This window comes from Aedes albopictus, chromosome 1 (assembly GCF_035046485.1).
Source record: "Aedes albopictus strain Foshan chromosome 1, AalbF5, whole genome shotgun sequence".
Lineage (NCBI taxonomy): Eukaryota > Metazoa > Arthropoda > Insecta > Diptera > Culicidae > Aedes > Aedes albopictus.
Window position 1 is genome coordinate 337,392,201 of NC_085136.1, and position 144,179 is coordinate 337,536,379.

Below are 144,179 nucleotides of genomic sequence, written 5' to 3' on the forward strand. Positions count from 1 at the left end.
TTAAGATTTTTCCTAGCCGGCAAATCATTAAAATTCCTTATTAAAACCTCATCGGTACTTACCACATTTTTTCCGCATCTTTTCGGCATGATTAGATGTTGTTTATTCAGATCCAATCCACACACACACATGAAGAACGATAATGTTGCCTGATGCAACGTACTAGAATGCAACTCCGACAAGTCGGTGAAATATTTCACTAGAGCTTCACATAACTTGATGATTATACAAAAACGCTCCAAATTCAAAATTATTTCATTATTTTATATATTTTTATTGCATGTTTTATTGAAGATGATGAAAAGTAGTATTGTAATTTTTAATGTGTTTTCCAATCAATTGGTGAATAATTGGCATATTTGTTCAGAGGTTACCGGGGTAAAATCTCACGGTATTTGATCGCAGGAGACCGGAGTCTATGACGCTGATGGTCATTAGTGACAAAATGTCATGAAACTGAGTGGAGTTGACAAAAAGTCAATGATGATAACTTATGACCCCGATACTCATCATAATTTAATGCCAAATTCACATTTTTACTGTTAATTGGTCTATGTTTAATCTAGTACGTCATGAGTGAAATGTTGCGTGGTCTACTGTCAAGGAAGTTAATACGGTCTAGTGATGATTTTTCGTGTTGTGCAGGTTCAGAGTTAGGTGTAGTCGGTGAAGACTAATATGATTTGTGGGATTAAAAAATATTTACTACGTAAATATTTTTTACCCGAGCTGGGGGAGAGTGTAAGTGTTGTATAATTCGTGTCGTATGTACTACCGAGAATTTTGTGTGATTTTGTGAAAACCGTGAATGTTTAAAAAAGCAGGTAGTATTCGTCATGAATGTAGGTTTTTCCCAGCTTAACTCCCGACAGCGATAGGGTTAGCTAGGATCAGGCTCCACCACCCTACGAGATGATCGCCATCATCCACCCACCGAAGTACCAAAACCCACCGCCAGATGGACGGTTACCATCCTTGGGCGGCCATGAGGGGTGGCGTAACGGGGCCATTAAGAAATATAAAATGGGATTAGGGGCGATGACCGAGGTACGAGGTCATGAACCTCGAAGCGGTCGATGACTCCATGTTTCAGGCTGACTTATCTGAAGTCCGTTGATCAGGATAGTTTAAAAGTTGAGAACGTTTGGAATTGGAAAAGTTGGTGATATTAGAAGCGATAGCTTGAAAAGTGAAAAGTTACAGAAGGAGTGTGAAGAGGTGGAAAGGAGGCGAAGAGGACATCAGAACCCCGCCGCTTTTTTGGTTTAAAACCCCGTGAAGTGCCCTACGAATTCCGAGTGTCCAAAGTCATTCCGGCAAAAACCGAAGACCGATCCGCTACGACATCGGTAAGGACCCGGACGAGTAGCAGGCCGGAATACGGAGCAGCGCGAGTCCCAAGCCACCCCCGGAAACCGTGGAGAGCGAGGCGAGGATCCACGCCCGCACGCGAGTCGCCGTTGGAGACGAGGAAGGAGAGGTGGTGGAGCAGAAGGAGAAGGGGCCCCGCAACAGAAAAGGTCAGATAGAATTAAGAAAGTGGGAGTAGAAAGTGCCAGGAATAGCCTAGGAATAAAGCGTAGTTGAGCAATAAACTGGTGTAGAAAGTGTAAAAGTGCTGTGGTTTTCCTCCATTTTATGTGAGAACTACCTGCCCGCGAGTAACGTGTAGTGAACGTGCCGACCCTGAGGCCATTGAGTCGGGGAGTCTCTGTAGTACTCCCGACTGACTATACAATACTTACAAAATCTTCTGGGAATTCCTCTAAGAAATCCTCCAGAAGTTCCTCCGGTAAATCTTCTAGGATATACTTCAGGAATTCCTCTGTGGATTCCTCCGGAAATATCCCCAGAATTTCCTCTAGGACTTCCATCAGGATCTCCTTCAGGAAGTCCTTCTGCAATTCCTGCAGGAATTCTGCAAATTTTTCCAGGAATTCCTCCGGATTTTTGTTCCAAGATTTTCTCCGGAAATTTCACTGAGAATTTCCCCAGGAATTCGTCCACGTGTGCCTCCGGGAATTCCTGCATGAACTCATCCGGGATTTCCTTCAGGAATTCCCCCAGGATGTTCAATAGGAATTCCTCCAAGAATTTCTCTAGGAATTTATCCGGGAATTTTTCCTGGAGTTTCTCCAGGAATATATCCGATAATTTTCCAAGGAAAAATTTCGTTTTTTTTTCAAGAAACCCTCTGGAAATTTCTTCAGGAATCTCTTCAGGAAGTTTTTCGTGATTTTTTTTCTCACAAAACCCTCAGGGATTTTTTCCCGGAATTCCTCTAGGACTTCCTTTACGAATACCTTCGGGAATTCATCCTGTAATTCCTCCGAGAATTTCTCCAGGAATTCCCCCAGGAATTCCTGCAGGAAATCCTCCTTGAATTGTTTTGGGAATTTCTTCTGGAAATCTTCCAGAAAATCCTTTAGGAATTCTTTCAGAGGTTCTATAAGAAATCCCTCCAGGAGAAATATCCGAAAGAATTCCTGGAAATAATCCCAGAAAAAGTCCTGGAGAAATTACTGAAGGAATCACCGGAGGAATTGCTGATGGGAGTCCTAAAAGAATTCCCGGAGAAATTCCTGAAGGAAGTCGTAAAGAAATTCCTAGTTGAATACCAGAAGAAATTTTGGATGGATTTCCAGAAGAAATTCCTAATGGAATTTCTGGAGACATTCCAGGGAGAATTTCCAGAGACATTCCTGGAGGAATTCCCGTAGAATTCCCGGAGGAATTCCTGGAGAAATACCCAAAGGAGTTCCAAGTGAAATTCTCAGAGGGTTTTATGAAAAAAAAAGTCACGAAAGAAAAAAAACCGGAAGTTTTCCTGAAGAAATTCCTAGAGGAATTTCTGGGGGAATTCCAGGAGGAATTCCCGGAAGATTTTCTGGAGGATTTCCCGGACAATTTCTTGAAGAAATTTCCGAAGCATTTCCTGGCGGATTTCCTGAAGAAATTCTCGAAGGAATTCCCGGAGACATTCCCGGAGATATTCGTAGAGGAACTCCTAGAAAAATTCTCGGAGAAATCCAGCCTGGAGAAATTCTTGAAGGAATTCCTGGGGAAAATCCCGGAGCAATTCATGGAGTGATTCCCAGAGGAACTAATGGAGGAATTCCTGGAGAAATCCTCGAAGGAAATCCAGTTGAACTCCTGAAAAACTCCTGGAGGAATTCCTGGGGAAATTCCCAGAAGAATTACTGGGGAAATTACCGAAGGAATTCCTCAAGGAATCTCCGCAGGAGTTCCTGATGGGGGTCCTAGAGGAAATCCTGGAAAAAAATTCGGAAGAATTCCCGGAGACATTTCCAGAGAAATTCTTTGAGAAATTCCTGGAGGAATTCCAGGATAAATTCCCGGTAGAATTCCTGGGGGAATCCCTGAAGGAGTTCCTGGAAGAATCCCCAGAGAAATTCCTGGATAATTTCCCGGAGAACCTTCTGGAGGATGTCCTAGAGGAATTCTCGGAAGATTTCTTGAAGAAATTCCTGGAGGAAGTTCTTTAGGAATTCCCAGTGGAATTCTTGAAGAAATTCTCGGTGGAATTCCCGGAGAAATTCCTGGAAAAATTCCCGGAAGAGTTCCGAATGAATCACGAATCAAAGACTCAACTACCAGACAGTTTTTAGCTTGCTGAAGAAATTTGTTCAAGACGGCAGCATTCTATCTTATGAGGATTCTGAGATAAAGAAGTTTGAACATTTTTTACTCTGGCGCCACCTAGCGGACGATTCTTGAAACAAAGTCGCCATTAGCAGATAGTTCTTAGCCTGCCGAACAACTTTGCTGAAACCGGCATGCTTGTACCTCATTAGGGTATCGAGATATATACGTGTTTGAATTTTTCAGACACAAGGTGCCACCACAGAGAACAGACGTCCAACCTCATGTAGAGCTATTGTGTAAAGCATTGCAACGGTTGTTTTGAAATAACTGGGAATGTGGCCATTACGCGGCGCTGTCACATTTCGAATCGGGGTACAAATTTGCCGTTGTTTTACCTTTTGGCGCTAGTGTCACCAAGTGTGCACCCTAGTATAGTTCCACCAAGAGAATGTGGTGGTTTTACTTGGAAAACAAAAATTGAATTATTGTTCAACTTGTTTCTAATTGAAAATAATGAAACTAATTATCAATGGGTTGCTCAAATTTTGTAGCTGGATTAGTGAAATAATCATAAACATCTTGTTATTTGAGCAAATACAGCTCAGAATCTGGGTAGGAAAATTCAAAGGTGCGCTAGTGAAATATTTCTTCAGAAAACGCCATCATGGTGTCGAAACAAGTTTTTGAGTGGGAAAGTCACCGTCGATGTCGCTACTGAGCTTGTTTTTTCTTTACACAAGATTTTCAAGCAATTTTGTTCGAGCATGTTCGTCTGTTCTCTGTGGTGCCACCTAGCGGATAAATCACGTATCAAAGACTCAACTATCAGACAGTTCTGAGCTTGCTGAAGAACTTTGCCGAAGACAGCATTATTCTATCTTATCAGGTTTCTGGGATATGAGGGTTTGAACATTTTTGACACTGGTGCCGCCTAGCGGCCGAATCGCGAACCAAAGTCGCCGTTGCCAGTTAGTTCTTAACCTGCTGAACAAATTCGCCGAAGACACTATAATTCCACCACAGAGAACAGACGTCTATCTTTGCTTTCTGCCTTGTGTAAAACTTTGTAACGGTCATTTCAAAGTATGTGGTTATGCTCCCGTTGCGCGGCGCTAGCGTCCCATCACTTGCATTGTTGTGTTGTCAAATTTGTTTCCAGTGCTCGCCGTTTTTGGCCGTTTGGCGCTCCTGTCGCTTTGTGGGCTAGTGTATTTTAACGATGAACACTGCCATCGTGGGGTCAAATCGACTTTTTATGTGGGGCAGTCTCCGTTGGTGGCGTTGAGGTACATTCAAATCCTTTACACACGATTTTGACGTATTCTTGTTCGAGCTTAAATGTCTGTTCTCTGTGATTCCACCTCATCGGGATCTTGAGATGTACGTATGTGGCCAATTTTGGTACCCCAAGACAATCCGGAATAACTCCGGAACCATGTGGACCAGGCACCCATGTCCCCGGCATCATAAATTGGAAGAGTTTTTCGGGAAGTTGTGTAAATTTCATCAAAATCCATCGAAAAACGAAAAAGTTATGACAATTGTTTTGCTTTTTCGAAGGTGGAAAATGTACGTTGGCTGGATGAAGGTTAAATTTGAATCGCCGCTTGCTGCGATCGCTGCACCCCGTTGGCATGGCAACCACAGAGAACAGACATTTAAGCTCGAACAAAAATACGTCGAAATCGTGTGTAAAAGATTTAAGTGTACCTCAACGCCACCAACGGAGACTGCCCCACATATAAAGTCGATTTGACCCCACGATGGCAGTGTTCATCGTTAAAATACACTAGCCCACAAAACGGTACGAGCGCCAAACGGCCAAAAACGGCGAGCACTGGAAACAAATTTGACAACACAACAATGTAAGTGATGGAACGCTAGCGCCGCGCAACGGAAGCATAACCACATACTCTGATATGACCGTTACTAAGTTTTACCACAGAGAACAGACGAACATGCTCGAACAAAATTGCTTGAAAATCTTGTGTAAAGAAAAAACAAGCTCAGTAGCGACATCGACGGTGACTTTCCCACTCAAAAACTTGTTTCGACACCATGATGGCGTTTTCTGAAGAAATATTTCACTAGCGCACCTTTGAATTTTCCTACCCAAATTCTGAGCTGTATTTGCTCAAATAACAAGATGTTTATGATTATTTCACTAATCCAGCTACAAAATTTGAGCAACCCATTGATAATTAGTTTCATTATTTTCAATTAGAAACAAGTTGAACAATAATTCAATTTTTGTTTTCCAAGTAAAACCACCACATTCTCTTGGTGGAACTATACTAGGGTGCACACTTGGTGACACTAGCGCCAAAAGGTAAAACAACGGCAAATTTGTACCCCGATTCGAAATGTGACAGCGCCGCGTAATGGCCACATTCCCAGTTATTTCAAAACAACCGTTGCAATGCTTTACACAATAGCTCTACATGAGGTTGGACGTCTGTTCTCTGTGGTTTTACACAAGGCAGAAAGCGAAGATAGACGTCTGTTCTCTGTGTGGCAAGTCGCAACCACGTGCGACGCCCGAGCAGAAATGCTTAACTGGTGGTACTGTTGGCGACATTTTGCTTCTGCCGGTACTCCAGGGTTTCCCTACTTCAGACTTGCTTGCAAAGGTGAATCATAGATGGCATGAGAACCCGAAGTGATCCTGATGGGCTTAGCCCAGCACAACAAGGAACATCTGCGTATTCTTCCTGTCTGCTCAACAACTCTAAACTTCCAGATAGCACTTATATCCGTGTGCGAGGTAACTCCAGCATTTATTACCCGGAACAATGAAAAATTTCGGAACCGTGTCCTTGGTTCCATAACTAAGAACGATTTCTGTGATCAACTGTCAAAATTGCTCGTTGCCTTGTGACAGCAGCATCAAGTGATATGATTTTTAGTACGAATAATTCTGTCATTTATTGACAGTGTTGCCATCAAGCGGCCTTGAATACCCCTTTCAGTTCAGTTCAGTTCAGCGCTGAACTTCAAGGTTGAGTAACGATTGGCTTACACTGTCAAGATATGTTATATTTAGATCCGCGTAAGGTCACTCGCACCAGGCGATTAACCAATTGCCAAACTCCAGCTAGCGCATCAATATCACCTGCGTTGACCAGCAATATCAGGTGTTTTGATAACGGACACGACTTATCTAAATTCCACAGCTGACGATAAGCTCACCTCCCCGAGGTTTCTTTCAAAAAAACAACAGCGCATGTGAATCACGATTCCTTTTTCCTACAAAACGACACTTTATTTCTCTAGACAACCACCTTACTGGATTCTGGCATCGAAACGGACGCAAGCCAGGGCAGCGCCACCATCACCGGTCAGACCGACCTCGATTTCGACGGGGATGTCACGGGCCGGCACATCCAGGGAGTCATCAATCAGGACGTAGTCGAAGGCGGATCCGGCAACGATCGGGCATCCACCGACCAGTCCAGCCGTGCAGGCATCAGTCAGCTCTGGAGGCATTTCGAAACCGACATCCAAACCGGCAATACGGACCACGATGTGGGCGGTGGCGCTGGCGCTTCCGACTGGGCTGACAATTCCCGAGGCGCGGGCGTTCACGGCCTGTCCGGCAACCAGGACACACTCATCTCCGGCGCAGTTGTTCACGGTCAGAGTGGCTGGGGTGGGGGCTCCGTTCGGGCCTGCAAGGAAACAAAGGATACAAAATCAGCATCGCTGGCAACCTTTCCACAGAGCGGACCAGGGTTGAACTTACAGGCACGGAAGTTGACGGCGGCCATGGCCATCGCTGGCACCAGAGCGGCGACGAAGAAGAACTTGAACATCTTGGCTGGCTTGGAACAGATCGTACGACTCGTCGACTGAGAAATGAATACGACTATTTGGGGCTTGCGCTCGAATTTATATCATCGGAGCACAGATCATCGGCGCAACTAATCAGCTGCACCAAATTGGTGAAGAGATTAGATAATTTGGTAACAGGTTGGTATGACTTCTACCACAAGAAAGTAGAAGCCACTTTTTATTGCTGAAGTCTCTTATCAATTACAGCTGGTGAAAATTGTACATCAAACTGATAACTGCATTTGATAAAATGAGACGATGTATTGTTGGAAACTTTGCCACTTTTATGCACGAGATCAATTTACGTGATTGACATGTGCATCGGCAATATTTATCTTTTCCGTTGCATTAACTTTCGTTCTTGTTGCTAACAGATGGAAAATAAATCGCGTTTCTATCGATAATTGTATAACTAGATAGTAGACCTCTTCATAAAAAATGAAATTTCTCGAATTCAGCCAGTCACCCCCACATCTTAATTCTAATGCTGAAACAAACTTCTGGTCAAATTTTCAGCTAAATCGGTGAAGATTTCGAGGTGCCTCAAGTCGAAATTGTGTTTTTTGGTCATTTTTCGCCTTTAAAAAATGCCCGTGGAGGCTAGAAGCCATATAAAATATCGTGGTAACCCTTATATGAAAGATATGTATGTTCCTTACAACTTTTGTGAACATTATGTACTGATAGGAGGATGTTTTGATCATATTTATTCGTTTTTCAGACATGCAAGTATGCTAAAAAGTTACATTTTACAAAAGTTTTTGTTCTACGAAATTCAAACACTCAATTTTTATCAAAAGTTTCAAAGCATTATATGATTACCCACAATATTCTGAACAATATTGCCATACATCATTTTCTTACCCGTTCTACGGAAAAAATCACAAAAATCGAAAAGTAGAAGCTATCCTGAGTTTTTTGATACCTGGGGTTGACGCAACTGCTGGCAGGCAGAAAAGTCAAACATAGTAGCTTTGCTTTTTCTTGATGATTGCAATGATTGATCATTGATTCAAGGGACAGGTTAGCACAAGTACACATTGCCTTAACAAAAGTAGCATATAATGTACCTCAGTAGAATATGAGAAATGGTTCAGATGGTAAGGCTTTGGACTGGCAAACCAAAGGTTCAGAGTTTGAATTTATGTCAAATGTGCTTTCCATTTTTTTTTTGCAATGGTTTTCCTACAAATCTAAGCGTTAAACCTAACGTCGAAGCTCGCGTCAGAAGATGTCATCCGACGATGTGATTTGATCTTTATGAGCGGATGCGATCCGCTACTCAGCCAACCAGTCCGACGTAAGAACCGAAGTACGGATTAAGCAATAAATTAGTTATTTAGCGTGTCCGATTTTCAACTACGCACCCAATGAAGGTTTTATCATTCTGTCAGAATGATGCGTATATGCATGCGCTAGTTCATGCGGTTTCCCCTACGCTAGGCATCATGTATGCAAAGTTTAGAACGATAGTTGATATTACCAGCTTGATAACAAAAAAAAAAACTAAGCAAATGGTCTTATATTCAAACTTTGAACCTTTGGTTTGCTAGTTCAAAGCCTTACCATCTGAACCATTTCTCATATTCTTCTGAGGTACATTATATACCACTTTTGTTAAGGCAATGTGTACTTGTGCCAACATGTCACTTGAATCAATGATCAATCATTGCAATCATCAAGAAAAAGCAAAGCTACTATGTTTGACTTTTCTGCCTGCCAGCAGTTGCGTCAACCCCAGGTCTCAAAAAACTCAGGATAGCTTCTACTTTTCGATTTTTGTGATTTTTTCCGTAGAACGGGTAAGAAAATGATGTATGGCAATATTGTTCAGAATATTGTGGGTAATCATATAATGGTTTGAAACTTTTGATAAAAATTGAGTGTTTGAATTTCGTAGAACAAAAACTGTTAAAAAATGTAACTTTTTAGCATACTTGCATGTCTGAAAAACGAATAAATATGATCAAAACATCCTCCTATCAGTACATAATGTTCACAAAAGTTGTAAGGAACATACATATCTTTCATTTAAGGGTTACCACGATATTTTATATGGCTTCTAGCCTCCACGAGCATTTTTTAAAGGCGAAAAATGACCAAAAAACACAATTTCGACTTGAGGCACCTCGAAATCTTCACCAAATTAGCTGAAAATTTGACCAGAAGTTTGTTTCAGCATTAGAATTAAGATGTGGGGGTGACTGGCTGAATTCGAGAAATTTCATTTTTTATGAAGAGGTCTACTAGATAGTCTTGAAAGTTTACGTTATTCAGTTTAAACGATTCTTTTACAACTCAAAACGTGCAAAATTTGGAAATAATATAAACATTGAAAGCAAACTGGTTCGATACAGGATGAAACTAACAAGTACTGGCACAGGTGCGTTGAGCTGCAGAAACAAAATTACACAATATTCGCAAACATATGGGTGCTAATGTACTTACCATTTGGTTTATTCGCGAGTAAACATAGTAAATGAAAATCCAAAATGAGGAAGCTTAGAGCAACCGGTATTCAGAAAATGCATTTTTTTTATTGGATAACTCGATTTTGTACGTTATGTTTAGAATAAAAATTCATTCGAAAAATTTAGATAAAACATCAATTTTGTATCAGTTTTACTCATTTTTTTGTACTACAGACAAATGGACGTATCACTTAGAGCAAACTGTCATAAAACTAATCGTCACGAAAACACCATCGCCCAATGATAATCACAATGCGTGCTTTGCTAACAGCTTTCTAAGTGGCGACAGAGACAAACCATCAAAAATTATACCAAAAATTATGCGAGCGCCATGAACGAGTGATTCATGAATCCCTTAATTTTTATCTGTAGTCATACTGGTCAGACTCGATAGCTACGTGGGTAGCACATGAGCTTACCGATCCCGACGTTCGTAGATCGATTCCAGTCTGCATTATTTTACGATTCTTCTGCTCTGTTCATAAGGCTACCTCATGACAATCGTCATAATTGTGAGGTTTAGTTCGGACTATTTGTAGAAATACAGCTGGACCAGAATACCGTTAAAACACCTGAACTTTTATTAAATTACACAGACCGATTCCCGTTTGCTACCGGTCACCAGATCACGTCCTCCTATCTCCCCGCTCCGATCTCTCTCTCCCTCTCTTGTCCCGTTCTTCGTGAATCCTGTCTACTATCAAAAGGGATAGGATATTACAACTTATATTCAGTGGGGGGTATGAAGCTTACTTACTTAAGGTGCGACTCTTTAGACCCTACAACCCTCCCCAGGTTTTATTGAAACTCTAAATAATGTGGAATATAATCTGAAAATCTGGAAGGCTCCTTCCGTACCCGCTTCGAACACGTTGGAATGCTCTCCAACGGCACCGGGTCAACCTGACTTTGTTGGTGCTCCTGTTGATGGTGTACTTTCTCCGGACTTCCTACCATTGTATCCTTGGGTTCGCTGTGTGGTGCAAGCGGTTCGTCTTCCGATTCGATCCGCTTAAGATCAGCTACGTTTCTTCGGTATTCTTTCCCGTCTTCAGATGAACGCACCGTTGCGTCACCACCGCTCCTACGCATCACAACATATTCTTCTGGGCCAAATGTGGAGCTCAGCTTATTCTCCTTGCGCATACGCTTAAGTAGAACTCGATCCCCAACATCTATGGCACTCTTCCGTGCACGACGCCTCACATCAGCTGCCATTCTCCCCTTTTCTTTTTGAATTTTATCATGATCTCGTACGTCTTCATCTATTTGAGAATTGCGCGGAAGTTGTGGAAGTTTTGAGCGGATTCTACGGCCAAACATCAATTCCGATGGAGACATCCCTGTAGTTGGATGAGGTGTAGCATGATATGAAAGGATGTATTGAACCAATGCATGTTTCCAGTCCTGATCCAATTCCTGTGCGATTCTGAGGCGTTTTAAGATGGAACGATTCTGTCTTTCAACCTCACCATTTTGTTGAGGCCAGTACGGAATAGTGTTGACTAATCTGATGCCAAACTCTTCACAGAAGCTCCTAAACTCCTCGCAACTTGCATTAAACTGTGGGCCATTATCTGCTCGTATAGTTACTGGTACCCCATAGCGACAGAAAATTTTACCCAATTCGTCAATAGTATGCTTCGCAGTAATTCTTTGCATTTCGCAGACTTCGAGATACCGACTGTAGTAATCTACAACAACAAGCAGGGTTTCGCCATTTGGGAGCGGGCCAAGAAAGTCTATCGCTATGTCTTCCCATGCACCATTTGGCATCTCTTTTCGTACCATAGGCTGCGGAGGATCAGGTGAAGAAACTAGAAGACACCCTCTACACTTCCTAACAAATGCTTCAATCGCCATGTCCATCTTTGGCCACCACACGGCCGTCCGTAGATGGGACTTCATTGTACGCATTCCTATATGCCCTTCGTGTGCGATTCTGATTACCCTATCACGCAGCGAAACAGGTACCACAATTCGGTCGGACCTTAACAAAACATCTCCAAATCTGCATAACTCGCTTGCAATTACCCGAAAAGAGACTGGCAATTCCTCGATGCTTCCCTTGTCAACAGTTTCGAGTACTTCTTGGATCTCTAAGTCTTTCTGTGATGCTTCAATGATTTCGTCCCAACGAAGAGCAACAGATGTAGCTGATGATAAGGCCACATGTTTAACAAACAGTTCTTCCCTCGGGTCGAATGGAACTGGTTTTAGAGCACTCAACCGTGAAAGGACATCTGCCAGGTTTCTCTGACCCGAAATGTGGGTCACCAAATAATCGAATCCTTGGAGCCGAAGAACCCAACGTTCTATCCTTGCGCATGGCCGTGATCGTTCAGTGAACAGATATACTAAAGCTTTGCAGTCCGTTAGGATATCAAATTGGCGGCCATATAGATATATCTGAAAACGCTCTACGCTCCAAACTATCGCCAAGGCCTCCTTTTCCGTCTGGCAATAGCGTTTTTCGGTATCAGTGAGGGACTTTGAAGCGCAGGTAACAACACGACTATTCCCTAACAAGTCAGTTTGGAGCAATATGGCTCCTAATCCTGTAGGACTTGCATCGGCCATAATAGTTGTTCGATGATCTTTATTGAAGAACCCCAACCGCAGGATTTCAACCATAGCAGCTTTAATGCTATCGAACGACTGTTGGTGTTGCTCAGACCAATTGAACTTGGCGTCTTTCTTTGTAAGCATTCGCAGTGGTTCGTCCAAAGTAGCTAAATTGGGTATGAACTTGTTGAGATAATTTGCCAACCCCAAGAAACTTCGCACTTCTGCTTCGTTTTCAGGACGCCGGAAGGATTGTATAGCGACTACTTTATCCTTTGCCGGAACGACCCCGTCTGGAGAAATGTTATGGCCCAAAAAATCAACTTCGGTTACCCCAAACACACATTTATCCCAATTCAGCTCGACTCCACGGTTTTCGAAACGTTTCAGCACCTGATAAAGTAAAATAGTAGACAACATTTTTGTGTTTTATTAATTCAAATTCAACAAATTTCGATCAAATACCAAACGCCGCAATTCTTTCACTTGCATTTTTTCAATCACTGTCAACGTACCTCTTTCAGCCGCTCATCATGCTCCTCTCGCGAACTTCCTTCGATCATGACATCGTCCAAATACCAACACGTTCCTTCGCAGCCCGCCAGTATTTGATCCATCACCTTTTGGAACAACTCGGGTGCAGTGACGAGACCAAAAGGAAGTCTTTTGAACCGAAACAGCCCTTTGTTTGTGATGAACACTGTCACATCCCGCGACTCCGGTGCTAGCTCTACCTGCAGAAAGGCATCCTTGATGTCCAGCTTGCTCCAAAATCTCCCTTTGCCCAGTCTGGCTATGTATTCATCGACGACCGGCATCGGATGTCTCTCACGAAGGACCGCTTCGTTGACTCGGCGCAAATCTAAGCAGATTCGGGGTTCACCGTTGTGTTTCCCAACGACAACAAGTGGCGATACCCAGGAGGCTGGACCTTGCTTCACCTCGATGATGTCCTTGATCAGCAGCTGCTCTAGTTTCCTATTTACGGCATCTTCGAGAGGAATTGGAACCCGACGTATTGGCTGGAATACAGGCTTCGAATTTGGGTCCATATGGATGTGAACCTGGATATCTTTTATCTTTGAAAACGCTTTGACATCATTCGTTACGTGGTAGGCATCCAGTCCAACTTTCAAGATTCCCAGCTCTTTGGATGTTCTGTCACCGAGTAGGGATCGTTGTCCACCTTTCACAACGTAAAACTCTGCAGCTGTCGATTTATTTCCAACCTTGACATCTGCCACAAATGTGCCTAATATGGGCAACGGCGAATCACTTGCGTAACCCTTGAGGATCCGGGCACTTCCTTTCGTACACTGGCGTACTGTGATCTTAGCCTGTTTCAAATTTTCCCAAACTGTATCCGGAATCAGATTTGCATCGGAGCCTGAATCAACCAAAAGATCCACTTTTACTCCACCCACTTCACAGGAAAGTACGTTGGTATCATTTCCTGAATAGAAGGCGTAATACGTCTTTTCAGAGTTGTGCTGAACTGGTGGATCTGCCGCTTTGTCCTCTTCTACGGCGCGAACACGATCTTTATCGAACGAAGATTTCTTCTTAGAACCTCGCAGCCGACAACAAGACTCGAAATGGCCAGTCACTTTACATCCATGGCACACGATGTTACGTGCCGGACATCTTCTGTCTGTAGAGATGTGATCGCGACGACCACAGTTGTAACAACGGTAAACCTTTGAAAAAGACTGAGGGTCACGCGGATGGTTAAACTTCCTCGGATTGCGACGTGTATTTTGTGGAATTTTATCATGGCCTCCCTTGCTTGCAGCTGTTATCTTGAAAGCTTGTTGACCATTTGTGACATCTTTAGCACTTCCATTCAAATTCTTAACTTGAATTTCGATGCTTTCTAAGGCGACTCCCAAAGACTCTATCTCCGCAAGTGAACGGTCTTGCTGTAGAATACGACGTCGCAGTTCCACGGACGCACAGCCTTCTACTACTGCGTCCGTCAGAAATATGTCGGTCAACACTTCTCGGATCTCGTTCGAATATTTGTCGAACCCACAATCTGAAGCCTGCTGGCGTAAACGCAGCATAAAATCAGCAAACCTCTCTCCGTCTTTTTGCCTCATCTGCTTAAGTTTATGCCGTTCTAGGCAATCTTGCCGACAAGGCTGGAAAAATCCGTCAAGTGCATTTATAGCAACATCATACCACTGCTTTTCAATAGAGACAAGTGGAAAGTTTTCGCGGTCAGGCAGGTTTTGGAAGACTCGCTGTAGTTGTGGACCACCCAAATGAAGAAGTAGGGCTCGCTTCTTTCTTTGGTCCACGATATCATAAGCTTCGAAGTAGCATTCCAGAGCCCCTTTCCAGACCCTCCACTCGTTAAACAGACGATGCTTTTCAATATCATCGCAGCGGAAGTGCTGCACAGGCCGACTAGCATCCATCTGTAATAAATCCATTGAATGGAAATTCAGTCAATAACCCAAACATTATGCGTGAACATTTGATCTAGGTGCTACACATTTGGTTTCCCCCCTCTCTGGTAAAAATAAACACATGTAAGGTTTTTCAATTCATTTTCGTTTATTTATTATGTACCACTCATTTTATACATCTGCATCTGCAGCACATGCGTGGTAAATATACTATTCCCAATCTGTGAGCATTACACATATTCACGTCAATACGCTGTTATCACGGCTTCTACCCGTGGCCAGGAACTGACCACCTCCTGCAGCGACTGCTGTAGGTACGAACAGCTTTGAAAGCGCATTTGCCCTTGGTTTATGCGTAACTGATCACCTCCTGCAGCGACTACTACAGGTACTTTTCACACCCGTGGTCAATGTGACCACCACCTGTAGCAACTACTCCAGGTACCTTATTCAGTTTGACCAACGACCCGTGATCAGTCACCATTAACCACCTTCTAATAGCAATCACCTTACTATAGACACATAATCTCCATACCCATGATCTTGTTGTGACCACCTCCAATAGCTACAGCTAAAGGCACTAGTGCAACAGTTGTCTCGTATGTACTCATGTCACTTGAACACCTTATATAGACAATCGTATGGATACATCACCACATCACCTGGTTGAATTTTTAAAACTCAATTTTTTCTGCATTCGCCAGAGCTACGATTAAACCATGAACACATTTTCATCTCGCTTTTAAATAAAAACAAATGAAGCATAATCTTTGTTTCATAACAACCAACATGAAGATCGCCTCCTCTTCCAGTAGCTGCACTTTCGTATCAAAATAAACAATGCTTTCTTATAGGAATTCCAAACTAACGTTCTCCGTCAGGCATTAACTCAATCACTACCACTACTACGTATAATGTTGTGCCAGTGACCAACTCCGGCAAAAAGAATTTCACCAAGCAATCCGCCATTTTGACAGAGAAACTTGTCCAGATCATTTAAGATGAAATAACATCATTAATACTCACGTTTTCCGAAATCCTCGTCGCCAAATTGTGAGGTTTAGTTCGGACTATTTGTAGAAATACAGCTGGACCAGAATACCGTTAAAACACCTGAACTTTTATTAAATTACACAGACCGATTCCCGTTTGCTACCGGTCACCAGATCACGTCCTCCTATCTCCCCGCTCCGATCTCTCTCTCCCTCTCTTGTCCCGTTCTTCGTGAATCCTGTCTACTATCAAAAGGGATAGGATATTACAACTTATATTCAGTGGGGGGTATGAAGCTTACTTACTTAAGGTGCGACTCTTTAGACCCTACAATAATAAGCACGACCAATTTTTTACAGGGTATTCTAATGGCATCCATGTTTTACAGTTATGGCTAAAATTGATAAGGTATTTTGATAAATTTAGTTAGTTTACTTCGCTAAGTGTAGCGACCATGAGGGATAATAAATATATTATTTATTCAATATGCTCTTGTTAAAGAAACTATTGACGATCCTGCACCTAATGCGACGCACAGGCAAATAAAATTGTCCCACCGAAAAATGTTCACACTGCTCCCACTGTCACTTACAGTGAAGGGTCGGGTTTTCAGAAATGCTTAACAAATTATAGTACAATCAAATTGTTACGTTTCTATACAGATTATGAGCGTTTCAAGTGTATTTGACGATTTTATATTGACGTACTTCAAATCTAAAATGTTTCCCACACAAAACAAGCTAATATAACGAAATTTGTATGAATTCTATTTCAACGTTGAAATGCACTGTGCCCAAAATTTCGATCCTCACTGTACCCATCGTTGTTTTGTTTACATCATCAGAAAAAAGCTCATTCTGCAGATTCGATGGTCGACACATCAACAAACATTCACGGTAATCTTCAGTATTGCATATTAATTACGTGTTTTACTAGTGATAATTTGATTTTTTCAGTTTTTAAAATATGTCTGAAGGAGCCGACGAAGGAGCAGAAGGGTGCAGTTCCCCAAAAATTGCTGACGATGTCGATATGGAGGACATGGAGGAGGAGTATCTCTCGGAGGTATGCACAGAGGACCCGCTTGCGAATTTCCGTTCCGGTACGAGTCCCCACTCTGATGATGCCGATTCAATCACATGTATGGTGGAACAAGTTCCTGTGAAAAACTTCGAGTTCGACGAAGGAAATTTTCCCGGCGACAACTGGAAAGGATTGCATGAAGATGATCCGGAAGAAGGTTCTGCAAAACAAACTGGAGGAAATAACAGCAGTGCGAATGTGTCGAACTGTTCGGAGCATGATTTGTACGTGTGCACCCTGTCGTAACGAAAGATGGTATTAGAAATCACATCTTGTCGCTACTGCAATGGTAACCAGAATGACCTGTTCGGTTTCATCCGAGCTCCGCTGCTCCTTTTCTTCCATCGACTCGGCTAAAATCGGAGCTTTCTTGTTCAAGCCACCGAACTACCGTTTCCGTTCTCGCATTGGGTTCGGCTCAATGTGCCGTCCCGCTCATGGTCTCGCTTCAGACAGTTGCAGCAAACCTTCGTTAAGTTTTGCTATTTTATGTCGTTTCCACGCTGATTCGCTCAGGGATGTCACAAATATTGCGTATGTATCTTTTTCGATACACACAGAACTAAATTCAACAAAATGAATTAATATTCTAATCCTACCCACTACAATATTCCACTCCTCTACTCTTGAACTACCATTTAATCAAATTCAATCCAAATCTCATGCAAGTCCAATCCTATGCACATCTCATTCCAATGCAAATCTAAATCCTAATAAAACTTAATATAAGTTCGATTCAAATTCAAATCCAATTCAGATCCAATCCATATCCAATCCAAATCTGAACCCAATCCAAATCCAATTCAAATCCAATCTAAATCCAACCCAAATCCAATCCATATCGAATCCAAATACAATCCAAATCCAATCCAAATTCAATCGAAATTCAATCCGAATCCAATCCAAATCCAACCCAAATACAATTCAAATCCAATTTAAATTCAATCCATATCCAATCCGAATCCAATCCAAATTCCAACTCTAATCCAAACCCAAATCAAATCCAATCCAAATCCAATCCACATCTAGTTCAATGCCAATTCTAATCCAAATCCAATCCAAATTAAATCCAAACCAAATTCAAATCCAATCAAATCCAATCCAAATCCAATCCAAATCCAGTCCAAATCCAATCTAAATCCAATTCAAATCCGATCCAAATCCAATCCAAATCGAATCCAATCCACATCTAGTTCAAATCCAATTCTAATCCAAATCCAATCCCAATTCAATCCAGACCAAATTCAAATCCAATGAAATTCAAATTCAATCCAAATCTAATCCAAACCCAATTCTAATCCAATCCAATCCAAATCCAATCCAAGTTCAATCGAAATCCAATCGAAATCCAATTCAAATCCAATCCAAATCCAATCCAATCCAAATCCAATCCAAATCCAATCCAAATCCAATTCAAATCCAATTAAAATCCAATCCAATTCAAATCCAATCCAAACCCAATTCAAATCTAATCCATATCCAATACAAATATAATTCAAATCCAACCCAAATTCAATAGAAATCCAATCCAAATCCAATCTAAATCCAATCCAAATCTAATTCAAATATTTTCCAAATCCAATTCAAATCCAGTCCAAATCCAATTCAAATCCAATTCATATCCAATTCAAATACAATCCAAATCCAATCCGAATCCAATACAAATTCAATCCAAAGCCAATTCAAATCCAATCCAAATCCAATCTAAATCCATCTCAAATACAATCCAAATCCAATCCAGCTCTAGTTCAAATTCAATCCCAATCCAAATTCAATCCAAACAAAATTCAAATCCAATCCAAATTCAATCAAAATCCAATCTATATACAATCCATATCCAACCCAAATCTAATTCAATTTAAATTCTATTCCAATAGAAATTCAACATGAATCCCACTGAATTCCAAATCTAATCCAGATCCAATCCAGATCAAAATCCAATTTAAATCCAATCCAAACCCAATCCAAATCCAACCCAAATCCAATTCAAACCCAATCCAAATACAATTCTATCTGAATCCAATCCAAATTCAATCCAAATCTAATCCAAATCCAATTAAAATCCAATCCAAATTCAATCGAAATCATATCCCAATCCATTCCAATCCAATCTAAATCCAATCCTAATCCAAATCCAACCCAAATTTAATCCAAATCCAATCTAAATCCAATTCATATCCAACCCAAATCGAATCCAATTTCAATTCTATTCCTATAAAATTTCAACCTGTATTCTATTGAAATTCAAATTCAATCCAGATCCAATAATTCAATCCGAATCCAATCAACAACTAGTTCAAATCCAATTTCAATCCAATCGAAATCCGATTCATATTCGAATCCAATCTAATTTCAATGGAATGCCAATGCAAATTAAATCCGATTCCAATTGAAATCCATATCCAATACAATCCAATAAGCTAAACTGAGACTAATCCAATTCAAATCCAATCCAGTTTTAATCCAAATCTAATCCAAATCAAGTTTATGTCCAATCCTAAACCAACGCAAATCCGATGAAAAAACCCAATTAAAATCCAATACAATTTCAATATTATTCTAATCCAAACTCAATCCAAATTTAGTCCAGTTGCTACCCGAATCTTGTTTTAACTCTTTAGTTTCAATTTGTTCTTACACCCCCAATTTATATTAATATGATTTTTTCTATTGTTCAATTTTTGTTTCTATTTGACATTTTATAGGACAACTTCCTCGTGTGTTTCGCCATTCCATTGTTCGCTCTTTTCTCAACCTTTTTCTCAAGATATGTCAATCTCTCTAATTTTCATTTCCTTGTTCAACTAATTTTTTTTAAAGCTGTCGCATTTTTTTCCAAGTCAAAGCATTTTTTTTCCTTTCTCTTTTCCCACCTCATTTTTTTTTTTTGCTTTTTTCACGCTTCATTTTTTTTTCTCCAAGCCATCTTTTTTTTTTTTTTGCTTTTTCTCTCCCTTCATTTTTTTTTCTCCAAGCCATCTTTTTTTTTTCTTTTTCTCTCGCTTCATTGTTTTTTCCAAGCCATCTTTTTTTTTTTTGCTTTTTCTATCGCTTCATTTTTTTTCCAAGCCATCTTTTTTTATTTTTGCTTTTCCTCTCTCTCGCTTTATTTTTTTTTCTCCAAGCCATCTTTTTTTTTTGCTTTTCCTCTCGCTTCATTTTTTTTCTCCAAGCCATCTTTTTTTGCTTTTTATCTCCCTTCATTTTTTTTCTCCAAGCCATCTTTTTTTTTTTGCTTTTTCTCTCCTTTCATTTTTTTTCTCCAAGCCATCTTTTTTTTTTGCTTTTTCTCTCGCTTCATTTTTTTCCAAGCCATCCTTTTTTTTTGCTTTTTCTCTCTCGCTTTATTTTTTTCCAAAGACATCTCCTTTTTTCCGTTTTTCTCTCGATTCATTTTTTTATCAATCCGTTGCTTTTTCTCTCGCTTCATCCTTTTTTCATTTGCCATTTTCGCTGCGTCACAAATAATTTTCCAAAATCTCCCATCTTTCACGCTCTTTCTCTCACTTCATCTATTTATTACCTCGTGACCCATTTTCTCCCATTTCACGACGTCGCACTTCTTGTTTCTAAGCCACCTCATTTATTTCCGCTACATTTCCACCCATCTTTCATGCTCTCCTTCGCGACACAATTGCGCCCTCTTCTAAAGCGCCTTTCCCTTGCGGTCACTAATCCACGCCTTCGTCAATGCATTCCCATCACACACCCACAACGAATTCCCTTTCAAAATACCCAACCCCTTCACAACTCCATGCACCAACAACAAAATTACATTTCTAAACGCGATAACATTTACGAGTATAGAATTATGCACTCAAAAGTTTCACCAAAAATACTACCGGCTGCGCCATTGTCGTAACGAAAGATGGTATTAGAAATCACATCTTGTCGCTACTGCAATGGTAACCAGAATGACCTGTTCGGTTTCATCCGAGCTCCGCTGCTCCTTTTCTTCCATCGACTCGGCTAAAATCGGAGCTTTCTTGTTCAAGCCACCGAACTACCGTTTCCGTTCTCGCATTGGGTTCGGCTCAATGTGCCGTCCCGCTCATGGTCTCGCTTCAGACAGTTGCAGCAAACCTTCGTTAAGTTTTGCTATTTTATGTCGTTTCCACGCTGATTCGCTCAGGGATGTCACAAATATTGCGTATGTATCTTTTTCGATACACACAGAACTAAATTCAACAAAATGAATTAATATTCTAATCCTACCCACTACACACCCTTTTAGTATATAAACGGGAATTCAAGGGACAGACGTCTGGAGCTTACATCGCTCGTTGGGAGTTATCCGCTAACAACAGAGAGGAATTTTTGACCAAGGTATGGAATTTAGCTAGTGAGCATCTCCACCGTGAAATAATTTTTGCAGCAAACGAAGACGGTGGTTTTACTCCACAGTGGTGTCCCAAAGAAAAACCAACCCTGGAAGATTTAAACAACTTTGCCCTGTTTCAATCTGGGCGACGGTATTATAAAGTAGAAAACATACAGGACAACAAGCATAACTTGTTGCAGAATTGGAGAAATAAGGACATATCCCTTTACCTCCACATTTACTCACTTAGCGTGAGTAATCGGGCGATGTGGAACACGGTAAGGGAAGCACTCATCGAACCGACTGAAAGAGACCGTTCTGGCGCGGCTAGCACACAGGCTTTGCTAGATTTGACAGAGGAGCTGCGAAATACTCATGGTGGGTTACTTGATGCTCACGGTATGGCATGGACTTTCTGGGCTAATGCAATCCAGAGTGCCCCAGCTTATAAACGTTCTTCGATGATGCAATACCCTCCACAGACGTTGGCAGGGCTATTCAAGGCAAAAGAAGGAATGCGTGTGAATGCCATCAAGCGCGAATTGGAAACAGCCAACAATGTCAATGACAGCTACCATGAGGACATCGTTGCTCTGCGTACTGCATTCAGTACATTGCGTGCGACTGTGAACTCCCACTTGAATGCACTGGATCATCGGATTGAAATGTTGGAAATGCGCGAACGAACAAGTAACAATTTACTCAACGCCATGAGGACATCGGTTGCGGTTCAAGAAGATGAGATAGGGAAAGATTTGAGAAACGAAATAACAGATTGTCCGGATCTTGATCATGCAGAATAAAAAATCAATTTTGTTGCGAGTTTTTGTTTTATTAAAGCGAAATAAAGAGGAAATAAATGTTACATTTTGAATATGTTTAGCCTTATTTTATCCTGCAATATCATTGGGAACTGCTACGGTTGGATCAAATTTTCCCTTCAAATACCCACATTTTTTGAACAAACCATCCATTTTGAATGAAGCAAACTGGGCCATAATGTTTGCAACGAATAAGTTGATATTAGTACCTCTGTTTTCATTATATACTTTCTGCATACGCTTCTTTATAATACCGAAAATAATTTCAATCGGATTATAGTATGGTGTGTAAGCGGGTAAGAAAATAGGAAATATTCCCAACGACCTGAGATAATAAATTATATTGGGATCGCAATGTATCCTGGCCCCATCCATAATCCAGATAGAATGGGTACCAGGATAGATTTCTACCTTTTTGCTGTAAAGAGCAAACTGGCGACAATGTTCGAAAAACTTCAAACGAGTGAATGTACCCTCTGTGTAACAGCATTCTACCATTCCTTGTTGGCCAATCATGCATAGGCAAGAAACCCGTGGTTTTCTCACAAACTCACCATGCGCCACAAGTTTTTGCCCTTTGATGGAGTAGCCTTTAGTGCGTACCATCCCGCGATTGTCGAATGATACCTTATCGATGAATAGCAGGTTACAGTACATCCAGTTCAGTGAATTCATCTCCACAAAGAATCGGTAAACATCACTTTCTTTAACCTGAATTGCTCTTCTTTCCAAGCACTTCCATGTGAGACCCTCACTATGTAATATCCGACAGACCGACGAAGCCGAAATCTCTATTTGGAAATGCTCTCGGAAGAGTTGCTTAGCTTCTTCCAAATAAAGAAGAGGCCGACGTTTGTAGAGGTCAATGAGCCATGAACGCTTTTCTTTCCCAAACTTCTTGAAAATGAGAGTGTACTGCTGTCGTTCAAAGATTCCGTTTTGCTCATATGAGTTGATCCAGTTATGTATGGTGGATTTGTGCTTCCCGAACTGCCTGGCCAAATCAGCTATCGTATTTCCCAGGAAGTAATAGCCGTATAGAGCGTGGTAAACGGTATTATTCGACGCTCTGCGTTGCTTTACTTCCGCAACTATCTCTGCCATTTCGTCTGATTTATTGTGTTCTGTATTAAGGAAGCAAAAACACTAATTAAAGGCATGTTTAATTATAAAACTAGTAATAATATAACAATTGCTAACCAGATTGAGCACTGAACGAGGCACTTAATGTAAATGTAGCGAATCGTAAACAAACAAAAAATGAAAACGAATGTTGACAACGGAAATGACAACAAATGTCATCAAACTGCTGTGCCAATGTTTTTGACGTTTTATCAAATATGGCTGAAAGTCTAAAAATCTTTGCAAAGCTCAATACATAAGCAAATAAATTATGGAGTTGAGACGTGAATTTTGAAAATTGTGTTGTAGAGAAAGTATAATCATAGTAGGCATCCAGTTATGATTCGAATGTAAACGTCAGTTTGTTGATTAGCGTTTATTTATAACGATAAAACGTGTTCCAAAAAACATCTTATGGGTAGTATGCAGATCGCAAGAAATTTCTTTGCCCTTCTCGATGCGTGGAAAATTCAGGCACGGAATTGCTCAAGAAATAATAAAACGTCGCTTTATTCCGGATCCTAGTACGGAGCTGAAATGAAACGTCAAATCAAATGGAGCTTGCTGTGTTAAATTTCTCACATAATGCACTGAACGAAAATTACTGGAGCGATTCCGTTTGAAGTCCATACCTAGCATTAGTGTGGAAGAAAAAATAAATTGTGACAACTGCACAGTGTATTGTATCATTTGGGCAGGTGTACCTATTTTGGGCATTTGTCGCTATAACTAAGTCAATTTCAAACCGATTGATTTGAATTTTTGTTCAGAGTTCGATATTGTATGTGCCTAACTCTGGACAAAATTTCAAATCAATCGGTTTGAAATTGACTTAGTTATAGCGGCAAGTGCCCAAAATAGATACACCTGCCCAAATGGTACAATACACTGTAACCTGCTATGATCAGACTTTCTTAAACATGGCTTTGAACATCAGGGTGCAGTTTGATGAAAAAGTTTTGTTGAAAATTATCCTTAGGTGATAATTTATGAAATTGCAAAAAAAACTTTGTACGTGCGCAACTCGGTGCAGAACTTAATTTTTACAGCACTCGTCGTAATTAATCAACTCGGCAAGCCTCTTTGGATAGATGTACGACTCGTGCTGTAAAAATTTTCATTCTGCACCTTGTTGCATAAACTACTATTTCGTATTTTTCTCGAAAGTTGCTTAAAGTTGTCCTACACCATATAACCGCTAATGGAAGAGATATTAAAGTATAGCCCAGGATGTGTCGAGAAAATTCTTCGAAGACAGCAAAGCGATTCGATGCATGTGGAAAAAGATATACTCTTTGCAGTACTGGCCAAATATTGAGATATTATTATTGATGCTATTCCATTATATGTTAAATGTCACAAGTCTCGGATCACTTTGCGGTCTCCGAAGAAGTTTTTCAGGACACCCTAGGCTATACTCTAACATAATTGGGGACATACTTTCAGAATAGTTTTAATCTTTTCTGCGGAAAATGCAAAAAAAAGAAGTTTTCTCATATAAAATCCCAAACAAATTTCAAACCGATCACGCTCAAATTTTGCACAGTCAATCAGGACTCGAAATGGAAAACAAACAAAAAGCCTTGATCTGAACAAAGATCATATTGGCCCACGCTATTGTTCATATGAATGTAATTTTTCTGAAATCAACTAATCTGTGATTCGAAATTATCACACTTATGGCACTTCTGTGTAAAATAACTTATTTTGCCAATATCTCAGTCCAATGACTCATCAACTGCAAATGTAAATCTGTAAATAATCAAGATCCTGCGATATATAAGATGTGAAATTATTCAGTGTTACGTCTACTTGTCAGAGTGGGAAGCGTTCTGGTTGTTTGCGAACGGCTTCAACATGCGCCTATAGATGGGTGACTAGCACCAGTAGGCATCAATTAGAAGATACGTGTTTCAAAGCTTGTGCAAACCAAGCTGATGTACGTGTGCTGTTTTTTTGCATGTTTTATGTCGGTCCGACTAAAATGAGAGATATAAATTTGTTCTCGTTTGTGTCGGAGTATTTGTTTTTACGAATCAATTTCAAGCACATTAAAAATCTTTTCGTTGCAGAAAACAACGAATGGTATTTGTCAACCGAACGAGCGATTTCGTACAATGAAACGAAATATATTTTCAGTGAAAGCAATCCAGTTTAAATTCTTGAATAAAAAATTCTTGTAGGTAGCAGAGAAACACGTGTTACGAAAACTTGATTTATTACGGAGTAATTACAATTAACTTGACGGTTGGTTTTGAACTGAACCGGCCTGGGTGAAAAGCCACATATTTATACCCCACCAGTTGTTTATTTGGTTGCCGTGGTCACCATTTCGTTGATGATGATGATGACCACGACACTCATTGATATTCCGGAAGTCATAAACTCCCAGACTACTTAGTTTTTCACACCCCCTCTCAATCCGACATTCCTAGGTTGGTCGTCAACTGTTGGAACCGGCTGGCTTCCAGGGATTTCGTGTAGAGATCAGCCAGTTGATCACCAGTGCCGATTGATTCGACGATCAGCATACCACCAAGCATACCACTCGCGACCAGATCCTGGATGAAGTGGTGCTTCACATCGATGTGCTTGGTCCTCTTGATTTTCAGGTTCATGGCCATGCAGACACAGCCACGATTGTCCTCGAAAATCGTGACCGGATTGGCAACGATGTGCAGGTCCTCCAAAATTCCGCTGATCCATATGGCTTCAGTTGCCACTGCACTAAGCGCAACGTACTCAGCTTCGCTTGACGACAACGATACGGTGGATTGCTTCTTGCTGCTCCACGACCTTGAAGACGTATCCGCTTACCGACTTTCGGTCCTGAAGGTCAGCTGCCCAATCGGCGTCGGCATAACCGACGAGTGCTTCTTAGATAGCGTACCACACACTTCGGAGCATTCCAGTGCACGGTCGAAGAATCTTGCTAAAACCGCCCGAGATATCCAACGGAATAACACACGTCCGGCCTGACGCAGAGCATGGCTGTTATACCACAGAGAACAGACATTTAAGCTCGAACAAAAATACGTCGAAATCGTATGTAAAGGATTTAAGTGTACCTCAACGCCATCAACGGAGACAGCCCCACTTATAAAGTCGGTTTGACCCCACGATGGCAGTGTTCAGCGTTAAAATACACTAGCCCACAAAGTGACACGAGCGCCAAACGGCCAAAAACGGCGAGCACTGGAAACAAAAATGACAACACAACAATGTAAGTGATGGCACGCTAGCGCCACGCAACGGGAGCATAACCACATACTCTGAAATGACCGTTACAAAGTTTTACACAAGGCAGAAAGCAAAGATAGACGTCTGTTCTCTGTGGTTATACTTTTGCTATTATTAATACCTTACTACAACCTTGTTCATACCTATAAACAGATACACCTTGCTCCGCGCTGTTTTGACGTTTCATTCTTGCTTCCCCGCGCGAGAGCATGTGCTCAGTAATTCCCCCAAAACTAAATTGCTTACGTAGAGGAAATAAATAGTTAAGTGTTAAAACAATTAGCTGTTGTGTTAGTTATTCCACAGAGAACAGACGTTTAAGCTCGAACGAAAATACATCAAAATCGTGTGTAAAGGATTTAAGTGTACCTCAACGCCACCAACGGAGACTGCCCCACATATAAAGTCGATTTGACCCCACGATGGCAGTGTTCATCGTTAAAATACACTAGCCCACAAAGTGACACGAGCGCCAAATTGCCAAAAACGGCGAGCACTGGAAACAAAAATGACAACACAACAATGTAAGCGGGAGTATAACCACAGAGAACAGACGTCTATCTTTGCTTTCTGCCTTGTGTAAAACTTTGTAACGGTCATTTCAGAGTATGTGGTTATGCTCCCGTTGCGTGGCGCTAGCGTGCCATCACTTACATTGTTGTGTTGTTATTTTTGTTTCCAGTGCTCGCCGTTTTTGGCCGTTTGGCGCTCGTGTCACTTTGTGGGCTAGTGTATTTTAACGCTGAACACTGCCATCGTGGGGTCAAACCGACTTTATAAGTGGGGCTGTCTCCGTTGATGGCGTTGAGGTACACTTAAATCCTTTACATACGATTTCGACGTATTTTTGTTCGAGCTTAAATGTCTGTTCTCTGTGGTATAACCACATCCTCTGATATGACCGTTACAAAGTTTTACACAAGGCAGAAATCAAAGATAGACGTCTGTTCTCTGTGGTTATTCGGCCAGTCACAACAATGACGTACATCAAGCTACCGAGCAGCTCCCGGTATGGCTCACCGGCAGTAGATCCACCACGAGGCAATTGGAGTCCTTTCTCCATCGGAGTCCGCGTCGGATTGCACTCGGTAATTTCAAAACGTTGTAGAATCTTTTCGATATTCGACCCCTGCGATAATTTCAGGGTGCCTCCACTACGGTTGTAGTCGATCCGCATTCCGAGGAAATGCCGCAACTCACCGCAATCGGTCATGGCAAACACCAAGACCCACTTCTTCTTCAACATCTTGATGGTGCTCAGGTTTCTTCCCGCAATGAGAAGATCATCTACGTACAGTCCCCGTCCTGGTACCTCACGTATAGACAGTAGTCCCTCTTCGATCGAACAAAGCCCAGCTTCTCGATCTGGCTGGTGAACTTTTGGTTCCAACACCGCGGCGATTGCTTGAGACCGAGCTTCATCGGTGCGGTTACGATGGTCACACCGTCCTTCTTGAGCACGGCTTTGCTCTTGAGGAACAGCACCTCGACACCAGCGGCTGCTAGCTTTTTCACGGAGGGCAGTTTGTCTCGAAGGTCCGCCACGTACAGCACTTTCTGCACGTTGAGAGACACTCCATGGTTACTGTAGCTGTTAATCACCCCTTCTTCCTTCGCAATCAGGTCCACACCGTCTTTTGCCACGCTGATCACCACCGGGTACGGCAGCCGTTCCAGCGAGTCGAAAAATGTCGTCACGTTGACCAAGTGATCGCTTGTCCCGGAATCCAGCTTGAAATGAATCACGCGGCCGCCGTTTGATTCGGATGGTTTATCACGGTTCACCATGAAACTCACCACTTTGTGGCCCGTGGCAGCATGCACTTCCTTCTTCTTGCAGTCCTTCTTCATGTGGCCGGTTTGACCACATTTGTGACATTTCCCTTTGAATTTGTCACCACGCTTGCTTCGATGTTGGCCAACGAACACCGCCGCTCTGTCATCGACGGTTTCGCCTATGCGGTCAGCACGGTTTTGTTCTTCCGCAAGTAGCCGTTGTAAGACCAAATCCAGGTTAAGGACAGACTTGTTAGAATCCCAAGATGGCCGCCACAATGGCCGACTTTGGAACCTACTCACGATTTTGAGAGCACAAATCTCTTCGAAAACAAAACCAGCGCACCTGATCTTCTTATTTTAAGCTTATTACAAGTGAGCAAGAACAGAATAATAAAATTCAGTGTTGTTCGAAGTTTGCTTCTTGAGATTTGTGCGTCTGAAGTTCTGATGCACTTTTGAAGCGGGATTTCAAGACGTTTGTCCTTAAGGTCCTCCTCCCTGAGATTTTCCAGTGCCGTCACGAGGGAATCATACGAGTCCGGCCAGCTTGGGAACAGCCGGGACACGAGATCTCCGTCCTCCAGATTCGCACCGGCCGTTTTGAGTTGCGACCAAGCTGTTTCCGCAGGAGCGTTTGACTGGCCACAGACTTCTTCTCGAAAACGTCGCTCAGGCTTGACCACATCTCCTGCGCACTGCGTTTGTCCCGGACAACCTCCAACACTTCATCCGCCAGGAATCCAACGATGAAACTTTTCGCTTTCCGATCATCCTCGTCGAATTTTGGCTTCGCCGCCGCCGCTTCTGGCGGGTCCTCCGTCAGGGTCCGCAACACGCCAGCTGATACCAGGAACATCTTGACGCGAAAACTCCAATTCTCGAATCCTGGTCCACCGAAATACTGGGGAATTCCGTGCGCAATTTCCTTCGGGGTGCCCTTAACCTCTTGTAGGTAGCAGAGAAACACGTGTTACGAAAACTTGATTTATTACGGAGTAATTAAAATTAACTTGACAGTTGGTTTTGAACTGAACCGGCCTGGGTGAAAAGCCACATATTTATTCCCCACCAGTTATTTATTTAGTTGCCGTGATTACCATTTCGATGATGATGATGATGACCACGACGCATGCGCATTGATATTCCGGAAGTCATAAACTCCCATACTACTTAGTTTTTCACAAAAAAACCTAGTTTCGAGTTCTAAAGAAATCGCTCAAGAAACTTCTTGACCGATTCCTGGCAGAAATTGTCTACTGTTGTTGCCATTTGAATTGTCATTTCTTCGCAACTGCGTACTGCGATCGAAGAAAAACGGTATCTTGGGCGATTTAGGCAAGGAATTTCCTATGCATCAAGATAGGCAGAGATATTCCTTCTGAACTGCAAACAGCGCTAAAGGGTAAAAAAAAACCTCTTAATTCCCAGGAAAAAATCACTAGAAAAATCCTTGGTGAAATTCCAGGTGCAAATTCTGGAGAAATTCTTCAAAGAATTTCTGCAGGAATCACCTGCAATACATGATGAAACCTCACATGATTTCTTGAAGGAATTCCGTAAGCAACCACTGTAGAAACATCTAGAGGAATTCCAGTATGAATAGCTTCAATATTTCTGAAAAAATATTAATGCAATTTCCGAAGAAACCCATAGAGGGATTCCCAGATAAATCTCTGGGATAATTTCAACTGAAATCTCTTTAGACATCCCTGTTTGGATTTCAGATGGAACTCCTGGAAAAAATGACGGAGAAATTTTTAAAAGATATTCAGAGGAAATATCAATTCCTAGGTTCTGGGGGATTCCCAGCAGAAATGGCTTGAAAAGTTCTGGAAACTCTAGGAGAATTTCTGCAAAAAAATATGGAAGAATCTCTGTAGAAATTCCGGATGAAATTACTAAACAAATTTTTGAAGTTCTATATTTCTATATAAATACCAAATGCAGACCTTGAGAGAATCCCAAGTGGTGAAGTATATAGAGAAGGCCCAATAGGAAAAGCTTTTGAGGAATTCTGGAAACAATGACACATATTGCCCATTTTACTGGCACTTTACCAGAATTTACCAAACAGGAGTATGTTGTGGATTGGCATCTAAGCCAAAAAGAGAGCTGAGTTTGTGAAATAGTTCACGGTGTTCACGATGCGGCTTCGGAGTCAGTTTGGCTTTCTATTCCGCAAAACCATTACCTGTTCTGTGGCTTAGTTGGTTAAAGCGCCGGTCTGGCGAATACGATGTCGTGGGTTTGAATCCCACCAGAACGCAATTTTTTCACAAATTTCATTTCTCAATTTGTCAGTTAGGGCCTGTCTATAAACTACGTAGACTCTTAGGGGGGGACGGGGGGGGGGGTCTGTCCATGGTCTACGCTCCATACAAATTTCGAAAATTTTGTATAAACAAAAGTCTACGAGGGGGGAGGGGGGTGTCTGAGATGGCCGAAAAAAAAAGTCTACGTAGTTTTAGGACAGCGCCTTAGCAACATTTCATGCCTTCTAATTACAAGTAATTCTGGAAACATCTTCAGCAGAATTCCTGGACATTCTAAATAACTTAAGACATTCTTAGAGTATTTTTTGAAAAATTCTCTAGCGATATTTTCGGAAACTACCCTGAAGGAATTCCTGATGGAATCTTCAGAATAATTCTTGAAGTAAGCCCCAGGAATATGATTGACAAGCATGGTTAATATCGGTAGCCTAGGACGCATAGGAAGGTCCCAGAAAGCTGCAGCCCAGAACCTCTAGAGCCGTGCGGAAACGAAAGTGGCCAAACGTGGCAGAAGCCGTGAAGAATAGGCGGAGGACATCGACGGCCATTACCAGGCCGCGAGCAATACGAAGTCAGGTGGCTGGTGGAGAAGCAGAAGGGCTCCGGAAAGGAAAAGAAAAGGTCATATTAGTGAGCAAGAAAGTGGGAGGAAGTGAAAAATAAGGAGAAGCCAGGAATTTTGTAATAGTAGTAAATAAACTGGGAGTAGTAAAAGTGAAATGACTGTGGTTTTTCTGGGTCTAGTGCGAAGATTCCCCTGTCCCGCAATAGATTAACGATACGCGTGCCGACCCTGAGGCACAGTTGAATTAGAAGAAAATGAAAAACTAAAGTTCCTGGATATGACTCTGCAGAGGACAAACGGGAGGATCACAAAGATATGGACACCCAAACAAACGAATGGAAGATATTTAGATTTCAATTCGGAAAGCCCCTTCCAACATAAGAAGAACACGGCGATCGCGCTTATAGACCGAGCGATCAAACTAACAGATGCCGCGGAGAGACCAAAAGCGATAGCAACAGTAAAACAAATTCTGCTAAAAAACCATTACCCAAAATGGTTTATCACCAAGTTGCTGAAAAACAGGACCCATCAACATTACAACACCATACAAGGGGAGGAAACCGGAAGAAGGGAAACAAAGTTCGTATCCACACCCTACATACCATGCCTCAGTGAAAAACTCTCAAAAATTCTCAACAAACACAACATCACACTAGCACACAAACCACGCGACAAAATCAAAAACACTGTTTTCAGTCGGTTGAAGGACTCAATTCCAACCATGAAAACCAAAAATGTTGTGTATGCCGTACCATGCGGCGCTGAGGACGGAAAGGTGTACGTAGGACAAACGGGTAGAATGCTTAAAACAAGGATCAACGAACACCAAAACAACATTAAAAAGAAGGAAGCAAAAACAGGACTAACCCAACACCACCTGGAAGAAGGACACAACTTTGATTTCGCCAATACGGAAATACTGGAAAGGATCGACAACCAGGCAAGCAGAACCATTGCAGAGGCCTTCCACATTAAGCTACTTGGCGACGACAGAACTGTTAATATGCAGCGAGAATGTGGAGGAATCGACTCGGCGTACAACGGTCTAGTGGGTAAAATCCGATCGCTATCAACACAAACGAACAGACCAACCCGAGTGACGAACGCAACCGAACCGAATGACACAACCGAACCAACACGAGAATGGATAGATGTGTAAGAAAAGGGGGGTTTAGTAATAAAGCCACACTGGTGGCAGGAACATCGATTTGCATAAGTGGGTGAAGAAAATTGTAAGACTAAATTTTAAAATGTAACGAATTTTCAAAATATATTTTAGATCTGATGATGGCTGAATGACAGTAGGCCGAAACGTCATAAATCGTGTTTCAGTGTGTTTATAATCACCGAAAAATATCAACAATTTCCAAATATAAAACTCGACGGTGACCAAAACCCTTAAGAACTGAGGCAGTTGAGTCGGGGAGTCTCTAAAACGCTCTCAAATGGCTGACCTGATACTTACAAACACGTCAGCGGTTCGGAATTAATTATGTATCGTAAGACGGGGTTAAATTGATCTCCTAGTCAAAATTGCCATTTTATCGTTTAGTATCTGATTTGAACAGCACGATACTTGAAAGAAAACTAATCTAACGAAAAAAAATTTCCTGATGCTTTCATTATGTTAACATGCCACTAGATATATTAAAGAAAGGTACAAAGATCCCAACGGAAAAAAATGTTCAAGCATACCCCTATATTGACTTATGGGTAGTACGCTGATCGCAAGAAATTTCTTGGCCTATCTCGATGCGTGGAAAATTCAGGCAAGGAATCGCTCAAAAAATAATAAAGCGTCGCTTTATTCCGGATCCTAGTACGGAGCTGAAACGAAACGTCAAATCAAATGGGGCTTGCTGTGTTAAATTTCTTGACCATTCCGGTAACGGAAAAATAATGCACTGAACGAAAATTACTTGAGCGATTCCGCTTGAAGTGCATACCTCGCATTAAGCTTGCTTACCAATATTTTGGACAAAAAAGGAAACAATGCTGACTGATAAGGGGCACGCCTTCGTTGAGATAATCCTCTGTAGATGATCTAAATGGTGGCTACGGTGGACACTGTTGCCGTTTTTTTTTTTTTTTATTATAAATGACTAACATGATCCATTAGGGTGCAACGACTTTCAATCCTGCCAATAGTATTGTACCAAGAAGGAAATAATAAAATAGGGTATTGGTTCCCTTCTTAAGCATGTGGCTCCCATTTTCATCTTACGAAAAACAATGGATCGAAGCGCTGTTTGTGTTTTGTTTCTTATTTTTGTATTTTTCGGTTAGAAGTGAGCACCCACGAAAACAAAAAGAACGATATCAATCGGTGCCGTAATCGCTTGTTTTCGAATAGAATGAATATGGGAGCGTGATATTAATGATGGAACACATACCCTACTATGCATCGGATTTACTTTATGGAGATTTAAACATTATTTCAATAATACTTAACTTCTTCTAAATTGTTCTCATCTTCCAAATTTCTATTTTCTAATTAAAAATCTGGCAAAAGTTATGTAAGGGGCAGGGGTGATAGAGCTGTGCAGTAGTTATAGCTAGAAATCAATATTTGCTCTAGAGTTATAGGAAATAATGGTCCTGTATACACTACATTTAATGGTTAATAATTCAAACGATCGGACACACCTGATTGCACTAATGGACTTGATGAAGAACATAAAAATATAAGATTAGGTGGAATCTCTTAATGCATCAAGAAAAATTGGCTGTATTAAAGTTAATCATCCATATTCAACAACACGTTTGTCGTCAGTTTCCAGTTAAATCCAAAATTTGCTGCGACCACTCATTATCTGTGACGTATGCGAAAGCTTTTATGGTGAGAATTCCCGCTTCCAAAGATGAAAGTGCAACTGTTCGATTGATGTAATTCCGAAAATTTTATAACGACCACCTACCGTGAGTATCGGCGAATCTTGATGCCTATTGTTGCGCACTTGCTGCTTGTCAACCCCACACGTCTTACGACGCAGCTCCGTTATCTTATCGAACCCGTCACTTGGCACGTCAATTTTCTATCGGATATTTTGCCAGCGGATCAATTCGCAACCCGCGTCCCGTATAAAAGAAGAATCGGCCGCTTATCGGAACCTAGTCTTGCTTCTGTCTCGATAACCGTAGCACCACACACAGTCAACATGTACAAGTTCCTCCTGATCGCCGCTCTGGTCCCAGCCATCCTGGCCCAGACCCCCGTCCGGCAATGTACGTAACCATAGAGTTCTATCACTTGAACTTTACACTAATCCAATTCTTCCTTTTGCCCCCACCAGGCCCCAACGGAGCTGGATTGCCCGAGTCGGTGGACATCAACGGCTGCACGACCTCCCCTTGCCCGATCCAGAATGGAGCCCCCATCCAGGCTGTGGCCCGTGGAATCACTAGCCCGGTTGCCACCAACGGAATGACCTCCTACATCGTGATCCGCCTGGCCGGTCTGCAGATTCCGTTCCCGATGCCCGATGGTCTGGAGGATGCTTGTGCCGTCGGAACCGCTCCCGGAACTTGCCCGGTTTCGGCCGGACAGACCTTCGACTACACCCTGGATCACGAGGGCCAGGCTCTGGCGCTGACCGGAGTCACCGTCCAGGTTGAGGTCGGTCTGCGTGCCGATGACAACTCCGTGATCGGTTGTCTGCTGTTCGATGCTCAGATTGTCGGTTAAAATAAAGGCTTAGTTTTAATGTACTTGAATGGTTTTTTTGCTGATAGTTTGTATGACCTCAGTGCTTGTCCTTTGACTTGCAGTCTTCTTCAGTGTCAGCTATCCCCTATGCAGGAAGACTGCAAGTGGTAGTCGGAATACGCATATCTTTCAAAGGATAAACATCCGAGGGTGGAATTAAAAGCGTTGCGTTAAGTGGAGCAAAGTGGGGAGTGACGTAGCTAAGAGATTTTATGTCACGCCATGGGCCTTTTTGTTTCAGGCATGCGGCACAGGCATTGACACTCTGTGCCCTGGCTAACAAGCCTAGGCTTAAGTGCCATTGAACGCTCTATGAAACGATTGCCTCAATTAATCAGGATAGTATCCGGATAGCGTAACATCGGCCAAACCGTCAGCGGAACCGCGGGAATAATGGAAAACGTGGAAGTAAAAAAAGAGAACATCACGAGCAGTTCAAAACACATTTGCACGCGACAACGCCTACTGCGCTTCCCATCAGAGGTACAAAAACTCACTACACTCAATTGAAGAGGGTTTTCAGCATAGAGCACCATGGTCTGGTAAAATAAGAGCTGGTTACTAAAGGTTTCCAAATTTCAGCGTACCCTATACTTACTGGTACGCTCCAAAGGAAATTACTTGCAATATTGCCTAATAAGCAATTCTTCCGGGAAAACCCCTCCATGCATAATTATTTTACAAAATGTTTGTGGAACTATCCTGGAAGGAACATTCTTGTTTGATTTTTTTATGTGTTTTGTAAGCTTCCATCTTAAAATTAAAAATTTCTTTAGGATTCAAAATGCATTCCTGATGTCCACCATGGATTGCTTCGAAAATTTCTCCAGGGATTGCTTTGAAGATTCTTTCAGAAATTTCCCCAGGAATTTTCCTCGGAACTTCTTCAGCAGTTTTAAAGCATTTTTTAAAAGATTAATCTTGAAACTCCACGGATTTCCTAAGAAATTTCTTCAGAAAAAAAATCTTCTGAGATTCCTTAGGGGTTCTATAGGAAGTTCATTCAAGGGTTGCTGCATTAGTTCAAGCTTGTATTGCTTCATGTATTTTTTTCCAGAAGATTCACTTTGGAATTTTTCCAAATACTTGTCTAGAAATTACTCAAGAAATTCTTCTAGGATTTTTTTCCAGAGATTTGTCCAGGAGTTCCTTCAAGCATATTATCAAATTATGCAATTACAGAAGGAGTTTCTTTTATAAAGATTTGGAAATTTTAATCTCCAAATAAATTTGTTATCAAAGGTCAAGTTCCATTAACATAGGCATGATTTGATGAAAAAAATGGAAGTCTATGGTGTAGAGTCAGTAGTGTGCGGTAGTTCGGCAGCAGCAAAGTTTCGCGCGCTCACTTTGCTAGATTTTTGCGAGAGTGAGTTTTTGGAGGCAAAGTGTACAGGCCGCGTTTTCATTCGGTCGTCGTCGTCGTCTATTTGACTGCTCATCTTCGTACGGGGCGATTTATGATACGATAAATGCAACAAACAACATTTTTTGCGATTTTAGTCAACAGACATTGAAATGTTCGTCACGTCAAGTGTCGGCCCAAGTTCCAAAACCACGTTGGTTCAAATCACTTTATTTTCTCTTTCGTTAATTTTTGCACTTCGAAAACTATCTGAATGGTTCGTCATCTTCGATGTCGGCATGTGTTTTGTTTTAGTCCAAATGAAAATAAGTGGTTTGATATTAATAGGGTTGCATGAATCACTCCACTTACCAAAGTGAACTCATATCATGCGCCCTTTCCCCTCCCCACTAACAAAAAGTCCTTCCCATGACAGACGTGGAGACGCAGAGGTGATCTCGGTCTTTAGTAAGCAACGCACGTCATAATAACATTCCTTTCCTTCCTCGATGACCGTAAGGACGTGGCCGGCGCCGTTATTGACCTAATAAAGTTAGGAATTCTCGAAGATGCACATTGAGGACGGTAAGCTACTCCCAAGCTCCGTCTGTTGGTTCCTTGTGCAACTTCGATTGTTCTGGTCAATCACGGAGTAGCAACTACGAATAGTACGGTCATCTATGCTCATGCTCATGCTCAAAAATGGAAGTCTATGGTGTAGTTCCAAAAAAAATCTTCATTGTAGGTCCTCAATGTCGCATAATTTTCTCGAGTTCTATTTTAGCCCAACTTCTACGCTATTGTTATATTCTGATCCATATACATACAATAAAGCTCTAAGCAAGCGAGATAGATAATAACCACTCAAAAAGAATAGAAAAATGACTTATAAATTGGTACAGAAATATCACCTGATAAACGCCTAAAAGTATGCAATGCATTATTCTTGTAATTTCATGTAATTTCGACTGCAGTGTTTAACATTTCTTATTTTTTTTTAACAAATCAAACAGTGCTCACAATGTGTGGTAGAAGCAAACGTTAAAATGCTGTAGAAGTTAGATTTTACACAGATAATGATTCCTAATAAAGTAATTGAGTTGTTCCTTCAGCACCCCACAAACTCTCTTTACGTACTCACCATACGTAAACTTTTCAGAAGTTTTTCGTAGAAAATCGTACTGTTCCATTTAATTTGTATCCTTTTACAGATACGTATTTCGACCTCAACTGTGAGGTCGTTTTCGGTGTCTCATATTTACAGGTTTTCCACTAACACGCCCAGGTTCATCATCATTCCATGTTTTGATATCAAATTTCAACCTGGTATACTCGACACGGCTTCTCCACTTATGTTTGTACTACTCCATGATTGCTTATTCGTGAACAATTTGTGGGTTTATGGTGTTATTCTGGGCGCTATCAAAGTTTTATCGAAAAGATAATATGAAATCTCCGGAGGAATCCCGGGAGGATTTACAGAAGGAATTCTGAGAGGCATATCTGGTAGAGTTCTGAGGGAATCTCAACTGAAAGCTTGGTGGGAATCCCTGAAATAGTGACAGAAGAAATCCCGGGAGGAATTGCTGTATAAATCCCGAGCGAGGATCCCGGCTCATAGAAAGAATTCCATTAGGATTATCTGATTATGTTTCGACAGATCACTTTGAAAGTACACTAAAAATATGAAAGAATGCTGGGTAAAACTTCTGAAAGAATTCTCTCATGATTTTCCAAAGCAATTCTGGCAGAAATCTCTGAAGTTATTCCTGAAGGAATCCAGTAAAGAACACCTGACTGAATCCTTAGAGAGATCATGACAGGCATGCCGGCCAGAAGCTGAGTAGGCATTCCTGCAAGATCCATAGAAGATCTCTCTATGATCTAGGATTGCCTGAAAACAATCTCGGAAGAAACATATAGGGTGCGGGCACCGGTTTTGGCCAGTCTAAGGAAAATCATTTTTATAAAAATAGCCAATAATCCAATAAAAACTACCAATGTGTCAAATGAAAGGTTTCGATTTATACTTTATTAGAAAAATGCAGAAATCAAGCTAATACTTGATTTTTGTATTAAAAGTGACACTGGCCAAAATAGAAGCATTGCCGCAGTTTTGGCCAAATTCTCAGCTTTGGTTTCTATTTTGGCCAATCACGTGTATTTCTTATGGGAGTGGCCAAATTAGAAGCATCCTGGCCAAAATAGATATATGGGAGCTGATTTTTTAAGGAAAATTATTTTTTTCTTCCAGTTTTTAATCAAAATGTATGGTTTTCACAACTGTAATCATCATATTATATTAGAATCTACTAGTAAAAAATAAATTTATGCCGATTTAGATCGTAACAGGCTGAATACCGCACTATGGCCAAAATTCCGGGCTGGCCAAAACTGAAGCTTCTACCCTATGTTTTCATTTTTTTTTTCGGGAGGAATCTCTTAAGGAATAACAGCAGGAATCCTGGAAGGAATCTTTGAAGGAATTCCAGCACAAATCCCTGGAAGAATGCAGAAAAGAATAACTGACAGAATCCTTTCAGGATTTTCCAAAGCAACTCCTGCAAAAATCCCTGAAGAGAACTCCGGAGCAATCCATACAGCAATCTCGGAAGCAATATCTGAAGGAATCCCGGGAATAAACCTGGGAAGATTCTCGAAAGGAATGCCTGAAGAAATCCTGAAAAGAATCCCTGAAGGTATCTCAAAAAAGTACCTCAGCTCATCTAATCTCATTTCAATTCTTCACACTACTCTCTAGCCTCTACCTTACTGTCTTCTTTGCCCTCTATTCCAACCCTCTATCCTACGCTCTATCATAACCTTTAACCCTACCGTCTGCCCTACCCTCTTAACTATCCTCTACCACAAACACTGCCCTATCCTTTACTGTACCCTCTAGTCTATATTGTGCTTAATGTGTCATGATGCATCACCAAGTTTTCAAACGAATCATTGACTTATTGCTTTTCAATGATTATTTGCCTCGCATTTTTGAAGTGATACGAAACTGCCAATTCTGCAGCAACGCAGCTGAAAAAGTATCATCGCAATCACTGCAAATGAGTATATAGGATGATACTTTTCCATACGAATATTCGCTTTGGCGCCAGAGAATTATCACTTTGAAACTTCGAGCCACATATCCAACATGGCTGCCGATGCTGATGATGCCGTAAAAAGCCTTAATCGTACCGTCTACCCTACTCTCTACCCTAACATTTTTCCTACCCTGAAACCTACTCTCTATTCTACCCTTCTTCCTACCGTCCACCCTATCCTCTACCCTAACTTTCTATTCCACTCCCTCTACTCTATCCTTCACCCAAACTCTCTACCCGACCGTCTGCTCCACCCTTTATCCTACCCGCTACCCTACCATCTACCATGACCCTCTACCCTGTGTCTCATAAAGCCCGATTGGCAGATGCCCATATTGCATGATATTATAGCTCAAACTACCATTCCGTGGCCACCATCTTAGGTATGGTCCGCCATCATGGGTTTCAAAATGGCGTCGGATATTCATTTTTGAGTTCTATCCATGAAGCCCGATCGATAGATACCCATATTGCATAGTATCCGAAGCAGCATTGCCGTTAAAAACATATATTCTGGAGTTTTGACCGCCATCTTGGAACCTAAGCCGCCATCTTGAATTCCAATATCCCTGCTACCACCTCCGCATCCTAAGGAATATGTATACCAAATTTGATTGAAATTTCTTGACGCATTTCAGAGTTATGCCTATGTTGCGGCATACATATATACATACAGACATATAAACATACAAATAGACAAACATATGTACGAGCATATTAACATACAATAATACATACATCGACTTTTGTATGTATTGATTAACAACTCTGCCGAAGAAATGAACTGTAAATTATTAACCATAGTCAAGATTCCAGGGAAATATTTTTTTTTTCGCATTGGAAATGAAGCTCATTGATCGTGACATACGCATTCTTTGCAGCCACCTAGTGAACCAGTCACAAACTATATTTTCCACTATGAGCAAGGTATGGGTGTGGAGAACATCTTCTCTGAAGAAAGTATTCTAAAATTTTGCATAATTCTGGAGATATTCACATCAAAAGGACTGTCCTATTTATAGGACGCTGGGCGGATATGGGTTAAAAAAATAGGAAATTCTACCAGAAACTTTTTCAGATTTCTTTTTTCTTGTAATTCTCTAGAGTATAACTCAATTTAATCAGAGATTTTCTCGGGCATTTGTTTGGAAAACTCCCTTGAAAATACCCAAGAGAATCTTCTGGAAGTTCCTCCAGGTAGTCCTCTAGGCATTGCTTTGGATTAATTTGGACCTTCCTTCTGGGATTCTTTCAGAATTATTTTTCCAAAGATTCTCTCAGCAATTCGTGTAGAACAGTTCCTGTACACTCCAGAATATCTTATTTAGCATTTTTCAAGGAATTGTTTAATGAATTTTTCTATGAACACTTGCAGAGGGCTCCCGGTCTCCAGTTCATCCTGATATTTTTTTCTACGATTATCTTGAAAAAACATTTTTTTCAGTGGTTCTCTAATTCTCTAAAAAAAACCTCCAAGAATTTATTTCAGAAAATTTTCCAGGTACTAGGGTAAGTGTACCAATTATGGCTATAGTACCAATTATTCGCCATAGTTGATCTTCACCATTTAACGACTTTTAGGTATCGTGCACTTCGAATGTGAATCTTAATGCTATTGTAAGGTAACTATTCGAAAAATGCTTTATCTACTTCAAAAACGACTGATCAATTTCAACCCGGAGATCAATTTGACCCCGGTTTACGGTACATGGTTCCTATCATTGGCACACGCTGTAATCAATACTAAAAGTAGTTTTGTCTCCGTTTCTATATTTTTCCTGTTAAGTATGGAAACTAAGCTGTCTTTTAACTTATTGATGACATTCGTTGGTCTTCTCGTATTTTTTTAATAAATAGCTTTCCTTAGGTAGTGCCATAATTGGTACACGCACCCTACTTTAGCAATTTTTGTGTACCTTCAGATATTGTACAAGATTTTTTCTGAGAATTCCTTCAGAGGTATTTACAGCAAGCAGTTCTTGCACCAGAAAATCCTCCAGGGTTCCCTTAGAAATTTATTAAGAGAGGAAGCAAAACATATCCCCCAGTACCTTTGTCTGTGAGTTCTACAGATTTTTTTAAGATTCTTTAATGAATTCCTGTACAGAGTCCAGTAAGAGTCCCTCCAGAAGCTACTCAAGAAATTTTTCTAAAAGCTCTCATGTTTTTTTTTGAGAATGAAAGAGATATCTTAAGATGTTTCTCAAAATAATCTCCTGGATATTATCCAAGGCATTAATCCAGGACTTGCGCAAGAGAAAACTTCAAAAACTGCTTCAGCAATGTTTGGCCAGGAATTTCATTCCAATATCCAATATTTATTCTGAAATTTCCGGGTATCTGCAGAAGTTTTTAAGGGATTTCTTGAAACGATCTTTCAAGGATGTTATAAAAATTCATCAAAGGATTCTTTAATATTTCTTAGGAAATTTCTGCAAGAATTTCTGAAAATTACCTGGAGAAATATCCACGGAAATATCTGAAAAATTTGATCGCTAAAGACATTCGAGGAGATATTTTTTATTAAACCGCAAGAGCAATAGAAAACTATAATGTTTTTTTTTTAAGAAATCACTGGAAGAACTTCAAAAATAATTTTTGAAGAAACGTTGGAAATAATTACCGAAGCAATCTCTGTATGATTTGTATAGAAGTTTTAATAAGAGTATCCGAAAACTCCACGTAAAAAAAAGAAATGCCTTGCTAAATTTCCTGAAGAAATCACTTGGTAAATATCTTCTCCACGCAGAAAAAATTATGTTAAAATCAAAAATATTTGAGGTAAATTCAAATAAGATGTCAATTTGTTCTAGCCACAAAAATAAAACTGTTTGGAGCAAATCGAACGTCACATTTGAAGCAAATGCAATCCATGTTTGAAACAAAAATGCATCTTCTGACAGATTATGTTAGAAATAAATGTGAATATTTTTGTTTTTTTTGTGGCAGATCGGCCCTACGGAAATATTTGTTTTTCCATTAAACTTTCTAGGAAAAACTCACCTGCCGTATTGTACTTTCAATGCCAACATCATGTATATATCTATTAAATAACATACGCTCCCGAAAACAGCAGGATTTCTTGAAGACTTTCGGTGAACCTTGCCTTTTTTGCAGGAGGAAAATTTGTTTGATGTTGCAGCTGGAACTTGTGAGTTTTGTTTATGTTTTCGACGGCGGAACGATGGGCTCCTCAATGGGTATTGTCGCAATAAATGTGTCATTGAGTTAGTTTTAAAAAATTTAATTTTAGTTTCAAATATTTTATCAGTTTACCGAATAATCATGAATATTTTTGTTTCAAACGAACGAAATTTGTCTCCGTGTCAAAGGAATTTCACTTGCTCCCTCTTTTATCTCGCTCTTTCTTGTGTTTAACAAAAATAATTAGCGAGATAAAAGAAAAAGCTGCGCACTTTTAGTACTTAGAAAGCTTAGGTAGCACTTTTGAATGAATCTTTGGACGAATATTCGAAGAAATCCCAGGGAAACTTCTGAAAAAAAAAAATCTCAGGATGAATAAATCAAGAGCTTTCGGCAGAAACTTCTTGGAAAACTCTTGATGGATTTTCTGGATGAAATTTTTGAACAAATCTCTGTTGGACTTTCTGAAAAAATACCCGACAGAATATCTGGAAAATATTCTGAAGAAACCACGGGAAAAATGTATTGAAGAATCTTTGAAATTATTTTTTGGAGGAATTTCCGATGATTTTTTTAAAGAATCTTTAGAAGAACGTCAGAAGTAATTCCTGGTTGGGTTTCAAAAGAAACCTATGGAACACTACCTGAAAGAGTTCTTGGAGATTGTATTTTTTGGAGAAATTTATGGCCGAATGTCTTAAATTCTTAAGGAATTCATGGATTAATTTTGGAAGCCATAGAAAGCCACAGAATTTTTCTTTGGACTTGAAATCTTTATTATGGACAAATCATATGAGGAATTGATGAAGGAAATTTCAAAAAGTATCACTGGAAGAATTTCCGAAGAAGTATGCGGAAAATTTTCTAACGAATACCTTGGAAGAACTTGTGCTTTTCTCAAAGAACCGCTAGAAGTATTTCTAAAGGAATGATTTCTTGAAAGAATTCTCGTACGGATTCCTGAATAAATCTATTGCGGATTTTTTTCTAGGGTAACTAAAAAAATTCAGGAGGATCCTCCAACGAAACGTAATCGTCCCCTGTTATCGGTTCCTTCGGGGTACTTCGGAGGTTCCTGAAGTGGTAAATTCCAGTCATGGTCATCTTGCATCAAACCACAACAACTACCAAAAATCATGAAGAAAGAGCCGTCGCACGACATGTTTTGGTATCAAAGGGCAATGGTCCCCTGTTAACGTCCCCGGAGCACCTCGGAGGTTCCCAGAGTGATCAACGTTGAAGAAAGAACCGTCGCATGGCATGCTCTGTTGAAAAAAAAACATAATTTTCTCATGTTATCGGTTCACCTCGGGGCAGCTTGGAGGTCCCAAGAGCGGCCAACGATGGCCATAGTCCTCAGCAAACAACTAGCACTGAAACGGACAGTGGTATGAGGTAGTGCTATATGCAAAATATGGTTCCCTTCGTAGTCGATTACCGGTGGCCACCGTTCCCGGAACCAGTATTTTATTCCATTATCACATTTTTAAGATAATTGGCTTCTTTAGCGGTGTTGAGACAATCCAATATTCTGAATCTGCATGTCAAACTGAACCGAAATCCAAATTTTCATCAATTTTGATGCTCGGGAACCTATTTAAAAATCAATTTGAAGTTTGTATGGGAGCAATTTGTCGAATCACCCCTCGCCGCATTTTGTACTGGGCGCAGCTGTCAAGCAGTTGCCTAGCTATCAAAAGGTGATTTCAAAAAATCTCTTTGAAATTGATTTTAGGTATTAAAATAAAGTTCTTAAAGTCTTCAAGAACTTCCTCCAGAAATCGTTTTAGAAATTCCTCATGCAATTACTGCAAAAAAATACTCAGGGAAATTTCTCTGGAAATTCCCCCAGAAACTCTTCAGTGGAATTCTCCAGAAAATCCTGCAGGAATTTCTCCAGAGATTTCTCCAGGAACTCTCAGATATTTTTTTGTGAATTTCTCCGGAAATTGCTTTGGGAATTCCTCCTGAAATTCCTCCAGAAATTCCTAAGGGAATCCTTTCTGAAATTCTTCTGGAAATAATTAAAGAAATCCCTCCAGAAATTCATTCGGACATTCCTCCAAGAAGTTCCTCCGGAAATTATTCAAGAAACTCCCCCCTGACGTCCTGCAAAATCCCATCGAAAATTCTTTCAAACAATCCTACAGAAATTTCTTCAGCAAATCCTCCAGAAATTTCTGATTTCTCCAGAAATTCCTTTGGGAAATTCACCATTAATTACACTGGTAATTCTTCTAGAAATTCCCCCTCAAGGAATGCTTCCAGAAATATCTCCGGGAATTCTTCCAGAAATTTCTTTGAGAATTTCTCAAAAAATCCTTCAGAAACTCTTCCAGAAATTCCTCTGAAAATTTATCAAGAAACCCCATTAGAAATTCCTCCGGGAATACCTCCATTAAGTCCTTTGGGAATTCCTCTAAGATTTTTTTTTCTCCAGGCATTGCTCAAGAACTTTATCTGGGAATCATTCCAGAAATGACTCCGGGAATAGCTCAAGAAATTACTCCGGAGATTTCTTCACAAATTCCTCTGGAAATACCTTCAGAAAAAAATCTTGGCAATTCTTCCGGGAATTCCTCAAGAAACTCAGGTGTTCAAAAACTTCACCGAGAACTCCAGCAATAATTTCTCCGGGAATTCCACTAGGAATTCTTCAGAGAATTCTTCTAGAAATTCGTCCGCAAACTCTTCAGCGAATTCCTCCACAAATTCCTCTGGGAATACATCCTTCGGTAATACCTCCAGAAAGTGCTCTGGGAATTCCTCTAGATATTCCTCCAGGAATTCATTAACAAATTTCTCAGGAAATTTCTTTCAAAAGTCCTACGGGAAGTCTTCTAGTAGCAATTCCTCCAGAAATTTCTTCAGAAATTCTTCCTGGAAATCCAGAAACTTATCCAGAAATTCCTCCAGAAATTTCTCCAGAAATTTCTCCGGGAGTGCATCCAAAAAATCCTCTGGGAATTCGTTTGGAAAGTCCTTAGAGAAATCGTCCAGAAATTCTTCTGAAAATTCATTTAGTTAATTCCCTAAGAAATTCTCAGATAATCCTCAAAGAATTCTCTCAGCGAACTCCTTAAGGAAATTCCACAGAAAATCCACAAGCAATTCCCTAAGGGATTTCTCAAAAAAAATCCTCAAGGATTATTCAAGGAATTATATCATGGATTCCTTAAATAATATACCCAGAAAATTTATTAGTAATTTCCTAAGGGACTCTTCAGGAGGAATTTCCTAAGAAATAACATCAAGGATTCTACAAGAAAAATACCCACGGAATCCTCGAGGAATATCCACAGGAATAATCCAAGAAATTACCTCAGGGATTATTCAAGGAATTTCATCGAGGAATTTTGAAATGTCCTCAGAGAATCCTCAAGGGATTTCTTCAAGGATTCCACGAGCATTTTCCTCTGAAAATGATTGAAGAATTCCCTCCGAAAATTCTCAAGGAGATCACACCGAGAATAATCAAAGAATTCCCTCAGAGATTACTCAAGAAATTACCTCTGGGATTCCTCAGGACATATCCCTCGCGGTTAAATAACTCAAGAAATTTCCTCAAGAATTAATCAAAGAATTTTTCTCACGGATTTCTCAAGAAAAATCTTCAAGATATACATATTCAAGACTTTAACTCAGAGAATCCTTTACCAATTTTCTCAAACAATCCTTAAGATTTTTTTCGGAGGTTACTCTAGAAATTACCACTGATAACTCAAGAAATCTCTTTGAGTTGTTTCTCAAGGAAATCTGAAAAAAAAATTCGTGAGTTATTTTTCCGTAGGAGAATTTCTTGAGGATTCTTTGGGGATATTTCCTGAGGAATCCCTGAGGTAATTTATTGAGCAGTCCCTGGGGAATTCCACAATTAATGTCGAAGACAAGTTCTTGAGAAATCCCTGAAGGAATTCCTTAAGCATTGTTTGAGGAAATTATTTTATGATTTTTTTTTTGAAGAAATTCCTCGTGGAATTCCTGAAGAAATTCCTAGAAGGTTATCTGAGAATCCATTTTCAAAATTCCTTGAGTAATCCCTGAGGAAAATTCTCGAGGAATCCCTTAGGGAATCTCATGTGGATTCTCTGTGAAAATTGCTCAAGGGCTCTCTGGAATTTGTTGGAGAATTTCCGGAGGAATTTCTGGAAGAATTTTCGGAAGCATTTCTGGACGATATCTCTGAGGACTTTCTGGACGAATCCCCAGAGGATTTTCTGGAGGAATTTCTAGATGAATTCCCGGAGGATTTCTAAGGGGAATTTCTTCATGAATTTCCAGAGAAATTTCTTGATTAATGCCTAGAGCAATTTCTGGAGGTTTCTGGAGAAATTCCTGAAGTAATTTCTTGAGGATGTTTTGGGATACCTGAGGGAATTTCCGAAGGAATCGCTGACAAAATTCCCTAGAACTAAGAAATCCCTGATTTCCTGAAATTATTCTTGGAGGACTCTCTGAAGGATTTTTTGAAAAAAACAATCATGAAAGATTTCCTGAAGAAACATACGGAAAAAAATCTCCGAGGATAGGTTCAAGGCAGGAGAAGAATTGATTTAGTAGAGAGTGAAGGGTTGGTATTATAAAATTACTCGTCTGTCAAATTTCAAATGGGCCGCCGTCGTAGTTATTTTTTTAACTTTTTGATGGCAAATAACTATCGAAGTGTCTAATTTTAACTAAAAGTTAAACGAACAAGTGAAATGGTTCACGGGTTTGTTTATCGTTCTTTTGACGTTGCTTGATTATCAGTCACGCACGCAGCCACTTGTCTTAAAGCTCGGATTATCTCTCTGTAGTACTCCAAATTCAGCGTACTAAATGAAAATCTAGGATAATACCGCTTGATGCGTAACGAAATCGAGGATAATACCAGATTCTCGTGAAATACGCTGTGGTGCTTATCACCATTAGAGCATCTCCAGGAGCGTTATAAAATGCATCTGGAACTGCATCTTGACCATCTTCAGCAGGCGTTTCAAATGTATAAATTCGAACAGTTTTGTTTCAAAATTTGTAACTGGCATACGACCTCGTTCTATTTTTGCACGAACTTGAAACAAGATTTTGACGCGTTCTGTTTATGTTGTTGCCATGGCAAATCATATGTATGCCCTCTGGGAACATTAATCTACCAACGCAGTTTATGATTTATTAGTTAGTTAACAAATAAATTTACCGATTTCCGTAAGAAGTATGGAGGATTTAGAACTGCTGCTGAAGACGACCATGTTTGAGTTCTATTTTTGACAGTTACAAAATTTGTAATCGTTTTATAAATATAACTAGAACTGAAACGCTCCTGGAGATGCCCTTAATGTTATTCCTAAATGTTGCACGTATGTTAAAATCAAAATTTGCTTCAAATCTTTCCTTATCAAACTGAAATAGATGGACAAGTTTTAGAATATAAGGTTGACAAAAATACTCAAAGTCACTCTTAGGGCATCTCCAGGAGCGTTATAAAATGTATGGGAGTTTTAGATGAATCTAGAACTGTATATCGGTCATCCTTAGCAGCTGTTTCAAATTTATAAATTCGAACAGTTTTGTTTCAACATTTGTAACTGGGATACGACCCCGTTCTATTTTTGCACAAACTTGAAACAAGATTTTGGCGCGTTCTATAGAGGCTTGCAGCAAAAACTTAACCTCATCGAATTCTCATACGATTTGTAAACTTGCCCTCAATTTTTTTAAGGGTAAGCCCAGCTTTATGGACCAACGCCGAAGGAATGAAAGAGAAGGATAATACTGACGTCACTGTGCAGGCTCTCATTTACAGGGGATAGACAAAATAATCAGGGACAGGTAAAATTTCCACTTTTCAAAAAATGTTCAACTATCTGTAACTTTTCGAAAAGTGCATCGAATATTCTCAAAATTTTACTGTAAGTTCATCAACTAGTTGTGTATCAATGGTCAAAATTTGGAAAAGATCGGGCAATTTTCCACGAAGTTATAAAGATTCTTGAAAAAAGTTAAAGTTATCCGATAGCCAACTTTGAGCTGTTATATCTCCGGATTCAATGAACCGATTGCAATGAAATTTTGACCATTCATGACTTATATAATGAGCTCTGGAAAACTCAACTTGAAATTTTCAACAAGAGAAGAAGTTATAGCGATTTTATTTTTTTCACGGTTTTTTAGCAAATTGGTCTATTTTTAATATTACTTTTCCAATTTATTGGCGGCTATGTTGTTACTTTCCATCAAAACACATTTATATATGAGTCAATTAGAGAGAAATTTAGTGAACTATAGATTGCGTCTTGGATTTTGAAATGATGTTGAAGTTTTGGATAATTTGTTCTTTTATTAGAAAAATAATCTAATCGTTATAATTTTCTTCCGTTTTAAGAATTTTAAGTTAAGTCAACGGTATTTCATAGCTCATTATAAAAGTAATAACTGGTCAAAATTGCAATGCATTCGGTTCATTGAACCCGGAGATATAACAGATCAAATTTGGCTATCGGATAATTTTACCTTTTCCAGTAACCTTTATAACTTCGTGGAGAATGGCCCGATCTTTTCCAAATTTAGACCACCAATATACAACTAGTTGATGAACTTACAGTAAAAATTTGAGAATATTTGATGCACTTTTCGAAAAGTTACAGCTAGTTGAACATTTTTTGAAAAGTGAAAATTTTGCCTGTCACGATCATTTTGTCTATCCCCTGTATGTGCATTACTCTTACTATCGCGACCAAATAAATCCTAATCGGGAAGAAGACCGTGTCGTGTATTTCCATATAACTAGTGGATCATATCACCTACCAAAGGTAGCTCCAAGATCTACACCTTACACTATCCTACTAACAAATACTCCTCGCCGAGACAGCTGTGGATTCCACGGTTTCTAATAACAACGGTTGTCGAACAAACATTCCTTCCGCTTTTCCGATGACCGTAAGGACGTGGCCGGCGCCGTTAGTTACTTTAAAAAATTGAGCTCTAGAAATGTGCACATTGAGAGTATGTAGCTAGTCCCAAGTACCATTCATTGGGTCTCTGTGCAACTTCGATTGTTCTGGTCAATTACGGAGTAGCACAGGGGTTCTCAAACTTTTTCAGCTTGCGACCCACTTTTGGTTGTTGTGGAATTTGGCGACCCACCAGCACGTATTTCTTTTGAATAAACACATTTTATCGCTTTCAATGGTTCTGATAAATTTATGTAGCGCCTAATCTTGCAAATCATTGAGTTGGTTTGGGGTTTGTCAAGCATAGTTTGCACCCCCCCCCCCCCCCCCAACTGAACAGATGTGCTAGAACAGGGATTCTCAAACTTTTTACCCAACCCAATATTTTCCCATACTTAAAATCAGAAAAACCAGGCTTTGCCCCCTCAATAATTTGACCAAGTTGGCGAGTCTGTTTAGAATTATAGTACTGTTGAATGGTTAGATGAGTTTTCTATTTCAAATCAATTTGGCTGATTTGTTTTCTGTACAAGCCAAAATTATCGAATTCAGCATACTTTTACTGAAGTAAAGCGTTACCTAATTTTGGCAAAAATAAACAGATTATTCAGAGGAGATTTCCAAACTTACAGTTGTTTCTTGTTGAAATTAGGTATTTTGTTTCTGATTTTTGGCGATTCATTTTTTTTTTCTGAAATTCCAACTGCTGAACTTGGCGTGTAAATCTAACAAAAAATGCAAACTGCAGGTAACTACTTCAACTCATTTTTTTCAAAACACAAGGAAAATCTGAAATCTTACCAGAATCCTAAAACTTCTGGTTGAAAACTCATAGTTTCAGAATTTATTTCAGAACGCAGACAGTAGTTTCAATTTTAAATAAAGAATGAAGGTAAACCTCATTTATAGATATGGCTCTTCCGATTGTCCAAGAGAGCAAACGGAAATATTGTAATCATTTTATATCAGTTAATTACAACATTCATTACACTATCGCCCAAATCTTCGCGCCCCATTAAAAATCAGCCCGCGACTCACCAGTGGGTCGCGACCCATAGTTTGAGAAACGCTGGAGTAGCAAATATGATGTGTACGGTTATCTTTGCTTTGATTTGCTTTTCAATTTAAATTCATAAATATACAAGAAGCTACCCGTTAAAAATCGGGCAAAACTCAATGTAATGAAGAACGGTTGACAGCGTAAGAAAATTATCTGTTAAATGCAGTGCGAGTGTTCTATTTTCATAGTATCCCTTTGAAAAAGGTCCAATAAAAGAGCCAAAACGTCGGGCAAAGAAAAAAAATGGGAGAAGCAAAACACTCCGTTATCTCTACACATCTGGCCAAGTCCTTGCAAGCATTCTATAATTCTTATCATCATCTTAGAAATCGTCCAAAACTTAACGGCTTCCAATAGATGATAGGATGGAAATAGCGAATAATGAAATTTGGTAATACAACAATATTGTGAACAAATAATTAATTGGAAAGAGCTCACCTAGTTTCATATCGAATCACACCCAAAGGCGAACGCGAGTGAAGTACATATGCCCAAAAAGGAACAACACTATAATATTCTGCATAACGACAAGACTTGGACTGCTGAAAACCGCAAGATAGAGTTCATCAAAGCACTTTAAAATAATCAAAGACATCAATTTGCTAAAAAGTGTCATTCACAGCCCAACAACAACCGGACCGGAAAACCTCGGCCGGATCAATATTTGCGTTTCCTTTCAAATGTAATCACCGATGAATATTTGATTGATTTCCCCGACGACATTTAATGTCCAGAAAGAATTGACCGTCGTCGCGTCACCGTCGTGTTTCATGTCCAACGTCAACCGCAATCCAACGAAAAGCCGAACTATCAAACAAACAGACAAAACGGAGAGACACCTTCACAGCACGTCATTTCATCTTCAAGGAAATCAATCATATCGACGGCAAATTATATCCACCCCGACCTTTGTTGCGTCCTCCCTAGGACGCAGTCGGAAAATTCTGTTTGTTTTTCAATTTCCCCTTGGGGTGGAATCACTGCCGACGAGCTGTGGCTATACTCTGCCCGTCCGGAAATTGGCCTCAGGCAGCCTTCCTACCTACCTGTTGACAGTCCATTGCCAACTACTTACCCTAATCGCAGTCGCCCGGTCCGATCCGTCCATCAGCCAGTAGTCGTGTCGCACGCAGTAGGCCATAAGAAACGCCAACAGTGAATTGTGAAAGAACAGTAAAACAATCAACCCCTCATCCAAGTAAACTGATTATATTGCTATTGACTACACGAAATGAAGCGCCCGATACATAAAAATCGGTTTGATGTTATTACGATTCCGACGGATTCTTCTACGATTTCGTTTCACTTTCACTAAGCGCCTAATATATCTACACAACACGGTCTTTTCGGGAGGGGTTGCCTTTTGTTTCCGTGAGTAAAACAAACCTGAAACTGAAACGAAACGCTGCACAACCGAAGCCGAAGAGGGCATTTAGTCCTATGGGAAATTCCTAAACAATCGCACTTTGGTTCAAAAGAGCGCCCTAATATTCGTTTATATTGGTTCTGGGAAAACGAGTGTGGGAGGGATAATCTCTAACGACGACGTAACTAATTCCAGCTCTAACACATGTCACTGTTTTTTCTCCGGTCACTCTCAATCTAAGCGTTGCTCGTAGGCTCCTCTGTGGTGCACGTGGTCCACGATTCGTGCAGCGGCTGTTGGTGTGGCTACGCCAGTAGGCGACGAATTCGAATGGTGTCCACCGAATGAAGATGGCTCGGCTACAACAGTTGCGGTCACAGTAGGCTGCTCAGCTGTTGCAACCGCAGTCGACTGCTGCGATTGACCGTTGTGCTGCGACCAGACTGGTGCCGCTAGACGCGGTACTGGCCGCAGGACGTTCTGTCAGGTCTTGTCCCGCCCGAAGTGAAACGGTTGAAAGCTAGGAAAGACGATCAAAAGTAAGCGGATGTTCCCAGTATTGATTCTAGAACTCACCTTTTAAGATAGTCTTCGTACTGATGGTGTCGGACGTACTGGAAAGCGGACAGGCGTTCACGTTGTTGAAGGTAGAGTTCGCTGAGCGACTGCCAGCGGCGTTTCTCCAGCTCGGAGTAATTTCCGGATGCGGAATGGGTTCCGTAAGCGGCGGCGGCAGCAGCGAACGGGAAAAGGCCATTTCTAGGGAATGCACCGGACAGTGCATGGGTTGCTGGGACCGTAGCGCCGGGTCCCACCGCGTGGTGACCGGTTTGACCGCAGAAGATTGCCGCTGCTGCGGCTGCATTCTGATGAGCTATCGTTGCCGCGGCATTGATCAGACCGGAACTGGAACCGTTATGGCGACCGGTTGGATCGTGGGTTGTCTGGTGTGATTGGAGGTGCTTTTTCAGGTAACTTTGACTGTAAATATTAGAGAATTAAAAAAAAATATGCAGAGTTAACTCATCGCATCATGGAATTGAGGAAGTTATTTGTAAATATGCTGGGAAATTTATGAGATTCAAAAACTCGAAATCTGGAAAACAAAAATAAACTCTAAATCAGGCCTACGATAGAGCCGAACCTGATTCTTCTCATAAGGACCTTCTGAAGCAGTTTTTCAGACGTGCACGGAAGGTGAGGCGTCCAAGAAAACACTGTTTCAAACTGATCCGTAAGGTTACGGTAGAAGTGAGAAAATTGGTTTTGGTAGTTATTTGTGGTTATCAAGCTGTCAGTTGGTTGTCGTGGAATTCCAAACTTTGAGTAAAGTTTGTTTATTAAGTTGATATGTTTTGTCAAATCTGTTTCATATCACCTTGCAAGAGTCTGAATCTTTCGCCCACAACTCATCCCAGAAGTAAAATCCCAAGATGTGACACACGACGAAAAACCTGCAGAATCGGTATGTCATAAATACAACTTCTTAGATGTTTACAGTGATATGATTGGGGTTACAGAGGGCTTTCAAGACGTTGGTAACGCTGCAGGAAGCACTTGAAAACACCTGAAACTCCTTGAAATCTCTTGGAACGCCCATGTAACGCCCCGGAAAACTTCTAAAAAGACCACCTGAAACCTCTCTGATACTCCCTGGAACACCCATGGACGTCTCTGAAACCCATATGAATCCTCCCTCAAAACCCTCTGGAACCTCCATGACATCTTACGAAATCCTCTGAGACTGTTACAACCCTGGAACGTTCCGAAACATTGCGAACCTCCTTGAAACACCCTGAAACGCTGCTTATACCCCCTGGTACGCTCTAGGAACCCCTATGAACCTCCTACCCAAAAAACTTTGAACACTCCCTGTTACCCCTTGTCACCTCTTTAAACCCCTGGAATGCCCCTGATACACTTTGGAATGAATAAAAAAATCCCCTGATACGAATTACAATATTCTTGAAACTCCCTGGAGTGCGAGAGATTGACATCTAAGAGCCGAAAGAGAGGTAAAGTAGTGATAGACGGACCCGGTTAGGTTAGGGTCGTGTTTCCCAGTGCCCAAGAAATACTCTAAGACCACCTGGATCGCCTCTGAAATCTTTAACTCCCGCCGCTTCTATGCCGTAAACCTACCTGAACCTTACCTTTGATAAGTTCAGCAATTGCTTTGAAAACCTATCTAATACCAAGGTCCTTGTCGCAGTCCCCGGCGAAGTTCGAATGAACTGGACTGATGAGCATGAGCATGAGAATAGATGAACACACAATTCGTAGTTGTTTGGGAGTAGCTCACCGCTCTCAATGTGCACCTTCGAGAATTCCAAACTTTATTAAGTCAATAACTGCACCGGCCACGTCCTTACGGTCATCGGCAAAGGGAAGGAATGTGTGACGTACGTTGCTACTAGAGACCGAGATCACCTCTGCGTCTCCACGATTGTCACGGGAAGGAGTTTTTGTTAGTGGAGAGGGGGAAAAGTTACATTATCTGGATTCACTTTGGAAAGTGTTGTGATTCATGCAACCTGTTTATTTCTATATTTCTTTTAAAGCATTACACATGTCGACACCGAATATAACGAACCATTCATATTATTTTGTCAATGCATGAAATAAAAATACATTAGAGAAGAGTGGAGCAAAAGTTCGAGTGGAGCTAGAATTTCTTTTGAAGTTTTTGAGCTCACATCAAATTATTTCTTTCGGGTGTCAAGGTTGCTCGAAACCTTTTAGAATGAGAGTCTCTCACTCCAAAAAATATGAAAATTGATTGATATTTCGATAAGTTATGACTAAATGTTGGTTTTTGATCAAAAAATTGTATTTTGCGATGGTTCTTTCAACGCATGGAATGAAATTGTAGTGAATTCGAATTCGGTCTGTTATTTTGAGGCATAACTAGGAATATTTTGAAGATGCTTTGGCATGTATAACTTTTTGCAAAAAAGATTTTTAAATCATATTTCACGCATAGTGGGGCAAAAGCTCGGATTGTGGGGCAAGAGTTTGAGCCATGTGGCAACTTCTGGTATAAACCTAAAATTCTTCTAAATGTACATATTATCTCTTAAAATGGAGAAACTATTGAGAAATTTCGATCGAAGTTGTACGAATTTGCCGTTTTATCTGGATTTGTCGAAAGACTAGTAATTCTTGGTGTGGTTGATTTAACCCTAATTTGGCTAAAAATACAGATCGATCTTTAAAGTGTATCCCATGTCAAACATCAAATGTTAATAGGTTTCACGTATTCCAAGTGTCAGAATATTGTGTCACGGTTAGCTGAACTCGACAAACACTAGATTCGAACTTTTGCCCCAGCGCGCTGCAGCGGTGGGGCAAAAGTTCGAATAAGACGCACACATACAAATCGTGTTGTAACTTAAAATTGAAAAGACATTTTGCGTTACTTTTTTCAGCAAAGTTTTAGCTCATGGAAGGTAGATTCACTAAACAGTATTCGTTTATTTTTAGCTGGCTTGGTTTTTTGAAAATCATTGAATTTTCAACTATGGTCGATTTTTCTCCACCTTACTCTATTAACACATGTAACTCAGGAACTTGTGCCGACACTTGACGTGACAAACCTTTCAGTATTTGTTGAGTAAATACACGAAACAGTTATTTATGTAACGAGTATGTTGGATTTACGTATGTTGGATAAATACGACGAGTGCTGTAAAAATCGAGCTTTGCAACGAGTTGCATACAATTTTTTTTAGCAATGAAAGACAAACTTTCATTGATAGTTTCCATCAATATTATCGTGTTTCGTGGTGGTTGAATGGGACCGGCCACGTGCTCTATCGTGCAAGACACAAAAATTTGGATCAAGCATGCCGTGTTATAATTGTCACAGTGTTTCAAGCTCTAGCCAGTGGAAACTGAGGTCAGACTGAGGTTGTCAATCAAACAATTGCATTATGATTCATAATGCAACCGAAGTGAGTTGCTTTATGAACCATAATGCAATTGTTTGGTATCGTGCGGAAAAGTAGGCCATTACCTTACCGAAACGGCAAGTATAAAATAAAATATTATAGTGTGGAGTTGCAAAAAAAAATCACTGCACTTTTGTTACCACCTGGATAACAGTGAAATTATTTTCAATTACGGTTTTGTGACTTACGGGGGATGGCCAAAATGTTTGGGATAGGCAACTTTTTTTCTCCCACAAAAAAAAAATGAACATGCTGTAACTTTTCATAGAGTGCATAAAAAAAATCTCAAATTTTGACTGTTTGTCAACCTATTATGTGTCCATCATTGGTACAAATTTGGGCTCGATTGATTAATTTTTCGCGAAGTTAGAACCGTTCGGGTAAAACACTATTTTTAGACAACTAATTTTTGAACTGTCATATCTCGGAAACCAGTGAACCGAATTGAATGAATTTTTTAACGTTTATCAACACGACATTGGCAGCGAGGTAAAACGTTACTGGAAGATTTGTCGAGTTCGCGCTCGGAGAAAAGAAGGAACGATAGCGGTTGTGAAGTTTAGTGAAGTCAAGTAGAAGTGTGCCGAATCCAAGTGCGGAGTAAAAGAAGTCGGAAGAAACCGGAACCGGAAAAGCCAGCTGTACAAGTGCAGTCCGTCCTGGTCAAGGTCAAGTCAAGATCCAAGTCCGGGTCTGGTTCGATCGTCGTTGAATTCGTTACGGAATCCAAGTTTCTGGAGGTTGCTACCGTCTGGTTTCATCATGTCCATGGTAACTAACAAATTTGTTTATTTCTCTTGGAGATGAGTTGTTTTTTCTTTAGTTCAATTAATTTCGCGAAAAAGGAATTTATTCAATCGCTTTTACCATTGTGTTTGTGAAACGTACCTAAATGAAGGGATTTGTAAAATCCAGGCCATTTAGGGAGATGAATGTAGGGAACTCAGATTCCAGGCCATTCATCTGGAAGCCCACTAACGTGAGGCAATTAGGAAGTCTCTAAATGAAGGAAACAATTGTTTCAGGCCATTTAGAGAGTCAAATGAAGGGAACAATGATTCCAGGCCATTTGACTGATCCGAAGTCGGATAAAGTAAAGCGAAGGGAATTAAGATTCTAGACCGCTAATTTTGAGCATAGTTGTTTGGAAAAGTTGCCCTAAAAAGGAAAATACAAAATAAATAATATGTAATAATAAAGAAATAAAAAAAATATCAGTGATTGCACATTAAATCAAAGAAACATTTAACTTTTGAATTTCAGCTTAATTGCAACATACTGCCGTTCCATGAGACCGGCGATGGCCCAACATCTTCGCGTTGGGAAGAATGGAAAGGACAATTTTTGGCGTACCTGGCGTTGAAAGGTGTTACTGATCACGAAGAATTATACAACGCTCTTATGTGCTTCGGTGGACCGGACGTCAGGAAAATTGCGAAAAATGTGGAGATCACCGGTAATATCCTGGACAACCGTTACAGAGCAGCGATGGAGGCCTTGGATAATTACTTTTCTCCACGAATGTCACTACGATACGAGCGGTACAAATTCAGGCAACTCAAGTTTAATCCCAAGGAGAAATTGGACCAGTTCGTTCTACGTCTCAAAACCCAAGCAGCGGCATGCAATTTCGAAGATCAACTCGATCAAATGGTCATGGATCAAATCGTTTATGCAACTCAAAACGACGATAAATTGAGGGCCAAATATCTGGAAGCTGATGTAACTCTGGACGAAATGCTGAAGATTGGGCGTACTCATGAGACCGTGGCCACCCAGGTACAAGAATTTCGATCCAAACCAACGTATGATGGTATTGACGTCCAAGAACTGCAAGCGGTGTCTCATTCAGGCAATACTCTAAAGGATAAAGGTACGTGCACTAAATGTTCAGGAAAACACCCTACTGGCGATCAGAAATGTCCTGCTCGGGAATCGAGGTGCAACAACTGTGGGAAAATGGGACATTTTGCACGTTGCTGTTGGAAACCGCGCCAAACCTTTCACCCTTACGGACAGCAAGACAAACGGGCTGTTTCGGAAAGCTCTAATTATCCAGCCAGCCGTTTCCGAGGAAGCTCATCGAACAAGAAACAGAAGTTTGTAAGAGAACTGGATGATGTTACCGATAAGGTGGAGATCCGTGAATTGTTCCACCTCGACAACAAACGCAGAGTAGATGCAGCTGTTGGGGGAGTGAAGCTTCGTTTCGTAGTGGATACTGGTGCGGATGAAGACGTCCTCAGCGCAGCCGACTGGAAGACCCTGAAGAAGGTGGGTTTCAAGGCATTTGATGTACGGAAAGGCAGCAAGAAAATTTTCCGAGGATATGGTTCAAATCATCCCTTGACAGTCCTTGGCGAAGTGGATGCAGAAATTTCGATAGGAGATCAAGCCTGCAGCACCACGTTCTTCGTAATCGAAGGAGGAAACTGTTCGTTGCTTTCCGGGAGGTCGGCCGAAAATCTAGGAGTGGTAAAGTTTCTCAACGTAGCAAACAGCATTGCTTTGCCCTGCATCAAAGGTGAGATTTGATTATCAATTGTTTGTTCTTGATTATAATATATAACGAATTATGTAGATATGACAGCTTGTATTAAGATTGATAAATCGGTACCACCGGTTCGCCAAGCCTTTCGACGTATACCTATTCCACTTGAGAAATTAACATTATTGAAATTAAAAGAATTAGAAGAGCAGGATATAATTGAAAGAGTAAATGAGGCGTCAGAATGGGTTTCTCCAATGCTCATTAAGAGGAAAACTGCTAACGAAGTTCGAATAATTATTGATTTGAGGGAAGCAAACAAAGCCATTGTAAGAGAAGTGCATCCTTTGCCAACAATGGAGCAAATGATTTGTCGTCTAAAGGGAAGCAAATACTTCATACACGATGTATTTCGTGTATGAAAAATTCAGCATATGTATTTACAATTTCGTGTCAAAATATTAGCTCAATTCATCAAAGAAATAAACGTTTAGGATTTATAAGATCGTGTATTTCCTCAAAAGCCAGGGCTGAAAGTCTCTATAATATAGATAAATCAATCAATTAATCAAAAGCCTATTATTCTCTATTATTTTCTAAGTTTTTGCAAATCAGTCTTGACTTAGTTAGGCATGGTACACAAATTACGTAACGCTAAAATCAGCTATTTCAGACTCCCCCCCTCCCCCATGTAACGCTTTTTGTATGAAAACCAAAAATATTTTGTATGGCTCGTAACGCTAAGCTAGACTCCCCCCTCCCCCTATAGCGTTACGTAATTTGTGTACGATGCCGTTTAATTAATTTCATCACTATTATGTTATCTCTGCATGGAATGGTTTTTGCTACTTCAGAAAAGGGGTGTAATAGTCGAGAATTCCACGACATAATATCAAAATTAATGCGTTGCTACCCGTCATTGTTGTAGTTATTCAATTATTATTATTATAGCTTTATTATAGAGACTTTGAGCCCGAGGCTGGTTCGTCTCTCCAGTAGTTATTCAAATAAAAGCTCTTCATGAATCTACTGCCAATCGCCCCAGAATAAAAATAAAAACAGATTTAGATTACTTTGACCATTCAACAAGTAAAGCTGTTATTTTAAACCTCTAATTCATTTTAATATACGTACATTATAGTGTCACAAAGACCTTATAATATTCCAAATATATAAAGTTTTGCAAATATTTAAAATATGGTCCATTCACTAAAAACATAATATCTCAGCTGCTAGACAAGATATTTTGAATCTTTTTTTAGAAAAATGACACATACAAATAGTATGTACTATCAAATAAAACATTCATGGTTGAAAATAAAAAAAAAACGCGCAGGTATTTTTTTCTCAAATTTAGATGAAACATTCTCAAAAAATAGTCCTTTTTTTAGCACAAAAACGGTTCTGCCATCAATATAAATACAATATTTCAAAAACTTATCCCCTTCAAGAGTGCCTAGAAGTCCATAGAAAAATACAAAAATATTGGAAAAATTCAGAAGTTGAAAATATATTACGAAAAAATGATTTTTTGGGACTTTTCATGAAAAAAGGCCATTTTTAAAAAAAATCGCTCTAGCGGAACCTCTAAATGAATTTTTTTAGAAAATCGAAATGGTCTACAAAAATGCTTCAAATATGCATATCTTTCATTTAAGGATTGAGCACCTTGACTTTTTGAACATCAATTTTTTTGGGACAGCCTAATAAGCATTAACATTAAGCAAAGTGCACAAATTCGTAGGTGCTAGAGTCTTAGACCGTTGTTATGAGGGTTGCCTCCATCCCGACCAACCCAAAGCACAAAGATTTGGGACTAATCTCTGACTCTTAGACAAGACTAACGCAATCCTCCAATGGTCGAGAACTATCCTGGCCACGTCCTTGCGATAGCTGAGGGATGGGAAAGGAAGATTGGACACCTTAGAAAGGCATATAGAGACCTCTACTTCCTCTCTGGCCTATGTACCACGGGAATTAGGGTGTTGTTAGTAGAAGAGCAAACTCCATTGTTGTCCATTTCCCGGGAAGTTTTTCCAGGTATTTCTCTACTAATTTTTTTTCATTAATTCTTTCAGGAAAAAAGGAAAGATTTCCTTGAAGAAATATTTTTATCTTCAGAAGCTTCTTTTGAATTTTAAGCATTTCTTCGGGAACTTTAGCAAGGGATTTCTTCAACAGTTCTTCCATGGAGTTTTGCTTAGGTGTTCCTCTAGCGTTGTTTTCGAAAGTTCTTCAAGAAATTACATAAAAATAACTGTTTAAAAAAATCCTGCTGAATGAATTTTCGGGGATACCTTTGACAACTCCTAAACAAATTTTGTAATTTTTTTAGAGGGATTCCTAAAAAATCTTGTAGTAATTTATGATGTTATTTCTGAAGCAACTCCAAGAGAACTCTAGTGATAATACCCAGGAGAAAGCATGGGCACCTTAAGATAGGCACTTAATTCATAGAAAAAAAGTCATGAGAAACGTCTAATGAAACTCTACAAGTAATCACTAGGAAAAAATGTTTGTGAAATTTCTGGAGGAATTCCTGGTGAAATTCATAAAGGAATTTCTGAAGGAATCTTTTAAACCATGCCTGCTGAAATCACAATCAAAGGTAACGTACACCGGGGCAAGTTGAACCAGGTAGGGCAAGATGAAACGCGAAGTTTTGAAATGGATTTCAATACAATTTGGAAATTTTTGTTTCGTCAAAAGTTTGTTTGAATCAAAAACTATGTGTTATGGCATTCAAGCCGTTCACCATCATTGGATACATCATGTTAACCCGCTGTTTCATCTTGCTCCACCCGTTTCAACTTGCCCCGGTCTACCTTACTGGTGGAATCGTCGAAGAAATCCCTTAATAAGTTTGTGAGGGATCACTGGATGATTTTCTTAAGAAATCCTTGGAAGAACTCCTGAAGGAATTCTCAGAAAAAATTCTTATGCAATTTCTGAAGGGATTTGTGGAAGTAAAGCTGAGAAATAGATTTTAGAGCAATTTTAGCAGGAGTTGTTGAGAATCTTTGAAAAAACCTGAAATAATTCCAAAAGAAAGATCTGAATAAATCCAAATTAATGCCTGGGAAATACCTGAAAGCACTATTGGAGAAACCTGTGGAGAAAGTCTTTTAAAATTCATCAATAGAAAGAGATTTAAAAAAAATGTAAAAATTTTCAGTAGAATCTTTTGAGAATTTTCTTGGGGAGTTTCCAAATAAATGCCCAAGAAAGTCGATTAAATGGAGCAATACCTCTGGAGAAATTCAAGTAATAATAACTGAAATTTTTCTTGATAAATTTCTGAATTCATATAGAAAACCCCTAGAGCAGCTTCTGATAGAATTTCCGAATCTGTGAAAAAAATGCCCTGCAATTGCATATTTTTAAGAAATATTTGGCGAAATTCCTAGAATTTCTTGATAATTTTTTTTATTTCCTATAAAAATTATGGTGATATTTCTTAATGAATTTCTTCAGAAATGTTAAACATTAAAGAATAAAAACATAGATTTATGTAGCACTTCTTGACAGAATATACAATGTATTTTTTTAAGAAACCTAGGTGGAATTTCAGAAGGAATTCCTGAGGAAAAGTTTCAAGATGAAGCTTAAACCATTTATGAGAAACACCTAAACAAGTCCCAAGGAAAGTTCCTTGAGGAATCCCCGAAAGAATCCCTGGAGGAATTTCTGGAGAAATTCTAAGGAATATAATGAAGAAATACTAAAAGGATTTTTTAGAGGAATTTGAAAACCTTGAGTAACCAGCTCTGATTTTAGCATGACAGCACTGCTTCCATACTTCGGCCTGATGTTTTGATACCGGTCGGAATTGTCAAAACATACTCAAGCGAAACTTCATTCGGTTAAACGTCTCTTCGGCAAAACATCCGTATGTCCATCGTTCATTTCATCATATCAAACAGGGTATCATCATGATCCACTACCAGTATTGGACGAGAATTTTCGTGTGCGGGTAATTTTTCGCGGTTAACCCTCCCTAAAAAGCTAAATGTGATATCACAAGAATGTTTTCGCTGTGTACTAACAATCTCACTTTACCGAGACAACTGTGACGATACTGTGCTGTCCATGGTCTCACACAGCAACGGTTGTCGAACTAACATTCCATACCTTTCCCGATGATTGTAAGGACGTGACCAGCGCCGTTATTGACTTAATTCGGAGCTTGCAGGAATCGCATCGCTTACCAGAGCGAGCCAGGTCATGTGAATTTTTGCCTTTCACACTAACAAAACTAACTGCCCGTGATAATGGTGGAGATGCAAAATATTTAGTGGATGCTTTCGATGGTGATTGATGATTTTTTGGAAAGTTTTCGACTCTTTCAGTCTTTTAAGCAGCTAAAACGACTAATATTTTGAAATTTCAACGTTTCGACGTATGTTTCGTGTTCTTCAAGGATTTAGTCTAAAAGGCTATATTTGTTTATTTTTGTGTACGCGTCTTACTTGACTTTTGACGCTATAGAAAGATCATAGACAGCCAAAAGTCAAGCAATACACGTATACAAACACATATGAAGCCTCTACATCCTTGAAGAAGATGAAATGTATAACAAATTGTCGGAATGTCGTTTTAACTGCTTAAAAGATAGAAAAAGATGAAAACATAAAAAAAGATGTGCAGAACGCACATTTGTTTACATTCTATCTTTTTTGCGAAGACCGCAAGGACGTGGCTGACGCTGTTATTGACCTGTTAAAATTTCGAAATTCTCGAAGGTACACATTGAGCACGGCAGGCTTGGGTTTGAAGTATTAGAATAAATTTTAGTACAAAAAATTATCGAGTGACCAATCGCTTAACTTTTTAGTGAAATCCGATGTTTGGTTCTTAGATATGGCTCTTTAAATTCTAGACGTAGATTCATTATATTCCCTTTAGATTGATTGATGAAACCATCGAGGTGAAAAAATGTCAGGTAACATTTCTTACCGCCTAAAACTTTTCCCGCACTGATTGCATCCATAGCTTTCCTCCGTAGATCCTTCCGTCGGCCTTCCTCGTTCTCCGCTAGCACCGTCATTATCCATAATTTCTATGCACTCATCATCCTTCGTCTTATCACTTCCCTCCCCACCACTCACTCCACTTCCCTTCTTCTTCCCTTCCCCTGCACTCCCACCACCACCACCACTTCCGCCACGTGGCTTGTGCCATCGCTTATGCGACGCCAAGTTCGCCGGGCAGTTGAACACTTTATCACACTCCGAACACCGGTACTCGATGTGCACGATCCGCGAGCACCGATGCTGCGCCAACCCAAACGCATCGTCATACAACGCCCGGCACAACTGACACAGATACGACCCGATCTTGTTCTCGATCTTCGATAGAATTTCTTTTGCTTCATCCGTTATCTCCACCACGTTGAAGGCCGGATCGATGTCCCCTTTGCGCACCACGAGCTCTTCACCGTCCTGCAGCTTGCGTATGATGGTTCCCGATACGGGACTGGTGTTGTCTTCGTCGACTATCTGCTTCCGCGTTTTGATTCGCCGTCGCTCTGTCTTCGGGCGATGATGGGAGTAGGACTTTCCTGTTGAGTGGGATTTCTGCGGTGAAGGACGGTCGTAGTCGACGAAACTTTGTTCAAAGAGCCGAGCGAAGCCTTCGATCGCTTGGAGGTGCAGTTTCTCGTTCTCGAAGTAGCGTTGCCCATCGACGAGAACTGCTTCGCTGTTCTCCTTCTCGCTGTCTACGATGTTGATCGATTCCTGGCTATCGTCGTCGTCGTCATCTATGTCACCTTCGTCCAGGGCACCGTTGTTTTCCAGGGACTCGACGTCGATGTTTGAGGATGGGGAATGACGGGATGCGGAGGCGGAGTCCTCCTGACCGGTGATGTCGATGAACTCCTCTGGTGGTTTGGCATCGGAAGTGGAAGTGGAGGGTATCTGCTGGAGGGATTTGAACGGTGGCAAACGAGCCGAATCATCAAAGTAGCGGAAATGGGAAGTGGAGGTCGAGGTTAGGGTAGTGTTGGCGTAGTATTTCTTGTCGTCGATACAGACTGTATCGGAGAACTGGTTCATCGACCGCTGAAGGCTGCTGTTGACCAGTTTGAGTTTCCAATCATCCTCGTCGAAGGTGCGGTTCCGTTTTCGGGGTGGAGACGGAGTTGATGGTGGAGTCATTGGCACATTCCCTTGTCGCAGGGACAAATCCAGCGGAATCTGGAACTCACTGCCGGTCGCAGCTCCAGAAATTGGCGTGATTTGGCTTTGCGGATACAAGAACGGTTGAAAATAGCTCACTTCCGATTGAGATTGACTACTGGACTGCTGAACCTGTTGCTGTGGACTGTATGGTAGCATCCTCTGACTATCCTGAATCAAACTCATCCTTAGCACTTAGCACATCACTGAGTTGTCTTCTGGTTCACAAGAAGAGGACCGAATTCCCGACACGTTCAGCGTTGTTCGCGGCACAGCAACAACTGAACAGGTCCTGTCTGACACCTGCAGTTGAATCCTGTTCACAGTCCGCCAGCATGCATTCCTCCGACAGCCAATGAATTCCTTGGTGCGTACTGCGCAGGATCGTCACCGCCTACGACTAGAAGGAGAGTTTTCTCGTCCGGAAGCGAGAGATTTCTACGCTCTTTCCCTGTGAGTACGCGGGAAACGTCAGCCCAAATGGAAGCAACAGGTGACATTGCATCACTGCCCTGGCTCTGTTTGGGAATCCACAGGAACGTTATCAAATAGCTTCAGGCTGGCAATCATTTCTCTCGATTTATCTCCCTGTTGTGCGAGCAGTCGAGTCGAGTCTCTCCAATGGCAACGGCAGCTTCCCAGGGTAAAGTCCCGCCCCGTTTTCGGCATTGTTGTTTATTTGCCCGGTACCTGCTGGTCCGGCATTCCGTATTCATCGCGACGGATCACAGCAGGCGCCCATTGCCCCGTGAAGCAATGCATCCATCCCCAGATGGCCATGGGTTTGAGTTGGGGGTGCCTGGCGCTGTTGGCTTACTATGAGCTGGCGAGAAGTTTTATGTATTATGAGGTACGTGAAAATGTGCTTTATCGTGTGTTTTTTTTTTCTTCGCCTCACAGGAATGCTGATGGAGATATTTTGACTCTGGTGTCGGTCGGTGGCTCTGGCACATGTGGGTCTGTAGGGTGGTTGGTTGGATTCTGATAGGTGGCGCTTGTGGAATGCTATTTCACTTGACATGGGTGTGAATCGGGCGTGTGTGTGGGGACAGCTTTTCGGAAAATTGAGTTGTCCACAGATGAGTGTTGTAGCACAGAGGTATAGAATTGGAGGATTTTGCGTTTGGTGAAAACCGGCCATTTTGGAATGAATAGCATTGCACTCTGTGATGGTATTATGAACGAATGTGATTTTTTTGTGGTTAGGTCTAGTATTGCACCTCCAGGAAATTGCTTGAACCGTTGATGAACCAGTTCAAATAATGTTTTAGAATAGAATAAAATAATACACAATAGAACAAAGTTGGTTTCATTTTTTTGCTGTCCCGGCAAACTTAGCCAGACTTAGACAGACAGACAGACAGACAGACAGACAGACAGACAGACAGACAGACAGACAGACAGACAGACAGACAGACAGACAGACAGACAGACAGACAGACAGACAGACAGACAGACAGACAGACAGACAGACAGACAGACAGACAGACAGACAGACAGACAGACAGACAGACAGACAGACAGACAGACAGACAGACAGACAGACAGACAGACAGACAGACAGACAGACAGACAGAAAATGCTTGGTTGATTCCCGGCAGAAACTTTCTACGGTGACTGCATTTCTCGCAACTGCGTTCTGCGATCGAAAAAAAAACGGTTCCTTGAGCAATTCAGGCAAGGAATTTCTCATGCATCAAGATAGGCTGAGAAATTCCTTCTGATCTGAAAATAGCCCTCTAGATAGATATGGAGCTTAGACTTTGATTGGACAACTACCCTCTTCACCACAAGTAGCTTCTTATTTTTATTGGCCTTACGTCCCCTCTGGGACATAGCCTGTTTCTCAGATTCTCACAGCTGTTAATTTTGGGATTCTCAAGGAGGTATTCAAGAGATTCTTCTGAGGGTTTATTTTGAATTCTTTCAGAAGTTTCATCTGGGTTTCTACAAGAGATTCCGTTTTTTTTTCTGAGATTCCCAAAACGATTTCATCTGGGATTCCTCCAGGAGCTCTTACCGGTAAATTCCTACGAAGATTTGTCCGGTTTTCTTAAGGAAAACCCTATGAGATAACACGAGGATTCATCTAGAAATTCCTTCTTAAATTTTTAATCCATTTCGAGATTCCTCCAGGAATTCCTTGTGAAATTCCAAACCAATTTGCCCTTGGGTTTCTCGATGAACTCTTTCCACGGTTTCTCCAGAAATTCATTCCAGGATTATTCTTGGAGTTTCTTCTATGATATCTCAGGGAGCTCCATCTAAGGTTCTCCAGTTAGCCTAGTGGTTAAGGCAAAGGAACGCCAATCCGGAGACGGCGGGTTCGATTCCCGTTACGGTCGGGAAAATTTTCTCGACTCCCTGGGCATAGTGTGTCATTGTACTTGCCTCACAATATACAAATTCATACTATGGCAGGCAAAGGAAGCCCTTCAATTAATAACTGTGGAAGTGCTCAAAGAACACTAAGTTGAAGCGAGGCAGGCCAAGTCCCAGTTGGGACGTAGAGCCATAAAGAAGAAGAAGAAGGAGGAATTCCGGAGAGAACTCCTTACAAAGATGCTGGAGGAATTCCTTAGGAAATTGTTGGAGGAATTCCTCAAGGAATTCCTGTAGGAACTTCATAAGAAACCCCCACAGTAATTCCATGAGGAGTTCAAAAACAAATACTTCCAGAGGAATTCTCTAACTTCTCTAACTCCTCGATTTAAATTGAGAACATCTAGGAGATTTCCACAATTAACTTCCAGTCGAATTCCTGAAAGATTCGCAGGACTTTAGAAAGCAGCTTCTAGAAAAAGCATAGGAAAATTTCCTAGAGAAATCTAGAAAGTAGTTCCTGAAGAAATCCCGGAAGCTGTTTCTGAAAGAATCCCGGATGGGGATCCCGCAGGTATCACGAATGAAGTTATCAGAGGAATTCAGTAAGCATTCCTGAATCAATTTTGAGAAGAACTTCTGCAGGAATTCCGGAAGAAGTTCTAGGAGGCAACTCAGAGTAATCACGGAGGAAGCTCCCAATGGAATCCTGGAAGAAATTTCTAAGAAAGAAGTTCCTGGAACAATTCCAGAGGAATCCCAGAAACATCCCTGAAATGCGCTGTCCATAAACTACGTAGACTCAATTTTGGCCATCTCAGACACCCCCATTCCCCCCTCGTCGACTTTTGTCCATGCACCATTTTCAAATTTTATATGGAGCGTAGACTTGTCCAGTGAACCCCCCACCTGAGAGTCTACGTTATTTCTGGACAGGCCCAAATAGTTTTTGGGGGAATTTCACAAGTTATTCTTGAAAGAAACCTGGATTGAGTTCCTGGAGGAATAAATCTCAGAAAGACTGGAATGCCTGACAAAGCCAGAAGAAACTTCTGGAAGAACTTCGCATGGAATTCCAGCAGAGGTCGTGCAGAAATCCCGGAAGAATTCACTGAAAGAAATTTGGAAAAGAATTGATGTAGGAAGTAATAGGCTTGTAGTGGTTTCTTTTCTAAGGTTTATAACAGAACTAGTTTATTTGTGGACGCAGTAGCGCCCGTGGCAAGTTTTTTATTTCAAAATAAACGGTTCATGTGTTATTCACGCTTGTAGATTTTAAATAAGAAAAGCATTACATTTTTCTACGTTTTGAATAGTTTTTTATTCGGTGAATTCAATGCAGCTTATATTTACATCTGAAAATACTTCGGGGAAGTCACCGGACAGACAAAACAGAGCTATCCGTGTTATTTCCAGCAACTGCTGCATTCGGTTGTCTAAGAGTGACAGATTCTTTTCTGCATTAAAAAAAATCAAAAATTTCAGCGTCTGTTGTATGTGATTTTTTTCATCAAATGCTGTGTCTGGTTGTCTAAGGTTGTCACTGGTTTTGTTTTCTGCATCTGATAGTAAAAAAAAAGCATTAAAGAGTCAAATATTTAAAAAAAATCAATATTTCCAACGTCTGTTGTCTGTGATTTTTTTCATCAAATGCTGTGTCTGGTTGTCTATGGTTGTCATTGGTTTTGTTTTCTGCATCTGACAGTAAAAAAGCATTCAAGTGTCAAATATAAAAAAAACATCAAAATTTTCAACGTCTGTTGTCTGTGATTTTTTCATCAAATGCTATATCTGGTTGTCTATGGTTGTCACTGGTTTTGTTCTCTGCATCTGATACTAAAAAAGGAACTGAAGAGTCAAATATTTTGCTGCGTCTGGTTGGCTAGTCACCGGACAGACAAACAGGGCTATTATATATCCCTTTCGTGACGGAGCGCAAAAAAGTGAAATCTCCATACAAATTGCTCAACTTTGGATCTCCAGAACTCTTAGATTTTCCAACAAACCAACAATTATTTTTCCCCATTTGAAAGAACTACTCTTTATCTTTCGATTTCTAGCTTTGATTGCTTTTATAAATCGGATATAAAAAATATGCGATAGATAAAACTTTTTCATGTTTTACGGTTTTTGTCCACTTTTTGTTTACCTTGCTGTGGTAAATCCTACAGGCAACGTAAACAAAAGTTTATTTACACACATACAAGTACAAGTGATGGCTGAATTATGGAAACAGTTTACATCACTTAAAACAAAGTCTAAGCACATGAAAAAAATATGCAAACATGTTACTGCTGAACAGCACAATTCTGCTTGTTCGTCACGAAAGGGATATATGTATGATGGTAACTGTCACTAGTATTAATCAATGCCTACCTAGATTTAACTTATACACTAGGGACTGTCTACTATAGTTGATGAAGAAATCAAGGAATTCCTGAAGCAATCCCGGGAAGAACTTGTGGAGAAATCCCAGAAGATATCTCGGGTGAAATAGTTCGAAAGATCTTAGAAGGAACTTCACGTGTTATGAAGAAAATCATTGATTGTCATTAATGAACTATGGAAAGATAGCATAAAAGAACTCCTGTTGAAATCCCAGAATGTTTTATTTTAAGAAATCCTGGAAGGAATTCCGGGAGATCTTCTTGGAGGAATCTTGGAGGAATCCCAGATGGAACCTGTTTACAATAGCTCCTGGAAAAAATCCAGAAAAAACTTCTGGAGGAATCTTAAATAAACCCCTGGAAAAATTTTATGAAGAACTTCCGGGTAATCCCTGGAGGAGTCCATGATTGAATTTGTGGACAAAATAGCGAGAGAATTCCTGGAGAAATTCCAAATGGCATTCCTGATGAATCCCAGAAGAAGAAATTCCTACATACGTTACTTCAAAATATGCAACTTCAGGAGAGATTTCGATTCGAAGAACCTTTCAGAAATTCATTTAGGACTTCTCCTCTAGAAATTCAGAAACTATTTCAGAAATCATTATGATGATACCCGTGGCGTGTTAGTAAGAAGAGAAAGAAAATCAGGTTGAGTATTGTTCCTTTTAATTCCACTAAAAATTTACATCCTTTGGCAGGTACGTATTTCGACCTCACTCCTCTCCTCTTCTTGGCGTAACGTCCTCACTGGGACAAAGCCTGCTTCTCAGCTTAGTATTCTATGAGCACTTCCACAGTTATTAACTGAGAGCTTCCTCTGCCAATGACCATTTTGCATGTGTATATCGTGTGGCAGGCACGAAGATACTCTATGCCCAAGGAAGTCAAGGAAATTTCCTTTACGAAAAGATCCTGGACCGACCGGGAATCGAACCCGTCACCCTCAGCATGGTCATGCTAAATACCCGTGCGTTTACCGCCTCGGCTATATGGGCCCTCAAGTCGAGTCAAGTACGAAACACTGAAGACGACCTTACAGTGGAATCGAAAGGAACAGTATTTAACCAAAAATCATTGCTTATTTTTTTCTATAGGTCCCTTCAGGAATTACTCCACTAATTTAGAGATTTTCATGGGAATTATTATAGAATTACCTCCAGAAAATTCTCAAAAGATTCTTTTAAAAGTTCCTCCAGGGGTTTCTTCAATATCTCCTTTAGGTATTCGTCCAAACATTGCTTTGGATTAATCCAGACATTCCATTTCAGACATTTTATCAAAAAATTATCACAACAATTCCTGCAGAAGTTACTCCAAAACAAATTCTTTAGCTTTTTTCGAGAAATTTTTCAAGAATATTTTCTGTGAATATCTCAGAGGGTTCTCCAGCTCTTCCAATTGTATAATGATTATTTTTCCCTACGGTTTTGTACATGAATCCCTTTTGAAATTTTTCAAGCATTTTTGTTCCTTGGAATTCTTAAAAATTGCTTCATGGATTCCTTAACGAATTCTTCAGTATGTTTTCTGCAGTTTCTGGAAGAACTTCTGAAAAATTCCAGTAGGGAAATAACAAAATCTCTAAAGACATTCCAAAAGAAAGAGAAATTTCTAAAAAATAATCTGTTGATTTTTCTGTAGAAATCACTAAGGGATTCGGAGAAACACGGGTAAGCATTTCCGAAGTAATTTCTGTAGAATTTGTGAAGAAACTTTGGGAAGAATATCTGAAAAACTTCATGAAAAAACTTTAAAAGAAATCCCTTGCTGAAATTCCGGAAAATAGACCTTATAATAGCTATGAAGTCACAAGAAATTTTGTTTCTTTTGGAAAAAATCTTCAGTAAAACCCATTTCGAAACCGTAAGAAGTACTTTTGAATGAGTCTCTGGAGGAATATTCGAAGAAATCCCAGGAAAATTCTTTAAAAAAACCAAGCGAAATTCTCAAAGAGCTTCCTGGACAAATAATTGGAGAAACTTCTCGGAAATCCCATTGTAGAATTCCTAAAAACAGGGAGGGATTTATTTTAAAACTTCTGGAATATTCTTAATAAAATTCTTGGAAGATTTTCTGGAAGTTTTGCTGAAGACATCTGTGGACAAATTTCTAAAAAAAAATCTGTGGGAATATCCGGAGACACGCATAGATAAGCGTTTGCAAAGATCTTTAGAAAAAACTGACGTTACCTAAACGGAATCTGATTGTGTGCGGAGTAGTTGGAGCGTTCTATATTAGCGATAATGTTGGTTTAAGGGAATTAAGTTGCAAGTGGAGTTGAGGGAAGTGAAGGGCGTGCTCGGAGTAATGAGGGGGATGGGGTTGGTTTGGGACTTTCTTGAGCATAAGTCATCGAATCTACATGCAAAGCTTATGTGCTTAAATGATTGATTAAAAGTCAAAAATCCTCTGAAGCTTTCTTAAACGCCCTAAAACTCCCTCGGATCCCATGTAACGCACCTGAACCCCTCAGGAACCCCCGAAAACGCCTTCGTAACGCCTCGGCAAAAACTCTCTGAAGATTTCTGAAATGCCTTCGAATTCCCCCTAAAATCCTCTCGGACCTCATGTAACGCACATGTGACCCTCAGAAACCCCAGAAAACGCCTTCGTAACGCCTCTGAAACTCGCCTACAATCCTCTGAAACTTTCTGAAATGCATTCGAAATTCCTTTGAAACCCCATCGGATCCCATGTAACGCAACTGAGACCCTTCGAAACTCCCTGAAAATACTCCTGAACTACACCTTTCCCCCTCCCTGTACAACGCCTCTGACTACCCCCCCTCATGAAACTCCCATGAAATCCCTCTGAAACTCCGCATAGCCCCCTTTAAATTTCCAGGTCACTCGTCCTTCTTAAACTTCTTAGCTATCTTCAAATCCATTGAGGTAATGAATCAATTTAGGTAAGAATTCTATTTAGGCAGTCCCGACTCGTTACCTAAATGGAGGTTTTGGTGTAACATTTCTGAAGGATTCCATAGATTATGTTGAGTTGGGGATGTTTCTTTGCCTCGGACGATCACCTATTGAGAGCGGCTTTTGTGGAGCAGTTTCAATGCTGTTGAATATGTTTATTGATAGTTACAAAATAATTCAATTTGCATACAATAATGACTTACACTATACTGAACACATCCGTGCGTTCGCAAAGGATCCAATTATTCAACTAATTGGTTTTTCTTCAAACTACTCTCATCTACCTATACTTTCTCTATACAGTGTTGCCAGTTTCACTGTATTTATCAAAGCTTTCGCAACAGATTATTTTTTTAAAGAATTCTCGTACGGATTCCTGAAAAAATGTATGAAGAATTTTTAAAGAAACCAATTGAAGCTTTCGTAGAGGATTTTCGGAAAAAAAAATCTAATGAAAATTCAGAAGGAAATTCTGAAGTGATCCATGGAAGATATTCAAAAGAACTTCAAAAATTAATCCATGGAAGACTTTCCGAAAGAAATATCGGAGAAATATTGGATGAAATGCAGGGAAGGTTTTTTTATCAAGTTTCTTGGTTATTCTCTAGAAAACTTTGGAGAAAATTGTAAGGGAAACTATAAATTTCCTAAAGGAATCAATGGACGTGTTTCTAAAGGGTTTTTTTCAGAGAAAAATCCAAAGGCATTTGTAGTGTATACAGCGTATTATAAAATTGTTGATAAACCCGTGTTTGGAAATAAATCGATAAAATTATTCGGCTTGAAGTTGCAAATTTATTTCAGTGCATTTGCCAACACTGAGTCGACATAACGAATCGGTTCAATGACAGATGCGCCGAACAAGAAGAGACCGTCGAAGCAAGCCGAACATCAAGCCTACTCGGTTTCGGTTTTCTCTTCCTTCTTTAGACGGATTTGGAGACGAACGGACGTGTTCGTGCAGCGCTCCGGGCCAGCGACGGATTTTCAGCATTTTCATGTTGAATTTACGACAATATATTTCATTCTTGCAGGAAATTTTATAAACCTTTATAAGAATATAAGCATCAACATTAGGAGGTACAGGTAGCAGTCACTTCAAAACTTAGAATCCAAAAGGTTAATGCTCACTTCTAAAGATACCGTTTCCACTTCACAAATTTTGAGAAAATAAATGACAAAGGGATTAAATTTTGATTGGATTTGGATTGGATTTGGATTGTATTTGGATTGGATTTGGATTAGATTTGGATTTGAATTGGATTTCGGCTAGATCTGGATTAAATTTGGATTTGATTTGATTTCATTTGCATTGGATTTGGATTGGATCTGGATTGGATTTGGATTTTGATTAGATTCGGATTTTATTTGGATTGAAATTGGATTAAATTTGGATTGGATTTGGATTGGATTTGGATTTTATTTGGATTGGATTTCGACTAGATCTGGACTAGATTTGGATTGGGTTTGATTAGATTTGCATTAAATTTGGATTGGATCTGGATTGGATTTGGATTTGATTTGGATTGGATCTGAAATAGATTTTGACTGGTTTTGATATGATTTGGATTTGGATTGAATTTGGATTGGATATGGATTGGATATGGTTTGGGATAAGAGGTGGATTGATCTGGATTGTATCTTTTTGCAATTGGAATAATATTGATTGTAATGTATTTTAGATAAAACTTGTATTTTATGTGGATACTTAAGTGTCATACAAACTCTGGAAATGCTAGGCATGCATTATTTAACTACGCAAGTGACAATAAATATTTGTTTCAAACAAATTTGTTTCAAGAAGAGTAGAGGAGGGGAATAATGTAGTGTATACAGCGTATTATAAAATTGTTGATAAACCCGTGTTTGGAAATAAATCGATAAAATTATTCGGCTTGAAGTTGCAAATTTATTTCAGTGCATTTGCCAACACTGAGTCGACATAACGAATCGGTTCAATGACAGATGCGCCGAACAAGAAGAGACCGTCGAAGCAAGCCGAACATCAAGCCTACTCGGTTTCGGTTTTCTCTTCCTTCTTTAGACGGATTTGGAGACGAACGGACGTGTTCGTGCAGCGCTCCGGGCCAGCGACGGATTTTCAGCATTTTCATGTTGAATTTACGACAAATAGCGATTTCTCAAAAATTTTCTGCAAGATTTTCTGAAGCAATCGCTGGAGGATTTTACGATGTTTCTAAGGACTGTTTGCAGATCAGAAGGAATTTCCCAGCCTATCTTGATGTATGCGAAATTCCTTGCCTGAATCGCTCAAGAAACCGCTTTTTCTTCGATCACAGCATGCAGTTTCGAAGAAATAACAGTTCAAATGGCAGTCACCGTAGACAATTTCTGCCAGGAATCGGTCAGGAATTTTCTTGAGCGATCTCTTTCGAACACGAAACTGGGCTTTTGGCGGAAACAATTCCTAATGTCGCTGAATAACCATTTTTTTATTGAATGGCAGGAACAATAATAATAAATATAGGTCGTTCTTCTGTTTTAGCGGCCGCTCAGTATTTTTTTGACTGCGGCTGGGAATTTTTTTTTTTTTTTGACATCAAGAGCTGGTTACTCGGAGTAACCGCGATGACACTACAGAAGTGCACACTCGATGAGCGGTATGGGATTTGTTCAATTTTGCATAAGTCTTACACAACTCTAAGCTTAGAAAACTAAGCGTGTTTTCTAATTTCCAGAACCCACTGTATTCAACCCACCGCGTGATTAGTCATGGGAGCGATTTTGAAAATCAGCTCCCGACTAAGTAGGCGGAAAATTAGCTTTCACTTCCGCGCTGGTCTTTGTAAATACCGTGTCCCATAGCCGAAATCAAATTTGTGGCTTCCGTGTGTGGCCACAGGCGATTACTGCGAGGGCTAGCTGGTCGGTTCGGTCCGGGTTCAAACAGGTGACCCCTCTCGTTCGAGGAGAGCTACCGTCCATAGTGTAATCGTTGTGTAATCTCTTTTCGATCAGCACCATCGAGAGGGCCCTTGTACTGCTACTTCCTCCTGGAAGACTAGCCAAAGCCAAAATACTGCCGGCTAAACGCCGCGTCGTCGTCGTCGTGTAACATAAGCTGCTGAAGGTGAATAAATTATGCTTGATTCCGTTCCCCTCGTTTTCCATCAAAGCCTACTAAGCCGCAACCAAATATTAGCGTATTGCTGCCAGCATCCACGCTGTGGATCCTTTAGCGTATGATAATAACAATAATAAGATAATCTCCTTATACGCAAAAATCTTTTCTCCCTGGTGGATCCCCTTCCTGCCACCCATCCCATGCCATTTTTGTCGGTTTTGAGTTCCACCCTGTCCTGTTGGAAGAATTTTGCACACGCACATCCATCATCGAAGAAGGCGAAGGCAACGTTCTTCAACCGCTGGCTGTGTCGAGATTGGAAACTCGCATCGGCCTACTGCGCTGCGAGTAAGGTAGGCAGCCCGCCTAATAGCAGTTGCATACCTACTTTGTGCGAAAATTCAATTTCCACACTTTTCCTCTGCTAACCGTCACAGGATTTTCTTCGTTCGTGAAGCGGACAAAAGGAACACACGAACATTAAAGGTAGCATAGCAGCTACCTATGCCATCCTGGGTCGTCGTTTCGGGATGACACCAACGGAAGGAATTTTGCAAAGATAATAATCCGCTCGGTGCCTTTCAGCAATACTGCCATGAGAAAGGGAAGCGGAGGGAAGGAAGTGCATTTTTCGATTTCTTTTCTTTTCCTATATCGGAAAATGGTTACGGTGATTTGGTTTAGGTTGCGAAAATTCTTCACCATCGACCTGCAGGCAGGAAAACTTCATACGAGGGTGAATCTGAACGAACACACATTTTGTCTATTTTTGGCACTTGAAATATTCGATGGGACTTTGATTACGTTTCATGGGAAAACGCATTTTAGGAAGTGTAACTTATTTTTCGATTTACGATAACAGTCGTCTGCTGAACATGCTGCCGGTAGCATATTTTTCTAGAACCATAAAGGTATATTGTACTCTAAAACATTATTTAAAATACAGTCAGATTTTTTTTACGCGGTTTTTTGAATTAACGCGGTTTTCATTTACGTGGATTTTTAATTTTAAGCCGGAATTTTTCCAAGCATTATTATAGAGTTTTTTCTACATATTTCTGTAGTTTTGGTGCTTAACAGCATTAAAAAGGTAGAATATGATGCAGTATAATTTCCTGGATATCCAAGGACATCCAAACTGTTCTGAGTTTAGATCCTAAAGTCTACGTCTGTAACGGTAACTTCTTGCATCATACAAATCAACGATTTGTAATCTATCATGCTCAGTAAGTCTTTTGAAAGTTCAATAGACAGTTTCAGATCAGTCGGGATATCCTAGGTCATCCAAACTATTCTGAAGTTTAGATCCTAAAGTCTACGGGTGCAGCAGTAGCTTCTTGCAGCATACAAATCAACGATTTGTAATCTATTATGCTCAGTAAGTCTTTTGAAAGTTCAATAGACAGCTTCAGATCAGTTGGGATATCCTAGGTCATCCAAACTGTTCTGGACTTTAGATCCCATATTCTACGGGTGCAGCGGTAACTTCTTGCATTATACAAAGCAACGATTTGTAATCTATTATGCCCAGTAAGTCTTTTAAAAGTTCAATAGACAGTTTCAGATCATACGGGATATCCTAGGTCATCCAAACTATTCTGGAGTTTAGAGCCTAAAGTCTACGGGTGCAGCAGTGGAGAGGGTAAGTAGGCCTTGACTGAAGTTGAACGGTTTTGTTTTTCTTTCCTGTCAATTTTTCTCCAGTTATTTTATTAAAAACGAAAATATCGTCGAAATTATCCTCGGACCTTCTTTTTACTTGGACAACCAACTGCTGTTTGGTAAAGGGCACGGACGACGGGCCGGATGAAGACGCCACGGACGGTCGCACGGCACGGACTACTGTGCAATATTTACACCACGGAAGGGCATCGGATGTTGTAAGACTTCTGCCAGAATTGGAGCTCCCCTCGACCGATGAGCTGAATCAAACGGTGATCCGCCATGGACAAAGGGTTTAATAAGGATCTCAAAGACGGTGGCACGGCACGGATGGAGATTTCTGAGCAGAATACCCCAGGCGGACGTCGGATGATGAGCGATTTGTCCTGGAACCGGTTGTTGACTTTATTGAGAAGGCAGTATCTGGCTTCGGCTAGACACATACCAGCCCGTTACCTGACACAGCTGGCGTTTCTGCTCTTATTGACTGCACCAGAAAGCAGACGTTTTGTTTTGTGCAACTTTGCCAAGAAAAGTCTTCCAGTGGTTCAAGAATTGGAAAATCGGAGTACATCGAGCGTTACATTCTAGGAGAATTATAGACGGCATCAGCGGTGCTCCACCTGAAGCTAATGGCGTCTGAAGAATCGTCGTGCTACTCTTCGTCTCAACCCAGGTTCAAAAGGTTTATTGGAAGTACCCAGGCGAAATACCCGGTGAGTTTGCTCCATAATAGTTTCAGTACTTCCTACGTTTTACTGCATACTATGTACAGTACACGTCGTGAAGAGATGTATAATTTTGTAATATTCTAATCCTATATTTTAATCATACTGAAATTCAGACCATTACCTATTATAAAACATTTGGTATAAAACGACTATTTTTGGGAGTGGAGGGAAATAAGAGCTGTCAGTCGAAACATAATGGTTGGGAAGAGTGGAGATGCCAACTTCTTATTATAACTTTTATGTGGAGAATGACAGATTCTTCTTTTTCACATTCATTGGGGCATCCTCCAATGCGACGGCTTGCACTATATATAATTGTATGATCTTGGTTGTATAATTATAATGTTTTGCTTGATCAAATCACATTGGATGGACAGCCCATTGCTATCGGGCTTAGTACCGTGCTACAATGAATGGAAACCATCATCATCATCATAAAGTCTACGGGTGCAGCAGTAGCTTCTTGCATCATACAAATCAACGATTTGTAATCTACCATGCTCAGTAAGTCTTTTGAAAGTTCAATAGACAATTTCAGATCAGTCGGGATATCCTAGGTCATCCAAACTGTTCTGGAGTTTAGATCCCATATTCTACGGGTGCAGCGGTAACTTCTTGCATTATACAAAGCAACGATTTGTAATCTATTATGCCCAGTAAGTCTTCTGAAAGTTCAATAGACAGTTTCAGATCATACGGGATATCTTAGGTCATCCAAACTATTCTGGAGTTTAGATCCTAAAGTCTACGGGTGTACCGGTAACTTCATTCATAATACAAAGCTACGACTTGTAATCTTTCATGACTTACTGAACATCTTTAAGTTTAATACACACCATAAGGTCTGTTGAGATGTCTAAGAACATCCAAACCGTTCTTGAGATTACATGAACTTTTTTCATTGTACAAATCTACGATTTGTAATCTTTTATGTCCAGAGATTGTTATTACACTACCCGTCATAAGTACGGACTCACAAAAAGTATTGCAACAATATTGCATCACCCTGACTCACCTCGATATCTCTAAAACCAGATCACCTACAAAAATGCCGTCTTCAGAAAAGTTGTTGCTTTTAGGCTCCTGAATAACTTTGCTGAAGAGAGCATCTTTGTAAGTCCTCAGGTTTTGGAGATACCGAGGTGAGTCAGGGTGATGCAATATTGTTGCAATACTTTTTGTGAGTCCGTACTTATGACGGGTAGTGTATATCTATTATTGTATCTATCAGATACTTATGTCTATTATGTCCATTTCTGGCTGTTCAATTGGCTGATTTGGAATATTTTAAAACTATTTTGGAATAATTATTGATTTAAACCCTGTCCAATTATGTATAGTTACTATTTTTAGCTTGAGAAACTACTGTCATAGCCATAGACTTTAAAAACTGAGTTCCAGAACACTTAGGATTACCTGGAATAACCCAAATTTTTTAAAGAATGCTTTGTGACCTTTAACTATCAACCCTCGAGCAATCGCGCTGTTGTATTTTGTACAACACGTTGAAATAATCTCGCTTTTCGTGTTCAGTAATAAGCGTGGGGTCGACGGTGGTGGGCAACCGCGCGAGTTACGGAAGCTTAAGTGAACTTGATTTACTGCCTGTACTTCGACACTTATGCGACAACTGTGAGATGGAGTCTTAACAACCAGTGTTGCAAAACTTCATCTCATTTATTTGAACATTAACCAACAAATCTTTTCAAACATTTTTCCTTCTTTTCATGTTCAAAACGATTTCATTCAATCAGGACACCTATCAAATGAAAAGCGAATCCTTGTCAATTGAATACATTGTCACTCGAATGAGTAGCTGGGCACGAAACACGAGAAAACCCTGCAAAATTCCGCCAGACTGAAAAAAATATCGAATGTCGGGGTCTCTCTTGGGATTCGCCCGGATATTCCTGACGGAATCCCTATTTTAGACTCTGCCGGTAATTCCATCTAGGATTTTTCTCTTGAGATTCCTCCTGGAGCTACCTGTGGAGATTCCGGAGGAGTTCTCTGGAGGGTGCGGTCAAGTATTCTTAATGGGGATTCCACCGAGAACTCGCTCTTGGTATACCACCGTAAATTCCTTCTTAGGATTCCACCGAAAAATCCGTCTGGGAATTTCTTTCTGGTGCTTTCCGGTGATTCCGCCCAGATATTCCCTTTACGCCAGACATTGTCTCTCGAAGTGAGTTCCGTATGGAGATTTCATAGAAGTTCTCTTTGAAGATTTCTCCAGGAATTCCGCTGGAGATTCCACCAGGAATTTCTTTTTGGTGATTCTTCCAGAATGACCCTTTGGGGATTCCGAAAAAAGTTCCTTTTTTGGATTCACCAGAAGTTCCTTCTAAATATTCCTCCGGGTGTTCCCTCTGGAAATTCCTTCATTAGTTCTGCTGGAGATTCCTCCGGAACGAAAGCCAGGAATTAATCGAAGATCGAAGACGAAGTGGTATCCGATACCAAAATCTGGTGGGCATAGTTCTGCTGGAGGATTTGCCAAAAGAATTTTCTAAAGGATGCTTGGATGGATTCCAGAAAGGAATTGCAGGAGGATTATCAGTAAGAAATCAGTGGCGGTTGAAATTAACAGAAAACACTTCGATGGAACTGCTGGACGATTTTCTGGAAAAAAAAGATAGAGTATTGTCCAGGAATGCTGGAGGTTTCCCTGGAATTGAAAGTTAGAGGATTCTCCGAAGGAATGGTTGGAAAAAAAAAATCAGGAAATTCTCGGATGGAACTCCTGGAATTCCCCAGAAGTTTTGTCTGTAGGCTCTTTTCTAAAAGTTCCCTCTGAGGATTATTCCAATAGTTCCCTCTGTCAATTCCTCTACGAGTTTCTTTTGAAGAATTCAGACGAAGTTCACTTTGACTATTCCCTTGCCTGTAATTCCTCCAAAAGTTCCAACTGAGGACTCCTCTGGGAGTTCTCTCTAAGGAACTTTCCAGAAGTGTTGTCTAGGGATAACTCCAGGAGCTTCTTCTGATGATTCCTGCAAGAGTTTCCTCTGTGGGTTCCTCCAGAAGTTCCTTCTGGACCTTCCTCCATGAGTTTCTGTTGGGAAATTCAATGGAAGTTCCCTCTAGGAGTTCCATCAGTAATTCCCTCTGGGGATTCTTTCAGAAGTTGTTTCTGAAGATTTCTGCAGTAGTTCCCTCTGTGAATTTCTCCAGGCGTTCCTTCAGGAAATTTCTTGAGGATTCCCTTTGGGAATTCTACCAGTAATTTCCAGTAAACCAGGAGTTCCTTTTCGGGATTTCCCAAGTGTTCCTCCAGGATTCCCTCGGTGATCTGTTTCGGGATATCTTCAGGATTTCTTTTAGGACTTCCTCTAGGAGTAAATTTTGGAAAATACCCCAGAAGGAATTACTGGTAGAATCCCCAGAGGGAATTTCTTAAGGAATATTCAAAAGAAGCTTCTGGTGAAATTTATAGATAAAATAGAATCCTTAAAAGAAACTCCTGGTAAAACCCTCAAAATAAACTCCTGAGCGGGAACGACCAGAGGAATCCACAAAAGAAACTCGTATCTAAATCCCAGGGGAGAACCACTGGAGGAATCCGCGGAGGGAACTGTGTTGTGCAATCTCCGGAACCCCTTTAGCAATCTCCAGAAGGAATGCCTCGAGGAATCCCCATAGGGAACTCCTGGAATAGGCAATCTCCTGGAAGAACTCCAAGAAAACCTTCAACAGGAATCCCCAGGGGAAACTTCAGAAGGAATTCCCAGAGGAAACTCCTGGGGGAATCCTCCCAAGGAATTCCTGGGAAAATCATAAGCAGAAACTCCAAAAAGAATGTCTAGGGAAATCTCCGAATGGAATACCTGGAAAAATCTCTAGAGAAATCTCCATAGGAAACTCCTGGGAAAGTCTCTTGGAAGAACTCCTAGTAAAATTTCTCCAGGAATCCTCAGAGGGAACACTTGGGGGAATCTCCAGAGGGAAGTCCTTGAGGAATGTCCAGAGGGAACTCCTGGCTGGAAGAATCCTTATAGGAAACTCCTGCCGGAGTTGCAAAAGAAGAACTTCCAGAATAACTACTAAAGGGATCTCCCCAAGGAATCCGGGAGAAATCCCCAAAGGGAGCTCTAGAAGATTCCTCAGAGCGAAATTCTGGAGGAATTCACAGATCGATTCTCCAGAGGGAACTCCTAGTGAATTCTACAGAGGAGACTTCAAGAGAAATTCCCAGGAGAAGCTCCTGGGAAAGTCCTGAAAGGATTCCCAGAGGTAGCCCCTGGAGGAATTCCCAGAAGAAACTTCTGCAAAAATCTCCAGAGCAGATTCTAAGAGAAAACTTGAGAACCAATCATCGACACAAAACCCTCCGAAACTTTCTAAAACTACCTATAACGTCTCTGAAAATCGCTGTCATTCCTTTAAAACTTCCAGAAACGCCTGCGAAACCCCCGCAGGCCTTCTGTAATACCCCTGAAAACCCTATGAAACCTCTGAAACGGCCTTGATTCCTGAAATTTATCGTGTTATCCGCATGTTTCTTTCGTTGTTTTCGGAACTACTGAAACTCTAAATCTCCATCGCAAAACTGCCATTTCATTCTCCCATCATCTTCATCAATCATACATATATTCAAGGTATTTGTGACGGTGACATGCAGCATTTCCCATAACAGAAAACGCATTACGACGGTAGTAGCAAACCACTGAATTTGCAACACCTCTATAATGGTAATACTGTTCTCTGAAATATGGGATCCAATAAAACCTTGTATCGTCTTCCTAGCGTTTCTAGTTCTTTAGAAATCGATAAAGCCCGTCAATTTTGCTGCGCTTTTTTTTTGTACGGCTGGATTTTTGTGCGTTTTTCGGCGGTCCTCATCGTCAAAATCGGGTTCCGACAAGAATGGTGGTTCGGAACCAGATTCCGGCGATGACGTGGTTCGAGGACCGTGATCCGTGTGTCTAAGGCCCGTTTTAAAGGTATACCTATAGCTATAGATAAACGGCACGAGTCGGACTCAAATCGCTGAAGGTTAGGTCAAGTTCGTCAATTCCCGAGAACCGGAGAACGCCGCGTGTCATGAACTACACGTCGCGAATCAGATTTGAATTTGGATGATAGGAAGCGTAGTATTCCCCGTTCGGCTCAAGATCGGGTTTCGTTTTCAAGGAATTCGGCCGATATTCCATGAGCCGTTTAAACATTCTCAGAGAGGAGGGTGTCTAATAGAGTCGGGCATACACCAACACAAAATGGTGGTCTCTCTTCGAGAGTTGCGCTGAAGCCACGGCGCTTCATATCTCAAGAAAAGTTAAGTGAACGGTAACAATCAGTGCTGAAAAATTCATTTCGTCATATATAAATATAAACACCTACAGCTCATTTTAGAAGCTGAACCTGAGAATATGGTATATGAAAAACTTGTGCGGCTAGACCAGTTCTGCAAGAAAGTCACGGAAAAAAACGATATTTTTTGAATATTCAAGGTAAATGTCACGGACTACCTTTGAATAATGCCAAATGATATTCACCGTGACATTTACCTTAAGTATTCGAAAAATAGCGGGGTTTCCGTGACTTTCTTGCAGAACTGGTCTAGCCGCACAAGTTTTTCATACGCCATATTCTCAGGTTCAGCTTCTAAAATGAGCTGTAGGTGATTGAATTTAGATATGACGAAATGAAATTTTCAGCACTGGTAACAATAACAGTAGATGAAACCATCCCTGCTACCACCACCTACCAGCTTCAGAATCTCACCACCAGAGGTCTTCAAGCGCTCCATTCAAGTGGCCATTAGGAGAACGGAATGGGGCCATTACAACAACCCCCTGCGAGGATACGTAGGGAGGTGGAGTCCAGATCCCCAAAAGCCGGTGCGGAAAGCCAGACGTGACCGAAGCCTTGAACAATCAGCGGAGAACTTCGATGGCTATTACCAAACCGCGAGGACGGCGTAGACAGGTTGGTGATGAGCAGAGGGGCCCCGAAGAGATAAACAAAACGTCATATCAGCTACTAAGAATTGGCTGGTCCGATACTTGTAGATCCCAACTGAGTAGTTGCGACTCATGTTTGATAAATCTAGGAAAACACTTGCTATTTGAAAAATATGATATGTTCTGACCTAGCTCAGTATGTAGAATTCGAAGCTCAATATCCAACGCCATTGTGGCATCCAAGACGATTGCAAAGATAATAACTATCAATTATTTTTAACCTATAGGCACGCTTTTGGGGGGAATATGGGGTATCAGTGGGTTTTCAGGAGCATTGAACGGTGTTTCAAAGACGTCTTAGGGGCTCCCCGTTATGCCCCAGTGATGCTCTTGAAATCCGTTAAAAATGCTCTGATATACCTCCAAAACCCTCTGAAAACGCCCCTAAAACCACCTTTTTCTTTCTACGCATAATTGTCCCAAATTGCTCTGAAATGCCCTGATATTCTCCCGAAACCCCCTCAAAGCCCCAGGGATGTAACGCACTTGAGTCTCTCTCAAACGCTCCGCAAGTAACGTACCTGAGATCTTCCCAAAAAAAAGCCCCTGAAATCTCATGTAACGCCTCTGAAATCCGCTAAGATACCAATAAATCCTCCCTGTGCCACCGAAAACTAAACACTCTCAGATTCCCCTATAAGGCACCTGCGACCCTCCGAAACCCCTCTGAAATCCACTGAAAATCTATCCAGAATACTCTTCAGAACCCCTGTAACGTATCCTAGTACCCTTCGAAACCATCTAAAAGACGCACCTGTAACGTACCTGGGACCCTAAAAAACCACCGAAAATGCCCCTGAAATCACCTCTAACGCGCCTGACACCTGTTTTAAATTCCCTGAATCTTCCTGAAACTGAAATGCCACCAAAAATTCCCTTGGACCCTCTCAAACCCTTTGTAACGTACCGGAAATCCATTCGAATCCTAGGGGTGATTCAACAAGTCACTCTGAACTGCCCGATTCCTGGGCACCGAAGTTCATGAATACACGGCTCTTCTTTTTATGCCATTATTGACTGAGAATGCATACATTAAAAAAAGCATACAATAGTATTTCAGAGGGAATACGGGGTTTCAGGAGCATTTCTCTAGAATAAAGCGCCACAGAGACCCCCTAGAACTCTTCTGAAGCACCTCTAAGACCCCCTGAAGCCCGTGGAGCTCCCTGAAACGTCCTAGAGGCCCTAAAACGCTCATTAGACCCCTGAAGAACCCCTGAAACACCCATGAGGCGCTCCTGTCTACTAAAAAAAGTAGCTGCATAACAGCTTAAGGAGCAAATGCTTTTGGAAGAAAGCTCTCTCAATGTGTTACATAGCAACAACATTAGTTGGGCTGAGAGCCCCTGGAACCACCAGAGATCCCCTTGAGACGCCCTTAAGATTCCCTTTAACGTCTCTGAGACCTCGTGAGACTTTCTGAGACTCCTAGGGAAACCCTGGAGCACCCCTGAAACGCCCCTTGGACATGCTGAAACGCCCCTGGGGGGATTTAAAGCACCTCTTAAACCCATTGGAACCCCTATGATACCAGCTGGGTCACCCTGAAACAACCAAAAGAATTCCTGAAACGCCTCAGAGACACCCTAATCATCCCTGAGATCCCGTAGAGCACCTCTGAGACTCCCTGGAACCCCCTGAAGCCCCCTCGTAGCCTCTGAAACGCCACTGGGACCCGCGTCCCTGAGACCACTGGGTTCCCTGAAGCCCAATAGGACCTTTTGAAACGCCCCTGAGGAAATCAATGAAAAAAGGGCATTCATTCAAAGAGCATAAAAATAACCTGCATAAAAAGAGGATTTAGTGTAAATAGATGTCAGCAACTTCGGTCTAGTTTAGCGTACAGATACAGAATATGAAACTAACTCACAAACTCTTAAGAAGCCTTTTGAGGGGACGTTATTTTAGTTCGATTGCGTAAACTCGGATTTCTGGCTTTCAATATTTTTTGTCCGCCACGTTCTGCAAAATTGTCAAGAGTTTTAAGTACCAAAATAAGTTTTTGCTATCTAATTCAGTGTTTCTTCGAACGCTTTAAACATCGAATGCATTCCACAATGGTATATTTTCTGATCCACAAGGAAAAAGATATTTATTTAAAATGTTAAAATGACTATAAGTTTGACCCCTACAACATTCAACTCGCAAACATTCCTAAGTATTTGCCTTAAACAGCCAATTTCTATGCAAAACCACTTTACACCCTCCTCCTTCCAATCGATCCGGCTAACTACCGCTGCTGTTGTCGATTATTGTGATTAAGCCATTACACGACAATTACCATTAGAAGCGACATAATATTTGCGCTCGTTCGCCGCACCGTGTTGACAAACTTAGTTAAACCACTTCAGCAGAGCCGAAAAATATTCTGATTAGCCTTATGAATATGAAACACCTTCTTCTCCCAGTATTCAAGCCAGAGGGGACCACTTGTGGAAAATTGTTTCAATATTTATGCAAATCGGAGCAGGCGACGACTGCCGACCGGCCGAGCGATAGGGGCCTACTGTGATTGATTTTTCGCATCAAAAAGAAGGAAAAGGGGAACGTCATTTTCTAAATCGTTTATTTAATCTTCATCGTCGGTGTTTCGGTAAAAAAGTCCCGTTTCAGAACCGTGGAGAACAGTCACAGCAGAAGTTGACGGCACGCTCCTCCCAAACCCAGAGTTCGCTGAGCTCTCCGGGGAGTCCCTCGACGCCGATCTTGTGCAGCTGGTCGGCCGAAACGCACTGTCCGGAGCGTTTGCGTAGCAACTTCACCGTGAAGGAGCGCGGCGTACACTGGTAATGGCCATACCAGCAGCGCGTCTTGGCGCATTCCACGGTACGCAGGAAGCGTGGGTAGTATTCGTCACCCAGGTCAATCCAGCGGATCTTGGCGTCGCATTGCCACGGTCGTGACGCTCCGCTGCCGTTTTGGTTCCGACGAGCGTTCCGAGTTGAACGACTTTTGGATCCGATTTCGTGCAGCAACGAGTCGAAAGCTTCTCGTTTGTTCAAAGGACCCTTCCGGAGCTGATTGGCCGTATCCTTGGTGTGGTCTACGGCCCAAGCTGGACTATTCCCGACCTCCTCCAGGTAGTCGTCATCCACGAAGAAGGCGGAATAGAACCCGCTCGACGCGCCTCGTTTTCCGTCCATGTCGCCGGTGGCCGGTTCTTCGTCCATGACGGGCGGCTTGTCGATGCTCATGTAGCGCGAGTTGTACGCCGGTCCGAGGATGTTGGACAGAACCGGCGCAGGCAGCTGCACGCAGTTCTGCGGCTGTTGGTTGTTCAGATAGCTAAGAGCAGCGCGTCCATTCGATATGCCCGACAGCGACAATAGCAGTTGTAATAGGAGTAGGCCGGCATGCATTTTCCATGGGACGCCTGCGATTCTGGAAGGAAACATTTTGTTTGTTTTGTTTGAAAACGGGTACAAACTGTTCCTTTCTATTTCACTGCTAATTTTCGCTTGACTGAAGGATTTCATGGTGAATTAGGCATATATTTAAACGACTAGGTATCAAATTACCATGAGCTACGTTTTTTTCTATAGGAAATTTACCTCAATTCTGAGTAGCTTAAAAATCTACCTTGAGTCGTATATAAAAATCATCCAAGGCAACCATTCATGGCAATGCATCTGGCAAAAGTACAAAAATGCAATCCAAGGACGCATATCTGAGTGCAAATTTCTTGTTCATGGACTAACTCATGTTCAAAAATGGCCTAAATTCACCAAAAATAAATGCTTTCATTCGAACAAACCTGGATCAAAAACAATCGAGTAGTAGGCTGTTTGGCTGCTGGATTAACAAAGGCCGTTTCTAGCGAAAACCAACAGCAATCTCAGCAGGCATGTATCCGTGTGTGTGTGCACTCGTCACAGTTGATTACTACCCGCATCTTCACCACAGTTCAGGGTGACATCTCAATTAGGCCCAACAATGACACAAAAGCCTTCGATGGGACCGAAATTGTCTAGCATCTTGATGTCCTGCTACGGCGCACGAGGGGTATTAACTTTTCAACAATTGATTCCGAAATGCGTGCAATTTAGTCGGTAAGTATGGCAAGGAGATGAAAAAGAATCTTTCTTCGATGCCGTCACCACATATGGTATTACATGGCAACGAGCGACGACACGTTTGGAAACGGAGATGGGACGACTCTATAATCCTCTTATGTCTCGGTCACCACCACGACATCACATCACACCAAACCAACATGTGGCCGATAGTGGACAGACAAAGTAGGCGCCGCCGCCGGTAGCAGTGTGCTTCTTGCAAGAAAATTTGTCACCTGTCAACGCTTGCTTTGACACGGAGGCTTCGCTTCAACATACTTTTGTTTGATTGTTGGGAAGGGTCGTTGAAAAATTCGAGAGAGATTACTTTATTCTCAGTGCTGTCATAGTAAAATCAGAGCTAGTTACTCAAGGCTTTCAAGGTCTCAAGGCCCCTACACTGGTACATGGACTTCAATACTGCGCCTTTACACATTATACAGTCGACTCTCCACATGTCGATGTTCTCCATCTCGATATCTCTCCCTTTCGCGATCCGCGATGGTTTGGCCAGTCCCTTCAATCTGTATACATTTTACCTTTCTACATGTCGATATCTCCTTATATCGTTGTCTCACTATCTCGATTTGATCTCGTTCGTTTTTTGTTCCAGATTTTCTCTCCATATGCCCGTTTTCATAGGTTGCTAGATCTTGTTTCAGAGGTGCTAAGCATTCTGGGGAGGTGAAATGACAACTGTTTGTTTACAGTTTTTCCACAGAGAACAGACATTTAAGCTCGAACAAAAATACGTCGAAATCGTATGTAAAGGATTTAAGTGTACCTCAACGCCACCAACGGAGACTGACCCACTTATAAAGTCGATTTGACCCCACGATGGCAGTGTTCATCGTTAAAATACACTAGCCCACAAAGCGACACAAGCGCCAAACGACCAAAAACGGCGAGCACTGGAAACAAATTTGACAACACAACAATGTAAGTGATGGGACGCTAGCGCCGCGCAACGGGAGCATAACCACATACTCTGAAATGACCGTTACAAAGTTTTACACAAGGCAGAAAGCAAAGATAGACGTCTGTTCTCTGTGGTTTTTCCTACTTACGGATGATTTTTCAATCTAGTGTACATTACAAATTGGTCCTTGAATTCGATCTCTCCCTATCACGATTGGAAAGCCTTTGGGTTTTTTTCGGCAATTATTTTGAGAATGCTACCGGCAATTACTTTGACATTTTCTTTGAGAATTTCTTCGACAACTGCTTTGCAAACACTTTCTTCGGGAAATTCTTTCGGAAACTCCTTTAAAAATTGATTTATTATTTCTATTGAAAACTTATTTGGAAAGTCCTGTCGTTATAATTCTTTGAGAATTCCTCCGGCAATTTCATTAGGAAAATGGAGTTTTTGTCAATACTTTCATCACAGACAAACAGACATACTACTCAAATCGAATTCTTCGCACGATTTAACGGTCATTTTGAAAATAAAGTGTGGTTCGGACTGTGCTCGTATGTGTCATGGTGGCGCTGCTGTACCAGCATCACCTCTTAATTTTGAAGAGAAATGAACGCGACGCCGATCAATGTTTACATAAAATGACTCAGTCATGAACCTTCATTCATGTTTTTTGAATGGATGACGCCACGGGGGATTCGTCACCTGCAAAATTGTTACATCGAGCCGAGGGAAACAACACCTGCAAATGAATGCTTCGGACTGAGCATTATAGAGGGTGCTAGTGAGATGCAAAACGATGTTTTTGAAGTAATTTTCTTCTAAGTAATATGTCTGTTTGTCTGTGCTTTCATCAAGGCTATCTATGAGAATTTATTCTGGAGTTCCGCCCATTTTTTTTCCAATACTTTGCCATGAATAGCTTGGAAGTTTCGCCAAAAATTCCTCCCAGAGATCCCTTTCGAAATTCATTCTCGCTTAAAGAATTCCCCTTGAGTCAAAAGACAGAAGGTTTTCCAGGAATTCTTTCGCGAGTTTCTTCAAAAACTCTTTCAATTTTTTTGGTATCGGGATACTTCGTAAAAACCTTAAACTTTCCGGAGGATCTTGTGCAACAGTTCCCGGAGAAACTTTTGAATTAGGGAGAAAAACAAAAGAATTTCTGAAGAAACTTTTGGGATGACATTTCGAAGGAATCCTCAAAAGGCCTTTAGTAGATTTACTGGAGGGACTTCTGGAAATTTCAGATAAATTCCGGAGCATCCGTGAAAATTTCCGGAGAAGTTTACTGTAGATATTCAAGAGGAACTTCCAGAAGAATTGTCGAAGGAGTTGCAGGAGAACTTTTTTTTCAATATTTTTATTTCTGTGTTTTTGAACTACTGCACATTCTACACTTGAAGGGAAACTTTTTGTTTGGAAACTTCCAAAAGAATTTCCATATGATCTTTTTCAACAGTCCTGGAGAAACTTTCAAAAAAATAAATAAGCAAAAAAATTTACGATTCGAAAATTCTGGAATATTTCCTAAAGGAATTTCTGGGAGAATTTCAAAATGACATTTTGAAAGAATTTTCAAAAGGAAAGAAGATTTACTGGAGGAACTGCAGGAAATTTCGAATGAATTTCTAAACGTAAGGAATTCTGTCTCACGGCAACAGAAAAACCAGTCCATAGTGCGTCCGGATGACCACACCCTTACTTTTGTAAGAAATTCTGTCTCATGGCGACAAAAAAAAAACAGTCCACAGCGTGTCCGGATGACCGCACCCTTACTTTTGTAAGACATTCTATCTCATGGCGACAGAGAAAACCAGTCCACAGTGCGTCCGGATGACCACACCCTTAGTTTTGTAAAAACCTCTGCCTCATGGCGACAGAAAACCAGTCCACAGCGCGTCTGGATGACCGCACTCTTACTTTTGTAAGAAACTTTGTCTCATGGCGGCAGAAAACAGGAGGTCCACAGCGCGTCCGGATGACCGCACCCTTACTTCTGTAAGAAACTCTGTCTCATGGCGATAGTAAAACAGTCCTCAGCACGTCTGGATGACCGTACCCTTATTATTGTAAAAAAATCTGTCTCATGTCGACAGCAACAACAGTCCACAGCGCGTCCGGATGACCGCACTCTTACTTTTGTAAGAAACTTTGTCTCATGGCCACAGTAAAAACAGTCCACAGCGCTTCCGGATGACCGTACCCTTACTTTTGTAAGAAACTCTGTCTCATGGCGACAGTTAAAACCGTCCACAGCGCGCCCGAATTACCGCACCCTTACTTTTGTAAGAAATTCTGCCTCATGGCGACAGAAAACCAGTCCACAGCGCGCCCGAATGACCGCACCCTTACTGTACGAAACTCTGTCTCATGGCGACAAAAAAAAAACAGTCCACAGTGCGTCCGGATGACCGCACCCTTACTTTTGTAAGAAACTCTGTCTCATGGCGACAGTAAAAACAGTCCAAAGCGCCTCCGAATGAATGTCTCATGGCGACAAAAAAAAACAGTCCACAACGCATCCGAATGACCGCACCCTTACTTTTGTAAAAAAATCTGTCTCATGGCGACAAATAAAACAGTCCACAGCGCGTCCGGATGACCGCACCCCTACTTTTGCAAGAAATTCTGTCTCATGGCGACAGAAAACCAGTCCACAGCGCGTCTGGATGATCGCACCCTTATTTTTGTAAGAAACTCTTTCTCATGGCGATAGTAAAAACAGTCCACAGCTCGTCCGGATGACCGCACCCTTACTTTTGTAAAAAACTCTGTCTCATGGCGACAGAAAAAAAAACAGTACACAGTGCGTCCGGATGACCACATCCTTACTTTTGTAAGAAATTTTGTCTCACGGCAACAGAAAAACCAGTCCACAGTGCGTCTGGATGATCTAAACCTTATTTTTGTAAAACACTTTGTGTCATGGCGACCGTAAAAATAGTCCACAGCATGTCCGGATGACCGCACCCTTACTTTTGAAAGAAACTCTGTCTCATGGCGACAGTAAAAAATAGTCCAAAGCGCGTCCGGATGACCGCACCCTTATTTTTGTAAGAAATTCTGTCTAATGACGACAGAAAACCAGCCCTCAGCGCGCTCGGATGACCACACTTTTTTTGTAAGAAACTCTGTCTCATGGCGATAGTAAAAACAGTCCACAGCGTGTCCAGATAACCGCACCCTTACTTTTGTAAGAAATTCTGTCTCACGGCAACAGAAAAACCAGTCCACAGTGCGTCCGGATGACCACACCCTTACATTTGTAAGAAATTCTGTCTCATGGCGACAAAAAAAAAACAGTCCACAGTGGAGTTGCTCCGGGAATCTTCAAGAAGTTTCCAGTGAATCTTATCCATAAGATCATACGCTATTTGATCTAGAAGTTCCTCTGATTATTCTTCCGGAAGTTCCTTCGGAGATTCTTTCCGTAGTTCGTCCAGGAGTGTTTTTAGAAATTCCACGCAGTATTCTTCCAAGAGTTTTGCCAGGTATTTTTCCATTAGTTTCGATGGGAATTCCTCTAGAAATACCTATTTTTATAGAGGTTTCACCAGGGGTTTTCAGGGATTCCAATGGAAATTCCTTCAGTAATCCCAACAAAAAATCTTCCAGAAACTTCACTAGGAATAGCCGGCATGTTCCCGGGGAGTTTCTCCACAGGTTTGTCAAATATTCAACTATGGTTTTCAGTATCAGAAATTGCTTCAGGAGTTTCCTCGGAAACTTATCCGGGAGATATTCTAGGAGTTCCCTCCGGGAAATACTCAGAGATTTTCTTCGCGACTTTCGGAGTACCTCAGAACTTTTTTCCCAGTAGATCCTACGTAGATATTTCCATTTCTACAGAAGTTTTTCCGGAAAAATCTGCAGGAGTACCTCAGAAAATTCCCTTATGAGCTTTGTTGGATAATCCTCTCTAGAATTCTGGGAAAATCACCTTCAGGATTCTGGTAGAATCCTCTCCCCGATTCTGGGAGAATCCTCTACAGGAGTTCTTCATATATGCTGGGATTTTCTCAGATATTTCACCAGAAATTCCTCTAGAGATTCTTCTAGAAGTAATTCTCAAGATATTCTTCTAGAAATTCCTGAGGTCTCTCCAGAACTTCCTACAGATTTTCCCACAGCGATTGCTTTGGATTAATAAGCACCTTTCTTCAGCGATTCTTTCAGAAATTTTACTGTACCTTTAGTTATTTTTCCGAAACTTCTTTGATGCCGGAATTTTTCCAAGCGTTATCATAGAGTTTTTTTGCTACGTTTTACTGTAGTTTTGAAGGTTAATAGCATGAAAACGATATAATATTATGCAAAATATTTTTTTCTGGATATCCTAGGTCATCCAAATTATTCTTGAGTTTAGATCCTAAAGTCTACGGGTGTAACGGTAACTTTTTCTATTGCACAAAGCTACGATTTGCAATCTATCATGTCCAGTAAGTCTTCTGAAAGGTTAATAGACAGTATCAGATCAGTCGAGATATCGTAGGTCATACAAATTGTTCTTGAGTTTAGATCCTTAAGTCTACGGGCGTAACTGTAACTTCTTTCATTAAACAAAGCTACGATTTGTAATCTATCATGTCCAGTAAGTCTTCTGATAGGTTAATAGACAGTATCAGCCGAGATATCCTAGGTCATCCAAATTGTTCTTGAGTTTAGATCTTCAAGTCTACGGATGTATCGGTAACTTCTTCTTTCATTATACAAAGCTACAATTTGTAATCTATTTGGTCCAGTAAGTCTTCTGAAGTTACAGTGGTTGTTTTTATCAATTAGGCTTCATAGCAGTAAGGAATCCAAAATATCCCAAAAATATATATCAATGCTTATTGTTCCTCTAACTACTATGGTAAGTACAGTGGATTATCAAAAGTGTAAACCTGAAGCTATGGTCTCCGGAGTAGTGTTGTTGATCTGGAATATCTCAAAACTATCTTGAAATGACTCATGATATGCCAGGGGGATTACAGATTACAGTTTAAAGTTTATTGTGAGAATAACTACTGTAACTATCAAGAGCTGAACTTCAGGATAGTTTGGACGATTCTCAATATCCCAAAGGTTCATCTATATATATAAAAATGAGTTTGATGTTCCTTTGAGGCAACAAAACTCAAGAACGAATGAACCTATCGGCATGACTCTTGCATGGTTCGATTCGTATTCATGGTGGCTGTGTTTATATGTAATAAAAGTTAGGAAAATGAACTAAAAATGTAAGAAAATTAATAAAAAATTGATTTTTCATGAGCTGGGAAGGAAATCAACACGAACGAAATGAGACCAATCTAGAGTGCTATGACGTTATGAGCTCAACAGTTGTCAAACCACCACAGCTTGGCAAGACAACGTTTGCCGGGACAGCTAGTAATAATATAAATTAGACTTCTGGTTGGTCCAGTCACCGCGATTGATTATGAAACGTTACTCAGTATGGCAGATATAACTGATGCTACGAGAGTAGACCTGAAGTTCTGAACTCAAAGTTTGTAAGTATGGCAGACCAGTAGAATAACTATAACTAGTCACAGAAGTCCAATGCCGCGACAGTTCGTGTGACTAACATCTAGTTTGCCACGCCCTTACAGCTTCAACAGCGGTACTAGAAGTGTCAAGTTAAATTTGTTTACCAAAACAAAAGGTCCTCTACAGGATGGCCACTTGAAAATAGTAAATAATTGCAATTAAAGTTATTAAAATAATTAAATGAGAAAAGTGACCACAGCGCCATTGGAGTTCTACAGTATTTTTATTGGCAGACCTGGAACACTCCCATAGTGTCTCTAAATGACATTTGAGATGTAAAGAGCTTCACGGATCTCAGCAGATTATGCTATGCTATTATTTATGGCGAAAACACATTTTTTTTTGTAGATTTGAAGGACTTCATTATAGAACAGTTTGGACGACTCTGAATGTCCCAGAGGTTTATAATCGTCTGTAATTTTCTTAAGAAAATCAGTTGAGTTTGATTTTTAACACAAGTTTCTGTTGATGTTTAATTTTGATTCACAACAAACACGTTTCTCCATCTAGAACAATACAAATCTCTATCCTAAAACGCATAGGAAACATTTCAATTTAACACTAATAAGCCACTAATAATCATCATCATCATCGTCATCATCATCATCGTCATCATCGTCATCGTCGTCGTCATCGTCGTCATCGTCGTAGTCAGGATATGGGACGCTACGAGTGGGAATTTTTTGATCTCTAATACTAGTCCGTGTAATTCCCGTAATGATGCTTTCTCCTTGGGAACTTGTTAGAGAACTATCATCTAGTTCGTGTAGTGTGTCATTGTCCCAACCATGAACAGAAGATACATCATTAAAATCTAAAATAAGAAAAAAAAAATAAACAAACATAAGCTAGGGAAACGGCAACGAAGTCTGCAAATCAAAGCAATCTTACCGGTACGACAGTTTGCGGTATCCATGGTTACGACGACTGTTTTCGGACAACAGAAACAACCCTGTAAGTATGTGATGGCTCGCGAACAGCTAGTGTCAGTGTCAGGCTTATATAGAATTTGGCACAAAAATGCAGATCCGGTTTGGGCTTATCTGTTTTTTTTTTGTTTCTGCAAAATGATAATCGTTCGATACCGAGAAATCGCACTCATGTGGGGAGCGGCTCCATACACATCAGTAGTGGCATAACGTACCTATTTTGTGGATAATCTACCATGAATTGCATCACAGGCCGATAACAGCAAAAGCATCTGCCAAGAGTTTGAGAATAGCAGACTTTGAGAATATTTACCCTAGGCTGAATCACGGCAGCTCAAAGGGGTTACTGCTGCACTGTTTTTTTTTCAACCAGTTTGATTTGACTATAGACAAAATCCAAGACCCCGGATGTACCAAAGAAAACCGTGATTTGACATTTGTGTAAATAGTTTTCAGTGAGTTACACCGATCTGACAGTAGAGGGCCAATCACAAATTATGTTCTATAAAGTACTGTAAAGTAAAAATGCATGTTTTTTTTTACAAAACAAACCCAGTGGTGGGTTGCCCCAAGTAACAGAACTAGCTGAATAACAGTTTCTAAAGCTAAAGTTCGCTTAAGAGTAGGGTATTATACTATTTGGGCAGGTGTACCTATTTTGGACACTTACCGCTATAACTAAGTCAATTTCAAACCTATTGATTTGAATTTTTGTACAGAGTTAGATACTGTACGTGCCTAACTCTGGACAAAATCTCAAATCAATCGGTTTGAAATTGACTTAGTTATAGCGACAAGTGCCCAAAATAGGTACACCTGCCCAAATGGTACAAGACCCTAGTTTGTTCCACTCTTGTACAGCTAAAATATTTGTTGGGTCGTGACAAGCTAAAGAAGTTTCAATCTCGCCCACGAAACGTCAAGATGTCCAATTTTCATAGCAACCGTCGTGCGCACAGTGGTTTTTCCTTCGAATTTTCCAAGTCATATCCAAGAGACTCCTGGTAACACTTTTTACAGCCCACGAGTATCAGCGAGCCTACTGTGGTAAATTCCTTAATGCTTGCTTCGTAAAGTCCTCGGTGATGCAACATACGTACATGAAATGCCGACTTCAAGGCTGGAATGTCCTTTCATATAATGCGCCACGCTCCCTATGACGTGTATCTATTATGATTTAATAGAGTCATCTAGCTTATACACATTGTCACTGGACGCGACCTAAACCATCACCCCTGGATTGGCTAGCATTTATCTTACAGCATCCATGCCAGCAAATTGAATAGAGGGAAACCGGTGCCAATGGCATCGTTGCACAATCGTTAAAATCAACCCAAGAACAATTTTTTTTATCGTAGTCTACATCTGAGCCATTACGTAATGTGTTTTGTAACTTGAAATAAATAAACATGTAATGAATTTTCCCTTTTTTTGACGTATTTGATGAACAATTTCTTCTTTTTTTTTTTTTTTTTTTTTTTTTTTTTTTTTTTTTTTTTTATCGTAGTCTACATCTGAGCCATTACGTAATGTGTTTTGTAACTTGAAATAAATAAACATGTAATGAATTTTCCCTTTTTTTTTGACGTATTTGATGAACAAGTTTCTCCTGGGCGCCCATTAAAAACACCACCCCCGGCGAAGACTGGCGCTCGAGCCTAGCTATTTAGCACTGTAGTTGGAGGAAATGCCAATGCAGAACCCGTAGCTTCCGGGAAGGTAAGCCCAGCTCCCTGGGTTAGTGGGTTGGTGTCAGGCCCTGCGAGCCAGCCGTAAAAAAGACTAGCACCGGAAAATCAACAAGAGAAGAATGCGAACCGATACCAATGGCGACGACCACAGCGACGAAAAGGGACTTGCGATTGGAAGCTCGGTACGTGGAACTGCAGATCTCTCAACTTCATCGGGAGCACCCGCATACTCGCCGATATACTGAAGGACCGCGGGTTCGGAATCGTAGCGCTGCAGGAGGTGTGTTGGACAGGATCTATGGTGCGAACGTTTAGAGGTAATCATACCATCTACCAGAGTTGCGGCAACACACGTGAGCTGGGAACAGCTTTTATAGTGATGGGCGACATGCAGAGGCGCGTGATCGGTTGGTGGCCGATCGACGAAAGAATGTGCAGGTTGAGGATCAAGGGCCGATTCTTCAACATCAGCATAATAAACGTGCACAGCCCTCACTCCGGAAGCACTGATGATGACAAAGACGCATTTTACGCGCAGCTCGAACGCGAGTACGACAGCTGCCCAAACCACGACGTCAAGATCATCATAGGGGATTTAAACGCTCAGGTAGGCCAGGAGGAGGAAGTCAGACCGACAATTGGAAAGTTCAGCGCCCACCAGCTGACGAACGAAAATGGCCTACGCCTCATCGATTTCGCCGCCTCCAAGAACATGGCCATTCGTAGCACCTTCTTCCAGCACAGCCTCCCGTATCGTTACACCTGGAGATCACCACAACAAACGGAATCGCAAATCGACCACGTTCTGATTGATGGACGGCACTTCTCCGACATTATCGACGTCAGGACCTATCGTGGCGCTAATATCGACTCTGATCACTACCTGGTGATGGTTAAACTGCGCCCAAAACTCTCCGTTATTAACAATGTACAGTACCGGCGGCCGCCCCGGTACAATCTAGAGCGACTGAAGCAACCGGATGTCGCCACCGCATACGCGCAGAATCTCGAGGCAGCGTTGCCGGACGAGGGTGTGCTCGATGTGGCCCCTCTAGAGGACTGCTGGAGTACAGTCAAAGCAGCCATCAACAACGCAGCCGAGAGCACTATCGGGTATGTAGAACGGAGTCGACGAAACGATTGGTTCGACGAGGAGTGCAGAGCGATTCTGGAGGAGAAGGATGCAGCGCGGGCGGTAATGCTGCAGCATGGAACCCGACAGAATGTGGAGCGATACAGACAGAAGCGGAAGCAGCAGACCCGTCTCTTCCGGGAGAAAAAGCGCTGCCTGGAAGAAGCGGAGTGCGAGGAAATGGAACTGCTGTGCCGTTCACAGGAAACACGGAAGTTCTATCAGAAGGTCAACGCATCACGCAAAGGCTACGTGCCGCAAGCCGAAATCTGCAGGGATAAGGATGGGAGCCTCCTGACGGACAAACGTGAGGTGATCGAAAGGTGGAAGCAGCACTTCGACGAGCACCTGAATGGCGAAGAGAATGTAGGCACGGAGGACCAAGGCAGCGGAGGAAATGACTATGTTGGTGCAGCAGAGGACGGGAACGAACCAACTCCCACGCTGAGGGAAGTTAAGGATGCCATCCACCAGCTCAAAAACAACAAAGCGGCTGGTAAGGACGGTATCGCAGCAGAACTCATCAAGATGGGCCCGGAAAAGTTGGCCACCTGTCTGCAACAGTTAGTAGTCAAGATCTGGGAAACCGAACAGCTACCGGAGGAGTGGAAGGAAGGGATAATCTGTCCCATCCACAAGAAAGGCGACAAGTTAATGTGTGAGAACTTTCGAGCGATCACCATTTTAAACGCCGCCTACAAAGTGCTATCCCAGATCATCTTCCGTCGTCTCTCACCTAAAGTAAATGAGTTCGTGGGAAGTTACCAAGCCGGTTTCATCGACGGCCGGTCGACAACGGACCAGATCTTCACCGTACGGCAAATCCTCCAGAAATGCCGTGAATACCAGGTCCCAACGCATCACCTGTTCATCGACTTCAAAGCGGCATACGACAGTATCGACCGCACAGAGCTATGGAAAATTATGGACGAGAACAGCTTTCCCGGGAAGCTGACTAGACTGATGGACGGTGTGCAGAACAGCGTAAGGATTTCGGGTGAACTATCCAGTTCATTTGAATCTCGACGGGGACTACGACAAGGTGATGGACTTTCCTGCCTACTATTCAACATCGCCCTGGAAGGTGTTATGCGACGAGCCGGGCTCAACAGCCGGGGTACGATCTTCACGAAATCCAGCCAATTTGTCTGTTTTGCGGATGACATGGATATTATTGCTAGAACATTTGGAACGGTGGCAGAACAGTACACCCGCCTGAAACGTGAAGCAGCAAAGGTCGGACTGGTGGTGAATGCGGCTAAGACAAAGTACATGCTGGTAGGTGGGGCTGAGCGAGACAGGACAAGCCTTGGCAGCAATGTTACGATAGACGGGGATACTTTCGAGGTGGTAGCAGAATTCGTCTACCTCGGTTCCTTGCTAACGGCTGACAATAACGTGAGCCGTGAAATACGAAGGCGCATCATCAGTGGAAGTCGTGCCTACTATGGGCTCCAGAAGAAACTGCGGTCAAAAAAGATTCACCCCCGCACCAAATGTACCATGTACATGACGTTAATAAGACCGGTGGTTCTCTACGGACACGAGACATGGACGATGCTCGAGGAGGACCAGCAAGCACTCGGAGTTTTCGAGCGACGGGTGCTAAGGACGATCTTCGGCGGCGTGCAGGAGAACGGTGTGGCGGAGAAGGATTAACCACGAGCTCGCTGCACTTTACGGCGAACCCAGCATCCAGAAGGTGGCCAAAGCCGGAAGGACACGGTGGGCAGGGCATGTTGCAAGAATGCCGGACAACAACCCTGCAAAGTTGGTGTTTGCTAACCATCCGGTTGGTACAAGAAGGCGTGGAGCGCAGAGAGCACGATGGGCGGACCAGGTGGAGCGTGATCTGGCGAGTGTTGGGCGTGACCGACGTTGGAGAGCTGCAGCTGCAAATCGAGTATTATGGCGGCAAATTGTTGATTCAGTACTATCATGAATTTGATGTTAACTAAATAAATGAAATGAAATGATGAACAAGTTGTTAATCAAAGACCACATTGAATAAAGAGGACTTGGACCACCAGAACTCTTGTGTAGATAAGAGCAATTGAACAGTTTTTCCAGAGTACTGATAAAAAAAACATAAAAAACGAGAAGCACTGTGTTGCGAACAAAATTTGCTAAGCATTCATACACTTTACTCGGGCACCGCAGGTGATCGATTTCGAGCCAACCGTCGTTGCCACGTGAGCGGGCTGCCGTTGTTGCCGTAGCAACGACCCAATCGCAATCGCAGCAAGCGTGGGCTGATTTTAAATTTTAGATAAAAAGTGAAAAAACTGTGACGCGACCTAGAAGCAGGGATGCCAGGTGTGAAGACATGTCTTCAAATTGAAGACATTTGAAGTTCTGTGAAGACATTGAAAAGTGCAGCCATACTTGCATCTTGTCACTTTAATTTGAAGAAGAGAGAGTCGATGAAGAGAACTCTCTCATGTTATTTCACCCTTATTTAAACTCAATCTAGAATTGATTATAGAAAATAAAATTTTCATCAACAAAATTCCTCTGGGAATTCAACTGGGTATTCTCTAATTTATCAAAAATCTCAAAAAACAGAGGTTGCTTCTAGAATATTTTCAAGGTTGTTTTTTTCGGAAATCCTGCCCAGAACTTAGTTTGAATTTTGAACAGAGCTTCATCCAATATTTTCCGCAGACTTGTCCGATGATTTGTCCAAGCCTTTTAAGATTTCTCCAGTAGTCCCTCGAGAAACTCTCTAGAAGTTCCATGGGAATTTCTTCAGGATTTCATCAGGAATACCTACAAAAGTTTCTCAGGAATTCTTCTAGGTGCTACTCGGATATTTCACCTGGAGTACCTCAGGAATTCTTTCAGTTTCTTGGGAAATCTTCCAGAAGTTTGCCGATTTCTTTTTCAAGAGAGCCTCGGGAATTTATTCTGGAGTTCCAAGGAAATTTCTCCGGGAGTTCCTCGGGAATTTCTTCAGAAGTTCCTCGAGAAATATTTTAAGAGTTCCTCGGGAATTCCTCAGGGAGCTCCTCTAGGACTTCCTCAGAAATTCTTCCAGAAGTTTCTCGAGAAATCCTACGAAAATTCCTCAGAAATTTCTCCAACTGTGTAACCGTTTAGTTACAATTATCCCAATATTATTTTTAATTTGTGCATTTGATAAGGAACTGTAGTGTTTTTATAGATTGTGTTTCATGTTGGGTTTGTAGGATTAGATAGATATTGTATAGTTTGTGTTAAATGTATTAGATCAACGGGCTTAAAAGGGCAGAATAAATCAACTGTGGTAATAAGGAAAAAGGATTGAAAATGGATGGGTGGTGATATTCAACAAGGAAGGAAAATGAAGGGAGGATGGAACAAACGGAAAATGAATGGATTGGCTAGATTGAATTTTGGGGAGTCGGCCATTGATCAGAAGTAAATCGGCGTTTGTGCAAGACAGTTGAGCCAAGTTCAAATTGTGCCTATAGTGCCTAAAGTGCCGTGTGCAATCCTGAAGTGAACCACAGTGCGAGGCCAATAGTTCAGCCAGGTAACAGATTGTGGATGCTATTTCGGAAGGCCGTTAGTTAAACATGCCTTGGTCCTCAGGACCTTTGTTTGGATTCTATAATCTTTAGATTGCCCCAGCCAACTGTGCACGTTCGGCCAAACCAACGATTTCGTTGATATTGGTCTAACCGTCAAGGACCTCCTCTCAGGCTCCGTAACCGCCGTAGTGAGAGAAATCTCGGACCGTGAAGTCCTAAAAGTCCAGGAGAACCCTTCTCGGCGTGGCCAATACGGTCTCGTCCGTGGCCCGTCGATTGCGTCAACGAAGGGAACGCCGTAGACCCCCAGGCTACCTCCGTAGCCATCCGCCATTGCCTTTGACCCAATCAAGAGGCGCCGCCGCCATTCAGGTGCGCGAAGACCAAGCCACCAAGTCGCCATCTTCCGACTCACCACCGCCGAAGCAAACCTCACCTGCAGCAGCGAGCGCTCGCCAACGTCCAGCAACGCCCCGGTACGTACCAGAACAACTATCCTTACCACAAACTAGCCCATATTAGTAGCAATAGCCCAATAAAGTTCAAACACCCAACCTCAATATTAAATTCAATAAATCCCACATAGACTTTGTAAAACACTCTTTCAATCCACCAATCATTAAGAATTCCACAGTTTCAGCACCCGTTGTTCCGCGTAGTCCCTCCGAATTACCCAGTAGCATGCCGACCCTGTAGACCCAGCTCTAGGGGTCTCATGCTGCTGAGCTAGTTATCCGGGAGTCTTGGCTTAGCCACTGGGTCGATTGAGCAATTTGTAAGTCTCAGTGAGTCTCAACTGTTTCTCGGGAATCCTTCCAGGAGTTCCCAGAAAATTCCTTGATGTATTCCTCGGGAATTTCTCCTGCAGTTTTTTGAGATTCCTCCAGGAGTTACTCGGGAATTCTTCCAGAGTTCATTGGAAATTTCTCCACGAGTTCTTCGGGAATTCCTCCAAGGAGCTCCTCGTGAATTCTTTTAGAGATCCTTGGGACCTCCTTTTGAAGTTCCTCGGGAATTCCTTTCCTCCAAGAGTTCCTTGGAAATTCTCCCAGAAGTTCCTCAAGAATTCTACCAGAATTTCTTCAGGAATTCCACTAGAAGTTTCTCAGGAATTCATTCTGGAGTTCCAAGGGAATTTATCCAGGAGTTCCTCGAAAATTACTTCAGTAGTTCTTCGAGAGTTCCTTTAGGTGTTCCTTGATATATTTTAAGAGTTCCTCGGGAATTCCAACAGGAGTTCCTCGAAAACTCTTCCAGGAATTCGTCGGGAAGTTCTACATGAATTCCTCGGAATTTTCTCCAGATGTTCCTCGGGAATTTTTTTCAGGAGTTTGTCATCAACTTTTTCAGGAGCTCCTCAGGGACTCCTTGAAAATTCCCCTATGAATTGTTAGGAAATTCCTTGGAAAATTGCTTCCTTAAGAAAGTTACTGTTATAGTCATTTTGTTTAACCTTCGCGTACCCAACGTCTATTTCGGATGATTTTCGAATCTTGAATCAGCTATGAAAAAGGCATTTCTCAACCGATTTTTTTTGAAGTCAAATGCATTCGCTCCAGGTTTGTCCCAATTGTCAAGGACTACCATACGGAACCGGTTCACCCATCCGTTCCGGAGTTAAGGTACCCCGGGGCAAGTGGGACCTAAAAAAATGCTAATTTGGTTTTGTCATGCCAAAAGTTTCAGAACACAAATTCTTTGATAATTCCAATGGAGCCAAAAGACGTTGTTGGTATATTCGTACTTTTTAACGTGCATTAAAACTGTTTCAAAATTTTTACATTCCATATATTATGTATATAATGAAAAGTGTAGCAGATCTTCATTTACTGCGTTTCACGGGGCAAGTGGGACCTATTCAGAGTTTTTGTTCAAAGGGCTTAATATAAGTCGCAACAAATGAGGTAACATAAATCATAAATCTCTTATATGAATGACCATGTTACGAGATTAAAATAAGAAGAGGTTTATGGTATCATGCATAAATTACGTAACACATAACAAATCGCTGGGGGATATTGAATCAACTCTAGCAGCTCATGCAAAATAAATTGATTTTTTTATACAAAAAGCGCCGTAAAGTGAAGAGACAAAAGATTTCGAAACTTGGTCTCTATATTATATAGTTAATGATTCTCACCAATAGTAAATCTGGGGTTTCGAGATTTTCAGTAATGTCTTCTCCCTTACATAATCTTACGATCATTGAATAATGTGTTTTAATCATGAATTTTGAAAAGACCATGTCCCTATTTTAATTTTTTATTGACGATTCCCGAATGCTCAGAAGAATGCATTATGCAGCGTTAAGTGAAAAAAATGGAAGATATTTAGAAAAAAAACATTAAAAATACATGCTTTTGATTTTTTTTTGTTTTACCCAAGGTTTTATCATTTTTAACAAGAATTTCATCATCTAAATAGAGGTAATAAAGTATAATTCAACAGTAGATTACTTAACTCGTCAATTTTAATTGACTTTCGTGCTAATTTCATCTTAGGTTGGACAAGGCGAGATGAACCCATAAAATTGGCTATGTTTATTCTCATAGGTCCCACTTGCCCCAGATAGCGAAATGCACTGGGGCAAGAGAGAACAGTAAACTAAAAGTAATAAATAAAAATAAAATACAGCTTTTTCGCTTGAAATCATTTGCATGAACTCCAAATACTATCCTGAAACAAAAAAGGAATTTGTAGAATAATAAATCTATTTTTAAACGACGAATGTAGTAGAGCACGTCAATCTTACCTAGTGAATTGAAAATTACATATGAACAACAATACGTATATGGTTTCTTTATGGTTGAAACAATAACATTTTTTGTATTCAAAGTATCCGTAGGTGTGAAACCTATGTTTTCCATGAAGAATGTTAGTCTTAAAAATAAATAATAAAAAATACTAGCTATAGGTCTCACTTGCCCCCGATTCTCACTTGCCCCGGGGTACCTTATTCCAGATTCCGTTGGGGTCATGACCGACCGGAAAATGACACATTAATGCATTTTACTCTGAACCTATAGTTATTTTGCAAATTTGCACATATTATACGCCAGGAATACAGAAACTGTATAAATGCAAGGAACCATTGACTAGAAATGACACAATCAAGCAGTCTTATGAACCGGATATGTCCCGGGCGCCCCCAGGGATGTGGCCAAAGTGGCCATTCTAGCAACATTGTCAGATTCATTCATGCGGCACCTCGAACTTCATGATTTGTCGAAACATGAAGGCAAATAGTCCTTCCACGCTCCTAAGACCCCTCGGAAACGTCCTGGCCACATCCGGAATGTTCCGGGTACCCCCTGGGATGTGACAAAAGTGGCCATTTCCACAATGGTATCAAAACCAACCGTGCGACCCCTCTAACTTCATGATTTGTTGAAACCTAAAGGAAAATAGCCCTTCTAGGCCCTTATGGCCACTTGGGACCGGTCTGGCCATACCCGGAATGTTCCGGATGCCCTCAGGGAAGTGGTCATTTCTCAAACATAGTCAAAATCAGCCGTGTGACACCTCAAAGTTCATGATTTGTCGAAACATGAAGGACAATAGTCCTTTTAGGCTCCCATGACCCCTTAGAGTGGTTCTGGCCACACCCGAAATATTCCGGATGTACCCAAGAAAGTGGCCGAATTGGCCATTTCCGCAACGTTGGTCAAACCAATCGTGCGGCACCTCAAACTTCATGATTTGTCAAAACGTGAAGAAAAATAGTCCTTCTAAGCTCTTATGACCCTTCGGGAACGACCTGGCCATACCCGGAATGTTCCGGGTGTCCAGGGATGTGAAAAAAGTGACCATTTCCACAACGTTGTCAAAATCAACCGTGCGACACCTCTAACTTCATGATTTGTTGAAACATAAAGGAAAATAGTCCTTCTAGGCCCTTATGGTCACTTGGGACCGGTCTGGCCATACTCGGAATGTTCCGGATGCCCTCAGGAAAGAAGTCATTTCTCAAACATTGTCAACATCAGCCTTGTGACACTTCGAACTTCATGATTTGTCGAAACGTAAAGGATAACAGTCCATTTAGGTTTCCATGACCCCTTAGAGTAGTTCTGGCCACACCAGGAATGTTCCGGTCCGGATGCCTCCAGGAAAGTTGTCAAAATGCTCAAATTTCATGATATGTCGAAACATGAAGGATTCTTCTAGGATCCCATGATGTCCTGGATACACCCGAAATGTTTCGGATGTCCTCACTCCCACAACTTTGGTCAAATCAATCGTACTACACCTCAAACTTCAAGATTTTCTGAAACGAGAAGGAAAATAGTACTTCCAGGCTCCCATGCTCCTTCTGAACGGTCATACCTACCATGGCTGTCAGGGAGTTGACCAAATCCGCCATTTCAACAACGTTATCAAAATCAACCGTGTGATTTTCATAATTCGATGAATTATTCATTCTGGAGAACTTCAATCATTTGAAACTTAACCCGAAATGTTCGAGATGCCATCTTAACAGTGCTGTAGTTTTTTCGAAAAATAAAATGGAATAAAGAAGATTGAGAGCAATGAGCATTTGGGATCAATCTGGTTGCATAGAATATGCTTCGAAGAATTCACAAAAATGGTGATGATTACAATGTCGAGAGCATCAATCGCAAAATTAGATATGTATAAGATTTTACAGACATGAATAGAATGTTGTATTTGAACATGCATGGTCTGAACTTTGGTTATATTCAGGATGCCGGGTAAATAACATAACTTCAAAAATAACGTTAATTGTTAAACTTTTAAATTTTTATATTTCAACCGTTTGCAACATTCATTTTTCTTCACTAGTCCAGCATTTGCAACAAAATGTTTGCATAATTCCGCTTGTTCCATGTTCTTTACAAATTGCTTTGAGACATGATAAACATTTAGAATGAATTTTCACATCCTGTGATCGGCATCAGAAAAAAAAACCTTTCGGATCGGATACGTATCTGAAATCAGGATGCAAAACCCTCTCTTGTAAACCCTTATAAAGTTGGCACAACATCAAATTAGCAGTATAAGAATGGGTTTGCATGTAATGTTTGAACACTCATACCGCATTTAGTTCACCACTGGACTGCGCACTCAGCCTTCATAAGTGCGAAAACATAAATAAAAATGCGTGATTTCATCAAATCAATTTGTTGTCTTCGGCGCACTATTTCTACGATCTATACTGAATAAGTGCTCTGAAGACACCGAGTTGATTTGTTGCAATCGTGTACTTTTATTTACGTTTTCACACTCGTGAAAACTAGTGCGATAGTGCAGTGGTGAACTAAATGCGCTATATAACAATTGGACAAGTTTTCGTTACTCGAAAAAAAGTCTTTGTCAACGAATGATAGTTACCACACATTTCCTCATAACTTTTTAGATATGTGAGTTTTTTTATCAATTACATTGCTTGACAAACCGAAAGGTTTTTACCGTTGTTTTGCGTGTTCAACGGCCAACTCTTTTGCAAGTCAGTCCAGAAATTTACGCTTTCTGGTTTTAACGTTGCGGTAGTAATTAGGGTTGGCTGATGCAGAAAATATGCATTCGATTCTGCGTTTACATGCGACACCACCTTTCAACTTATTACAAACCAAAACCACATTCGGCTTTGGCGTCAAATAGTCTAAGGTCTTCAGGATGATTATTCTCATAGCATCATGCACTTGGAGATGTCGCAAGATTGATTTCGGCACGTTGTGGTAAGGCGCTGTCCTTAAACTACGTAGACTAAATTTTGGCAATCTCAGATCCCCCTACCTATCGTAGACTTTCGTCCATACAAAATTTTCGAATTTTTGATGGACCCTAGACCACAGAGAACAGACGTCTATCTCTGCTTTTTGCCTTGTGTAAAGCTTTGTAACGGTCATTTCAGAGTATGTGGTTATGCTCCCGTTGCGTGGCGCTAGCGTCCCATCACTTACATTGTTGTGTTGTCATTTTTGTTTCCAGTGCTCGCCGTTTTTGGCCGTTTGGCGCTCGTGTCGCTTTGTGGGCTAGTGTATTTTAACTATGAACACTGCCATCGTGGGGTCAAATCGACTTTATATGTGGGGCAGTCTCCGTTGGTGGCGTTGAGGTACACTTAAATCCTTTACACACGATTTCGACGTATTTTTGTTCGAGCTTAAATGTCTGTTCTCTGTGCCTAGACTTTGGCCAGACCCCCCACGTCCCACCTCCAAGTCTACGTAGTTTATGGACAGACCCTAATAATGTTATCTTCGACCATTTCCTCACGGGGCATACAGGACATTTCTAACAATCAAGGGATCAAGACTCACTATGTTCTTTTATGTTTTGGGACATATCCGGTGTGGCGAGGTTGTTTCCAAGGGATCTTGGGAGTCTAGAATAGCTATTTTCCTTCACGTTTCGACAAATCATTAAGTTTGAGGTTTCGCACGGTTGTTTTGATCAACGTTGTGAAAATGACCATTTTGACCACTTTCCATGGGGCATCCGAAATATGTTGCGTCTGGCCAAAACCACTCTAAGGGGTCATGTGAACCTAAATTGACTGTTATCCTTCACGTTCCGACAAATCCTGAAGTTTGAGGTGCCACACGACTGATTTTGACTATGTTTGAGAAATGACCACTTCCCTGAGGACATCCGGAACATTCCGGGTATGGCCAGACCTGTCCCAAGTGGCCATAAGGGCCTCGAAGGACTATTTTCCTTTATGTTTCAACAAATCATGAAGTTAGAGGTGTCGCACAGTTGATTTTGACAACGTTGTGGAAATGGTCACTTTTTTCACATCCCTGGACACCCGGAACATTCCGGGTATGGCCAGGTCGTTCCCGAAGGGTCATAAGAGCTTAGAAGGACTATTTTTCTTCACGTTTTGACAAATCATGAAGTTTGAGGTGCCGCACGATTGGTTTGACCAACGTTGCGGAAATGGCCAATTCGGTCACTTTCTTGGGGACATCCGGAATATTTCGGGTGTGGCCAGAACCACTCTAAGGTGTCATCGGAGCCTAAAAGGACTATTATCCTTCATGTTTCGACAAATCATGAACTTTGAGGTGTCACACGGCTGATTTTGACAATGTTTGAGAAATGACCACTTCTCTGAGGGCATCCGGAACATTCCGGGTATGGCCAGACCGGTCCAAAGTGGCCATAAGGGCCTAAAAGGGCTATTTTCCTTTAGGTTTCAACAAATCATGAAGTTAGAGGGGTCGCACGGTTGGTTTTGATACCATTGTGGAAATGGCCACTTTTGTCACATCCCAGGGGGGCACCCGGAACATTCCGGATGTGGCCAGGCCGTTCCCGAGGGGTCTTAGGAGCGTGGAAGGACTATTTGCCTTCATGTTTCGACAAATCATGAAGTTCGAGGTGCCGCATGAATGATTCTGACAATGTTGCTAGAATGGCCACTCTGGGCATCCCTGGGGGCACCCGGGACATATCCGGTTCATAAGACTACTTGATTGTGTCATTTCGAGTCAATGGTTCCTTGCAGTTATACAGTTTCTGTATTCCTGGCGTATAATATGTGCAAATTTGCAAAATAACTATAGGTTCAGAGTAAAATGCATTAATGTGTCATTTTCCGGTCGGTCATGACCCCAACGGAATCTGGAATAACTCCGGAACGGATGGGTGAACCGGTTCCGTATGGTAGTCCTTTACAATTTGGATAAACCTGGAGCGAATGCAATTGACTTCAAAAAAATCGGTTGAGAAATGCCTTTTTCATAGCTGATTCAAGATTCGAAAATCATCCGAAATAGACGTTGGGTACGCGAAGGTTAATGACCATTGGGCGCGCAGTTTATTGATATCCGCTTATTAGGCCTACATTATCACATGTTAAACATCAAACATGTTCATTTTTATTTTTCATTGCTAGAATATAGACATTGACTGATACACTGTCATGAAAAAATAGTCATACATATCCCACATTTAGCGTGTAATAGTGCCTTGAGCTTTTCGCATTTTTTCCTGCCGCACCCTGTACAGATAAAAAAAGCAACTTCTTTCAGTGAACTCTCCCAGCCCGAGCACATTTGTTTTCGTTGATTTTTCATTTTTTTCTCGTATTTTTTCCATGAATTAAGCAATAAAAACAAAAACATTGGACGCCATGTTGAATCGAATGCTGAGTTGATGATTCTGGCCCTTCGTCATCCCCCTGCAACGAGCACATGTTTCAGAACACCGAAGCAAATCATCTACTCATTATTTTCTGATAACATTATCAGTTTCCTACATAAGCAGACAGTTGTATATAATATAGAACTGATTGATTCGTATTTGCATGTAGTGTTACAAAAAATCGTCAATGCTCTATCCCGATGAAAATAGGAAAATAATTGTCGCTTCAATCAATTTCGCAGCTTCTCAAAGCTATCGATTTCCAAAGTTTTCTGCATTACTAATGCAACAAAATGCATTGGTGTATGCAGGAATAAATACATGTATTGATTGTTATAATACGACTATGCATAAAATTGATATGTATTTAAAAACAACGAAAAAAGGTATAAGCACAGAGAACAGACGAACATGCTCGAAAAAAACTGCTTGAAAATCTTGTGTAAAGAAAAAAACAAGCTCAGTAGCGGCATCGACGGTGACTTTCCCACCTTAAAACTCGTTTCGACATTATGATGGCGTTTACTAAAGAATTATTTCACTAGCGCACCTTTAAATTTTCCTACTCAGAGACTGTGCTGTATTTGGTCAAATAACAAGATGTTTATAATTATTTCACTAATTCAACAATAACATTTGGGCAACCCATTGATAATTTGTTTCGTCGCTTTAAATTAGAAGTGAGTTTAACAACAATACAATACCTCTTTTCGAAATGTGACAGCGCCGCGTAATGACCACATTCCCAGTTATTTCAAAACAACCGTTGCAATGCTTTACACAACCGCATTGCATGAGCTTGAACGTCTGTTCTCTGTGCCGTTAGTTGTGTGAGTGGATTTATGTCATGCAAATAGAGTGTTTGCTATGTATTACAAGTTATCACAGAGAACAGACATTTAAGCTCGAACAAAAATACGTCGAAATCGTGTGTAAAGGATTTAAGTGTACCTCAACGCCACCAACGGAGACTGCCCCACATATAAAGTCGATTTGACCACACGATGGCAGTATTCATCGTTAAAATACACTAGCCCACACAGCGACACGAGCGCCAAACGGCCAAAAACGGCGAGCACTGGAAACAAAAATGACAACACAACAATGTAAGTGATGGGACGCTAGCGCCGCGCAACGGAAGCATAACCACATACTCTGATATGACCGTTACAAAGTTTTACACAAGGCAGAAATCGAAGATAGACGTCTGTTCTCTGTGAAGTTATTGTATTATATGTAAGAAATCTTGCTGTGTGAGGGTGGAATTTAGTAATGTGCTAGTTCTGTACCACCTGTCATCTATATTTGCTTTCATGCCTAAAGCAGTCATTATCAAATCAACAGCTTTCCACTTTGGATCGTACCAGTGCTGAAAAATTCATTTCGTCATATCTAAATTCAATCACCTACAGCTCATTTTAGAGGCTGAACCTGAGAATATGGTATATGAAAAACTTGTGCGGCTAGACCAGTTCTGCAAGAAAGTCACGGAAAAAACGATATTTTTCGAATATTTAAGGTAAATGTCACGGACTACCTTCGAAAAATGCAAATGATATTCACGGTGAATATCATTTGGCATTTTTCAAAGGTAGCCCGTGACATTTACCTTAAATATTCAAAAACTAGCAGTTTTTCCGTGACTTTCTTGCAGAACTGGTCTAGCCGCACAAGTTTTTCATATACCATATTTTCAGGTTCAGCCTCTAAAATGAGCTGTAGGTTATTGAATTTAGATATGACGAAATGAAATTTTCAGCACTGGATCGTACTGCTTTGTCCAGTAGTGCAAATCGAAGTGATTTTCAATAGGACAGATTGGTGTAGTACTAGAATTGTAGTAATGAGCTGAATTTTTGTATGGTGAGAAGGTCAGTTCTCCGTTTCTGCAATGAAATAGTGCAAAAAGCGTGGGTATTATGATTTCTTGCCTAATTTAATGCTGTTTGAGCAAAACTTTGGATAACCGTGTTGTTTAAATGGAGAAAACAACAACACAGTGACCCAGTGACCAGTTTTGCTCAAACAGTATTATATTAGGCAAGGAATCATAATACCCACGCTTTTTGCACTATTTCATTGCAGAAATGGAGAATTGACCTTCTCACCATACAAAAATTCAACTCATTACTACAAATCTAGTACGACACCGAACGTGCCCCATTCTCCTATTCTGCAATGAAATGGTGCAAAAAGCGAGGGTATTATGATTCCTTGTCCAATTTGATGCTGTTTGAGGAAAACTTTGGGCAACAGTGTTGTTGTTTTCTCCATTTCTTGCAACATAAATAACATAGTTGTCCAAAGTTTTGTTCAAACAGCATCAAATTAGGCAAGGAATCATAATACCCACGCTTTTTGCACCAATTCATTGCAGAAACGGAGAATTGACCTTCTCACCATGCATAAATTCAGCTCATTACTACAAATCTAGTACTACACCGAACGTGCCTCATTGATTTTTCTAGTGGATTTGTTTTGTTTCTCAAATCAACACTAACAGCATTGCGAATTGAAAGGAAAAGCATTTCTGATCATGTTGATTGGGATGTTGAATAGTTGAAGGATTTTTCCCTTGAATCAAGCGTGCAGAATTTTTACCGTGTAATGACTGCTTTGGGCATGGAGGCAAATATAGATGACAGGTGGTAGAAAGTGTTCTGCTTTGATTCGTACTTCTCTAACAGTTGCTAAGTAGTGTAGTGGTCGAACAGATGATCATGACTCTCAAGGTGCTGGTATCGAATCTGAGTGCGGGCCTACTTTTTTTTATTCTTGTTTTGAAATCAAAACATTCTCAACAACGAATAGAATTGAAGTTCCATTTATATTGAAGAGGCAATGGATGTTCTTTACCAACTGATATTCAATTGATATCGAATATATTGAACAGTAGTGCGAATCCAAGTGCCAATCAGTTTATATCAGTGAGCAGATTTTCTACCGTGTATACTTATTACATTGCTTCTCATAATCTTCCTCTCCCCTCTAAGCGGGTCGAAACTGTACATATAAAACAAACATCATCAACATCAAATTATAAAACGCGATTTTTACAGTCGTCTGTAATTTTCTTAGGAAATTTAGTTAGGTTTGTTCTTCATAAACGAATCATCATCATCGTAGCCCTCGAAACCAGATCCAAGTAGTGTGTATTTGCCCCGAATATGATTGGAAAACTCATCACTAGAATCTGAAATAAAAAAAAAAAACAGAAATGTTAGCTAATCAAACTGCCAAGCAAGCTAACATCTGCAAATAATAACAATCTTACCGGTACGACAGTTTGCGGTGTCCATGGTTTCGACTGTGTTTGGAGAACAGAGCAACCGGTAAGTATGTCATGGCTCGCGAACATCCAGCTGGCTTATATAGAATCCTGCGAAGGCACAAAATTGCAGATCCGGCTTGGGCTTATCTGTTTATTTGTTTTTTTCGTGGAATGATAATCGATACCAAGAAATCGCACTCATGTGGGGACCCGGATAAAAAAATACTATAGAAAAACATAGGATTCCAATGTAACAGTACCATTGAAAACCATGCTTTCACAGTAGAATTCAAAGTTAAACTAATAATAGAAAAACAATAGAATCAAACGTTTCCAATAATAGAATCAATTGTGAATGAGCATTTCACATTGAATTGTATAGGTTGTTAAGTATCGTAACAATACAAAAAATGACTTTTTGTCATACTAGTTTTTTAACAAAACAGAAGATTCTTATGTAAATGAAATGTTGGTAATACCCATACATGGTCTCAAATATACAAAAGATTTTTTTGTATTTGTATTGTTTTGAACAGTTAAATAAGCCGAGAGTATGCTGTTTTAAACTGTGATTTTACATTAGGTTCAATTGTTTGAGGATGCTTTTCTTATGTGATACAGAAGATTCTTATGTTTTCGTATTGTTTCAAACAGGGAAATGCTCAGTAAACGTATTGTTTCGTGTAGTGATTTTGGTGGAGTGGTTCCACATTTGATTCAATTGTTTTGGAATTTTTTCTATTGTGAAACAGAAAATTCTGATGTTTGGGAATAGTTTGGGAATTACAAAAAATATGAATATTTTGGAATGGTTTGATCTATTACTGCTTTTTGTTTTTGTTACTGCCTTCAAGAAAGTATCCTGAATAAAACGAAACTGAACTATCATTATGCATTTGGATTGGAAGCTTGTATATTTTAGGCAGCATTTTAAGAACACAGTTCGAACAATTATCGAATATTTGGACCACTCTTGTTGTAAATCGAGTAATGTTTAACTGCATTGGTGATTAAAGCTCGAGCTTCCATACCCCACAGCCGGATAACTGGGTTTAGCAGACTAAGCATTATATGTGGCAACACTATAAGCGGCATGATGGAATCGTGCCGAACGCGCTAAGAGTTATTAGACCACTAATGTAGTTGCATTTAGTGGGTGGTGAGGTACGAAAGTAACATTACAGCGTGCTTAACCATTATTGTAGCACTTAAAATACTCCATGTATTCCTCCAGGGATTTATTCCGCGATTTCTCCTTCAATTTCTTCAGGGATTCCTCAAGGGATTCCTACAGAAATTCCTCCTGGGGTTCTGCATGGTATTCTTCAGAGGAATTTTTGAAGGACTTTCTGGAGGAATTCCAGGCGGAGTCTTTGAATGAATCCCTGGAGAAATTCCTGCAGGATTTTTATTGGAAGAATCCCTGGAGAGATCTCTGATGGAATTCCTGGAGTAAAGGAACCCCTGGAGGAGTATTTGAAGACATTTCTGGAGGAATGAAAACCGGAGGTATTGCTGCAGGGCATCTCGGAGGAAATTCCTGTAGGAGTCCCTGAAGGAATAAGCGGAGGAATCTATGAAGGAGTAAACAAAGGAATCCCAGTAGGAACCCCTACAGGAATCCCATGTCTAATAACTGAAAAAATCCCTGGAGGAATCCCTGGAGTAATCCCGGAGAGTCCCTGGATGAATTCCTGTCGCAAGGAGTTCTCCAATAACTCCCAAGAATTTTCCGAGAATTCCTCTAGAATAACCCTGAAATTCCTCCAAAATTTCCACATAAACTTCCCCAGGAATACCCCTAGGAGGTCTCCGAGAATTTCTCCAGGACTTCCCCGAAAATACTGCAGGATTTTCATGGAGTTCCTTGGGAATTCTTCCAATAATTTCCCGGAAATCCTTTCATGTCTTCTCCAGATATATTTCTAGGAATTCCACGAGAATTTCTTTATATGTTTCCAAAAATTCCTTCATTTTATCCTACAATTTCATCAAGATTTCTCTGGAAATTTCTTCATAAATTATTATAGAATTTCCCCAAGAAGTACCGTGAACCGGGGTCAAATTGATCAGCGGGGTGAAATTGATCATTAGGGTACTACATTGTAATTCCATACTAGGAACTCTTAAGCATCATAATGATCTTAAACTTTTTACGTCATCTGGTTCGTAAATGTCTAGAGATGAGCGTAGACTTTTATTTTTTTAGAAAAAAGTTAGTATTGCCTTATTTTTTTAAGAAATTTGCAATGTATATCTCATTTAGCTGAAATCATTGCTACCAAACAATCGATTGCTAATAGGACTTCCCGTAAATTCTCTGTTTTAACATTTTTGTGGAGTCTCGGTTGGGAAGTTATGTAGTTAATCAGAACAAGACATAGTTAAAAAAAAGTTCATTTTATTATTAAATAGTAATTTATGGTGATAGACATCACTTATTTCAAATGAAATTGCCTACCTATAGGCGTTTAGAGGGAAATTTAAAAATTTAATTTTGCATTTTTAGTAATAAATTCATTAGTTGTAAGATTTTAAACGCGTTATTCGGTTTTAGAAGAGCAAAATTAAGCGGAGAAGGAAATTTTTCTTTCCAACCGATGCTTATTTGTATACTGATCAATTTCGCCCCAAAGTGGCATTTCCAATTTTTTTGAATTTTGGAGTTATTTAACTTAAAGTTTAAATTTGTTGAATAAAATTCTGTCACATGGTTCCATGGAGATCCACTGGGTACTGGTTTTACAGAAATTCTTTTGGCAATATTTGAATTGCCATTGATGTTATCCGCAAAAGTTGTTTTAAAGTGATCAATTTGACCCCGGATTACGGTACTCCAGCAATTACGCATGATTTTCTCAAAGATTTTCCTAAGAGCTCGTCTAGGATTTTCCTGGAACTTCCTTCGGGAGTTCCACGGGAATATTTACAAGAGTTCCACAAGAAGTCATAGTTTCTAGGGTAATTCTCCAGAAATTCTCCGTAGGATTCCTCCAGGAGATCCCCAGAACAGTTTCAATAATTTCTCCAGATGTTCTTAGGGAATTCTTGCAGGAATTCATCAGGAAATCCTCAAGAAGTAGTTCAGGAATACTTTCTAAAGGCCCTCGTCAATATCATTCGGATTTTCTCAGGAAATTCTCCTTGAATTCTTCGGGAACTTCAACGAGAGTTCCCCAGGAATTTGTCCAGGTATCCACGGGAATTCCTTCAGGAGTTTCCCGGGGGTTCCTCGCAAAGCTCACTGGGGATGTTTTCAGAAGTTCTCAATGGATGTTCCAGGAGTTCCTCGGGGATTTTCGCCAAGTGTTCACAGAAATTCCTACAGGAGTTCCAAGGGGATTCCTACAGAAGTTCTCTGTGATTCTCCAGGAGTTCTCTGGCGATTCTTCCAGGAGTTTGCTGGGAATTCCTGCAGGAGTTTGTTAGGGATTCCTCCAGGAGTTTACGAAGGAATTCCCGAGGAACTTCTAGAAGATTCCCGAGGAACTTCTAGAAGAATTTCCGAGGAACTTATGGAAGAATTCCCGAGGAACTTTTTGAGGAGTTCTCGGAGAACTCCTGGAGAATTTTTCCGGGGAAATACTAGATGAATTTCCGTGAAATTCCTGAATGAATTCCTGGAGGCATTCCCGAAGAACTACGAAAATTCCCAAGGAACTCTTGCGGCGGATTCTGAAGAAACTTTAAGGAACTTCTGAGCAAATACTGGAGGAATTCTCGAGTAACTCTTAGAGGAATTCCTGAAAGAGTTTTTGAAAAATTACTGTTGGAATTCCCTAGTAACTAGGGGATAGTCTCAAGGAACTGCTGCAGAGATTTTCGAGAAAACCCTGGTGAAATTTCCGAGGAACTCTTAGAGGGATTCTTCAGGAACTACTGGAGGGATTCCCGAAGAACTCCAGGAGGAATTCCCAAAAAAAAAAATCCAGAAAGAATTTCCGAAGAGCTCCTGAAGGAATTCCCGAGGAACTCTTAGAGGGATTCTTTAGCAATTCCTGAAAGGATTCCCGAAGAACTCCAGGAGGAATTCCCGAAAAACACCTTAAGGTATTCTTGGAAAATTTCATAAATTCCCGAGGATCTCCTGGAGGAATCCCCGAGGAACTCTTGAACCATTCCCCGGGGAACTCTTGCAGGGATTCCCGAGAAATTTCTGGAAGGATTCCTGAATGGCTTTTAAATGAGTTTTTGAAGAACTCCTGAAAAAATTTGTGAAGAACTCCTGGAGGAATTCTCAAAGCAACTCTTGTAGGAATTTCTGATAAACTCGTGGAGAAATTCTCAGGGAACTCCTGGAGTAATTCTCTAGAAACTTTTGAAAAATTCCCGTGAGTATTCTGGAACAACTCTCAAGGAAACTCCTGGATTTAGAATGCTAGATGAATTTACGGAGAATTTTTGGAGAAATTCTCAAGAAATTCTTGGTGAACTTTTGAGAAAATTCCCGGGGATGTGCTGGATAAACATCCGGCAAACTCTTGGAGGGATTCTTGATATAATTTAGCAGGAATTCCCGTGAATATCTAAAAAGAATTTACGGGGAAATTTTCAGATAAATCTTGGATGGATTTCTAAGAAAATTTTGAAGGGTTCGTACATGAATGCTGAAGAACTTCTTTGGGAAATCCTGAATAAATTTTGAAATTGAAGGAATTTTCCGGAGAACTTCCAGAAGATTTACTCCTGAAGCGGTTTCCGGTTAACTTCTGGAGGCATTACCGTGGAACTCGCAGAAATATTTCCATAGTACTTCTGAAGGAATACCGAATGAACTCCTACAAGAATTCATGTAGAACTTCTAGAAAAATACCCGGGGAACGTTGATGATGAGTAACCTGGGCTTGTTAGGGGAATAGCTGTAAGTAAAAAGAAAATCGCGTTAAGTACTGTTGACTCGACTCAAGTACAAGACACTGAAGACGACCTTACAGTTGAGGTCAAAAAACGTTTCTGTCAAAGGATGCAAAACTTAGTGGAATTCAAAGGAACAGTACTTAACGCGATTTTCTGTTTACTTACCCGGGGAACTCCTAGAGGAACTCCGGGAAGAATTCCCGGGGAGCTCCTACAGATATTCCCGGCGAACTTCTAGAGGAATTCCCGGGGGAACTCCTGTAGAAATTCTTGCGAAACTCCTGGAGCAATTCGCGGAAAACTTCTGAAGAAATTCCCGTGAAACTCCTAAAGGAATTCCCAAGAAACACCTGGTAGAATTCTTATGACGATGATGGATAAATTTTAAATTCTTTAAGCAGGCCTAGCTGATGGTCACATTCAGCACGTTGCAAGTGTATTGTGGCTCGCTCTTTAAGCCTGAAATGCATAAATCAAGCCTAACTTTACCAAACACCGTATCTAACAAAATCCACGAGCGGAGAAATTCGAAGGGGATGTTCGCTGTTCCCATAGCAACTCATACACTGAACATTATGGAAACGTGAAAAATCCGGGTAGGGTACTAGTTCCCTTATTAAGTATGTGGCTCCCATTTTCATCCTACGAAAAACAAGGGATTGAAGCGCTGTTTGTTTTGTTTCTTATTTTTGCATTTTTTGTTCGAAGTGAGCACGTATGAAAACAAAAAGAACGGAATCAATCGGTGCCGTAAACGCTTGTTTTCGAATGGGATGATTATGGGAGCGTGAGATTACTGATGGAACACATACCCTATTTTTTCACAAATCATTCTCAAAGATGAGTGGTACAAGTAGTCCTCAACGAAATTCAGTGCCTCATGTGAAAATCTCTTTTTTGTTTGCATATGTTACATCTGGTGTTCGGTAAAGTTAGGCTTGAAATGCGTTTTAATCAATTTTGATAGTTATTTCATGGGTTTGCTATCAAATTCGACGCAATGTATTCTACAACCTGTAGTCAATCGAGTGTCTTCAAATGTTACTGTAATGGTTAAGCACGCTGTAATGATACACGTGTTCCTCACACCCGCTAAATGCAACTACATTAGTGGTTTAAGAACACATAGCACGCTCGGCAAAGTTCCATTATGTCGCTTATAGTGTTGCCACATATAATACTAAGTTCATGAGTGAGTACGTTTTATTCCAGTGTCCCTCATCGAGTCCAAGCGTAATTCGAACCGAGGGAAATTTATTGGAATTCTTTGTCAGACAAGCAGCCAGAGCGCTTCCAATCTGTTTCGTTCCGGTCGGTTCTCGATGGCGCGGGTGACACGGGTATGGGTAAAATCTGAGACGAGACTCGCGAAGAGGAAAAAAAGCAACGTCAAGTGCAGCCCAACTGAGCTGTCAGTTGTAGCCCGTTTGATTACGTTACCTAAAACGAAGAAAGTATTGCTATCCGAGATAAATTCTGAAGCCAAAATTCACTCCGAGCAGCATTTTCTTCTCCTGTACTGTCAAAAATAAATTGAAAATAAAATATTCCAATGATTACTTTGCTTGGCGATTGTTGGCGATGCAAAATTTCACCTCAATGTGATTTTGTGCGTGAATGGGATTCAGTCACACTGCATGTGAGGTGATGCGGTCACGTACGTGTTTGAACCACCAGCCCAAAACATAATGTCAACACAGATAGGAAGAAGAAAAAACTAACAAAGTGGAGAAAAAGAAGACCGTCTTCGCGAGTCTCGTCTCAGGGTAAAATGATGCTTATATAATTATGTAAAGCACATTCCTGGTTCCACAACCTACTGGCTACAGTATCGCAGGATCCCAGGTGATCTCTGGTGGCTGTGAATAATGGAGGCCAAGCGGTCGCGGCTGAAATTTTAATTATAATTATGGTAACTTTGACTTCTGGGCATGATTTTGTTACGAGCGCTTTCATAACGCAAGGGAACAATTAACTTACCTTAATAAAAAATTTCCATTAATAAAAATTCTTCGTGTTTTCCCCTGATGAACTTTCATCGAAGTAGGTGACGGATAAAAGCAGGCCTTGCTAACTGCAGTCAAGTATCTACAAAGGTAAAAATTCTGTGTCAGTGGAGAACCCAGCAAGCCTGGAAATGTGGTTTGAAATTATTGTAGAAGATAGATAAAAGAATCGGGCTACTGAGATCGGACTCCGACTGACCGGACCGACCACATTGTTAAAATAGACACACTTGAGCAATCAAGGGATTGTTCTGGGGCCGTTCCTGCGTTTATTGTGGTGGTTCGAAGAGGGTTAAATTGCGCTCATGCGGTGCCAATCAGTGTCCAGTCCGATGTTTCTTTTTCATCTTGTCGTCACGTTGTCCGATTCGACGAAATCCCACAGTTGACTATGGATACCACAGAGAATGACGCTCTGTCGGTCGATGCCTGTCATAATAGTGAACACACAATGGCCCGGGCATTGTCCACTCCACCGGATTAAATTCCGTTCGACTAATCCTCCGTAATGGGCCTTGAACGCGTCGTTAGTTGGATTCTTAGATCGGAAGATGACGTTGTTGGAAAAGCCGTAGAAAGAAAATATATAATTCTTTCTTTTCCTTCCAGCTTGAAGCCCGTCTACCGGGAAAACGGGGAAAACACAAAGAGCATTTTTCATCATCCTTGCGGGCGGGCGACGGATGCGGTCGGTTTGTGCGGATTTCCGAACCGAACAATGGATTGTCATCGGTTGGAGCTTGAACAAGCTGATTAGCTTCGTTTCCCGGCAGATTTTCCCACGAACAAATCCAACTACGGAACGATGCGGTGTGGTGCGGCGGCGCTTTGTAACTGACAGCGAAGCGTTGTTACCGCGCGTCGATGTCGTTCTCGTCGACCTGGGCGTACGGGAGCGACCTGCTCATTAGCATAAATCATTAGCCACGACCAATTGACTTGTCAACATGGCACCTCCAACTCCGGGCTATCCGGGCGTGAAAATTTTAATGAAGATTTTTATCAGTTTAAACCCCGGCAGACTTCCTGTCCTGTACTGCACACAGTCACACAGTGCACAGTGCTTGCAGAAAGAACGAGGGTGAGCGGCGGAAGAAATCAACCGAATCGCAGGAAGCATTTGTTGCACGTTCTTCTGTTGTGACTTCTCGCCTGCTGGGATTTGTTTTCCATCCTAGTGGGAGAGGGGTTGCAAAAACGTTGTTCTAGCATGGTATGTTGCTTGTTTGGCGATGTGGGATGAGTGGTTTTGAGCGCGCTCGGGGTTGTTTCGGGTTTGGTACGAATCGGTAAACAATCTGCTATCTCTGGTTAAATAGCTTCATTTAGAGGGGAACCGACTTTGGATAGTAGCGAGCGATGGTAAAATTCTATGGTTGGGAAGGATGGAAAAGTGTTGGAAAATCGGAGGATCGGGAACAGTACTTTTGACTGAGAGGGCTAATTTGCCATTGAAATAAATATCAAATTATGAGTGCCTAATGATGACGGGTTATTACAGTAGCTGTCAGACAAAATAAAACATTTTCTTGATTTTATCACTTTTAAAACATTAGGAACTTGCACTTGACGTGAATCTCCAACGTACGTGAACTTTATCAACTTTATATCAATGGTTTAAGAATTCGTCTAACCCATATCCGTCCAGCGTCCTATTTATAAAACAGTCTTTTTGATGATAACTCCATAATTACACAAAATTTTGGAACACTGTTTTCTGAGAAATTGTTTATCACATCCATTCTTTAGGCTGACACAAATTTCGATTTTCTCTAATGTCACCGCCCCCTCGGAAAATTTTGATCGGAATTCGACATTTTGAGGGGGGGCACAAATAAATTATTCAAGAAATTTAAACTTTTTAAAATGAAATTAGAGTCGTCGAGAAAATTTCTAAACAAATCCGATGAGTTTGACGATTTTGCCTAATTGTTTGGGTAATTTTGCATCAAATGCATTTATTATTTATCATCCTCCCCCTTAACGAGTCAACGAGTAAAGTGACAAAAGAAGAAAATGATATTTGTTCCGGCCTTATTCATAGTGGACAATATAATGTGTGACTGGCTCACTAGGTGGTGCAAACGTTGCTACAAAGATTACATATTGTCACGATCTATGAACTCCATTTCCAATCTATACACTTATAGACTCGGAAACTTCTGAAGCGATAGACGTGAAAATTTGTATGCGGGGATATCTGGGGCCGGGGAAACATGGTCTGAGAGCACTCAGGGGCTCTCATACAAACGAATCTGCTGGGGACTTCTCTATGGAGCTGTATGTTAAAAACATCAATTAATCCACCTAGCGGTGATGGTGCCTTTCTCGTTCCTTCGAGAATTCATTTCAACCAAATTCAAGTGATTTTATAATGAATTATCCGTTTAATAAGAATCCTTTTAATGACATAGTAAAAACATCGTTTAACTGGCTTCTGTTTCATTTGATATTTTATAACATGATCCCAGGCACCTACAATTATGCTGTGGGAAACCACGCGCGGAATAATAAGATTTTCTTTGATTTCATCGATTGCCATTTTACGCAAATTAAGGTAAACTCAGTTTTTCTTTGGATGGTTGATTGATTTGTCTTTATTAAAGAGACTTTCAGCCCTTGGCTGACTTTGGAAGGTCTTTCAGCTGCGTAAATAAATATATTAAATTTGCTCAGTAACTTAGAAAAGCAACACCAAGTCAGATTATTCCATAATGAAAAGTAATACAAAATCGTACAATGTTTTAGTCAACTCTATGTATATTTTCCACTGTTATTTTTCATGTTTGGATCAATTTCTGCTAGTTTTATGATGACCGCAGAAATTTTCAAATCATGACGATTTTTTGAAGTTTTACATAAAAATCTAATTTGGAATCTTTATTGTTCATTCTCTTAATGCCTACCTTTTAATGCCATATTATTTGTAAGATCCAATTCAATTACTACTTGCTCAGTGAGTTAAATAGTGTACGTTCCGTCTAATATGATGAATGAAGCATTTGACATTGTTTGTTTTGCTAATTTATGTGGGTTTGCTCTTTTCGGTGTCACCGAAAAGAGCCAACCCACATAAATTAGTAAAATTCCACGGTGATCAATCCCGATCAGTATTATTTGTTTTGATTGTTCTTGTGATGACTTTGGTCGATTATTCAGTCATAAGTGTGTTTCTGTCCATTCGACCTGCTAACGTTAAGATATATTGTACAGCCTCTAGACTTCAAATAGAGTCATTTTGGATATTCTGGTCGTTATTTTTGGACCACGGACATCTTTGCCATTCCAATTCAGGGATGTAAGATCCTATCCAAACATGGTGACCTGCGTGCCATCTACTGTTAGTTCTAATTTGTAAACACCTTTTGAACATTTTGTTCACTTGTTTATAAGCATCAAAAGTAACACATTCAAACCCCTTTTTCTCTTTACTTCGATGCTCATTATCAAAATGTCTTGAGGTATACCGTCTACCCCCGTTGGTTTGAACGGTACCTTATGCAAACCAGCGGGGTTCTTTTTTAATTTGAACTTTTAGTAACCCTATTAGCATCGAAAAACACACTGATGGTAACCCTTTTTGCTGTTTTGTTTTGATTATGCGTTCCGTTTCACCCCGTTCCATGAACAGAATGACGTTTGAACCATATTTAGTTTGAACGATGTGCAGATTAGCGGGGGTCAAATTAAAAAGTTTTCAGATTAGATGCGGTCAAACCAACGGGGGTAGACGGTAGTGTTAAACTATACTCACATATGAGCAAAAGATTCGCCTAGGGAGTTTTTGTTTTTCAGCCAATTTCCACACTCCAAACAAAAAATCAACAAAAACAAACGAGAGTAGACGCTAATATTCCATAATGGTGAAAACAAACCACTGATTTTTTCGTAATGAAGGTTTTCAATATGAATTCATTGAACATGGTTGAATCACATGCGGACTTACTTTTAGCATGATAAAACAGTATTTAACCGTTATGTGTCCGACAAACTTTTTGCTTTTTTTTTTTTTTTTCTACACCGTGCTTTTTAAATGGGCGCTTGGTACCCTGTTACCCAGTCGGCCACATAAGGGTTTAATTGATTTCACCAACGGAAACTGTTTTTTTTTTAATTTTTATTACTGTGTTTAACTTGAACGGAAATTGATATTTTCTCGTTAGGCAGTTACGTCCTCATACTGGTTCTAAAATATTATAAATGGTAGCCGTAAGTTGTTCCCAGTTGACAGCCAGCTTACTCCCCTCTTCCAATTATGTATACCAAATGTCCATCTTTTATATCTACACTGCAAAATATTTTTGCTGATAATCAGCAAACTTTGCTGATTTTTGGCGTGCTGATTGCATTCAGCAATACAAATTACTGAGTATCAGTAATTATTTTTCAACTTGCTGAACCATCCAGCAATTTTGACAGTTGATCAGCAAAGTTGTGCTGAAACTCAGCAAAAATGTTACTGAAATTCAGCAATTTCTTTTGCTGATTTTTGGCGTGCTGGAAGCATTTCAAAAATTTTGGTGTGTATATATATGTAAATGCAGTGGCATACGTGGGACCACGCATAACTTGCGAACGGAAGGTCCGATTTTGGTCGTCTTAGTTTTGTTCTGTTAGTTTTCACCCAAGGAAGGTTTATGAGGTAAAAAACATGGAAAAATTGAGAGTCTTTGAAAATCAATTTCCATACATTTTGACCGGGGACTTGGTTTTGAAACGTCAAAAAAACGTAGTAGGCAAGACAAAGTTTGCCGGGGTCAGCTAGTATTGTATAGTTTTAGATTCAAAATTTCATAAAGCATTCATCACCTTCAGTTTTGGATCTCCAGCCTGGATTTCAGGCCGCCATATTGGGTTTTCTGGTTGCCATATTCGAACTTGAAGATATCCCTCCATATAAAAATGTACTCATATTGGATGGTTTTAAAGCCTAAATTTCTGACCGCTCACTCCCGTCTCATAACTATTGTACGTAGCGCAGTATTGAATCCCCTTACTCCCCCTTAGCGTTAACTTATATGTAACCAACACCAAAATAGCTACCATCTTGAATTTTGGGTCATGGAGGTCTCCTTATGAATAAGGAAGGCTTTGATTAGCCAATCCGGAATCAGCGTACTCGGTTACTGTTCCGGTCGGGAACTTTTCCTGACATCCCTGGACCAGAGCGTTAATGATTAATCCTACCTTAAATCATGATTAATGATTAATGATTAAGACTTATCAGAAATTATGAATCATAATCACAAAAATTTCTCGTTTAATCAATAATCTTAATCACGCTGCTTTCGCAATTTGATCATTTATCACCAATCATAATCATAAGAAAAACAATTAATCAGTAATTAATCATTAAGCATAAAATATGATTCATTCATGTTTACCAGATAGGAAAGAACGATCTTTGGACAAATTGTTCAGGACCAGTTCCGAACGTCACTACCACGTGGCGCTAGTGTATATATATTTACTTCCGGCACAGAGAACAGACGTCTATCTTTGCTTTCTGCCTAGTGTAAAACTTTGTAACGGTCGTATCATAGTATGTGGTTATGCTCCCGTTGCGTGGCGCTAGCGTCCCATCACTTACATTGTTGTGTTGTCATATTTGTTTCCAGTGCTCGCCGTTTTTTGCCGTTTGGCGCTCGTGTCACTTTGTGGGCTAGTGTATTTTAACGATGAACACTGCCATCGTGGGGTCAAATCGACTTTTTATGTGGGGCAGTCTCCGTTGGTGGCGTTGAGGTACACTTAAATCCTTTACACACGATTTCGGCATATTTTTGTTCGAGCTTAAATGTCTGTTCTCTGTGGTATCTTTCTAAGCGGTCCAGAACGCAAAATACACGACGCTTAGATCAAACTGGTAGCATATTACCACAGTAGCGCGACATAGTGAGTGAAACCCGAACTGAATTATTTTCTCTATGAAAGATTTCAGTTTGCTTTGCTATTTTTCCGAAAACAGTACCTTTCCTACGAGATAAACTATGTTTACACCAAACTAGAAGCATGTTACAGCTCTAGCGCCACGTAGAGAGTGAATCTCAAACTAAATTGTTTTCTATGTTAAATCATAGAGAAACATACGTCACAATCTGCTTGCGTCCCATCGAGCAGCTTTACGGTTATTTAAAATATTCGGTAACTGGTCACTTGACCACAGAGAACAGACATCCAGGCTAGAACAAATTTCAGTCAGAAAGTTGTGTAAGGATTTGAATCTTCACTTGAGTAAGGTTGCCAACCAATATACGATGACAACACTAACGCCGCTGAACATCATATTGCCACAGTCAGTGGTGAATTGAAACATTTCAAGTGGTGAATTTAATTAGTATAGGAAATCAATCGATTGCAGCGTCACGCTATTGCCACTTGTGTTGCCGATGAAATATTCCTTATACAAAATTCAGATGGGCCTTGGATGTCTGTTCTCTGTGACTTGACCACTCGCGGCGATGACGTTTGCTCACTATCGCCACCTGGTGGCGCAGAACACATTATTGGGCAATAACGTTGATGTGACGATGATTTTTAATGAACTTTGTACGTCTGCTTCTCTGTGGTTAATGCTTTCACTGTGCTTTCAGTCTTCTCAACAACTTTATCGCAGACAGTTCTAACTGGTCTAGAACACAGAGAACAGACGTCCAAGCTCATGTAGTGCAGTTGTGTAAAGCATTGCAACGGTTGTTTTGAAATAACTGGGAATGTGGCCATTACGCGGCGCTGTCATATTTCGAATCGGGGTACAAATTTGCCGTTGTTTTACCTTTTGGCGCTAGTGTCATCAAGTGTGCACCCTAGTATAGTTCCACCAAGAGAATGTGTTGGTTTTACTTGGAAAACATTAATTGAATTCTTGTTCAACTTGTTTCTTATTGAAAATAATGAAACTAACTATCAATGGGTTGCTCAAATTTATTTGCTGGATTAGTGAAATAATCATAAACATCTTGTTATTTAAGCAAATACAGATCAGAATCTGAGTAGGAAAATTTAAAGGTGCGCTAGTGAAATATTTCTTCAGAAAGCTCCATCATGGTGTCGAAACAAGTTTTTGAGTGGGAAAGTCACCGTCGATGTCGCTACTGAGCTTGTTTTTTCTTTACACAAGATTTTCAAGCAATTTTGTTCGAGCATGTTCGTCTGTTCTCTGTGTCTAGAATACGATGTTTAGACCTAACGTCCCCACTGCGGCAAAGACTGCTTCCTTGTTTAGTGTTCTACGACCATGTCCACAGTTACTAACTAACAGGTTCCTCTGCTAATGACCATTTTGCATGAGTATATCGTGTGGCAGGCATTAAGATACTCTATATCCAAAGAAATCAAGGAAATTTCCATTACGAAAAGTTCTTGGACCGACCAGGTATCGAACCCGCCACCCTCAGCATGATCATGCTGGATACCCACAGCTGGTTATAGGGGCCCTATAACACTAGTACCACGTATTTAGTGAGTGAATTTCGAACTAAATTGTTTTCTTTGAGAAAACTCTTAATCTTCTGAGCAACTTTGCCGTACCTAGTTATAGGGTCTAGCTCGAATCCATAGTAAGATTCAATATACCATGATTAGATTGTTATTATTATTGTTTTTTATTTTTTTTATTATTTATAGAAAATACCTAATTCTTCAATTACTTGCGCTCTGAAACAGCGTCTTTATGTCACTACGTCTCAGCTAATTCTCTTTTCCTAGATGGTTCCCGACTACTACGACCGTTTCTTCTCGTTGTCCCTAACAAATCATCTAGTCATTAAAAAAAAATCTTGTAGGAACTCCTGGAGCAATTTTTTGAGGAACATCTGGCTGAATCTCAAAAGGAACTTAAGAAAGAATTTCATAACGATTTCTTGGATATAACACATTTGTAGAGGGTATTCTGCTTAGAGGGTTCAGAAAGTCGGTTCAAGATCATAAGTCTACACCGAGAAAAAAAATCTACTCAGTGGCTGAGTTGGTTTCACTCAGAAATCAAAAAATCTTTTGGAAACTTTAATTCTAAACAAAGGATTTTTCGATTTCTGAGTGAGACCAACTCAGCCACTGAGTAGATTTTTTTTCTCGGTGTATTTATGTGCGTTTTCAATTTCAGTCTCAACAAAAAAATAGCGTTGAAACTCTTAGTAGTGTTTTGTTATCGTGTATTGGCTTCAAAAAGCTTTTGACAAAATCTCGAAAGCTTTTTGAAAAGCATTGCTCACTAAATCTTTTTCGATTTCGAAAATCAAATCGAACCGAAACTGTTATACACTGAGAGCTCAGCACTCTCCTCTGCTGCGCTTAGGAACTCACATCCCCCTGCATTCTCACTGATAAGCGATACAGCGTCACCCAAATCCACCACCCACTTGGCCAGGTAATCGAAACAAAAATGCCTGCTAGAAATTTCACAAAGTTGTGTTCCAAAAATTTCATAATCGATCACAAAATAACAAATCAGTCGTTTCGCGGCATGCCATGCCAAACCGCATCTGGTTGGTGGATCGCTCGATTTTGACTTCGACGGTGCGACAGCTGTTTTCGATTGGTTGCACCGCTGCTGCGGCGCACCATCGTTCGAACAAACGGAAGCGGATAGCTTTGGCACGGGCACACGCTTCGTTTCGCTTGGTTTGACTTGGCAACACAGCCAGCCGCATATCGATAAAATGCATCCCAAAAATAAAATGCAATAAAAAGCCATAAAACCACACCTTTTCAGTGCCAGGGTCACCCACACCGCTCGCGCCCGCCTCGCCATCCCTCTATCAAAGCAGGCGAGCGTGGCTACAGGGCTAAGTGCTAACCAAATAGAGACGATAGTCCGCCCCGAGCGAGGCCAAAAGCGTGTGCGCGCTTCATCAATAGGTACACGGTTAACTTCTCCGATGGCGATGATGATGATGATGGCGTGGTGCATTGTATCGTTCAAGGTCGGATGTTGTCAAAATTGGGTTTTTAAATTAAAAAAAATGTCTTGATTTTTTGATTTTATACAAAAGAGCACCTTTTTCTGAACCACCATGATTTTTTTCAGATTTTTAGAACTTCATTTTGGTACCTAAAATCGCTTTCGAAGAGATTTTTCGAAATCACCTTTTGACAGCTGGCCAACTGCTTGACAGCTTTGCCCAGTACAAAATGCGACGAGGGGTGATTCGACAAATCGCTCCCATACAAACTTCAAACTGATTTTTAAATAGGTTCCCGGGCACCAAAATTCATGAAAATTTGGATTTCGGCTCAGTTTTGCATGCAGATTCTGAATATGGAATTATCTCAACACCGCTAAAGAAGCCAATTGGCTTGGTTCACACTACTGTGACAGGGGCAGCCTGCAAACATAACAAGAACAGCCGTTTCGTGTGGGAACACCTGTCCGATGCACACTCGGTTGGCTCGGCTACCATAGGGCACTGCATGAAATTCTCTCCTTCTTTTTCACTCTTACAGAAATGTCGTAAACAACAAGGCCAAGAAACGTCAAAATCCCATACAAATTCAAAACAGTGCAGTGCCCTATGGGAGGCTCACATGTGGGTGGCGTGTATTAACCAACCGCCTACCTCGATATCCTTAATGTAACGGCATGGCATGCAACATTGTGCCCACTGCAAGCCTACTGCTGTGAACTGCGGGATGTCCGATCGTTGTGTACACAAACTGCCTACATCTAAGTCAAGATCTAAGTACACACAATCAATGGAGTGGAATGTCAGGATAATGGATTCACGAGGGATTGAATGTTAATCCCTCATCGAATTTGAGATTTTTTTTTTTTTGCAATTTTCCTAGCTTTTTCCTGGAATATGTATGTTCTAGCGATTCCACCTCTGATTGTTGACATAACCTCTAACAAAATACTGTTTTCCTTATTTTAACAAAAAAAAAAAGAATTGGGTTGAAAATCATAACCTAGATACAGTGATCATTGATAAAATAAACATAAACTTAGTTATTTCCAACAATGGAAAGTTCAAAGTTCGTTCATAAATAGGTAAAGTCCAAACTGATAATCTAGACCACTTGGCAACAGCATTCAAGGCTACCGTCGTGTTTGCTTCTGCATGTTCGCCGTAGGTATATGACCTTGTTTCTGTCAGCCCAGTTTTGTTAGCTTTGCGTCCTACCTCATGATGATGCAGTCGATAATCGATTGAAAATAAACAAAGTACCTACCTATTTTGTTCTCGAAACTTGTCAGCTGTGATTGAAAATAGAGAGAGAGATTTTTTTCAGATTTCCAGTTAGCCTAGTGGTTAAGGCTATGGATCGCCAATCCAGAGACGGCGGGCTCGATACCAGTTCCGGATGGGAAGATATTCTCGACTCTTTGGGCATAGTGTGCTTGTCTCACATTATAGTCTTATTCACAAATGTCATAACGCTGAAGGGGGTGGGTGGGTGTCATTCATGGTGTTACAGCTCGAACGAAAAAAAAATCTCCCCATGTAGGAAATTGATAATGTTAATCTAAAATAATGAGTAGATGATTTGCTTCAGTGTCCCGATGCATGTGCTCGTTGTTAGAGGCAACGAGAAGAAACGGTCATAGTAGTCGGGGACCTACTTGGAAGGAGAATTGACGGGGACGTGGTGATATAAAGACGCTGTTTCAGAGCGCAAGTAATTGAAGAATTAGATTTTCCGTTCATCATCTGATCGTGGTTTATTGAATCCAGGATTGAATCTTACTTTGGATTCGAGTTAGACCCTACACCCCACACAAACATTGTACAAAGGGGTGGGTGGGTGTCAGAAAAGGCCATTTTCGGCGTTATGATATTTGTGAATAAACCCTATACAGTTTCATGCAATGACAACCCAACTAACAATCACTCTTTTTACAAGCACCTTTACGACAAATTAATTCAGCATGATGCTGAATAACATTTGGATAATTTTCAGGCACAACTTTTGTTCGGGTTTTGTTCACACAAATTTGGAGAAACTATAAAGCATAGTTTTGTGTACCAACTGAACTGTTTGTTGTTAAATCGTTATACAACTATGTAGTAAAGCTGTTATTCAGCTTTAGCAAAAATGATTAAAAGAAAATAGCAAAAGTTTTCAATTTCCACGAGAGTTTATGATTGGAACTTATTGCTGTGAACAAATATTGTGAAATAATAACTACATATAAATTTACCGGAATCCAGATTCGAACTCGTGGTTTAATAATGATCAGACTTAGACTCCTATTCAGCAGTGGTGAATTAGCACAACATTATGGTTAACGACTGAACAACAGATTAATTCAGCTGTTGTTCAGTAAAAAACACGTTTTTTTTCATCATGTACTCTGAGTCGAAGTATGATGAAACGAAAGCGCTTATTTGACTTGTGAAAAACACAGTATACAGATACATGTCCTAATTTGTACATGAACTTAACAAGAAGCAGAAAAAAGTCTTGTTAAACTCTTGGAATCTTGGAATTACTGCGAGTCAAACAAAAATCTTATTAAACGCTTGAAAAGTGTTTTAACTTATCATTGTTAATACCAATACGAAAAGTTGAACATTGGCTACATTTTCAATTGAAATAGCATTTGTACAGTAATGTATACAGCATAATTTTAGTTCAGCTATAATTACTATTATAAAGCAACAATTCAGCATGCATGCTTGTTTGCGGCTGGCGATTGTGAGTTGAGAAGCAAAGAAAGCCCTTCAAATAATAACTATGGAAGTGCTCAAAGCACACTAAGTTGAAGCGAGGCAGGCCAACTCCCAGTGGGGACGTAAAGCCATAAATGAGAAGAAGCATTGTCAAGTTTCCTCCATTTTTGTCTATATTTTCAATATCTTGCATGGTTTGGTTGGGCAACCAAAAATTGTACACTTGCCTGTATTCGTGAAATATTGTGAGGACAGTCGATTTTAAAACTGTTTGTAAATCCTGAAAAAGTTATTTGCTCATTTCAAACAGAAACAATTAGCTTTGTACCCTTTTTCCAGCACGCGTGACTGATATATCTAGTACAAAAAGCATCGATCTTGATAATGATAAATAAAAATACATCTGATCTAAGCAGTAGTCCAGTTTTGGCAAATAGTACAGATACGAAGATTGGCAGATGAAACATGCTCAAAACTTGCTGCTGGAAATCCCCTTTTTCATTTAGTCAAAAATGATTAAAATCTTCAGAATAGGGGTTTTAAGACATTCCTGTCATGCTGTCGGCTACCTGCTGCTTTGGTGTGATTGCCTTCGTCGTACGAAAAAAAAATCAACTCGTAAGTGGAGTGAAATTTAAACCTGAAATTTCGCGTAATTATTCGTTTACCAGCATCTGATGAGCCATTGGCAAAGGAAAATTGGAATATCTATAATTATTAGCTATTTCCCGTCTGATATGACGGAAATTAGCGCATGTGACGAACAGGGATATTTTCGATCACCTGGCAATCGTTTGACTCATTTGTGTATAACTCAGTTCAGAAACCTAATATTGAAATGTGATGTTCGGCAAAGTTGTAGATAAGTGTTTTTCCTACAATGATCACCAAAGACGCCATATTCTAACTCGTATATGTATACGGCGCTTGTATCACCTACTCATACTTAACGATCGAAAAATCCGATCGTTTAGTATGAGTAGGTGGTACTAACGCTTTACCGCGGTATATATTAGAGTTACACACTTAAAATAAAGTACCGTATTCAGCTGTTCTATTTTCGGTAAAAGTTCAGATTACCGAATGTTCAGCAATATATTACCGAAGTTCGTCAAAAAATTACCGAACGTTCGGTAAACTCTACTGAATCATCGGTAATGTTTACCGAACGTTCGGTAAAAATCAGCCGAGCTTCGGTAAAACTGTGCTGAACTTCGGTAATCCGAACTTTTACCGAAAATATAACAGCCGAACAAGTGACTCTGAAATAAGTGTGTAGAATATGGCGTCCTTGGTGATCATTGTAGGAAAAATACTAACCCACAACTTTGCCGAACACCACACTTTAATATTAGGTTTCTGAACTGAATTATGGACAAATGAGTCAAACGATTACCAGGTGATCGAAAACATCGGTGATGACGAAGTAGATTTCTACCCTTGTGCGATTAAATTCAAAATGTGAGTTCGTGCGCGTTACTCTACGCTGATAGTGTGCTACTTTATCATGAGCTGGTGAGATTTCTCCAGGAGCTTCATCTGGGAATCCTGTAGGAATTCCTTTCGAGATTTTTCCAGAAATATTATCCAGAATTTCTCTACGAGTTCCTCCGGATGTCCCAGATGCAGTTCCTCTAAAAATGCTTCTGGGGATTGCTTCAAAAAGGCCTGTCCATAAAATACGTAGACTCTTTGGGGGGACGGGGGGTCTGGCCAAAGTCTACGGTCATACAAATTTTGACAATTTTGTATGAACAAAAGTCTACGAGGGGGGAGGAAGATTCTGAGATGGCCAAAATTGAGTCTACGTAGTTTATGGACAGCGCCAAAGTTCTCCCTGGAATTCATTCACGAGTTTCTTATGAGATCCCCTGAATGTTTCCAACTTCCATGGTTTCTCCAGAAATTTATTTTAGGCTTCCTTTTGGATTTTATCAAGGAACTCCTTTCCTTCCGGGTTTCCTTCAGGGATTTAATAAGAATTCCTTTAGGATTCACCAAGGAATTTATGTTGAGACTCATCTCGAAATTACTTCAAGAATGTCTATTAGAATATTTTCTAAGATTTTTTCCAGTTCCTTTTGGAATGTCTTCAGCAGTTTTGCAGTTCTGAGATTCCCTCAAGGAATTCCTGGAGAAATGTTATCCATGAAGGAACTTTTGAAGGAAACCTAGCAGGAACTTATGCAAAAATTTCTATATTAATTTTTGGAGGAATTTCTCAAGAAACTATTGAAGGACTTTAACAAGGGAGCGTCCATAAATGCCGTAGTATTTTAGGGGGGGGGGGTCTGGGATTGTGTGACGAGCTATGTATAAGATATGGGAGAATATGCTACGATGGGGGAGCTGGAGTAAAAATTCACTACGTCATTTATGGACGATCTCTAAGAAACTTATGGAAGTTTGCCATTTCATGCGAATCTTTTGGAGTAATTCCGTAATGAATTCCATCAAAACCCTCTTCTTTAAGGATTTCGTAATAAATTGCGGGATGATTTTCATGGGGAACATCTACGAGAATTCCAAAATGAACTTCCTGGGGAAATGCATAAGGATTGTATAAGATATCTGGAAGCAGTTCCTGTAGGAATCCCAGATGAAATTCATGCAAGAACCCCTGAAGGAGTTCCTGGAAGAATGCTGCACGGCGTTCATGAAGGAATCCCGGATGGAACTCCTGGAGAAATTGTGAAAAAACACCTCAAAGATTTTTTGAAGCATTCCAAGAAAATAAAACTTCTGGAGAAATTGCTGAAGGATGATCTTGGAGAAATCCCGATAGAAATCCCAGGAGGAATTCCTGGAGAGATCCCAGAAGAAACTCCTGCTAAAGTCTCAGAAAAAAGTAATTGTGAAGGAATTTCAAAAATAGCTTTGGGAAGAACCCGTGAATAAGCCCCTGAAGGAATTTTAGAAGCAATTTCTGGAGGAATTCCGGAAGCGATTCCTGAAGAAATCCTGGCAAGATTTCCTGAATTCATGATATCCTGGTGCAAATTCATGATAAAGTGCTGCTGCAGGAACCTCGAAAAGAACTGCTGAAAGAACCCTTAATGGAATCTGTTTGGTATCCTCATAAGAAACTTCTGGAACCATGTCAGGAGAAACTTATGCATGAATCTGAGGGAGCTCCCTGAAAAATCCCAGCATAAACTCCTGGAGTAGTCATGGAAAATATTTCTGAAGAAACCACGGAATTGCAGTAGTTACCCCAGACAGAATTCCCGGGGAAATCTCAGAAGACATTTCTTCAGGCATTAATTCTCTAAAGATCCTTTGCCCCAGGAGTTGCTATAAGCATTCTTCTTGAAGTTCCGTGTTTGTTTCAAATTCTAAATTTGGCTTCTGAAATTAATCGATTTCACAAAGATATTGTTAGTTCCTGAAGATAGACGTGGTTATGAAAAAAATCTACGGGTTCAGAAAAAAAAAGTAGTAGTTCCGGCTTGTACTAGTGTTCACAAGGTTGGTGCAATTGCTAATGGTTCCAAAAAGCATATGCTTGAATGATGACCAAAAGAGAGGAAATTTCTCCAGCAGCTCTTTTGGGGATTCGTTCAGCAGTTTTGCCGAGAATTGGCTTCTTTAGTGGTGTTGAGATAATTCCATATTCTGAATCTGCATGCCAAACTGAGCCGAAATCCAAATTTTCATGAATTTTGGTGCCCGGGAACCTATTTAAAAATCAATTTGAAGTTTGTGTGGGAGCGATTTGTCGAATCACCCCTCGTCGCATTTTGTACTGGGTGGAGCTGTCAAACAGTTACCCAGCTGTCAAAAGGTGATTTCAAAAAATCTCTTTGAAATTGATTTTAGGTATCAAAATGAAGTTCAAAAAATCTGAAAAAAAATCATAGTGGCTCAGAAAAAGGTGCTCTTTCGTATAAAATCAAAAAATCGATACATTTTTCTTAACTTAAAACCCCAATTCCTTTAGAAGTTCCTCCGTGAATTTCTGTACGAGTTCTTCTGAGGATCCCTTTAAGTATTCCTCCAGGTGTACTCTGCGGTAATTACTCCAGGATTTCTACTGGAAATTGTTTTAAGAGTTCCTCCGGGAATTCATCCAGGAGTTTCTTCCGAAATACCTTTGAGATTCTTCCGGGAATTCTTGTAACAATTCTTCTGGAGATTCCTCTTGAAGTTACCTAGGAGTTTCACTCGAGCAGTTTTCCCGGGAATTCGTCCAGAAGTTTTTCTGAAATAGGAGATCTTTCGAGAATTTCCAAGGAAGTTGCTACGGGATTCATCCAGAAATTTTTCTATCAGTTACTCCGGTAGCTGCTCTAGGAGTTTCTCCGGGAATTCATGTAGGAGTTACTATGAGAAGTTTTTTTCTAAAACTTCATCCTAGAATTTCTCCTGGAATCCCTCAAGAAGTTCCCAATGAATTCCTCTAGGAGCCTCTATAAATTCCATCCGAGAATTTCACAAGAAGTTGCTCCGGATATTCATCTGAGGCATTCTAGCAACTCCTCTAGGAGATACATCGGAAATCAAACTAGGAGATCTTCTGGGCATTCCGCTAAGAGTTCCTGTAGGAGTTTCTCTGATAAAATCTCTAGGAGTTCCTCTAAAAGTTCATCCTACCCGAGCAGGAACGAATAACTGCCACATAACTGCAGCATACCAAAGTCAGGTATCATATCTAGACAAAGTATTGGTCGGTTACCCAGGTCTTGAAAATAATTTATTTTGGTATTTTGTAGGTATTGATGAAATACCTAAACGAGTTATTGGTTTGGTGTTGAGGACTGCTTGAGGTATTATTCAGTTATGGAAAAATAGCTATTTGTATGGAAAAATCGCCGATTATTATTTAGGTATTGCCATACCTGAGGCTATTATTCACGTGTTATGCCCAGAATATACACCAGTTATTATTTTAGGTATTTTACCTCTTATTCAGGGCTTCTTAATACCTCATTCAGGTAGTAGGTATTCGGTTTTCCATACCTGAGTTTGGTATTCTTCAGCTATTTTCTCCTGCTCGGGTAGATTTCCTCTAGGAGTTCATTCGGCAAGTTCTGTAGGAGTTCTATCAAATCGCTCTATGAGTTCCCCTTGAAATTCCTGTATTTGTTCCTACTGGAATTCCTCTTGAAGTTTTACTGGGAGTTCCTCCGGGAATTCCTCTAGTCTAGGAGAGTTTTTCTAAAAGTTCTATCGAGAACCGCTCAAGTAATTCCACTGGAAATTCTTGTAGACGTTTCACTGGGAGTTTTTATAGGATTTCCACTGGGAATGCCACTAGAATTTTTTCCTTGATCTCCTCTAGGAGCACTTCTAGAAATTATTCCAGGAGTTCTACCGAGAATTCCACTAGGAGTCACTCCGAGCATTTCTCTAGAAGTCCCAGGAATTTCTCTAGAAGTTCCTCCGGGAAATTCTCCCATTTTATCCAAAATTGCTTAATGAACACTCCAAAACTGGCATAACCGAAACTGTTATTATCGATTTCAGGGGCGCTCCAGTTGTGTTTCAGATGGTCTGAAGGGGTGTTAAGAAGATTTCAGGTGGTCTCAGGAGCATTCCAGGGGATTCAGGGCACCTATTTAATGGACGTTTCAATGGTGTTTCAAATATACCAGCGGTTTTCAATGCGTTCTGGGGCGTTCCAGGAGTATTACATGGGCTTTCCGGGTGTTCCAGGGACTTTCCAGGGGATATGAGTGACGTAACAGGGTGTTTCAGACGGGTTTCAGCAGAATTCTGGGGCATTCCAGGGGTGTTCATAGGGTCTCAGCGGGTTACTCAAGCGCTCTAGGGTGTTTCAAGTAGTTGCAGGAGCATTCCAGGGGTTTCAGCGGTGTTCCATGGAAGTTTTAGAGAGTGTAGTGTTCAGTAAAACACATTTGGTAGCTTTGGATTCTTATACATAAGTGACGTTTCTTTATGTCCTACCTCATTCATAGCCTACTACATCTCTCCTTATCTTAAATAAAAAATTTAAATATTAATTTTACATGATTTCATTCTAATTATAATAATGTGAGTATCTACAGATAATCTTTTATGCAATTCTCTTTTCAATATGGTTGACTGATTTCCAGAAGGTTATCTCACGGGATTGTTAATTCTTTGGAATCTTCTACGTCATGTTTCTCCTGCTATGAGACTCGCTAAAGATGAAGATGAAGGTTCTTGAACCTGGGGAAAAGAGGTATTAATGAATATTTGAACACCAATATATATATGTACATTCTTTTTTTCTCATTATACTTAGCCATCCACTTTCATATTTTCCCAATTTTTCCAAATAAATTGATTATTATCATGAATAATTCTTCTTATTTTCGTCAACTTCCGTTCTGGCTGAAATTAGACTTAGAATTTTAACTGTTATAATATATTCAAGAGTCACATGAACCGAATTTATAACTTGAATATTATAGTAGACTACTGGTTTGCCGAATCCATTGATATAGCATAGATTCGTTCTTATATTCAATATAGTGTTAGTGTTGTTTTCTCTATTTATAGCTTGTGTCATAATCGTCTGCTCAATGATTTTTTTAAGATACTTTTCAAGAAACGGGCCGGATGATTCGTTTTATTCCTTCGATTCATTCTTGAGTCGGGCCGAATTTCAACGATCTCCCTACGTTCTTTTTTCAGAAATGGACCAGGAATATTTTCCTCTACATTTCATATGGAGAAGTAGACCAGAATCAGTGTTCCCTTTACTCTCTTCTTTTAACCGAGGAGCGGACCGGACGATCTGTTTTATTCCTTCATTCTCTATTTGGAACGGACCGAATTTCAACAATCTCCCTTCGTTCCTTTGCCAGAAACGGACTGAGATTTACAAACCTCCTTCGTTTCATACGGAGATGTAGACCGGAATCATTGTTCCCTTTACTCTCTTCTATCTACCCAGGAGCGGACCGGACGATCTGTTTTATTCCTTCATTCTATACATAGAATGGACCGAATTTCAACAATCTCCCTTCGTTCCTTGTATACAGAAACGGACCGGAATGTACAAATCCCCTTCGTTTCATACGGAGATGTAGACCGGAATCAATGTTCCCTTTACTCTCTACTGACCACCAAAAAACGGAATTGAAGATTTGTGCTATTCCTTCATTTCATCATAGAAATGGACCGAATTTTTCCAATCTTTTCAAATTCCTTTTACAGGAACGGACCAGGGTTTATAAATCCCTTTGTTTTAGATGTAGATCGGAAGCACTCATAGTTTTCCCTTCACATTCATTTGTTCACCAGATTATTTCCTCATTTCCTTTTTAGAAATGAGACAAATTTTCACAAAGTTCCTGAATTTGTCCTACAGAATCAAACCAGATTCCTTTTTATCTTCTATTCTCTGTTTCGCTATAGGGAAATAGACCAGAATAGCTGTAGTATTTTTTTTAAGTCCTAGCAGGAATTCAAAAGCAAATAGTATTGTTAGTAGCGCTATTTTAATTTAAAATATAAACACTTTAAATATGTTTTTTTTTTTCTACGAATCATGATCCTTACAACATTGTCATTTCTAGTTAGTAGCAACAACATGAGCAACAATTAACGTATTATTTTTACGATATATTTTCACAGTAGTACATCTGAGAATCTGACCATATCTATAACGAAGGCTAATTCATGTTCCTTTTATTTGCAAGGATACTTATATCAATGGTTAGTGAACAAACGCACATGTTCTTGATTAATCTTAACTTTACGCAAGCCAACAATGCTAGAATAAATAATTGAACTGTGGGGACATGTAAATCAGATTTATGAGCTACTTTTAATATTCAAATGAATAGACAAAACACCGCTTACTTGATTAAGTAAATACATATAAGTCTTATTTATGTTTTCTGTAACTTTTCTATTCATATGTTTGAATAAATTTCACTTACTCCCATTTCAAAACAACTGGTTGCATGAAAAGTATTTTAATCGTTTGCCTTTACATTTAAATGTAATGTAACTTTCCTTATTTCCATCATGCTCAATAAAGCGATTGCATATATTTTTCAATCATTCCTCAAGTATCTGTATTGTTTTATAACAAATGGATTAAAACACATGATAGTGTGATTGAATTATTACATTTGATTCAAATGCAATTGCTTCCAACTTTAATTATTTTATTGTGCTTGTTGTGGGTGTAGGAATGTGTGCAAACTAGATGAAATTAATCTTCCGTAACTTACGTGGTTGGCCACCACCGCCAGCACCATGCTAATGCTGAATACAAAAAGCTAGATTTTTCAACGTATTGTACAAAATACAACATCATGATCACTCGAGGGTTTCATCATGGTTTTCATTCAAACTTCTCAAAGAATAAAGAACGGCTAGAATAACTAACGACACAGTATTTTCTTGAACGGTAAATTTTGTATGTCAGGTTCATAATAAATTGAACCTGTCTAACAGAGCGCATGGCTATCCGTTCTTCAACATCGGAATCATAATGTCACGTAAACTTCACATAACTCCCAACACAAATTTATATAATCCAATAATAGCTATCCTTCAACGAGTTATGTTTTTTTTTTCATATCAATCTTGGAATACTGAGGATTTTTTTTCAATAGGATAAACGTCAATCATGGAGGTAAAAGTAGCTTGTAGTAAATTAAACAAATTAAATCGATCATACCACACAGTTAAATGTCTCAACTCGTTTGTCTGTAGTTTTGCATCTTAATCTAATTGTAAAAATATTAAAACTGCGCTTATCTCAGCTTTCGATAATTAATCACTTGCACCAAATATAGGTACCTACATATACTGTTCTTATTATGGAGGCAAAATTTAACTTTGATTTCAATTGCTTTAAAATAGGTTTCCGACACTATTACAAATACCCTTTTTCCAACATTAAACTTGCAAAAGTACTAGTGGTACTAGGTTTCAAACTGATGCAATTCTAACAAAGAGAGCGATTGCCCCAGTAGTTGCGTTTATTTTTAAATATTGAATATGGCTTCAATAAAGAATACACAAGAGAAATTAATAACTGAATCGTTTTACCATACTATTCTTGAAAATTTTGCAATTGTCAGGAAATTCCATTTTGCTTGAATAAGTTATATTAATCATAAATGCTGGGCCTGACTAGAAAGATCCACTGAAAAATAAACTTTCAATCTTGCTTTCAATACCCAAACTCCCACAAATATTCTGACATATGTATATACTATTCTTTTATGAATTTGATTCAGGAATGTGTATTTGTATTTAGTAAATAATAAAGTACGTTTGTCTATTTATCATTTACTATTTTTTTTTTCATTACAGCAACTAAACTATTAGCTGTTTCGCTGCTTAGCAACGAACCAGTGTCAGACAAAATCAAACAATTCTGAAATAATTCGTATAAAACTAAAACTTTTTGTTTTCGTCCTGAGCTTTATTCCAACCTGGAATGATGAGCATATCATCTGAAACATGTCACTACGAAACCTGCTGGAATAAATCACCGTATGGAACAACATGTTACAAAGGGATTACGTTCATTCCCGCAGATCATTGTCGTGAAGAAAATCCATACATAGTAAATAAGATAAGTACGGTACCTGTTGCCGGTGAGACAGTCGCATGTTTTACTACGAATCCCTCCTTCTGTGGTCCGCAATTGGGAAGCTTTCTACCGTCAGCGAAACTCTTTCCTTCTTTACGGTATTCATTTGAACGTTGTTGCCACACCTGTCGACGAATGCCGTCCCGAGCTGCCAAATTTTCTGATTGCTGGAGCTTCTGGGACCGCTGACTTGCGTTTCTTCTGGTTTCGCCGCTACACCAGTAGCTGCCTCCTTCGGAAGGGATCCCATCCTCGTCGCCAATGTAGTGTTCAGTAAAACACATTTGGTAGCTTTGGATTCTTATACATAAGTGACGTTTCTTTATGTCCTACCTCATTCATAGCCTACTACAGAGAGCTGCTGGGTTGTTCCAGTGGATTGCAGGGTCGTTGTAGTGTGTTTCAGGAGGTTTTATGCGGTTTCAGGGGCGTTCCAGAGTTCAGGGTTTCAATCGTCTTCCAGCGAGTTTCAGGGGCTTTCGAAAGGGTTCCCGGGGTGTTACAGGGAGTTTAAGGAGATGCCAAGGGCGTTCCAAAGGCGTTTTAGGTGTGTTGCAGCGGGTTTCAGAGAGTTACAAGGGCGTTTCAGGGGATATAAGGAACGAAAGTTGTGAAATAGGTTATTTCAGACAAACTCGGGGATTCCCGGAGGACTTACAGGGGATAGACAAAATGATCGGGACAGGCAAAATTTTTACTTTTCAAAAAATGTTCAACTAGCTGTAATTTTTCGAAACGTGCTTCAAATATTCTCAAATTTTCACTGTAAGTTGATCAACTAGTTGTGTACCAGTGGACAAAATTTGGAAAAAGATCGGGCTATTCTGCACGAAGTTATAAAGATTCTAAAAAAAGGTATAATTATCCGATAGCCAACTTTGAACTGTTATATCTCCGGATTCAATGAACCGTATTCAATAAAGTTTTGACTATTTAAGACTTACATAATGAACTTGAAAAAACTTTTGACACAACTTAAATTTCTTTATAGGGAAGAAAATTATTACGATTAGTTTATTTTCCTAATAAAACACCAAATTTTCTAAAATTTCAACATGGTTGCAAAATTCAAAATGCTAATTATAGTTTATTTAAATTCCCTCTGATTGTCTTTAATATAAATATGTTTTGAAGGAAAGTAACAACATAGCCTTCAGTTAATAGAAAAAGTATTGGGATGAATATTAAAAATAGACCAATTTACTTAAAATCATAAAATAAATAAAATCGCTATAATTTTTTCTCTTGTTAATAATTTAAAGTTGTGTCAAACGTTTTTCAGAGCTTATTATATAAGTTTTAAATGATCAAAATTTCATTGCATTCGGTTCATTAAATCCGGAGATATAACAGCTCAAAGTTGGCTATCGGATAATTATACCTATTCCTAGAATCTTTATAATTTCGTGTAGAATAGCCCGATCTTTTCCAAATTTTGTCCACTGATGCACAATTAGTTGATGAACTTACAGTGAAAATTTGAGAATATTTGATGCACTTTTCGAAAAGTTACAGATAGTTGAACATTTTTGGAAAAGTAAAAATTTTGCCTGTCCCGATCATTTTGTCTATCCCCTGTAAGGGCATTCCAGGGGTGTTCCATGGGTCTCAGGGGGTTGCAAAAGTTCTCTAGGACGTTTCAAGGGTCTTCTAGGGGATTTCAGGGGTAGTCAAGGGTTTCGAGAGATGTTACAGGAAGTTTCAAGAAATTCCGAGGGCGTTCCAGGAAGTTTATAGGAGATGCTGGGTTGATCCAGGAGATTTGAGAGGCTTTCCAGGAGATCTCGAGGGGTTACAGGGATTCTAAAGCATTTTAGAGTGTTTCAACGGCGTTCCGTGGGATTTTTTATCCGAATTTTCAACTTAAGCTAATAGGGTTCTTAAATCCTACCACGATTCTTGGTTGGGCTCAACTGATGGTTCAAGAATACATTTTTACTAATTTTTTGAAACTCCAGTGTGAAAAATACTGAATGCCATCACGTCAGAGTCGACCTCAAGTGTCAAACTAGAATTGTTTACCTATTTACTTAATTCGAGTTTTTTTTAAATTATTTCGTATTATTCAATAAACACTGGATTTTGTTACTAATTTTCGGACCCTATTCTTCACTATTATATGAGATTTCAGGAGTATTTCAGGGAGTTTCGAGAGATTTCAGAGGTACTTCAGCATATTTCATGGGGTACCATGGGCGTTCCACAAGGGCAGTGCAATCGCTAGGACGTTCCAGGGGTATTCAGAGCAGAGAAGTTCCAGTTGGTTACCGTGGTTTTCTCGGGCGATTCAGAAGGGTTCTAGAAGGTTTAACGCGCGTTCAAAAACCCTCTGAAATCACTTGAAATGCCTTAAAACCCCTCTGGTCGCCCTCGAAAACCCTATTAAAGCCAGCTTATACTCCTGAACATCCAGAAATGGCTACACTGCTATTCGCGTTCGGAAATGGGTTTTTACTGAAATTCTTAAAAAAAACACCTTATTTCGGTAAAATGTTATCGTTTATCTGGCAGCGGAAGCTCTCAGTTAATAACTGTGGAAGTGCTCATAGAACACTAAGCTGAGAAGCAGGCTTTGTCCCAGTGAGGACGTTACGCCAAGAAGAGAGAGAGAGAGAGTTATCGTTTATCTGTTAAACTCCAACGAAGTTCGACAAAAGTGATTAACTTTACCAATTTTTTCCGGTTAAAAAATATATCGGTTGAAGTTCCGTAACATGTTTCCGAAATCGGTAATTTTTGTGTACACGGTAACCAAAATTCACTCAAGCCATGCGTTTAAGGACATACTTGTTAGAATCCCAAAATGGTCGCCATAATGGCCGACTTTGGCACCTACTCACGATTTCGAGTGCACAAATCTCTTCGTAAACAAACCCCGCGCACCCGGTCTTCTTATTTTAAGCTTATTGCAAGTGAGCAAGAACAGGAGTATTGTGTTGTTCTTTGCTGAGTATTGTGTTGTTCTTTACAGAGAAGAACATTTATCAAGACAATTAGATGATCGGCATTGAACCACAAAAACCCCACAACAATTGGTGAGATCTTTCCAATATTTTTTATTTATAAATAATTCTACTTGAGTATATTTATTTTAACTGCATATAAACTGAAAATTCGCTATTTTCAAGCTGAGTGAATCTATGACATTGTAGATAGTAGCGACATCAGCAATGTCAATGGAAATATTCAACTTTGCAACTCCATCCAAGATTTGTGCAAGTATTCATGCTATGCTATACTATGCTATTGCAAGTGAGCAAGAGCAGAATAACGAAATGTACTGTTGTTTGAAGCTTGCTTCTTGAGATTTGTGCGTCTGAAGTTCTGATGCACTGTTGAAGCGGGATTTCAAGACGTTTGTCCTTAAAGCTAGGGGAGCGACACTAGGTCAAAATATAAAAAAAAAAACACACATAATTTCTACCACAATAGAGCTTGCTGATGTTTATTCACCTCTCTCTTTCAAGCTTGCAGGCGGGATAGGATTTGTTTTCATCGGGAAACCTTTCCTGATGACAACAAATCCTATTCTGCCTGCATGTTTGAAAGAGAAAGGTGAATAAACGTCAGCAAGCTAT

General features: G+C 40.4%; 6 protein-coding genes and 2 long non-coding RNA genes across 8 annotated transcripts; 3 read left to right on the forward strand and 5 right to left on the reverse strand.

Moving 5' to 3' along the window:
• Positions 1 to 6,842: 6,842 nt before the first annotated feature.
• LOC109406193 (uncharacterized) lies at positions 6,843 to 7,510 on the reverse strand. Its single transcript, XM_019679248.3, has 2 exons — positions 7,349 to 7,510; positions 6,843 to 7,274 (listed from the first exon to the last, which is right to left on the reverse strand). The coding sequence occupies exons 1-2, from the start codon at positions 7,416 to 7,418 to the stop codon at positions 6,889 to 6,891; spliced, it is 456 nt and encodes a 151-aa protein (XP_019534793.1). The 5' UTR covers positions 7,419 to 7,510; the 3' UTR covers positions 6,843 to 6,888.
• Positions 7,511 to 12,979: 5,469 nt separating this feature from the next.
• On the reverse strand, positions 12,980 to 14,572 carry LOC134284177 (uncharacterized protein K02A2.6-like). The gene has a single exon (XM_062842598.1). The coding sequence runs from the start codon at positions 14,570 to 14,572 to the stop codon at positions 12,980 to 12,982; it is 1,593 nt and encodes a 530-aa protein (XP_062698582.1).
• Positions 14,573 to 34,151: 19,579 nt separating this feature from the next.
• On the forward strand, positions 34,152 to 34,792 carry LOC109406196 (NPC intracellular cholesterol transporter 2-like). The gene is made up of 2 exons (XM_062851384.1): positions 34,152 to 34,309; positions 34,378 to 34,792. The coding sequence occupies exons 1-2, from the start codon at positions 34,243 to 34,245 to the stop codon at positions 34,767 to 34,769; spliced, it is 459 nt and encodes a 152-aa protein (XP_062707368.1). The 5' UTR covers positions 34,152 to 34,242; the 3' UTR covers positions 34,770 to 34,792.
• A 16,770-nt stretch (positions 34,793 to 51,562) lies between these two features.
• Positions 51,563 to 65,566, reverse strand: LOC134287979 (zinc finger protein 37). Its single transcript, XM_062851396.1, has 3 exons — positions 63,130 to 65,566; positions 52,312 to 52,716; positions 51,563 to 52,255 (listed from the first exon to the last, which is right to left on the reverse strand). Exons 1-3 carry the CDS (start codon positions 64,536 to 64,538, stop codon positions 52,219 to 52,221), a joined length of 1,851 nt encoding a protein of 616 aa, XP_062707380.1. The 5' UTR covers positions 64,539 to 65,566; the 3' UTR covers positions 51,563 to 52,218.
• On the forward strand, positions 56,171 to 58,269 carry LOC134287974 (uncharacterized). The gene is made up of 2 exons (XM_062851390.1): positions 56,171 to 56,456; positions 56,949 to 58,269. The coding sequence occupies exons 1-2, from the start codon at positions 56,448 to 56,450 to the stop codon at positions 58,218 to 58,220; spliced, it is 1,281 nt and encodes a 426-aa protein (XP_062707374.1). The 5' UTR covers positions 56,171 to 56,447; the 3' UTR covers positions 58,221 to 58,269.
• A 20,409-nt stretch (positions 65,567 to 85,975) lies between the features above and the next one.
• LOC134287981 (protein trunk) lies at positions 85,976 to 87,334 on the reverse strand. The gene is made up of 2 exons (XM_062851404.1): positions 87,181 to 87,334; positions 85,976 to 86,807 (listed from the first exon to the last, which is right to left on the reverse strand). Exon 2 carries the CDS (start codon positions 86,783 to 86,785, stop codon positions 86,036 to 86,038), a length of 750 nt encoding a protein of 249 aa, XP_062707388.1. The 5' UTR covers positions 86,786 to 86,807; positions 87,181 to 87,334; the 3' UTR covers positions 85,976 to 86,035.
• A 6,799-nt stretch (positions 87,335 to 94,133) lies between these two features.
• LOC134287983 (uncharacterized) lies at positions 94,134 to 95,021 on the reverse strand. Its single transcript, XR_009997668.1, has 2 exons — positions 94,821 to 95,021; positions 94,134 to 94,743 (listed from the first exon to the last, which is right to left on the reverse strand). It is a non-coding gene; the product is annotated as an uncharacterized LOC134287983 (long non-coding RNA).
• A 5,752-nt stretch (positions 95,022 to 100,773) lies between these two features.
• On the forward strand, positions 100,774 to 101,662 carry LOC134287984 (uncharacterized). Its single transcript, XR_009997669.1, has 2 exons — positions 100,774 to 101,195; positions 101,284 to 101,662. It is a non-coding gene; the product is annotated as an uncharacterized LOC134287984 (long non-coding RNA).
• Positions 101,663 to 144,179: the final 42,517 nt, after the last annotated feature.

Coding starts and splice junctions, on each gene's coding strand:
- LOC109406193 (XM_019679248.3), bottom strand. CDS start 7,418: ATGTTCAAGTTCTTCTTCGTCGCCGCTCTGGTGCCAGCGATGGCCATG. Junction 7,275..7,348: donor CGCCGTCAACTTCCGTGCCT/GTAAGTTCAACC, acceptor GTTTCCTTGCAG/GCCCGAACGGAGCCCCCACC.
- LOC134284177 (XM_062842598.1), bottom strand. CDS start 14,572: ATGAGGCAAAAAGACGGAGAGAGGTTTGCTGATTTTATGCTGCGTTTA.
- LOC109406196 (XM_062851384.1), top strand. CDS start 34,243: ATGTACAAGTTCCTCCTGATCGCCGCTCTGGTCCCAGCCATCCTGGCC. Junction 34,310..34,377: donor CCAGACCCCCGTCCGGCAAT/GTACGTAACCAT, acceptor TGCCCCCACCAG/GCCCCAACGGAGCTGGATTG.
- LOC134287979 (XM_062851396.1), bottom strand. CDS start 64,538: ATGAGTTTGATTCAGGATAGTCAGAGGATGCTACCATACAGTCCACAG. Junction 52,717..63,129: donor TGCGGGAAAAGTTTTAGGCG/GTAAGAAATGTT, acceptor TAATATTTACAG/TCAAAGTTACCTGAAAAAGC. Junction 52,256..52,311: donor TACGAAGACTATCTTAAAAG/GTGAGTTCTAGA, acceptor CGTCTTTCCTAG/CTTTCAACCGTTTCACTTCG.
- LOC134287981 (XM_062851404.1), bottom strand. CDS start 86,785: ATGCATGCCGGCCTACTCCTATTACAACTGCTATTGTCGCTGTCGGGC.